Source organism: Balearica regulorum, chromosome 22, assembly GCF_011004875.1.
Source record: "Balearica regulorum gibbericeps isolate bBalReg1 chromosome 22, bBalReg1.pri, whole genome shotgun sequence".
NCBI classification, from domain to species: Eukaryota; Metazoa; Chordata; class Aves; order Gruiformes; family Gruidae; genus Balearica; species Balearica regulorum.
The window spans coordinates 4431718-4556345 of NC_046205.1; the positions used below are offsets into that span (position 1 = coordinate 4431718).

General features: G+C 55.0%; 7 protein-coding genes across 23 annotated transcripts; 4 read left to right on the forward strand and 3 right to left on the reverse strand.

Annotated features, from left to right (window-relative positions):
• Nucleotides 1-293: 293 nt before the first annotated feature.
• Nucleotides 294-32293, forward strand: WDTC1 (WD and tetratricopeptide repeats 1). Of its 2 annotated transcripts, XM_075773882.1 has the most exons (16): nucleotides 294-570; nucleotides 7732-7879; nucleotides 10120-10203; nucleotides 11154-11200; nucleotides 12405-12516; nucleotides 12947-13134; nucleotides 13799-13981; nucleotides 14285-14379; nucleotides 15451-15566; nucleotides 16549-16624; nucleotides 18370-18466; nucleotides 19644-19817; nucleotides 22858-23093; nucleotides 23468-23636; nucleotides 24045-24237; nucleotides 24391-32293. In XM_075773882.1, the coding sequence occupies exons 2-16, from the start codon at nucleotides 7772-7774 to the stop codon at nucleotides 24586-24588; spliced, it is 2076 nt and encodes a 691-aa protein (XP_075629997.1). In that variant the 5' UTR covers nucleotides 294-570; nucleotides 7732-7771; the 3' UTR covers nucleotides 24589-32293. The 2 variants fall into 2 exon arrangements, with proteins under 2 accessions (XP_075629997.1, XP_075629998.1); XM_075773883.1 differs by lacking the exon at nucleotides 7732-7879.
• Nucleotides 32294-32891: 598 nt separating this feature from the next.
• TMEM222 (transmembrane protein 222) lies at nucleotides 32892-41605 on the forward strand. Of its 3 annotated transcripts, none has more exons than XM_075773806.1 (6): nucleotides 32892-33048; nucleotides 35486-35570; nucleotides 36344-36375; nucleotides 37073-37169; nucleotides 37323-37453; nucleotides 38364-41605. In XM_075773806.1, the coding sequence occupies exons 1-6, from the start codon at nucleotides 32933-32935 to the stop codon at nucleotides 38449-38451; spliced, it is 549 nt and encodes a 182-aa protein (XP_075629921.1). In that variant the 5' UTR covers nucleotides 32892-32932; the 3' UTR covers nucleotides 38452-41605. The 3 variants fall into 3 exon arrangements, with proteins under 3 accessions (XP_075629921.1, XP_075629920.1, XP_075629922.1); XM_075773805.1 differs by having other exon boundaries at nucleotides 38369-41605; XM_075773807.1 differs by having other exon boundaries at nucleotides 37323-37381; nucleotides 38364-38618.
• Nucleotides 41606-45823: 4218 nt separating this feature from the next.
• On the forward strand, nucleotides 45824-52328 carry SYTL1 (synaptotagmin like 1). 2 transcript variants are annotated; one of them, XM_075773898.1, is made up of 15 exons: nucleotides 45824-45963; nucleotides 47859-48155; nucleotides 48471-48616; nucleotides 48691-48799; nucleotides 49178-49217; nucleotides 49578-49677; nucleotides 49878-49972; nucleotides 50433-50555; nucleotides 50644-50810; nucleotides 50898-51000; nucleotides 51127-51288; nucleotides 51362-51440; nucleotides 51528-51627; nucleotides 51715-51920; nucleotides 52035-52328. In XM_075773898.1, exons 2-15 carry the CDS (start codon nucleotides 47908-47910, stop codon nucleotides 52172-52174), a joined length of 1818 nt encoding a protein of 605 aa, XP_075630013.1. In that variant the 5' UTR covers nucleotides 45824-45963; nucleotides 47859-47907; the 3' UTR covers nucleotides 52175-52328. The 2 variants fall into 2 exon arrangements, with proteins under 2 accessions (XP_075630013.1, XP_075630014.1); XM_075773899.1 differs by lacking the exon at nucleotides 45824-45963 and adding an exon at nucleotides 46545-46756.
• MAP3K6 (mitogen-activated protein kinase kinase kinase 6) lies at nucleotides 52325-62052 on the reverse strand. 9 transcript variants are annotated; one of them, XM_075773892.1, is made up of 29 exons: nucleotides 61838-62052; nucleotides 61435-61795; nucleotides 60795-60934; nucleotides 60090-60113; nucleotides 59493-59680; nucleotides 59239-59374; nucleotides 58899-59005; nucleotides 58603-58773; nucleotides 58173-58285; nucleotides 57860-58019; nucleotides 57573-57723; nucleotides 57249-57356; nucleotides 57130-57179; nucleotides 56902-56997; nucleotides 56482-56566; nucleotides 56276-56409; nucleotides 56070-56197; nucleotides 55832-55968; nucleotides 55545-55650; nucleotides 55206-55363; nucleotides 54920-55100; nucleotides 54672-54834; nucleotides 54224-54389; nucleotides 53967-54152; nucleotides 53726-53831; nucleotides 53249-53489; nucleotides 52900-53155; nucleotides 52728-52804; nucleotides 52325-52600 (listed from the first exon to the last, which is right to left on the reverse strand). In XM_075773892.1, the coding sequence occupies exons 2-29, from the start codon at nucleotides 61712-61714 to the stop codon at nucleotides 52522-52524; spliced, it is 3927 nt and encodes a 1308-aa protein (XP_075630007.1). In that variant the 5' UTR covers nucleotides 61715-61795; nucleotides 61838-62052; the 3' UTR covers nucleotides 52325-52521. The 9 variants fall into 9 exon arrangements, with proteins under 9 accessions (XP_075630007.1, XP_075630006.1, XP_075630005.1 ...); XM_075773891.1 differs by having other exon boundaries at nucleotides 58173-58279; nucleotides 59206-59374; XM_075773890.1 differs by having other exon boundaries at nucleotides 52325-52597; nucleotides 59206-59374.
• A 1416-nt stretch (nucleotides 62053-63468) lies between these two features.
• CD164L2 (CD164 molecule like 2) lies at nucleotides 63469-69525 on the reverse strand. 4 transcript variants are annotated; one of them, XM_075773950.1, is made up of 6 exons: nucleotides 69255-69524; nucleotides 67449-67553; nucleotides 66760-66837; nucleotides 66480-66545; nucleotides 65620-65785; nucleotides 63469-64033 (listed from the first exon to the last, which is right to left on the reverse strand). In XM_075773950.1, exons 1-6 carry the CDS (start codon nucleotides 69337-69339, stop codon nucleotides 64027-64029), a joined length of 507 nt encoding a protein of 168 aa, XP_075630065.1. In that variant the 5' UTR covers nucleotides 69340-69524; the 3' UTR covers nucleotides 63469-64026. The 4 variants fall into 4 exon arrangements, with proteins under 4 accessions (XP_075630065.1, XP_075630064.1, XP_075630063.1 ...); XM_075773949.1 differs by having other exon boundaries at nucleotides 66480-66548; nucleotides 69255-69523; XM_075773948.1 differs by lacking the exon at nucleotides 63469-64033 and adding an exon at nucleotides 64496-65151 and having other exon boundaries at nucleotides 69255-69525.
• A 2686-nt stretch (nucleotides 69526-72211) lies between these two features.
• GPR3 (G protein-coupled receptor 3) lies at nucleotides 72212-73383 on the forward strand. The gene has a single exon (XM_010309852.2). It carries the CDS (start codon nucleotides 72354-72356, stop codon nucleotides 73338-73340), a length of 987 nt encoding a protein of 328 aa, XP_010308154.2. The 5' UTR covers nucleotides 72212-72353; the 3' UTR covers nucleotides 73341-73383.
• A 6379-nt stretch (nucleotides 73384-79762) lies between these two features.
• Nucleotides 79763-112895, reverse strand: WASF2 (WASP family member 2). Of its 2 annotated transcripts, none has more exons than XM_075774059.1 (9): nucleotides 112778-112895; nucleotides 96145-96298; nucleotides 92069-92203; nucleotides 91393-91546; nucleotides 90156-90273; nucleotides 88872-89002; nucleotides 87153-87308; nucleotides 84840-85363; nucleotides 79763-84359 (listed from the first exon to the last, which is right to left on the reverse strand). In XM_075774059.1, the coding sequence occupies exons 2-9, from the start codon at nucleotides 96272-96274 to the stop codon at nucleotides 84202-84204; spliced, it is 1506 nt and encodes a 501-aa protein (XP_075630174.1). In that variant the 5' UTR covers nucleotides 96275-96298; nucleotides 112778-112895; the 3' UTR covers nucleotides 79763-84201. The 2 variants fall into 2 exon arrangements, with proteins under 2 accessions (XP_075630174.1, XP_075630175.1); XM_075774060.1 differs by lacking the exon at nucleotides 112778-112895 and adding an exon at nucleotides 96603-96623.
• Between the last annotated feature and the right edge of the window lie 11733 nt (nucleotides 112896-124628).

The following is a 124628-nucleotide window of genomic DNA, read 5'->3' on the forward strand; positions in this document are numbered from 1 at the left end:
CAGCGCCGAGGGTAGAGGCCCGCAGAAAAACGACCATTCCCCCTCCGCCGACTACAACTCCCAGCAGCCCCTTCGCGGCGCCGAGCTCCCGCCCCCCTCCACGCCGATTGGTCGAACTCTCACGAAGCTCTTCCCCCTCTCCGTTGGCTCGGGAAGCTGTCAATCATAAGGTGGCGGCGGCCGGGAGGGCAGGACGGGGAAGTATTCTCGAAAGCTATTTACGCCGTTTGCGCGGGGTTGGGGTTGTTGCGAGTGCGAAGGGGGTGGTGGCGCAGTTGGCGTGGCGCATGCGCAGAGCTGTGCGGGGAGAGCGGCGGCGGGGGGTGCTGCTGAGCCCCGGACAGCTGGAGGGGGTAAACAGGGGAGGGGGCGGGGGGGCACGGCCGGGGCCTAGGCCGGGCCGCGCCTGAGGGCCCTCCCCGCGCCCCGGGGACGGCGCCCGGTGTCTGCGGGGCCCCTCTGGCTCCCCCCTCCGCTCGGTCCCGCTCTCCCCCCCCCCCCCCACTCAGCATGGATGGAGCCTCGCAACTTCCAGTGCCCGCTGCGCCCGCACCCGGGAGGCCTTGACAGGTAACGGTCCCGCGGGCCGGCCGGGCCCTGCCCGCCCCCACAGCCCCTCCTCCCTGTCAGCTATCCCCCCCCGTGCCCCATTCCCTGTCAGCTGTGCGTCCCCCCCCTTACCTCCCTTTCCCGGCAGTTTCCCCCCACGCCCCCCCTGCTATCCCCCTTTTTCTGCCAGTTACCCCCACCCCAGTCCCTGTCAGATGCCCCCTCCCCTTGTCTCCCTGCCAGGCATTCCCCCCCCACCTCTTTGCCTGACTCCATGCCTCCTAAGAAGCCCTGCTTTCTCCAGCCCCCTCATCCCCCTTTTTCCCCATCCCTTCTGCCTGCCCTCCTGCCCCCCAGCCCTCTCGATACCTGCATCCTCTGGCTGGTACTCCCCCCCCTGTTCCCCAGGTTCAGTTCCTGCCTTTTGACTTGTCTTTCCCTCTGCCACAGCTGGCACTGCCCTGCCCTCACTTTCTTCTCCCCTTTCCTAAGGGCTGACTCTGCCCCGCTCACCTTTCCCTTGCTAAAGCCTTCACGTGAAACTTTTCTCTGCCCTGCTGGGTGTCCTGCAGCCCCTTTCCTCGGAGAGGAGATGAACCTTTCCTCCTCTGCCAGCATCTGCTGGCTAAACTCCTTCTGGAGCTACTGGGCCATATGGGTCTTGGCATCAGGCTGTTACTTGTGCTGGGCTGAGGTGGTGTCTTGCATCTTCCCTTTCTTCCTGTGGATGGCTGTGTCAGCTGGAGGATGAAGGGTAGAGGTAGGATGCCAGCTTAGAGGGCTGCTGCCTGAGCTATAACCGCTGTGGGGGCCCGCCTCTCTGGGCATGTCAAAGTTTCCCTGACACTACTGTCCTCTTGTGCTGGGTCTGGTCTCGGATCCTACCTCTCCTCCTGTCCACCTCTGTTGTAAGCAACTCCTTCCTCTGTTGTTGGCTGGCTCCGTGTTCTGAGCCATCTGTCCTGCGGAGCGACTGCTGCTCCTGGCAACTCCTTCAGCTGTAGCAAAACCTTCTTTTTACGAGGTGTCTGCTGGTAAGCAGGTCGTTTCCTCTTGGTTTTCTAGGTTTGTTTAAAAAAAAAAAATCTACCTATCTATATGTATATTTTTTTTATTGATCTGTGACCTCTTGGAAAGTCAAGGTAAAGAGGATGGGGAAAACAAGTTGTGAGGCTAACAAAGCCTGGTGAACTGGGTCCCAGGTGGTATTTGGATGGGTGAAGTAATTTATGGATGCTTAAGGGAAGGGTCATAGGAATCTTCCTTTGGGATGAGTCGCGTATCCGCAAGGCTTGTAGTGTGCAGAGTGCTGCTTGTTTCAATGACCTTGAGTTTGGAGACTGAGAAACTTGGGCGCATCCAAACAGTTAGGAATTGGATTCCTTATTTAAGAATGAATGCTGCTGCGTTGTGGAGTTTCTTAGTGTTGATGGAGCTTTTCCGAAGGGCAGTGGTCACCAGGTTTGAACTTTGAAGCCCATGTCTGCAGGACACTTCTCTGTGTCAATGTGTTGCTCTGTGTGTAGGTGGTTCTGCGAGGGGATAATACATTTAATCAAAGAAGCAACCCCCCAAACTCTGACTGTATTGAGACCGTTCAATAGTAAAGCGACTGAATTGTTTGCGCTATCAATGTCAAGGCTTTGTTTCAGGAAAATTCAGCTGGGGAAAGCCAGAGAATGTTGTTACTCCCCTTCCTCCCCATACCCCAAACACCCTTTCAAAGCATACTTTTCCAGGAGCTTAAGAGGCTCTTAAGTTACTGTCAGTGTAAATACAGATTTTGAGCCCACAGCCTGCAGAAATCTGTGGCTTGTTAATTTTTGACTGCAGATTTAAAGGCCAAGTGTTGCGAAAGGTCTTTTTCTGCCTCTGGAACTTTGCATTGCAGGAGCAGAAGAGTCCGACAAGCAAACTACAGCTAACTGCAGGTGGGGTGGTCCTCTCTACACTTCGGGATGTAGCTTGAGAAGAGGCTGTTACTGTGGATCAGGTGACAGCTTTAACTGGATGCCAGATTTATAGACTTGTCTGGGGTATTCCAGGCAGATTTGGAACAGTGAGGGACGAGGGAAGGTTGTCCTTGCTTGGAATTGAGCGTGGAAATGCTCTTGAAGGTTCGTGGACAAACGTGCTCCAGTGTCGTCTAATAAATGACAAAGAAAGGTCATGATTATCTCTTATGTGTAGCCAAAGTGAAGCTGCTTGTGGGGTCATCACTGGTTGCAACAGTGCAGATTTATCTTAAATAGTTACCTTGTCACTGGGACTTAACCCTCTCATTTCATCATGGGTTGGTTGTGTGGGTTTAGTTAAAAGCCAGAGAACTGCATGAATGTTTTAGGAGACAATATACCTAAACACGCAGAGAATTTGTACAGTGGTTTTGCTGAAAGAGGAACATCCTATATCAATTGACGTGCCTTTAGTGGTAACAAAAGGACAGACTCTTTGAAGGGGCTTTGTGATAGGAAGCTTAAGAAATCAGAGGCACGGTTTATTCTTTTCTGATTATTTATATTATTTTTTTTTCCAGGAGACCTACAAAGCTTAGGGGATTTTATGCTTTATGCCAGGATCAGTTTTTAATGTAATTGGAAATTGTTGATCTATATGTACAATGGTGTGGTCAATATAGTCTTTAGTGTTAAGAGCACTTAATGCTTGTTTCATAGTAGGAGCTCTACACGTATTAACTCAAGAGCAACGTAATTATCGTATTCATGGTGAATGTGGGTCTGAGATTGTGACCAGTTGTCACAACTGACCTGGAATGAGAATTTCAGACTTCTTAATTCTGTGATTCCATGATAATTTAAGGTAGCCAAAGCCTTTGCGGCTGTGGAATACCTGTTGAGCAACAAAAAAAATAGCACGGTGAAAGCAAGAAAGGCTCTTAGAGTCTTCTTGGCCAAGCATATACACATATTCTGGGAGACCTTTTAAGCATTTTACAGCATTCAGTTGCCAAACCAAGCCCTGTCTAGGCAAGAGAGACACCTTAGGCTTGTGCATTGCCGTTTGACTGGTTTTTTTTTTCCAAGCCTGTCCCTTTTTCTTAATGGTCAAATGCTAAAAAGCATTCATCAGCATCTTGGGTATACTAGACACCGAACAATTTCCTAGCTTAGCCTCGGATGCTGATATTAGTATGTTTAAAGTCAGTTTTACATCAGGTGTTTTCTTTTAAACTCTGGCTTATTCTGCTTTGTCAACCAAAGGGCTGATTTAATGGATGATTTTCTTGACCTGTATCTTTTTATTTAATAAAGTTAAGATGTGTTGATCTTTTGTTGAGACCTACTGAATGACGATCTGTTGAGAACACCTCTGAGTTACTGCAGCTGACAATGACCTGTCCAGAGAGTTGGGAAGCTCCATAACACACCTGTAATCCTAAAAACGCTCACAGAAATAGCAAAGTCCTGTGAGATGCTGTGCTCCCCCGGCCAGTGTGTGTTTCAGAGTTCCAGAAGGTGTAAAATGCTGTGGCAGAGGAGACTGTTGGAGAGCAAGGGAATTTGAGTCTCTCTTTAGGAGTGGTAGGTTTTGGGGGATTTGGATGTTCTTTCCCTCTGAGCATCCTGCCCATACAGTCAAAGAGTGGATTTAGAGTGTATTAGTGGTTTTGCAGTAACTTATTTAGCAGTAAAGCGGCTTGGTTAGTTCTGTCTGTAGAGTATGGGAGGTCTGTATCTGTCCATGAACATGCATTTCTCCGTGTGCATCCTTCAGGTTGTTTGGTGCCATTTCTTGCTCAGATAGGAGTTGAATAAAAAGGAGCTGTTTAGAAATTAGCCATGAATAGAGGTAGGAAATGTGACAAAAATACTTCCAGGGGGCTTAAAAGAGCAGTGGGGCATTTGTTGGTTGGGAGGTGACTGCCTGCTTGGCTCTGGCATGGTAATAGGCCTCTTCAGGGTCCTAAGATCAAAAGAAGCCTAAAGTGCTCTTTGAGCGGAAGACAAGCAGTCCCTGCCTGGCAGGGGAAGAAGAGTTAGCTGGATGCTGCTTGGAGAGGGGGGACAGAGTCTGGGCATGTTCTAGGGAAGTACTGAGAGGAGTGGAAAGGTGCAGATGAGACTGAGGCACTGACATCCACTGGAATATTGTACCTCATGTCTCTTTACGATGTACTTTGGGTTAACGGATTGTTCACTTCTCTGGAAAAAATTGTCTAACTGTCATCAGTCAGTGGTCACAGGTTCCTGCAGAGAACTGCTGTGTGAGGTTGGGTGGCTGGTGTGTTTTATAGGGCTACATGGAGGAGGAGGAAGGGAGCCTTGGGATATAATCTTAGAGGTGAGATCTTGGGTTTTGTACAGTGAGTAGCAAGTCCCTTGCCTGAGGGGTGAGCTGCTGTGGTCTTGCAGAGCCATGGAAGGTCTCTCTGCACTGTTGCAGATGGATGGAGAAAACACTTGTGTATCCTGGAGGGTTTAAGGAGGCCAGTCTGTGAGGATCCAGCCTAGGAGAAGGGCAGGTGGAGGCTTGTTAGCTGGAAGGGGTGTCTGGAGAAACTGGAGGAGAGAGATCACACATACCATTCATCCCTGCACTTTTAGTCTATCTAAACTTGACTTTTTGAGTTGGCAGTCCTCTCGCTTGCAGAACTTAGCAGAAAAGTGTGTCTGGAAACTGCGTCCTCATGGATGTCTCCAGCGATGTAGCTTATTTAGCTCAGCTGGCAAGTTTTTTTAGAGCTGGCCTTGGACACAAGTAGCGATGGGTCTGTCCTGGTTCCCCATGTTTACCTCTGAGCTGCAGAGTCAGCATGATTCACCTGGCCCTTGTGTCGAGGCGCTTTGCTGCAGGTGCCTGCCTCCTCTCCTTCCCGTGCTTGTGAGCTGTTCGTAAGGGCAGTTGTTGTCCTCCCCTTGTAGACTCTGTCTTCATAAACAGGCAAAACAATACCTATGGTAAGCTCGTGTGGAAAGCCAGAGGATACGTATGAAAATCTGATAGCTTAATCATCCTACTACAAGAATTAGTGTGAAATATTGATGATCAAATGCAGTCGTGGTGCTGCCTCTTGCCATTAAGCCTGGGAGTGAAGCAACTGTTACTTAACTTGAGAGCGAGTGAGGTTAAAGATGCTTGAAACGTGAGGTGTCTTCCTGGGCAAGCGTGCTAGCTTTCGTGGTGCTACTTCTGGAATAAAAGGAATGTGGGATAAATACATACATGATGGACAAATGCATACATGTTGGCTCGGTTTCAGGCTGGCCAGTGGATTCTAGGGGAGCCCCAATTTATGCACTAAACCAGATGATGGGTTCCAAAAAAACCCTCAGCTGATTCCTCCAATATCTGGGGGTGCAAGTTGAGCTGCTCCTGCCAACTGGAGGTGTGTGGCAGAGGATGTTGGCTTAATGGACACATCTGCTGCCAGAAACTAGGCTTGGATGGTGGTGAGTTTGGGCTGTTATCTTTACATCTGGGCTTTGAATCAGTCCTGGTGACAGTACGGCATCGTTAGCCCTTGCTGGGCACGGACTAGGAGCAGGCTTTGCATGTAAGGTCATCCCATCGGCTGATTTGCCTTGTGTTCAAGGCCTGCGCTCTCGCTGTGGGAATGTCGTCAGTTTTGTTCTCGTCATACGTACAAAATAGGACCGGAATACAACCGTGAGGGCTGCTCGTCTTCTGCTGTCTGCAGTAGGGACGTTCATCTTCAGAGACCTACAAACAGCTGTGCCTTTTCTGTGTGTTGTGTGAGAGAGATCCTGTGACTCCCCTAAACATCATGCTTAGAAGCCCACTGCAAGAAAATCCAATTTTCAGTTTGTGTGGCTTTCCTTGCGATCTGTAGGTCTAATGATGTTTCTGTTTTCATCACGGAGCTGCATAGAGGAGCCAGCTGTGTTAGGAAAGCGAGCCGAACTTCCACTTTGGATGAACACTGCTTTTTGTGAGGAAACATGAATTCTTGATACTTCCTACCCATGAGGAAATGCCTGTGTTTGGACACTAACAGTTTTTCGAAAGCAAATTGAAGCTGAAGCCCAGGGCTTTGGGGATCCTGGGGTGCAGGAGCCTCACGGCTTTGCTGTGCAGCGTGCCTGCATAGCCCCGAAGTTGTTAAAGGAAACCCTCGATTTGGAGTAACTTGACAGATGAACTGGTAGAGAATCGGGCAGGGTTTGTCAAAACTTCTGCCTGACCTCAGCGGAGTTGTTTGTTGCCGTGTTTCTGTGAAATGTTCTTGTTTCAATGAATCAGCATTTCCTCGTTCAAAAGAGGACTCATTTGAAAATTTTGGCTTGTTCTGCTCGTGAATGCTTTTAAAGAGAATGTAAAACTATTGGGTTACATAGGACAAAGTGAGTGTTTAAAACTTTATTTAATTTTTATTGGAGAGAACTGTAGAAATATCAAAACGGGACAGCACAGGGCCTGCGGTATGTAAATGAATTACGTCATTTCTCAGAGACTGGCTGGTCCTTTGCTAGGCAGCCTGTCTGGGGCAGAGTGGTGACAATCACTCTGCAATTTGAATTTTTTTTTCTAGCAGGTGTAGCTAATTTTATGGGGTTTAAATTATTTAGGTTAGTGCATTAAATATGGAACTCCATTAAGAGTGTGGAAAACTCTGATTTCCCCTGGAAATACAACTTTAAATGATTGCCCCTTTTCTGTTGCTAATGTAATTGGGTGTTCAGGTGATAGTGTCACCTGATGGTTGGCTGTTGTGATTTCTAAGGAACACTTACACTCTTCTGTTTTTTTTTTTTTTTTTTTTTTGGCTGATAATCAAATGTAGTAAATGAGAGAGAAGAGGTGGCCAAAAATATCAATGCCTTGTTTATTCACAATAGTGGGAAATGTGAAATTGGTTATGAGTGGACATGTAATGGTGGGAGGCGAGCTGTGAAACAGGATGCTACCCTGGACTTGCAGGGCCTTTGCTGGCCTAGAGACACAGCCTTTCATGGCTGGTGTGGTTCTGGAGTTCTGCTTATTGTGAATTTCTCCGCAAACTGGGGATGGCCTCTTAAGTCAGATGTTCTCCAGTCTTATGTTGTTCCTTCCCGTCCTTGAGTTTCTTCAAGGATCCTTTATGCAAAACTTTTTCCTTCTTAGCCACCGCTGTTTTTTGAAAATGAAGTATTTGACATTGTATATGAATGGCCTAATATGTTTGTATGCCTGCCTTTGTTCCCCTTCCATTCTGTCCTGCAGGTAATTAAATGCCCTTAGTGTGGATCTTTGCTCTGTTGGCATGCTTGGATGCACAGCAGCTCTTCCGATAGCTTCTTTTTGTCTGCCCCATTGCAAGAAGATGGCAAAAGCAAACATTACCAGAGACATCATCCACAGACAAATCAAGGTATGTGTTAGCCAAGCGTTGGCTTGTGTTGGGTGGAGAGCAGATAGAGAATCGGTGTTTGCACTGGATTGGGAAATACTCTTGTTGTTGCCTTCTGAAAAGATCTCTGCTACTTATGTATTGATAAGCTCTATAAGAAGCTTATGAGATCAAACATATAGGACCTATCGCTGTCCTTAATGAAGAGCTGGGATGAAGTATGGCATAACAGGAATACGGTTCTTCTCCCTAGCAGGTGCGCACCATGCTAGTTTGACATCAGCAGGTCTGTTCCTTTTGAGTAAAACATTGAAGAGAGAAATCTGGCTACTTGTGTTTGGGTACCATAAAGGACCCTTAGCTAGCTTCCCTCATGAGCTTTCTGTCTGCTTTGCTATGTGTTCTCTTCGTGTCATCTTGCCATCAAAGGTATTTTCTGACTGTAGTGCAGCTAATGATCTCTGTCTCAGTCTCTTTCTGGCTCTCTTTCTTTAAAGAGTGGTGTGTTGCTTCCTTTGTGTAGGGAAAAACTTCTACAGTGGTCGGATCAGTCATCTAATGGCTGCATTTGTGAAATATTTCTTACCGTGAAAGGACTAGCTACAGCAGACACAATAGGCAATTATTGCTTGGACTCAGAGGCCTTAAATCATTTGCAGCTTTGCTGGTAATCAGCATTCACGAAAGTGGTCTGTAGTGGCCACAATAAGGAGCTAGGAGCTTGAATGCCCAACTTCGCAGTTTGGTACCAAACTTTGTATTACAAGTTTGTAATTTAATCCATGTGCAAAGATTTATTTTGCTGCTCTAACAAGGAAGGGATGGTTCTGTGGTTAGAGCGTTAGCCTGGGACTTTTTCACACTGTCTGCTCTGTTAGACTTTCATGTGTGACCTTGGGAAGGTTGCTATGTGTGACAGTTTCTTGTAGGAAAAGCAGTATCCTACCGCACAGAGCTCACAAAGCCACTGAGGTTGCAATTGCAAGGCAATTATAACTGCAGCACCTTGCACTGGGCCTAGCAGTGTTTTGGGAATGCTATCCGTAAAAATATGTCAAGAGGTTTGAAGTTTGTAGTTGAAATTAGTACAAAAAGCCTGTTTTGTTTTGTTTTTCCTCCAATCCCCTTACCTCTGTCTCCATTTTGGTTTCAAATAGCTTTTGCTGCACGGAGTTCATTACTTAACATCAGTCTGCAGAGCTGTAGCGTAGTGCACTGGTTCTTTGTGTCTGCTCTGTGGCTACTAACATGTTCCTAGTAACATAAGTGTAATTTTTACGTTAGTGTTCCCATCTATAAATGGTGATAGTGAGGACTTGTCTTCTTCTGACTGTAGCATGGAATGGGACCAAGGCTGGATCAGGTCGTAGGAAGGAATCTCCTTGGACATTAGATGTTCTATCCAAAATATGACTTGCGTTCCCTTTTCTTCATGCCTGCCTCTGCAGTTGGCCTTCTTTCATCGAAGCCATCTGCTAATGCATCTGTGAACCCTGTGAGATCACAGGGGAAACAACTGTCCTGCTTTTCTTCACCTTCATTTGTACTGACGCAGTTCTGTGGCAGCTGTTCCCTTCCCTGTAGAACAGACTGTGCTGTGGTACTGCAGCTACATGCCCCTACTCCATTTCTGATGAAATAAGCTGTCTCTAAAGGATGATGTCCAGTTATGTTCCCCAATACTTTTTCCCTTCGTCTGGTGAGATTGCAAATGTTTGACTCTGGTTTCAAAGTAATCTTTGGTGCTTCAGGACAGATTCTGTGTAATGGCAGACTTCTGAGCAGCTGTGGTCTACTACAGCAGTCCTCAGGAGTGAGTTTGTAGTGGGCACCTGGCTTCCAGGCCCCCACTGCTACCAAAACCTTGCCACGCAAACCCAATACAGAGTTCCTTCTGAAATCCTTGCCAAGGGATAGCAACAGGCATTCGCAAGCTTTTTTGTGTCTTTTGTTTCTGGCCCAAAGTAGGCAACATATTCTGTTTTAGTGTGGGCCCCCCCAAACCTTGTCTTGGCCGCCCAGGTAGATCCTGGCAATTAGATAAACATAATTTAAAACCAGTTCAGGGGCAAGGATTACAAACTGCCTACCTGGAGATGATGTGAACGATGTCTCCCTACTACAGGACAGGTACCTGGTGCTATGGACACCCCAGTACCTCACAAGGTCCCTGTTTGATTTTTGCAGTTCTGGAATCTTAGTGGGGCAAAAGAAATGTTTTGTTTGCTGTAGTCAACGTGGCACTTGTTTGCTTCGTGCAGGAGAGGGGTGCGCTGGGCTTCGAACGACACTATCATGTCACCGATCCATTCATTCGCCGCCTGGGCCTAGAAGCAGAATTGCAGGTAAGCAGGCAGTGTTTAAAGAGGAAACTGAGCTACTTGTACAACTTCCTGCAGAAAAGAGAGCATGCGGGAGCATACGGCATTCTCACTCTTGCATGGGATAGATCCTGATTACTTAGTCCCCTAAACTGCATCAGAGCCAGGAATAGCTCAGCGAGATCTTGTGCATTACCTAATGCACCTACACTAGAGCCTGTAAGGGGTGTGTATCAGCTAATCCGAACAGCGGTGCCTGGAGGAGGCAACTGTCAACTGTTAAGATATTCAGCTCTAATGCTGAAGAATGTAATATGTTGCCTAAAGAATAGGTTGTTGTATTTCAGTCTGACACAGCTTCAAAAGATCTTAAGACTGTCTTGGTTTTGAGGGAGGAAAGAATTCTTTTGTCCCCCTTTTCAATCGCATCTCCCGTATCAAGCGCTACTCAACGCTCTCCTAGTCTTTCCTGCTACAGTTGTTAGTTAATTTGGATGAAGATGTATGATATAGTCACCCAGCAGCAAGGTGCTTCTACAAGAGTTATCTAAGTGCATTTTCCCTGCGTTCCCAGAGAACCTGTACATGTAATTTGTCAGCCTAGCCAAGGGCTTTTGAAGCAAAGTCACCTTTCCATCTGTACAGCAGGATTTCATCTGTAGCCTCTGAGACTAAACTGCCATTTTATTCAACGCTACATTTACTTTTTTTTAAATTTGTTTCATTTTGCCTTTTCTACCCCAACTGCTATAGCATGTCTGTCTTTTCTGGAGGTGCTTATCTGCCATGTGGGTGGTTTTTTTTTGCAGGGTTGGACTTTAAAAAAAACCTGCTTGTATTGGAACAAGTTGTTATGTGTGGGGAGCTCACTGTGTCCTTGTCTCAGAACAGCTCTGATAAGTCTCAAGTTTGTGTAATACCATGTAACACCGTCTTCCCCTTTTTTTTTTTTTTTTTTTTTTTTTTTTGCTCAGGGTCACTCTGGGTGTGTCAACTGTCTAGAATGGAATGAAAAAGGAGAGTAAGTATGTGACTTGATTCAGGGGATCAACAAACCGATAACCCCAGGTTCTCCCAAGAGTAGGATGTAGGTCATCTTATCATAAGCAGCTGCTTCCCATTCCTCGTAAAGTGGAGCTTAAGCTCCAAGTTTTGAACTGTAGTAGAACTCACCCTTCAAAAGAAGCTTTTTTTTGTTAATTATATCTAGATATTATTAGAAATGCCCCTTTAGTGAGTTCAGAAGGGAAATGGTCAGACTAAGAAGTGGAGATTGAAGGCTGCTTCTTTTCTCTTAAGTGGTATTATGGATTATAATGGATCCTTAGGATTTGCCCAGCTGGTAGTGACATTTCCTCACCCCCTTCACCATGCTGTTAAAAGCTTCTGCTGGGGGACAAATATACGGGAGGGAGGCAGGGTGTTTACCCCTCTCTGCAATTTTAGAGGGAAACTAAACATAAGAGCATTTCTGTTAACCAAGTAGAATAAAGAGCATCTGCGTGAGAAATGACTGGATGGAAGGAAGAGCGTATCTTTCTTGACCTGCCTCTCGCAAGATCCGAAGTCTGCTGTCTGATACTCTTCAGAATTATTTACCAGTGACAATTTCATGTACTTGAAAGAGATTTGGCTACAAGGAAATAAGTTTAAAACAGCTGATGGTTGCAGATGTCAAATTCTTTTGCTTCAAATGAAGGTAGATGTACAAGGCAAACAGTGCTTTGCAACACCGCTGCCACACCCTACACTTAAAAAAGCAGTCTGTGAATCACTGAATGAGCCTTGGGACTGCTTGGGCACATCCGAAGTCCGGGAATGAATGCCTTGGCTTGGGTTTGGAGCTGATGTGGAGCAGTTAATGCAGCCAGGCTAATAAGGAAAACGGAGGCCCTGCATTTTGTTGTTGACCAAATGCTCCTGTTGTTTTCCCCTGTGCCATCTGAATCCGTGGTGAGCTGGTTCAATGAGCTAAACCAACGAAAAACACTCAGTGCTTTTTTTTTTTTCTGTAGAGCTGATATTTGGCTGGTTTAGCTCCCTGAACTGGCTGAATGGATTGGCGCATGGGGAGCAACAAGAACACATAGCTGAGAAAAGAGAGGAAGTGGGATTCTTCGGGCTGAATTAACTTAATGGCTGTCTGTGGTCAAACCACTCTGAGAAATTGGTCACAGCTTAGAACAGAAGAATACATGATGCATACTTCTTTCTGTTTCTTTTAGCTTGTTGGCCTCTGGCTCTGATGACCAGCATACCATTGTCTGGGATCCTCTGCACCACAAGAAACTCCTTTCTATGCACACAGGACATACTGCAAACATCTTTTCTGTCAAGGTATCTGATCAGAAGGAATAAACGGCTGGCAAAATCAGTAACCTAAGTAGCAAGAGAGTAGATCCTTGCCGGGAAAGGTTTTCCTGCAAGCAATTTCCCTCCCCAAATCATTTACTATTTCTAATGTTGAGGAAAAAAATGACATTGAATCTAATACCTCCTCCCAGGCTAATCTCATACTCTGTGTAAAGTCAGAGGAAATCGTTGTAGCAAATTGGGATGTGTGATGAGGAGACCGTTTTGTGTGCTACTGCAGTTGGTGACTCTTGAGAGTGCGCACCAGCATGTGTGTAGTGTCAGTAATAACATGGGTCGTCCTGTGTTCCTGAAGCAAGCTGCTCTGTCTGTGACCCGCCAGGACAGCTCAGTGATGTCTGTGTGAACAGCCTCAGCGCTTCTCCTATCTGAATGTCAAATCTGTCTCCCGTAGTTCTTGCCGCATTCGGGGGATCGGATCCTCATCACGGGAGCTGCGGATTCCAAGGTGCACGTCCATGACTTGACTGTCAAGGAGACCATCCACATGTTTGGAGATCACACCAACAGAGTTAAGCGGATTGCCACGGCTCCCATGTGGCCTAACACCTTCTGGAGTGCAGCAGAAGACGGGCTAATCAGGTACAGAACTCTAATCATTCTGCCCCAAAATTAATTGGATTAGGATCCATTCACAGTATGTACTATGCATAGATCTTGAGAGAGACTATCTCTATACTAAAGAGCTTAAGCTAATGTCTCCCTTCCCTGAAATCGGAAGGATTCATCTTGAAATGTAGACTCCCCTGAGAAATACTCTCCCCAGCTCCTCTGTTTTCCTCCGCTGAAAAGGGAGGCCAAGAAAGGAGCAGCCACGTCAGATGGGAGGGAGATAGAACACTGAGCGATGTTTCCCTCCGGAGTCATTGAGACTCTTGAATGAGCAATGTTACTATGAGGATTTGTTCCACTTTTCATATGAGGTCCTGTTTGTGAGGTCATGACTTGGCGTTTAATTTGGAACTTGAATAATTTTGTGCACGTTATAGAGCTGGTTTTAATGGTTATCCTGATGCCCAGGCCTGGTGTGTATTGAACCGAGGTGCTTCCAGTAACCTGTGGCACATGTGACTCGTAATGGTGTTAGTGTCATCTCTTCGTGCGCAAGCCAGATAATTAAGCGTAGGTCACTACTGAGGAGTATAAATGTGCTGCTTTGAGTGGTCTCCAGCTTGGTCGCCTCTCTCTTATTGCTGCTTCTGCTCTCCAGCGACACGGATTGTCTGACTCTCTCTTCTCTTTGCAGACAGTACGATCTGCGAGAGAACAGCAAACGTTCAGAAGTCCTGATAGACCTGACAGAGTACTGCGGGCAGCTGGTGGAGGCCAAATGCCTGACGGTCAACCCCCAGGACAACAACTACTTAGCTGTAGGGGCGAGCGGACCCTTTGTGCGGCTCTACGACATACGCATGATCCACAACCACAGGTAATGGCAACTGGCTTTTCTAGGTGGTCGTGAACGGTTCAGAAATCTGGTGGGAAGGGGGGGACTTGTAACGATCTGGTGCTCGCCTGTCTCACCGTGCAGTTTTATGCAGTTTTTTCTATCACCCACAGAGGCTTTTCGATCTGTGTGAGTACACTGGGGTGGTGTGAGGCAAGCTCGTGACTGCGCAGCTGTATAGGCATGAGGCCTTGCCCTTGTGTGTGTGAACAAGAAGTGTCAGCGTAGATCAGGCTTCTAGCAGTTGAATGCTGTGATTATAAGACTATTCTTCTTTCTGGCTAGAAAAAGCATGAAGCAGAGTCCTTCAGCTGGAGTACACACATTCTGCGACCGACAGAAACCCCTCCCGGATGGTGCGGCACAGTACTACGTGGCAGGTATTGGGACCTGTGCTGGGGGTGACTGATGGGACTTTAAGTTAATGCCTGAAGAAGCGGAGTTCTACCCATCACACAAGAAACCACTGCTTGGAAGAGCTCTTCTCTGATACAGGAATGTTCCATGGAATTGCAGTTTATATCACTTCTGTGCTGTGAATTCTTGCTTAAGTTACCTGCCCACTTTCCCTGATTTGGCAGTGGTGTGTGTTGGTGAGCTGGCCTTACTTCTTCTTGTCTAGCGTAAATGTCTTTTTGTCACTTTTATTGGAAAGTGAAGGATTGGATAACCTGGGCGCTATAGGCTTTCTCCTGGAACTGGTCCCAGCAAGGCTGCTGTTCAGAATCTTTTTGGCACAGAAGTGACTTGTTTTCATCCTGCAGATGAAGAATCAGTGATGCAGTATCTGGGCAATCTAGATGACATTCTTCTCCAGTGCTCATCATTTACTATTTTTTTTCCCCAAAAAAATGTCTGGGTTTCTTAAAGTATCTTAGACCAGCATGTTCAGCAGACCAGTTTTGACAGTCTTGTTTCTGATGAGTCCCGCTAGAGGATTTCTTAGGTCCCCTGAATTGGTCATGCAACACATCTCCTGTCTGAAGCAAAAGAACCTGTGTGTGAGCTGAATATTTAGGAGCCTTGGTTTGGTTGTGCTAAGGGCTTTATTAAGGAAACCTGATTAGAAGGTTGAAGATGGAGGTATTTGTTTGCAGATGGCCACAAATCACAGAAGGTAAATCTGTAGTGAATCCCTAAAACTGAGGTTTGCTGGGTTCTGCAAACTTCATTGTTAGCAAGCTGGTTATACTCCAGTCTTCACTTTGTATGGAGATGGCCTTGCAGAATCGATACCTAGAACTTGTGAAAAGGCAGCGATGCACATCTGCGTGTTTTGGTGGCTGATGGAAGGACTCAATAAACAGCAGTAGGAGATGGAAAATCACTTAGGTGCGTGCGCTTCGTGACATCGCTTTCCTAACAACCGCTTGTAAAAGGGAGCAGCTGGGGTATGATAAAGACCGTGATTACTAGTTACGCGAATACGTATGGACCTCTTCCCTCCACAGGGCACCTTCCAGTGAAGCTTCCAGACTACAACAACCGGCTGAGAGTTCTGGTGGCCACATACGTCACCTTCAGTCCTGATGGCACTGAGCTCTTAGTCAACATGGGAGGGGAGCAGGTAAGAAGGCAGCTAAGGTTTGGCAGAAAGCTTCGTGTTGGGTTGTGTTGTTTGGGCCACCATGTGTTATTGTGTGTTCTTCAAAACGGATATAGCAACTTCTCTGTGGGTTATATGATTGATTTTAAACTCCTTTCTGATTCGTTCAAGCTAAATGCTTGGTGTTAGGGATTTATTTGTTATGCTACCACTGATCAAACTTGAACCGCGTTCTGTTCTAGTTTTCCAATTCACATTTTGCTCTCTGGAAGAGGGAAAAAACCCAGAGTTCTGGAACTGACCTTTGCTGACCTCAAAAAGATTTTGTAACTCATTCTTGAAACATCAAACTGCTTCTGTAATAGAATCTAGTGAATAAGGAACTTAGAGAAGCAAAGGCCTTCACCTGGAATATTGATTGCTTTAATATTAAGCTCTGGGTGATATTCATGGATCTTTTGTAAAGCCTATCAGTGAAATGAGAAAATCCTCCTGACAGCGTTAATCAGCATGGATTAGGCAGGACCTTCGCTCCTGCGCAGGTTACTCTGTGGTTGTCCTCCACAAATCTTTCTCACACTTGCACGCGTTCCCCTTAAGAGAAGGTGCTGAGTTGGATGAATTGTAGCTCTGATCTGGGCTGTCAGTTCCTATACCAGTGCAGTTTTAAGTTAGCTTCGCAGGGCCGCTTTCAAAGTTTCTCAGGAAATCCTAGAAGAGGATTTTTCATCCTAGAGAGACTTTTGCCTTGGTTTAGCGTACTGCTTCTTTTCTGTCAATAAATGTTTGATTTCTTCATGAGCACACTGTTAATTAAATAGTTAAAATCTCTTATTGGAGTTGAAGCTTTTTGAGCAGGTTGGTTTGCGGTCAGGTCATCTTTTAAATTGGAAATAGCAAAACACAAATGTGGAACCACATACCCATCCAGCTCTGTTCTATTTCTGTGATTTTGAGTATCTACATTTCACTGACTTTTTTTGTCTCTTTCTTCATTCCTTAGGTCTATTTGTTTGATCTAACATACAAACAACGACCATACACTTTTCTCCTCCCAAAGAAGTGCCATACTTCAGGGGGTAAGTATGATGCTGTCATGAAAGTAAGTGGAAGGCAGAGTGAAATCACGTACTACACAACTCTCTCTCAGGGTGCAGCCCAATTTGGGCAGGGACTAGTAAAATAAGGTAGGGTATGGCTGTTGCTGGGCTGTTTCTGCAGTGCAGTTCATACCCTGTGTTTTAAAATGCTTCTAGAGTGACAAAACATGTATCTTGAGGGGAGGAGTGAGCTGTTGAGAGGTGTATGCCTGCATGAGCAAAGGAGATTGTTTGAAGCTGTGCACAAAGGATAAAGTAGACTTCATAGGGTGGTTGAGGTCTTGGTATCCTGCCTTCAACTAAGGGGAAAAATTGTGTGGGCAGGCATGGAGATGATATATTGCTTTTATTTTTTTAAACTTGTTAGTAAAATGTAGAATATGTCTGTTATCCCCTTATGCACCCATTAGGAAGGAGACAGAACAATCTCTTCCCTAGTCTAAGAATCTGGCCTGGCACTAATATCCCTCCTGGTGGTGAGATAGTTTAATCAAAAAGTCATTTATTTGACGAGTAAGTATATCCAAAAGCCTTTTTATTCCTGGCCCTGTTTCTTATGGGGCCTGTTGGTGCACAGATATTGCAGGCAGTACGTGGTGAATGGCTGCAGCGTTACTCCCCAGGCAGAGGCTGACTCTTATCAGGGAGTGTTCCCTGCTCAGCCCCTTCCTGGTGCTCAGAGCGCTCTGGCAGAGTTTGATCTGTGTACTCAGCTCACCTTAGGCCTTAATCTAACACTCACATCCTGGTAGCAAATACATGCCCTGCCTGCCTTTCTCTTCTGTCTTGAATGCACGTGGGTGATCCGTAGCGCGGTATCTGGTGAGGTCACGCTTTAAATGGCAGGACAGCGTTTGAACAGGCTCTCAGTGGTGTGGTTGCAGCAGACACTCCACCCTGTTAGGCACAGAAAGTTCAGGCAGAGGCTGCGAAAAGGCGGCATTGGTGCAAAGGCTGAATTTCATGGGCATGCATGTCTCTGCTGAGAGACCTCAGTGTGCAGTTCAGTAGACTGGTTGGACAGTGTCCCCAGTTTCCCAATCTGTGAAATGGCCGCAGGAGCACTCCCAGCTGCACCACAAATGCAGTTTGTAAAACCTGAAGCTGAATATTTTCTATAGAAATGGCAGACAATGTGGCTGCGTGACCTTCAGAGGATTACTTCAGCTTGAACTGCTCCATGAGCAATAGGGTAAGAAAAGAAAGAAAGGAAAAAAGCATCTGGATTTCCTTTGCTGGATTCCTCCAGTGGTTCTACTCATCCTCATTGTTCTATTAAATGTCCAACAACTTAGCTCTATGATTCTTTATCTGAGTGAATCTAAAATACAAAGTTACTAGTATTACTAAATGCTTCTGCAGTTCTAAATGTCAGGCTTCTGGTGGCAGGTACTCCAATTATGGCCTAGACTCAGTCTGAAGGCAGTGCAATTCGAGCTGCCCTCTCTTTGTGTGTATATCCTTCATTCTATGTGTATCTAGTTTTTTGTTCTAGAGTATTGCGAAAGATACTGCAGAGATTTTGTAGTAAATGTAAGACGACAAATCCAGGTGGCTGGAGGAGTGGGAGGCGTGTAGAATCATGGAAGTTTTATTTCAGCTCTGAATGGGGCTGTGATGTTGGCTTGGGCCTGCTGTAAAATAAAACCCTGAAGCTTCAGATATTAGTTTGTATCATCTATATTGATACTTAGCATGGTTATATTTTTTTTTCCAACTTTCAGAAGTGCAGAATGGCAAAACGTCTACCAATGGAGTGTCAAATGGCATCCATCTCCACAGCAATGGCTTCCGCTTGTCTGAGGGAAGAGCACATGTGAGGTAAGGGGACAGATCTACCCAGGTGAAAGCCCTTTGGCTTTGTTCTTCTCCTCTTCCTCTTGCCAGGGTTAGGTGCTGCTAAACAAGGTGTGAAGTGCAAATCCATTTGGCGTGTTGACTTGATTGTCAAGTGGCCTCTGTTCCAGGAGCTGTTCGCTTCTGGTGCGTGGGCTGTGAACGAGAGTCAGATCGGGCAAGAACGTCCTGGGAGAAATGTTGTCCATGAGGATTTTTCCCCTCTTATGATGAATTACTGCACACAAAACTAAGAAATGACTTTTCAGGCCTGGCAACAAGGTGTTCTTCCTTGTCCTGAGTGGTTGTTACTTCCTGACCCACAGGGACTGTGTCTTGGTAAATGGGAGAGCCTTGCTCCCCTCTGCCATTTTTGTGGGTACTGCCTGCTGCAAACTGAACCGAAGCAATCAAAATGGCTTTGTGACATGACACTGGAATCATTACTCCTGCAGTCTGCATGTGAGCTAGGAACAGATGGAGAGCCCTCTTCCATTGTTCCTGCAGCTTGCTTTCTTTAAGAGCAAAATGCAACTGGGGCGAAGCAGAAGCAGACTTGAAGCACATCGTGCTGACTGTTTTTCCTCCAGCTGATGAGACGTGGTTAAAAGTCAAGACACAGTTGCTTAATACCATATATGGGTAGTCTTGGTTCCACCAAAGTTGCTTTGTTGAGTGTTTTCAGCTTGTTTCCTCTAGATGGCCCCTCCACCACGGCAGCAGAGATGTGGCTGGAATTTTGGGTTGCTGAGCATGGGCCTTGCGCAGCCCTGTGAACTCAGATGCTTGGTTTCCTTCTGAATATGCATTCTGTTATACGTTGCTAAAAGAGGGTTGGAAATGTTTGTTCAGTCAAAGTAAAGATGTATTGGTGAAGTCTGAGGGATTAGATGCTTAAAATACCCACTGTTCAATTTTGGGTATATGGCTGTATATAAGGAAAAAATGGAAACAGTCAAATGGTGGTCAAAAAGAAACCTTCCTCCTAAATTCAGATTATTCAGGTACATGGTCTCTTCTGCCTTTTTTCTGAAACTTTTGGTGTTAACTGCTGCTTCCTGGGACTTGCTGACCTAGAACAAAACACTGCAGGCATTTAACTGGAGCTAACAGAGCATTAGCATGTGAGACTTACCTGTGCTCCTTTCTTCTTTCCCCTCAGTCCCCAAGTGGAGTTACCTCCCTACCTGGAGAGAATCAAGCAGCAAGCCAATGAAGCCTTTGCTTGCCAGCTGTGGACTCAAGCCATCCAGCTATACAGCAAAGCAGTCCAGAAAGCCCCCAACAACGCCATGCTGTATGGAAACAGAGCTGCTGCCTACATGAAGCGCAAGTGGTAAGGAAGCAGAGAGTATCAGAGAGTTTAGTGTCACGCACACCGCTGGTGCCTGACTTCTGAGTACCACTAATACCTTGTGGTCTGCTGCGAAGCACCCGGCTTCCCTATGTGTGGAGCAGGGTTGGGGTTATTGGATCAAGCCATAAGCAGGGTTACCTTTGGTACGGAGCAAGGGGATTGCACAGCAGCCTGCATTGGAGAAATTATGGCCACAGATACCGCGCAGGCAAGCACAGCTGGTAGTAGCTCATTGTTTTGCCTACTGGCATGCCTGGTAATGTTCTGTTCCTTTCCTGTTTAAAAAGAAACCCAAAATCCACTTCTGAGCAACAGTGTTATGAGTGTCTCCAAGGGTGTTTGTGTTTCTTTGGATAGATCTGCATTAGAGTATGTCTCTAAATCTGCTGTCAACAGATGAGGTAATGCTTACTATGCTTTACAACTTCATATCTCGTGATATAAGATTGTTGTAGGACTGCCTGTTTGTTGGTTTGGTTGCTGCTTTATCCAAGTATCTAGTATTGCAGATAGTTAGATGTGACCTGGTGGTTCCCGTGCTACCCTAGCTAACCCACATTCCCCTTGACTGGAAACAAACCTCTCTGAGGGATCTGGGGAGGTGGCAGCTGGTGCCTCAGAGTCTGGGAGAGGTTCTGTCTTGATTGTTGCAAAATACGCTTTTAGCCTCTGCAGTAGGTAATGTCTTCTCTGACCACTAGCCAGAGCTGCATCTGCAAGATACAACTGAGTTATTTTAGTATCTGTCCCCTTGAGCAGAGTAAGACTGAGGAGCATGACTTGCCATTAACATATTTAAAATAGCTGTGGTCCTTCATCTACATTTGCTTTGTGAGGATATCCTTCTCTCCCTGCTGAAATCCCCAGTATGAATTCTCCCATCTTCTTGCCAAGATAAAGAGCAGCCAGCAGTTGTTGTGACTGTTGGTAACTGGCCTACTGGCTGTTTTGCAATAGCAGAGATTTGGGAGCTGCCTCAAAAAGACCTCAGTGTTCAGAGGGAGAAGAACAATAGGTTGGGATTAAGGAATGGAAGACAGAAGCTGAGTGCTGATCTCATGAATGACATTTTTCTTACAGGAATCGTTTTTCCCGAAGGATGTTGGCAGATCTGAACCTTTCTGTGTGTCAGCTAGTGCTTTGCTACAGTTTTCGGTAGCAGGACGATGTGAAAATATATGCACAATGGGTTTCTGTGGCATGCAATGATCGGAATTTAAATAGTATGGAGCTGATACCTTCTCAGGTGCAGAAAAGACGGGACACTTTTCTGCGAGGAACAGCCAGGGGTATGGCAGATGGTGGCTGGAATGTCACTGAGGAGGAGGGTGAGGCAGTTGGACAGAGACCCGTGCTGAATCACCGCGTGTCTCTAAGGTGTCCTTCACCTTTGGAGCAGGAACAGCTATAGGCCATCCTGTGGAATACTGCAGGTCTTGCTTCGGCCTCGTTCTCTGAATAAGAGAGAGATCTAGAAAAAAGGAAGGTTTGTAATTTCCTAACCTGCCCTTGCTCATCTCCCTTCGGATGCTACTCATACTCTGCAGCACTTCTAAGGCTGTCCTTTCAAAATTTGCTCATGGAGGCCGATTGCATCACTCTCCAGATTGCTTTTAGCAGTCTGTGTTGACAGTACTTAGTCGATTTCTAGTTAGAGCATTTTTGCAGAAGCTGAGTCAAACCTGTAACAATGGGAGAAGTCAGTGCCTGCTTTACATCTCAACGTGTACATTTTCACGCTGGTCTGTTGGGCTGTCTGACACTGGTAGTTGAGGTTGAAGGATTTTTGAGGGTGGCAAAGCAGCTAATAGCACAGTCAGCTCTGAAAATGTGAGACGCCCATCTGTCATCCTAACAGGTAACTTGCGTTCCCTCTTTCTTTGAATAAAAGTGGCCTGATGCTGTCCATCGAGCCTCCTGGATTAACACAGACCCAGGGCTGCAAAGACAGCCCTCAAGAACCATGTTTCTCCTGCTCTGCCACAGATCTCACAGACAGGGCACTCCACCTCCTGTGCGTGCACTAGCAAGCTGTAACATACGGCAAATATATTCACCCCCTTCCCCTTGGGACTGTTTTTGACTTTGGTAGATGCATTGCACGTAGGTTACAGGCGCGAAATATTGTTGTTGTTATTATTAGCCATCGTATGGAGACTCAGCACTCTCTTAAGACAGATTGTGGTGCCTCTGAACAGTTTAGGCTTGATGCTGGTACACCACATGTGTCAGCCCTGGCTGACTTCTCAGCCTCGATCAGTTTGAAGCAAATACCAGTGTGCAAGGCTCATCAAGTCTCTCCTGCTTCCAGAGCACAAGCAGAGGCATTCTAATTTCCGCAGCCGTGGAGCTTAGGGAAATCAAGCGTAGCGTCCAGTAACTGTAAACAGGATATAAATATCCATTATGATACCAGTCTGCTGTAATGCTTGTTTCTAAAACTTAAAAGTTTTTGCTATAAAAGTGAGAAAAGACCGCTGCTTTAGACCTGCGTCCATCCGGGCTATGTGGGGGTTCTGTAGCTCCTTCTTGAGGGCTACAAGTGGCTGTGACTGTGGGCAGGGAAACATGTTGCCACACTGTGCGTCCACAAAGGGGCACGCGTGAGCTGCCGTGCTCCGAGGAGGCCCTGCTCGCCTTGCAGGAGAGGCCTTGTGTCTGCTTGGCCAGAGGGCTTGTGCATCCTCCATCTTCAAAGGACTTCCCTAAATGTGTTCTATCAGTGAGCTCTGCTCTGTCGGATTTAAAATGGCAGGTCAAGGCTTGCTGGGCTTCCCTGCGTGGTCATGTTACAGGGCTGCCTGCGTACGTGTGGAGGGGTGTTCAAGGAACTGGGCTTGGTCGGATGGTGCCCCTGGGAAACAGCAAATGCTGTTAGTACGTGAGCTTGTGGGGTGTCTGCTTGCATTGAGAGCTGGAAACAATGAGCTTTGGAGTGAAATGAGGGCTAGGAAAGGACAGTGGAAAATGCATGCTGTTTCTGCTTGGGCTATCTAATCCACCCCTCCCTTTTCTTCAGGGATGGCGACCATTATGATGCTTTAAGAGACTGCTTGAAGGCCATATCCTTGAATCCATGCCACCTGAAGGCCCATTTCCGTCTTGCCCGCTGTCTCTTTGAACTCAAGTACGTGGCAGAAGCACTGGAGTGTCTGGATGACTTTAAAGGGAAGTTCCCAGAACAAGCACATAGCAGCGCCTGCGATGCACTAGACAGAGACATCAATGCAGCCCTCTTCTCCAAGAGTGACAACGGTGAGTGCCAATGTTCAGTGTGGTTCTTCAAGGTTATACTAAAATCTAATGATCGGACAAGTTTTTTCTCCTTAAACTGCCCCTCTGAAGTAAAGCTGCAACTTGTGAGAGAGATTGATTGTTACTGTGCACAAAAACTGGCCTGAGCCTGCTTTCCTCACGCCTGGTCCTGGTTTGCTCTTGAGCAAGAGAATGATAAAAGGAGTCTGATATACCAAGGAGATAATCTGGAAGGAAGCTTGTGCTCTAAGCCCTGCTCCCTGCTGGAATTGTCCTTAACTCTTCTCTAAAGCTGTTGGGGTCTCCTGGAGCACTGTTTGCTTAGAACATGTTCTTCCCCAAATTGTGATGAGGGAAATCTGTTGTCCTTCCAGCTGAAGACAAGAAAGGGGGTGGCCCCATCCGGCTGCGAGCTACAGGCCGCAAGGATTCCATCTCAGAGGATGAGATGGTGCTGAGGGAGCGCAGCTACGACTACAAATTCCGATATTGTGGCCACTGTAACACTACTACGGACATCAAAGAGGCCAATTTCTTTGGCAGGTATGTTGGCAGAGTGTAATAGGGATGCAGGACAGGATGTTCTCTTCCATCGGATAAAGCCTCGTGCGTAACCCCACGCGACTGTTCATAAAATGACGCTGATGCTGGTTTGCAGGGTTGAAAAAGATGGCAGAAACCTTCCTCCTTGTGTGGCTGTGTGAATAGCTGGTTCAGTTGCAGGTCCACAGAGGACCTGGTTGGGCTAGCGTTTCTGAAAAGCCATTTGGGATTGAAAACGTGATTCCTGGGGATGGAGGGAACCAGCACAGGAACCTTTTTATCTGGATCCCTAAGCGTGAGGGGTGGCAGCTTGCTGATTATAGAAGCCAACTGAGGTTCTTGTGTGTCTGCTAGAGACTAGCTTGGGCTCTGAGCTGTGATCTCCAGTCTTTGCTCCTCTCACCCTAGCAATGCACAGTACATAGTCAGTGGGTCAGATGACGGCTCCTTCTTCATCTGGGAGAAAGAAACCACCAACCTCGTTAGAGTGCTGCAGGGAGATGAGTCGATTGTGAATTGTCTCCAGCCTCATCCCAGTTACTGCTTCCTGGCCACAAGCGGCATTGACCCAGTTGTACGACTGTGGAACCCTCGGCCAGAGGTAGGAGCTGCGGTAAAAGCCTGTCTTGTTGTCATGAGATGTGTAACGTACCTCTCTGTCCTACTGGGATCTCTTGAGAGTGGCAGCAGCAGTAAGAGCCCCTCCATGGTCCTGGCGCTGCCTTGCTGAGTTCTCTCTCTCCTTGTCTTGCAGAGTGAAACCCTTAATGGCCGCGTGGTAGTAGACATGGAAGGTGCTTCCCAAGCTAACCAGAGACGGATGAATGCAGACCCGCTGGAGGTGATGTTGCTGAACATGGGGTACCGGATCACAGGACTGACCAGTGGTGGGGCTGGAGGCTCAGATGATGAAGACAGCTCAGAGGGGCAAGTCCAGTGCCGGCCCAGCTAAAACAGAACTGCCTCTCCTTCCTCTAATTGTTTGGCTGAAAGGGAACCTAGTTTCCTTGGTCCTGAACTTTCTCTGATGAATGACTGCACTGTTTCGCACTATGCACAGAGTAGGACAAGCTGGCAGGGGCAGGAGCGGCCGTCTCTTTAAACCATTGCCACCACCACCTCCTTCTCCCGTCACGCTACTGAGCAGCATGGCAGTGCAGTCCGGGGTTTGCCTTTAGTGGAATTTAGTCCCAACGGGGGTCTTTGAGTTGTCTGTAAGCAGTGTAAGCTGGCGATTTTGTTTTGGTTTGTTTTTTTTCCAGAGCTGCTGTATGATCTGGTACAGGGGGATGTGGCCTGCATTCGTGCATTTGCAGAGGGGATGTTAAATTCCTGAATAAAATACAAACCTAGGGCAGGGGTTATGGAATGAATTTACTGCAGTGATCTTGGTCTTGAAAGCTTGATTCTGCTTTTGTGCTACCAGCCTGTCTAGAGGCCCCTGGTTTAGGCTTGTTGGCCATGAAACACCTGTTTTGTCCCATAACATCTTTCTTCTGGCTTCCATCTCTAACACGTTGTCACCAGATGTAGCTGTGTTGTATTATGGACTGGATATTGCCTGTCTTGTCCCTGGACATCTGTCTTAGTTGATGAATCAGTGAAGGCACTGAGTATGTGCAGCTCAACAGGGCACGATATGCTTGCCCAGCTCTGATACCTTCTTCTGTGGTCTCTGAACCCGTGGAGCAGGTTTGATCAGAGGCCTAGGACTCATGTAGCTAAAGCTACTGAGGTAAGGGGCTAGCAACAGCACTCTTCCAGAGCTTCCCTCTCCGTTGCCCAAACTGTGTGTAGCTGTATTCACCTTCTCTCCACGTGCTGGAGCTGAGAATGTTGCCACCATGTACGTGTTGCAACTAATGTTTTGAGCTTTTAGACAGCGACGTTTTTGTGCAGTCAGTCAGCTGCTCTGTCTTGGCCAAGGTGGGCCTTCTCCGCCTCGTTGTTGGTGTAACATCCGATGGATTAGTGGTCCTCTCAGGAACCCTCCTTCCTCTTCCCGTTCTCCACACACTGACTCCGGCTGCACAGCCAGGAGTGCACCCAGAAATGCAGCACTGTACTTCCATTCCTCCCCCTCTTGTGTAACTTGCAGCCCTGTTTTTCCCCTCTTGTAGTTGCCAAACACTAAATATCAAATAGTTCTTACACAGCTGTGCTACAACCGAATCTGAAGAGGTTGTTTTTTTCTAGGACTATCAACTAAGACCAAAGAGCCCCTGGAGATCTTAACTGCTCTGCGCTGTCTCGTATCTCTTACTGCTGAAGGTCTGAACATGCTAGCCTTGGTCCCAGGGGTGTGAGATGTGTGTCTGGGAGTGTGTGCGCACGTGTGTATGCTGCATTAGGGCTGTTCTTCCATGTGGTGCAATCCCTGGTCTTCCTGTTCCTGCTGTGGAAAGATGAGAGGCCTCCCTTTTCCTTCTCTGGCAGCTTCTGGCTGCCAGGCGTTGATGAGAGAGACTGCGCAGTGCTGGCTGATCAAGGTAACTGGCTTCCTCTCCCTTCCAGAACAGTCTTTACGAGATGAGTGAGCCTTGTGCAGGAGAGAGAGAGGTCAGAGGCTCGTAGTTGGCAGCATCTCTCCAAGGACACTGTTCCCTGCGTAGAGAGATCCCTCGCGATCGCAGCGGAGCTAACTGGGACCCGATCTCTGCCCCTCAAAGATGTCCATCTGCTCTCTCACGTGGGGGTGAAACCGAGCCTTAGCAAACCCTGGTCTTGTGGGAGCGTGCCCCACGGCCACGCAGAACCGACTGGCTGCCCTTGTGCTCTGCTGAGCTGGGATGGCAGAGTGGCCCTCCGTCTTCTCCCGCTGAAGCAGAGCTCTCCCGGGACAGACTGTCACTTGGCTGCTGAGGGCATATTTGCTCATTCTTGCGCAGCGCCAGCGCGGTAGATATGACTGCTTGCTCAGTTTACCTGTTTGTGTACAAGCTCCCCCACCCTGGGTGTACCCCGGCACTCAATGCGCTTCAAAAGCCAGAGGCAACAGAAAATTATTCTCACTTGGGTGGCTTTTTGACGTGGTCTGGCCTTTTTTTTTTTTTTTTTTTTTCCGCTTAAGGCTTTCCTATTAGACGCATCCTCTTTTTCTCCCCCCCTTCTCCTCCCACTCAAAGTTTTTTTGGTTTTTTTTTTTTTTTTTCCAGCTTTTGGTAGACAATGTCTGCAGACTTTGATTTTTTTTTTTTTTTAAACTGAGAGACTGAGATGGAAAGCTCTGAAGAGAACAGACCTCTCCCTCCCCATTCACCTTTTGCTGTGGCAGCTATTTTTTGTTGTTTTTACCCTTGTGAGACAGTGCAGCTCTTTTTACCTGCCAGTTGCAGTGCGAAAGCTCCAAGATTCCCTGCCTCTGCAGTGGATTGCTTTTTTTTTTAATGGCTGCTTTGATTAAAAAAAAAAAGATAAATAATAATGGGAGAGAAGGGGAGAGAAAAATCTTTCTGCCTCTAGCCCCTTTTCCCCTTGTCACAGGCAGATTACCTGCTTTGTCGCTTGTTAATGAGGAATTTGTATTTATTGGTGAAGGAAAAAAACATGCTGGGGAAGTAGGGAGATGTTGCTTTATTGACCTCTGCTGTTTACTTCAACCCCCTCTTTGGGAAAGCTTCTTCCTGCTCTTTCTGGTTAACTCTTTCTAGCCTGGGATACACAGGGATGCCTCCTTTATTTTTGTATTCTAGCAATGGGCTCTCTGTTAGGAGACTCTAGGATTCTCTTAGTGTTGCAATGACCATTGCTTCTTGCTTTTTCAAGTACTAAAGATGATCATCTCGTAAACTTTGCCCCTGCAGTCGTAGAGGTAACACACAAGCCTTACTGCCCTCATTAGAAGGAGCAGAAAACTTGTTTCTCTGGTCCCTGGAAGAGAAAGGGTTAAGCAATTAAACAATTCTTTGTTCTAGTTCTTTCTTGGTGTCATTTTGTTTGGGGGAATTGTTCTGGCTTTGTTCTACCTTTCTCTTCTGTGGAGGTGGACACGGGTGGGTGGAGGGTGGCCTGGTTGGGCTGGGTGTTGTCTAGTCACACCGCTGCTTCATGGAGAATAGCGGCCCCAATTAAACTTGAGTGGGAAGGGGGCTGAGGAGCCCGAAACATGGTTTATAAGCTGTGGTGGCTGCTGAGTTAGTGCTGACATTCATTTATCCAGGTGTGGGTGCTCAGATCTGGTGGTGGAGCAAGGGCCAGGGCTGTGTTCGGCAGCAGAGTCCACCTCCAGCTGGGTTTAGAGCTGAAAGCTGCAAATAAATGTTGGGGCAAAGATGCGAACGGCTGCCTGGGGCTTGCTGGGGAAGAGACAAGCGATGCACGCATCTCCAGGAAGATTAATGATGCTGTAATGGAGCTAGTGTCTCTGAATCGTGTTTTGGTGGGGCGGGGGGGTAAAATCGATAAAATCCTCTTTGAGTCCCTGCCAAATCCAAGAGTTAGAGGTGAGTGGAGGGGCAGAAAGCTGGGTAGGGAAACCAGCCTGTCCTGTTTTTTAGCTGCTCTTAAATGGCCTCTTGCCCTGAGGAGCAGAGCCCTGGTGACTTAGGCTGTGGGGCAGAGCCAAGGCCACCTGCCTGAGTCACCACATTACTGACCGATCTTCTGAGGTGTTTCCGCTGTCAGAAACAACACACGTATTGCCTTAAAGTGTCTCACACTCAGCAGGGTGTGTAGGACATCAACATTTGGACCCAGAGATGATCCCTTGCTAAAGGATAATCACAAACTCACTTTCTCCTCTGGGTTCCTGCTGCAAAACCTCCCAAATACTTTCCTGCCCTCTGAGCTGCAGAATGCCAGGCCTTAAGTAAGGGTTAGAAAACCAGTCTGCTATTTTCAGAATCCATTTGAACTCTTCTCTTAAATATTCCCGTTGGACACCTTTCAGCTGAACGCCTTTTCAGGCCTCTTCATTTCAAATCCTGTCTGATAGAAATTATTGCTTTAAGACAGCTCTGCTCTAACAAAGCAGCGTGCATCTGCAGCTGGAATTAGCGATCAACTAATTAGGTCAGATTTTGGACTGAATGGTTGGACGAAGGGGAAGGGGAAGGCGAGTGGTTGAGTCGTGGGTGGAAATGGCTAGAAGGACCCAGAAAATGAGTGTTATTTGTGATTTGGGTAAGGGAATTGGGTTGAGGAAGGAGAGGAGCGGTAAGCTCTGGGATGTGGGGAGAGGAACAATCGCAGCCCTACTGATGAGTTCACTTTTCTCTGATGTAACTGTCCGCAGTGCCAGGAACGAGTCTGCAAAGGGCTCGAGATGGCTCCCGTCTCTGAGCAAAATGGGGGCCAGGATGTCAGAAAACTGCCTGCTGTTGCAGTGAGGAATTCAGCCCTCTGCCCGTTACGCACCTCGTAGCTTGTTCAGCCCTTGCTGCTGTGGGAGGTGAGACTGGTCGGGATCCCCTCTAGGGCTGGCGAGGAGAGAAGGTGAGCCTTTTTGTGGACCTCATAGCTGGGAAATCATTGTGACCTGCTCTTGGCTCTTTGAGCTTCTTCCACCTTGTGCCCCTTGTCCCTGAGAAACTGGTGGCTTTCTCTTTAAACATAAAAGTTGCCCTGCGGATTGGCTGTGTCAGTTGGAGAGGGAGATAGAAGGAAACATGGCTTTCAAGCAACAGGGAAGCAGAAAAGACCTGAAGGTTAAAGCTGAGGGGTGAGATGACTTAGGGGCATTGCTTTCAGGGTGGGTGGCTGAGCCTGCGTACGTTCTTGCGCTTGTGAGTAGCACCATCATCAATACAGATGAGAATGACGTTTCTGGTTCATGCTGAGCGATTAGAGACTGTCAGATTGCAGCAGGCACAGACCAGAGGAAAGGAACAACGAAAACGCAAAGCAACCCACCCCAGCGTCACCTCCAGGGCGGGGGGGAAGGACGCCTTGGTGTCCTCCATCAGCCTGTGCCTCAGTGACATTTTAAATAGACTCCTGCACACGGTGTTGCCTGCTGCCGCCTCGGTTGTCAATGTCAGAAGGGGGAGGGGATCTCTTCCTTGAGTGGTTTGGTTCTGGCAGTCCCTGTAATGTTTGAGCTGTCACAACAGGGAAGGTTCCCAAGGAAGCCGCTTACTGAACAAGAGCTGGCTGGATGCCTGCTTCTTTCAGGCTCAGCGATGAGCCGGGGTAGAAAGGGGAGGTAACCGAATCCCTTCCGGGCTGAGCTCCAGCCATAGCCATGACGGTGTGTGCCTGGACAAACCCAAACCGGTGTGCAGTTTGGGCCGCCCCTTCCCAGAGCAGACAGGGAAGGGCTCTTGGAAGGAGCTCCGCGTCTCCAGGGTGTGAGTGATGCACTGGCACCTGCGGTGAGCAGGCAAAGATCGTTGTCCTGAGGACATTTTTGGGCTGACGGGAGGTAGAGCGGCTTCCTTGCTGACAACGGGAAAGAGGAGCCATCCGTGACAAGTTGTTGGCAGAAGCGGGAGTGAAACCTTTTGTTTCTCGTCAAATGAGAGATTGCAAAAACAATGATGGCAGTATTCCTGCTCCGTACATCGATCCAGTATTGTAGTCAGGCAAGATAGCTGCAATAAAAAGCCTGGCCTTTAATTTTATGCATGGAGAACTTCTTACCTGCTCTCTCTCTCCCCCCTCCCTGTTCCCCCCCGCAGTTTCTTTTCCAACTGCAGCTATTTTTCCCTGCTGACTTCAGGTGTTTTGTATTCTGCTTAGATCAATAGCAGTAGAACAGCAGCAGCTTTCCAGTTGTCACTAGGAAGACCCTGCTGTCAGCTACAGCTCACCCGTTTTCTGCCAGTGCGGTACTGGGGATGGAGAGCCCTTCTGCTTGCCTGACAAACACAAAAGAAAGCTGTGCAGTACAGGAGAGCTGCATTGATTATTTTTTTTTATTTTTTTTATTTTTTTTTTTTTTTAAATCAAGCCTGGGGAAAACGGTGCTCCAGCAGCTTGGTTTGCCTTTCCCGCACTTGGTTTAAGAGGGAATAAAACGGGGCTGTCTAAAATGCCCCCTGCCCACGCGGGAGGGGAGGGCGTGAGGCGGCACTGCAGGGAGACGCGTCCTGCTGGGGCTGTCGGCAGAGTCCGTGCTGCGTGGCTGTGCCAAGGGAGCTGGTCCCTGGCGATATGCTGCTTAGCAGCCTCCGAGACACAAGCAGGAAGAGCAAATCCATTGCCTAATCCGACAAAAGCGCCAGGGCCACGTTAGCTGATGTGAACATTGGCCCCTATTCATAGATTTTAACAATCTCTGATATTTATGTTAGCCTGGAGCAAATCAATGCAAGTATTTTTCTTCATCAAACAAAAAGTGTTCACTGAAACACATACAACCTTTGTGCACATCTTCCATCCGAAGTGCCAAACTAGGAAGCGTCAGTTAGAAAGCAAAGCACTAGGCATGGCTTTGCTCTCAAGGGCGTCTGTATTTCCTCAGCTTTCTGTCTTTTGGAACCAGATTATTTTGTGAATTCCCTCACCATTGGAGTCCGAGGAGCATGGTCTTAGGCTCTTGATCAACTCTGATGCAGTGACAGGTCACGCTGAGACGATGCTCATGCTATAGCTTGACGTGAGTGCCTCGATGGACAGCTCTGCTTCCATCCAGATGCCTCTCAAGCAGCCATCCCTCTTGGGCTGTCCTAAAACACGGTCTAGACTAGGAAATAAGGTGGGATGTTAGATAATTTCTTGAAGGCGAGGAAATTTAGTCTGCAGCATGCTACTAAGCTAGTTGAGTTGAAGCCTGAGCGCTTGTATGACAGGTTAGTGTGTATTGAGGGCAGGTAGGCCGCCTTGACACTAGACTGTTAGCCAATGCTTTCTGCTGCCGTATTGGCAACTCCAAAGTGCTGTCCCCTCTGACGTGCCTCTGGGTAGAGGTTACCAATCTCCTGGGCTTTCAAGCTGGAAGCTTCGCTAAAATGCAGTGAGCATGTAAGTGCTGTTCTGTCCCCGGAACAGAGAGTATGTTGATAAATGGGGAAGGCTGGGCTCAGCTTAATTATTGAGCAAAGTCAGGTAATGGAAAGGAGAACGGATAAAGTAGAGATGAGAAAAAGTCTTGGATGGAGAGGAATTGCAGGGAAGAAGGGGGGCCGTTATGTGGAAGCTGTAACTTTGCGATGACTGTTGGGAATGTGGCTTTTGCAATTAACAGGGTTTGCTAATACCAAAAGCGAGCACCTCCTGTGAGCAGAGCGCTTGCTCTGCATTGCCTCTGCTCAGTGTGCTGGAGCTACGAGGCAGGAGAATCCCAACCGCGTGCAGGAAGGGTTCGAGACTGTTTTATTAGCAAAACCCCTTGGCGTCGTGCAGTGTGACACCACAACCTGTGCTGGAGAGCTCTGATAACCACAGCCCTGGGGGGGGGAAATGCAGCTCAAGGGCTCTGTATGAGGAGGGAATGAGCGGCTTCCAAGGAAAGTGCGGAAGGATGCGGAGGGGAGAGCGGGAGCTGGACGCTCGGCAGCTTTCCTGCACCCGCTGGGCAGAACGTCCCCATCCTGGGTCTGCTGGGCTGGGGCAAGCCACGTCCTCCCTGTTCTTCCCAGTCGTTCAGTGAGTTGTCACTCTGTATTTTGCCAAGTGTGTTTGTGGTGGGTGGAAATCTGGAATAAACATATTTCTTCTTCAGCTTTCTCGTGTAGTTTGAATTAAACTTCCTAATAAAGCAATTGTTATTTTTCTAATCCGATTCTCCATTTGTAAATGCTGTTCCACCCCTCGCAGTATCTTGACTGCCTCCTCTCTCACGAGAGGCTTGATGTGATGCTTATTTCTGCTTTTGCACTTTCCTGAGGGGCTCTTCTACCCGGGGCTGGGGCTGGCTCTTCCACCTTCTGAGCTCTGGAAGGGCTACAGGGAGAAGTTCGCTGCTGAGGTTCCTGTGGCGGATCCGCACAAGGTAGGTGCGAGAGGTGAAGGTACCTGCCCAGAGGAGCTTTGCCAGAGCAGAAAGCCCCGCTGTGAAACAACCCCCGGCCCTTCAGCACCCCACGAAGCCGCGGAAGTTTCGGGGGCAGAGCAGCGAGCTAACGCTTGATCAAGCGGCAGTCGCGGGGCTGTGGGCGCTTCCCCCCGGTCTGGCCTGCCGGGTGGGTGAGCTCCGGGGCCCTTCCGGCCCGGAGCCCCGTCCCCGACACGGGGAGGGACCGAGGGAAGGGGCGCCGGGCCCGGCAGGCCCGGAGCGGAGCTGCCCCCACCTCACCCCGGGGCCAGGCCGCGGGCCAGCCCGCGCTCCCGCTTCCTGGTTACCGGCCGTGCCCGGAAGCGGGTGCGGTCTCCAGGAAGTGACGCGAACACGCCGGGCGGGGGGGCGGACCCCGGTGATGGCGGAAGCGGAGGCCAAGATGAAGCAGTTCAATGGCGGTGGTGGGGCTGGGCTGGACGCCGAGCGCGGCCGCTTCCCGTACTGCGTGGTGTGGACCCCCATCCCCGTCCTGACGTGAGTGCGGGCCCTGCGCTCCAGGCCGGCCCCGGGGGCGGGCAGCACTGCTGAGGCCTGGGCCCGCGCATCGCTCCTGCTGTAGGGCCGGGACACCCCCCCCCCCTCACCCCGCCTCTCCCGGGGCCGGCTGCCCGGCCCGCTTCGGGGTGCCCCGGTGCTCAGCCCGCTCCGCGCTGGCAGGGAGCCCGGCCTGCTCTGGGGTAGCCGGGTGCTGGCCCGCTTTGGGGCAGGCGGGCCGGGGTAACACTGGCTGCCTGGCCTGCTCCGGGGCAGGCAGGGCGCCCGGCCCGCTCTGGGGTGCTCGGCCTGCTTTGGGGGTGACTGGGTGCCAGGCTGCTTCAGGGCCCGCGTGGGATTGTGTCCTTGGGGTAGGGCTCTTCTCTCCCCGCAGCAAGGGCGTGTGTGGGGAAAGCTTTGCCATGAGCGGGCTTGTCTGTACAGGAGCGGAGGGGATCCAGTGGAACGTGGGAAGTCTTTCATGGTTTTGGAGCCAGGGTTTGGCCGCGGGGATCTTAGACCACCTTATGCCTTGAGGAGAGTCTCGGTGCTTCGCTTTTAATGAGTTAGAAGTCGATTTGCCTTCCCAGTCTTTTCAGCCAAGAGTCAGCAGGCTCCAGGGAGAACTTCTGAGCTTTTCTCTGGTCGTGGGAAAATGAAAAGCTGTAAAATGTGGCTTTGGGGGTAGTCTGGGAACACAAAGGCTTATTTTTATGCCTTCCCCTTCCTCTCCGGTTCAAATCAGGTGATAATGTTTACTGAGCCAGAGCTGAAAGTCAGGTAGAAGACGTGGTGTGGTCCGTGGCAGGATTGGGAATGGCACCATAACTCCTCGGCAGGGAGAGGCTGTAACTTTCCTGTTGCTGTCTCGCATACAGCTACAAACCAGCTTTGGTTTTTACCTCTCTTCTTATTTGATTGCTTGAAATTTCCACCCGAGGATTTTCCAAAGCTTTTAACCTTGTTATCTCCCGCTGGGACTGAAGAAGACATCTGTCCCGTTGCCAAAGTCACTGGGCACCCGTATTTCTTGTGGGTTCATTCCCTGATGAACAGTGGCATCTTCCTGTTGATTTTGTTTTGGAGCAGAAATGTCAGTGGTGTTATTTGGCGAAGTCAGTCGTTAGATTGCATAATAGTTCCGTTTTCTCCCTCTGACGTTTCCTGTCATCCTTGGATTTGGAGGCTTGAAAGCTAGTCAGTGCTGAGAGGAGAATTAAAAAAAGGAAGAAGCATGTAGACCTTTGAAGGTGGCAATGCTGTGACAGCGTTATATTCAGCCATACCTTCTGGCTGATAAAACATTGCACAGATATCCAAACTGACTGGCTGCTTTGCATCGCACCGGATAGGAACGTGCAGAGAGTAAGCGATGCGAGCTCGGAACATCAAACTTTGCAGAGTCCTTCCTCTACGTCATAGGGTTAGGTTATCGACAGGAGCTATATGGTAGTTATAACCTCAGCTGCGTTTATCGGCCTGTATGGCTTGTCTTTCCTCATAACGTCCAACCACCTCAGTCCGTTTTTATTTTGGTAGTTTTAGGATCTCTGTACTTGAGCTGTGGCTTGTGAATCTGTTGCTGTAATCTCTTCTGAAATATTAGTCACTGCTTGCAGTCCCTCGGGGAGAGAGGAGTGAGAAATCAGAGAGAGGTCAGCAAACCTGAGAATGCCGGAGGATGTGGGACAGAGCTGTAACTTGGCCTGAAGTATTTACTTCGAAGTGATGATGATGGAAGGGGGTTGGGATATAGATCTGCTGCTCACTGGGGCTATACATATCCAGTGGGGAGGAGAAGGTCTTCGAAACTATGGGATCATTTAGGGGAAGGAATGCTCTTCCTGGAGCCAGGAGCCCTGCTTTCCGTCTGGGGTCTTTAAATCTCGTTTGCCATGAAAAGCTGTGGTGTGGATGGGAAGATGGACAGGATGACCTTAGTTTTAGTTGTTGAAGTGGAAAGTCTGGTTTTATCTCAAGGCAGTTTCTCCTGGGTCTAACCTTTTTCTGTGGGTACACAAATGGGTTTGTTCTGGGAGACCGACGCTTGCCCGTCCCTGCCCAGGGACGTGTGTGGTGCAGGCCTTCGGAGTCTTTTGCTCTCCATAACTGCTGCTACTCACGGTAAAACCCTGGAGCCCAACTGCCCCAGAGACAAGGTGACTCTAGACCTGCTTGTCATCGTAGTTTTGGGTATTCCCTGCGTGTTTTTCTTTAGCTTGTACCTCTTCTGCGTCTTTACCAATCTTTGCCTGGCTTTGGCTCACCTGCTTTCATCTCTCGGCTGCGTATAACACGTTAACCGTGCCCGTCTGTCCCGTGCTATGCGTCTGGTTGTACGGCCGCTCCGGCAGTCTCCTGGCAGCATGTTGCATGCGGTCAGTGTGATCAGGGGGGCAAATATCTCAGCCTGACGGTTCACTTGTTGCCTCGTTAGCTGGCTCTTCCCGATCATTGGCCACATGGGTATCTGCACGTCGACTGGAGTCATTCGGGACTTCGCGGGGCCGTACTTTGTCTCGGTAAGTAGACGATGGATCTGGGTGCTTAAGCAGAATCTGTGCTTGGCCTGCTTCTCGCCTTGGTTGGTGAGTTTTGAGCCATCCCCTGTCTTTTGCAGCTCAAAGTTCTGTGAAATAATGGTTTTAGGTGTTTCTGAAGATCGTGGATCTTTCTGTTACTCTGTAGGCTGCTGTCCAGTGGAGGTCGTTTGGGGGATATGATAGATAGTGGCTGCTTTGGTTTGGTGAGCAGAAGGGGAAAAAAAATCTTGTAGTCCATGCTCAGTTGGGAATTTTGGACCTAAATTCTCTTAATTCTGAGTAGCAGAAGCTGCTTTCCAACTTCCTCGGCATGCCTCTTCCTGTCCTGTTGCTTAGTGTCAGGTATGTGCCAGTCTTCTAAACTGTTCTATGGCCTGTTGGATTTTGAAAGTAAGGGAGTTTTCAGCTGGGATAATTAATACTCTTAATAGATAAGGACATTTACAACCTTGAGTTAACAAGGTATTAGCAGTTTAAAAAAGAAAAGGTGGAGGGAACAAGGTACATGTACCATATAGCAAGATGATATCACCATGTATAGAGTATAAATGTACTCGTGTCCAGAACAGGAGTATGAAAACAATTGAAATCTAAATCCAGACACACAGATACGATTGGTGTCTTGAGACTGCTGAGGCAGTGTGACAGTTTTATCATTAAGCGATCGTGGGCTACGAGGCCTTCCAGCAAGAGGCATGTCATGAATATTGCGTTGGGTTATCCTCTTGAGACATTTTTTCGGTTTTTTGCAGGAAGACAACATGGCATTTGGGAAGCCAGTGAAGTAAGTGCTCTTGTTAGTTTTTATTAAACTAACCAACTGACCTGCAGATGTCCTTTAATTCATGGAGACAGACGTGCTATAATATTGCTTTTCTTGTTGTTCAGATGCCCTAATTCAAGTGGATGGCTACTGTGTCTCTGCTTTTCAAGAAACCGCATTAAATTAAATCTTTTTAGAAGCGTGACAGCAATGTAGTGGTATTAATAACTAGAGCTGTGTGGAGCCTGTATTAAAAAAAAAAAAAAAAGAAAAGGCTAAAACATTTTAAGATAATGTTAACAACAAGTGCTCTAAGTAAATACTGCCTGTGCTGTACTAATGAACTGTCATCACTCACATCCTGTTAATGATTTTCTGTGGGGAGGAGGAGAGGTGCCTGGGTTTTGTGTATCTGTCAGATCAGGTTTACGTTTTGAATGGCTGGAAAGTTTCGTATCGTGGGACATGAAGGCAGTTCAGAGTTTTGCCTGTGCCCCTGAGGTCCGCAGTTTCTCTCTCTGGGGTGCTGTTGGGTTGAGGGTGCTGAGCTTTAGTTTCTGCTGCCCTCTTCAGCATTCACTTCTCTTGAAGAGTTCAGCTCTGTGGACTCCAGAGGTAGTGGGTTTCTCTGAGTCCTTTAAGCAGCTTCCAGCTGAGAAGAGCGAGAACTGGTAAAGGTGGAGCAGTAACGCAAAGGAATCTGTTCTCCTCCTTCTAGGTACTGGAAACTGGATCCCAGCAAAGTATACTCCACCAGTCCCAACGCTTGGGACACAGCTGTACACGATGCCTCGGAGGAGTACAAGCACCGAATGGTACGGCTCCGACGCTGATGTCCTGCCCGTGTGCACGGGAATATCTCCTCAGTGTCTGGGTGCTTGCTGCAGGAGTGGGACCTGTGGGTCTGCACCAGCACAGCCTGCAGAACTGGCGAGATTTCTAATGTTGTGCCCCTTTTTCTGTTCCAGCACAACCTTTGCTGTGATAACTGCCATTCTCATGTGGCTCTGGCCTTAAACTTGATGAGGTACGACAACAGCACCTCCTGGAACATGGTGAAACTCTGCTTCTTCTCGCTCCTGTATGGGAAGTACGTAAGGTGAGCTGAGGAGCAGCCCAGATTTGGCAGGCAAAGGGGCTTTGTTTCTTTTCTTCTTCCTAGCCCTGCCTGCTGCCTCTTCTTAGGAAAAGAATCAAGGGTTCTTGCTGGGTTGCACTGGATGCTGCTCCCAAAATACTGAATCTGGCAGCTAATCTAGGGTGCCTGGAATTTGGGAAATGCTAGCTAAAGCAAATCTCACTCTGTGTTGTGTTTTGGCTGGGTTAGGTCAGAACATAAGGTCACAGAATGGCTCGTCTCCAAGGATTACTGGTTTCTCTTCCCTCTCTTCAATCTTGTTTACATAAAAACTAGTCAGATTTCCAACTGGCAGGGAGCTTCCAGTTTGAGTGGAGAGGGAAACCCCAAGCTTCCCTTACTAGAAAGGGCACTTAATCTCCATTTCAGCTCCTTGTGCCTGAAGAGGAGATTCTGTGAGGACTGCCCTGCATAAAGCTTTTGAGTTGCTCCACTTCAGTTGGGTCTTCCCTGTTCTGGAAGAGCAGCTCTACCAGCTTTTAGGCAAGCGTAGTCCCTGCTGTCTTGGTTAAACACACCAGCAGTCTGAATAACGAGGCCTCTGGTAAAGGGGTTTCATTTTTTTCGTGGTCTCCTGTTGGTGCAAGTATGAAACGTGCTGGTCTTCAACCCAAATTTAAACTGGAAGGAGAGTCTAGCCCTATTGTTCATGATAGAGTTATTTGTGGACCTGATTTAGTCTCAATTTTGAACGCTGACTGAATCTCCAGGATGTGGTGCGTGGCAGTGCCAGCGATAGGTAAGAAAGTCAGAAGGGCATCTGTCTCCCTCTGACTTCTCCAGTTATTCTCACATCCTTCTCTGCCTTTTGTTTTTCTCTGCTGATTTCTTACGTTTAAAGAGTTTAATCCCCCTTTTTTCCGTCTTGCAGCGTAGGGGGATTTGTGAAGACCTGGCTCCCCTTTGTCCTCTTCTTGGGGGTGATCGTGACCGTTGTTCTGACACTTCATTTGCGGTGATGGCAGCTGCGAACGCCCCATTCCGTGGGCACACGAAGGGAGAAACTGTGACTGATCCAGCAGGATGGAGGCATGGGACTCTGGGAGGCGTTTTCCAGGGAAAGTGTCAACTCCGCTCCATTGTAACAGCTCATCTTTGTTTCCTGGAACTGGCTTCTTTTCCTTCTGTTTTTCTTCTGTCAATGGTGTCTCCCACTGTCAGGGGTCCTGAAGCCTCCTGCTCTCTCCTCAAATACGTTCCCTTTCTGCAATGTGGTAGGTAGAAAAGCAATTGGGAAAGGAGAGGCGTGGGCACCTTTGCTTTCAGTGCGAAGTAAAGCTGCAAGGCAAACCCTGCCTCCTGGTTCAGGAGCACAAGCAGATGCACCTTGTAAGGTTCTCTCTGATCACCGGGATTCTTCCTCTTGGCAGACTTCATCAGAAGCTTCCTCAGATTTCCCGAGTCTCCAAGAAGGAGTTATTGTTTCCCTTTGCACGACTCTCCTGTAGCACACGTTCCAAAGTGGAGGTTGTGGGGTTCCTCCTGAGGGTGTAGAGTGCCACAGCACTCACCAACGGTCTCCCCTGTAGCGACAGAAAGGTGTTGACGGCGGGACGCTCCTCTGAGGAGACGCGCAGAGGAACGCTCTGTGGCAGGGCAAATTCATCTGGTCCTGCTGGTGAGCCTAGAAAGGCAGGAAAGTCGATTGACTGGCTTGGGTATGGCTCGTGGCAGTCTGCACACTTTCAGTTCTGCCTGTTGCAGAGTTGGGAGTCTACTGCTAAGTCCCTTTTAGCTTGTGCCAGAGAAAATACAGCTTCCCTGCTTCTCCTTGTGCTCTGAATATCTAAAATTGTCGTTAACGCTTTTCACAAGCCACTTACCTTCCTTTGATCCCTAGTACTTTGCATGTGGCAGCATCCCTGGGCCTGCAGAGGTGGCAGCAGCAGCGAGTACCTGTTTCTGGGGCAGAAAGCTTAGCGTGGTGTTTTCAAAGCATCCATGAGAGCAGAACCTGAGCTTAGTGGGGCCATCAGAGATTAAAAGAAGAGGTGAAGGGACTGGAAGATAGCCGTGATCTGGTTGGGCTTTGCAGCTGCAAACTGGGGCACTGGCTGTCTTGTGGCTGGTTCCAGGATGGTGAACAAGAAGGTCTGTTTAATTCCTGGGGTAAAAGTGCTTTGCAGGACTGGCTTTGATGTGAGAAGTGCTGGTCCGGCAGCGTTGGTGGGCTCATGGCCCTTTTGAGCCCTGGATTGGGCAGGATGGGTACTAGGGGGATGGGTTGTTCTCGGCTGCTAGGCAGGAATTAATTTGGATGTGACCCAGAGCTTCATCCAGGTCTGGCTCTGGCCTGCAGATGCTGCTTTCTGTGGGGCTCTAAGCCGGGTGGCTTGTTTTTAAAAACATGTGGCTGAAGGATTATGCGCAGTTGAGCAGACTGCAGAGGAAGGAGAGTAGCTTTTTCACTCATGCCTTGAAAGGCCAGCTCTGTACTCCACTATCTGATGGATTTCAACCTCAAGGAGGGCTCGTGGCTGGCAAAAAAGCTCCTCTCCACTGCCTGCCGTCTCTGTGGCTTCCTCTGGCTGGGAAGCTCATTCACTCTCACCCTGCTGGCTCTCAGACCTGTCCCCGTGTGCCTTTCATCCACTTCCATTCCCCGACTCCTCTAGCCGTATGGGAGAGCTGGGGACTCCTCTTGGGCTTCTCGATTTCTACGTTTCCTCCTTTTCCTCAGTCATTTTTAAATAGCCCCTTAAACCTCTCCCAGTTGTCTTTCTCTCATCTGGTGCTGGCCTTTGGGGTGGGTGGAGGAGGTTTGCAGACCTCAGCGCCCTTCCCTGTCTATCTGGAACTGAAATAGTCATCGCTGTCTGCTCTGTACAGTCATTTCAAGCCTGTGTGGAGAGTGGGCTGGAGGGTGCTGGGCCTGGGGCTGATTAGAAAGCCAAGATCTTGATCAAAGAGAACCTTACGATGAAAGGATGATGTCTTACCGAGCTACCCCGTGTCGCTGCGGTCTCCACCCAGCGAGCCTGCTGGCTAACGTGCCCTAGGACAAGCCAGTTGAACAGGAGAGATTTAATCCTTTGCCTCTGTTTTTACTTTAAGTATGATTTCTCAGAGCGACCTGCACGCGGACTCCCTGGTCCCAGGGCTGAAGCCAACCTGTCTTACGCAGTAGCAATAACCTAGAGACTCTTAGGCCTGTCTCACACGTTGATTCAGTGTTTTATCGATAAGCTATACAAGTGTTGCCAAAGCTGAGACTTCGAGTTGTCAGGGGGAGGCCGGGAGTGGGGCTGCTGGCCACAGTCCCCTGCTCCTGGGACTTCTGAAAACATGTCGAGTGCCATTCCCCACCGTGGAATTCCTTGTCGTTTGCTCCTAACGCTTTTTACCAGATCTGGGTTTCAAATGGAGACGTATCCTGAGCAGTCGGTCGGAGCGCTGGCTGCTTTGCCCGAGTCCTGGCTGAACGGCCAACCCGCTTCCATGGACAGAGATGGAGGATGGCTCCGGACATCGGAAGGAAACACGGCTAACGGGAGAGCAAGGCCCAAAGCTGAGGTACCGCGAAGCCTGCGCATCTGTGCTGGACGTGCAAAGCTGTCTGTACTGGCACAGTGCAGGATGGTGCCCGCAGAGGTCAGATGCTGGGGGAGGCAGGTGGGCTGGTTGGATTTATGGTCTTCCTACGCTGTGGTAGTGTCAGCCCAGCACCGCGGGAGCGCAGAGAAACCCCGGCAGCGCTCGGCGTGGCTTCCCAGCAGCGGTTGTGTGGGGAGTGGGCTGCTTCCTCTCGGCGTGGGAGGTGGCAGAAGGGGTGGGTGGGTAAGGAATGTCCTCTCCTCGCAGCTTCCTTCATCTCACTACCGGCTTCTTCCCAGTGCCCCCCTGGAGTAGCCACATTAAAGGTCCACCCTGTCCTTCACCTTCCAGATGCCAGTTTTACGCTCCCCTCCTTTCCCCTTCGCACGTGCTTGTGCTGCAGAGCTCCGTGGCGTTGCTGTTGCTCTTCGGGCGAGGGCGAGCCCTCCGTACCCTCATCCTTTGTTCTCTTGATCTCTGTGGGGCGCTGGATTACTTTGTAAATATTTAAACTCTGCTTCTGTGGTTTCATAATCCTGACGGTAGGGGAAATAAACTTATTTCTGTGGATGTGTCCAAGTGCCGCATCTCTTATTGTCGAGATTCTGAGCTCCAGCCCCTCTCCTGCCCTAAGGCAGCGTGTCTGGCTGCCCGCAGGAGCCAGACCCCGAACTTCCCACGTCCTTTACTTTATGAACTTGCCCTTTGCTCTGTTCCAGGGGAAATCTCACAGCCCCGTGTTTCAGACCTAAAGGAGAGTTTTGGGGGCGGGAGGAACCCAACTGCCAGAGCGGGAAGCGTTTGCAGGCTTTGATGCCGAGTCTCTCGAAGCCGGGGACCTGCCACTGGCCTTTGTTTTGTTTGGGAGGAGAAGGGGCTCTGCCTGCTCTTGCCCTTTGCTGCTCCCCAAACCTCTGCCTGCTCAGCAGAGCCCTGGGCAGGGGGCAGCCGAGCCCCCTCTTGCAGGTCGATGCCCTTTAGCTGTGAAAATCTTTCCTTTCCACAGTCCAGAGTCTCCCACCTCTCTTCTTCATGGGGGCACTGGCCTGCTGGCTCTTTTCCCTGCAAAGCTGTTGGCGGGGAGGGGTGTGTGTGTGTGTGTGCTGGGGCCAGGGCTGCCGGGAGCCGGGAAGGAGCAGGGAGCAGAGTGGGATGCCAAGAGCCGGCCTTGTTTTTCCCCTCTCCCAGCAGGATAGCGCTGCCTGAACTGGGAGCGAGGGATGCTGGGCCTCTGCGTGCTGTAACGATTGCTAATGCAGCAGCCGATTTTCCGTTACATCTGATATCCAGAGGCCAAAGCTGCGTGGTGGGGGAAGTGGATCAGCCTTAAAATTAGATTGTGTACAAGGCTCGGGGACTGAACGGCGCAGCCATCTTACAAAACACCAGCTGGATCCTCTCCTTCCCCAACCCCTCGATCCAAACCACGTTGCGGCTGCGTTAACTCCGGCCCCTGCTTTGGCTCCAAGGCTGCAAAATGGCAGCGGGGGGGGGGGGGGGGGATGGCAGGCGGCTTCCGAGGGGTTTATCCTGCGCACGTCTGTCGCTGGAGCACAAGGTGAGGATGCAAAAACCCCCAGGAACGTGCTCTGCCCTGCGTGCACGGCTCTGTGCTGCTGTAACCGTCCCGTTGGGTCCCTGCTCGCCTCCCAAGCGCGGCAGGGTTTTTTTAACGCACTTCTGCTGCCTGGGGAGCTGCGGGGAATCTGGCCGGAGGTGCGTGGGAGCTGAGCCGCACGGTTTGGGTCACGGTATTTTGGGATTGTACGGAAGAAGTCGGTCTGAATGTGCCAACGTTGTCACACTCGGGTGCTCAGGGTGCTCACAGCTCTCCGGCCAGGCTGTGCGATTCCCGCTCCTCTCGGTTTTCTCTCCTGCCTCCCAGCCTGGCCCTGCGAGGGACGGAGGCTGCTGGGAGCCGGGGAGGCTGCAAAGCAGAGTGGCAGGATCCGTCCCAACCTGCCAAATGGCCTGAACCGAATCCTGAGAGGGACCTCCCTGCCTTCCCACCCCTCTGCCCTCGCCGCGATGGCTGAGCGTGACCCATCCACCCCGGCAGCTGTGGTGCGGGGGCTTCTTCGGAGCGGGGCTGGGGGTCCCCGACCTCCCCGTGGGGACAGGGGAGCCGATGCCCCGTTGCTGGCTGTGCCACCGCCGTGGCGCTGGCATGGAGCCACCTCTGAAGTGGGGTCACTTTGCTGCAGCTGGCCGGAGGGGAGGGGACCCCGTTTCTCACCCCCTTAGCAGGAGGGGATGGGGGGCGTGTGAAAGGGCTCCCTGGGGAGCAACATCACGTGTCACTTCAGCGTTTGCACAGCTGAAGCTTTTGAAGACTCCGGCGGTGGCCGTGGTGCCTCCGAGGCTGCAGCTCCCTCCTCATCCTCAGCCACCCCATCGCCCACATTGTTTCCCGGGCAGGGGAGGGAAAGGGGGTGCAAGACCCACCGCAGGGGGTCTCGATACCCGTGTCTTCCCAGACAGGCCTCGCACGCCATCCCCAGCCAGAGCCAAAGGTGGAAATGCTGCGAGGTCCCTGCTCTATTGTGGGGATTAAAAATGAAAAATTAAAAGGGGGCTGTGAGCAAACAGCCCCCCCCAGCCCGTGGGAGCGGGGCTCTGTCCCCGCAGGAGCTGGGGTCCGTCCCCACACACCCGGGGAGTGCTCGAGGCTGCGGGAGGGCGGGGGGCACGGGGAGCTGCCCCGTCGCTGGGGGGATGTGGTGGTGTAAAGTGATGGCAGAAAGGGAAGGGGGGGTTTGGGGCTGGGGGAGGCTGCCGGGGGTCTGTGGGGCATCTTTGGAGGGTGACCCCCCCCTCCCCAGTCTGCAGAGATGTTCTGGGGGGGGATTTGGCATCTCCTGCATCTGCCGCTCGCCTGGGCTCCATGGTGCTGCCCACCCAGCCAGGATGCTGATGCTGCGGGTGCTGCCCCCTGCCCTCCCACCTGCAAACCCACCGGCAGGCGAGACGCTGCCGATGCTCCAGCACATGCTCCCTGCCTCAGTTTCCCCCCTGGGACAGCCAGCCTTGCCTGCACCTCACGGACCCGAAGAACAAGTCCTGGGGGGGAGCAGAGCTGGGGAGCAGGACAGGACTTGCTCCTCACCCCCGCTCCCTCCCCGCTGCCCGAACACCCAGCGCAGAAATGAGGCAGAACCTGTTCTGCGCACCCATGGGGATGCTGCCAGCACCCAGCACCCAGGGGCAGAAGGGGGGGTTCCTCCATCGGATGCTGTTTCAGGATGTGGCTGGAGCGGGGCTGCAGGCCATCATGGCTCTCTGGCTTGCTCCGGGGTCTCTGCAAGGAAAACTGTCCCCAAGGGCTGACCCAGCACCTCGCTCGCCTTGTGCCGGTGGCCAGGGTGCTCCCGGGTGTCACCGGGCTGACACAGCCTCCGGCCTGGCCGCCCCGTGCTGAGGGAGGCACCGAGGGGGCTCTGCTCCACGGGCACTGCAGTGCGGCTGCGGCTGAGACCCAGCAAACTCACCACCCCTCTGGGTCACCAGGGATGTGGGGACACACTGCAGGATGTGACCCACTGCTCCCCATGCCTCTGGCCACGGGTTTTAGCTCTGTCTGTGCCGGAGGTGCCTGCTTGTGGCCCGGAGGAGGGGCACTGCCCCACTGAGCAAGCCCATCACCGGGGGGTCGGGTACCATCCGTCCCTCCGTCCATCTCCAGAGATCCAGGAGCAGGGGACGGATCCTGCCACATCCTTTCCTGCCCCAGCCTCAGCCGATAAACCTTTCTCACTCTGGATGTCGCTGGTACAAAGGGTCCGGGACGCACAGAAAGGGCTCGGTGCCCACCCTGGGTGACCCAGAGCTGACACGACAGCCCCCGAGCCATCGCTGCCCCCCTCCCCTGCAGAGACCTGGCCACGCTCGCCGCATTTCCAGAGCACCCATAGCAGGGACCCTCCGGGGGGGGCTTCTCGTCCGTCTGGGGCCTCTCCCCCTCGCAGCCGAGCAGCGAGAGCTCTGCGAGGGGAGGAAGGGGAGGGCGGCCGACGGACAGACAGACAGAGCTGTTGCTGAAGTCTCATTTCCTTAGAAACCATGCTAAAAATAATCCCCTTTTCTTGCGGTCCTGCGCTCAGCGTGTGCTGACAGGTTGCTGCCGCTGCACCCCACTGCAATTCCTTCCCCGTAAAGCTGGCGGGGTGATGGCTGGAGCCTGGCGGGGAGCCTGTGATCGAGGGAAACTGAGGCACAGGCCCCCGCCGTGCCAGGGAAGGATGCTCCTGCCCTGGGTGCTGGGGTTTACCGCTGCCAGGCATTGCTGGCCCAATCCTGCGTGGGGCTGAGCACCCAGGTTTGTGGTGGGGAGCCCCAGCCCTTCGGAGCAGGATGGGATTGTGCCAGGCAGGACGGGAGCTGTGGGGCTGGGGGTACCATGGGATGGGGGACGTGGGGCTGGGGCTGCCCTGCAAGGCCCCAGGGCCCCCCCCCACCGCCCCACAGCTGGGGGTTTTCTTTTTGGGGGGGGGCTGCAGGGAGGGCAGATTTTCTGCTTCCCATCCATGCCCAGCAGAGACCAGTCTGCCCAGTCCACCCAGTGCAGCCTGGGAGCTCTCCCAGAGCTGCTCCGGATAAAGCACCCCGAGGCCACATCCTGCACCGTGTGCTCCCCAGAACCCCCGGGATGCTTCCCCTCCACGCCACCCCTTCCTGGGCTGCCTGATGCCTCCCAGTCCAGCCCAGTCCAGCCCAGTTCAGCCCAGTTCAGTCCCGTCCAGCGGGTGCTGCTGGCTCCAGTCCCTACTTTCGTGCCGCCGGGGCGAGGAGGCGCCTGCGGTTGACTCAGCTCCAGGCCACCAGCACCCTGCGCAGGGTGGGGACCGGGGGGGCCACCCGCAGCCACGAGGGTCCCCGTGGGGTGCTGGGGGAGGGGGGGGGAACGAGCCACCGTCACCCCCGCACACAGTTCTGGGCAGGTAAGGGCGGCCGTGGGGCTGACCCCACTGCTTGCCCCATGGCGGGGCTGCACCAGCACCCTGGGGTGGGGGGGGGGGGTGTTTGCGGGGGTGGGGGGGGGTGTCTGGCTCCTGTCACCCTGCTTAGGGGGCTGCAACACCACCCCCCCCCGGCTCTGCTCCCCACTGAGGAGGGATGGGACGGGGGCTCTGGGACCCGAATTTCTGCGGTGGTTTTCATCACCCCCATGCTGTGCCTGTGCTGGCCGGTGGGGCTGGCCGGGGTCTGAGGCCAGGGTGATGGGCTGCAGGGCCCCTGGGGCTGGGGGTGCAGCCCTGGGCTGTGGTGGAGCGGTTGGGGCCTGCCAGTCCCCAGGGGGCTGGGGGGGGTCCCGGTGGGGCTGAGCCTGGGTGCATTTGCTGGGGGTGGGGGGGTGGGGGGGCATTTCACACTGTCCATCACCCCCCTCCATCGTGACGGGCTGCTTGCAACGAAAAAAGGGGGATGTGCACCCCCCCCCAATTATGGCTTACTGGGGAGGTTTAACTGGTTTGACTGGTCTTCCATGCAGGGTGTGTGGGGGGGGCCAGGTGCCCAGCACCCCTCTGCACGCCGGCGGGCGCAGGACGTGGGTGCTTGTTTACCACCCGGCTGCACCAATCTGCTGGGGTCCCCAGACCTGGGTGACATTTTTGGGTGCTGGCTCTGTTCCGGGGTGGGGGGGGACACCCCCGTACGCCGCCAGTAAACAGGATACGAGCAGGCTGCGGTGGGGAGGCAGCGACAGCATCGTCCCAAACCCGGTGACAGCTGGTACGTGTCCCCCCCGAGACACCCCCCCCCCCCCCCCCACCCACCCACCCAGCCCTGGCTCGGTGCAGGGTGCTGGTGGGTGTTGTGGGGTCTCCCTGCACAGCGTGGGGTGCCGGGGGGGGGGGGGGGAAGGGAGGGAGGGTGTCCAGGTGATGTGGGGGGGTCCTTGGTGCGTGATGTGTGTGGGGGGGTCCCCGATGCTGGCTTGGAGCGGGGGGGGTATGTGGTGGGGTTGGCACCCAGCCAGTCTGTGGTGGGTCCTGGGCAACGCTGGGGGATGTCTGAGACCCCCCCCGGAGCTGGGCCAGGGGCACCCGTGGGGCTGAGACGGGACCCTCTGTGGGGGTGGGGACAGGGCCACCCGTGGGGCAGGGACAGCGTCACCTTCGGGGCTGGGGCTGGGGCCACTGGTGTCCGAGCCCCACAGTGGAGGTGGGAGCCCCACAGCTGTGCCAGGGTGGGGCTGTGCCGGTGCTCACGTCCCGGCGGGGTGCCGGGGGAAGTGGGGGGCTGGGGGGGGGGGGAAGCTGCAGGACTGATCCTGCCCCGCTGCTGCTGCAATTTCCTGCCCTGGGCATCCCATGTCGGGCAGCGCTTTCCCAATGCCAGGGCCAGGAAGGGCAGCGGTGAGGCAATGCTGGGCAGTGGGGCAAGAGCCCCTGCTGCACCCTCTGCCCTGGGACCTGTGATGAGCTGAGTACGGTCTCAGCCTGGTTCGGTGCAAGCCTATTGTGGAGGGCAGCCGAGCCCCCTTTTGCCACCTGTCTCGGTGCTGTGGCACCCGATGAAACCCGTGGGAAAGCAGGCAGGGGCAGAGCTGGCCCTGAGCAAACACCCTTTGCAAACACGGGCTGCGGGCAGGATCCCGGCAGCAGGCAGGGCTGGTCCTGGCACGGGGCCTGGCAGCAGGAGAAGCGGCAGGGCTTCCCTGAGCCTGCCTGCAGCTTGCCCGCGGGATGCATCACCCGTGCTCCTGCCCATGGCGCCCTCGGCATCATCCCACCCCTCGGTTTGTCCCCATTGGGGGTCCCGGGGGTGTTTTGGGGTGCAGTGTGGCAGGGATGGGGTGCGTGTGCTGAGCTTCCACTCCATCTCTTTGCAGAGGGTCAGGATGATTCCCAGCCCAAAGCGGCCCCAAGGTCTCTCTCCAGATGTTGGCGTCGCTGGTGCATGCCCGGCACGCTGACCCCCCCCGGCCGCAGCCCCCCACTTCTTGGCACCTGCCTAGGCCAGCGCCCTGGGGTACCCTTGCTGCGCCCCCCCACCCCGCCATGGCGCTGGAGCTGGGGGCCGAGACGCTGCTGGACCTGAGCTTCCTGACGGAGGAGGAGCGGCACGCCATCGCCGAGGTGCTGCGCCGCGACTGGCAGCTCCGTCGGTGCGAGGAGGGGCGCATCAGGTGAGGTGGGGTCCCCTGCTCAGCGTCACCCTTGGGGACAGCTTAAACCCCCCCCAAGAGCAACCAGCTTGGGGTCTATCACCTTGGGGACAGAGCAGCCAGGCTGGAGGGGTCCCTTTCGGCTGAGGATGGGGGCACCCGTTGAGTCTGGCCAGGGTGAGGCCCCACGGTGGGTGACACCATCATCGGGGGTCCCAAATCCCCTGGGAGACGATGGCTGGTGTCCCCAGGGCTGGTCGTGGTGGCTCCATCAGCCGCTTGGGAAGGGTGATGGGGATGGTGGGGGGGAACCCAACGCTGCCCTCCTGCCACCAGAAAGCTCCGCAAGTCGGTGTCGGACCCGGTGCAGCTGAGGACCCTCACTGGGGACTGGTTCTGCGACGCTCGTGCCCAACGCCACCGGCACCACCTGGGCTCCGACCTCGTCCGTGCCTCCATCCGCCGCAGGAGGCGGCCCCGGGGTAGGCAAGGGATGGGGACGTGGGGGGACACCGGGGGCCAGGGCTCAGCCCACTGAGGTCCCCGATGTCCCCAGGACCAGGCGACCCGGAGTGTGGCTCCAGCCTGGGTGAGCTGGAGGCCATCAGCGAACCACTGGCAGAGGAGAAGGAGGATGAGGATGGTGTGGTGGAGCCGGAGGAGAGGTGAGGGCGGGGCGGGGGGGGGGGCCTCTCGCCCCATGGGTGCCCCAGGGCTGGTGGCATCTCTTATCAGTACCCGGCTGGAGGTGGCACGGCCCTGGGATGCCTGGGGGAGCTGGAGGTGGGCGAGTGGTAGCAGAGCCCATGGTGAAGGGGATGGCACAGCCAAAGCTGAACCGTCCTGGTGTCCATCTGTCCACCGTCCTGGTGTCCATCTCTCCACTGTCCCAGCATCTGTCTCCCCACCACCCAGGGGGGTCTGTGGCCCTACTGGACCCGGCTCTATAAACAGCTGCAGGGATGCTGCAGGGGGGTGGGGGAGAAAGTGCTCGTTAGCCTGATGCCTTGTCGAGAGAAACTAATTATCGTCTCTTCTCACAGCCCCCCTGTGGAGGATGCGCAGGCGGCCGCAGAGCCCCAGGTTGGTGCCTGGTGGGGGGGTTGAGCCGGCACGGCAGAGCCTGTGGCTGGTACCTGACGCCCCGGTGATGGGCTCGGTCAGTGGGGGAGCACCCTGCGCTGGGTCACCCTGGCTGCTGTGGCCCCGGAGCCGCAGCGTCACCCCAGGAGGGTGCTGCAGTTGGGGCCAGCTTTGTGCGTTGTCTTGCAAAGCGTGATCCTGAACCCCATGGTGTGGGGAGTGATTGGGGGGGGTGTCCCACGGGATGTCCCCCCACCCTGTCCCCAGGGACCCAGAGGGGCTGGACCGAGGGGAGCAGGCAGGGTGAGGAGGGTGCCTGGGGTCCCCGTTACACCCGGTCCCCTATGTGCCACCTTGCAGCCCACCTCCACAGCCCCAGCTCTGGAGGTGACCCCCACATCACAGCCCCTGCAGCAGGGCGATGTCCCAGCGAGGGAGCAGGACGTCCCAGCCCAGCCAGGTAACCGGGGGGGGGGTAGGTGCTGTCAGGATTTGGGGGATTGGAGCCCCCCCCAGCATTGCTTACCAGCCTCCTCCCAGCCTCCCATCATGGCCCCCCCATCCCTCGCTTGCCTGCTCGCTCCTCTTGCCAAAAAAAGCCCCCCCCCCCATCCATCCCTGCTGCATCAGGACCCCCCCGCTGACACCGCACCCTCGCAGGTGACGTGGTAGGTGGGAACCCCTTCAACACGTCCAGCGCGGAGGAAGACGAGGAGGAGCCCAACTCCGCACACAGCAGGCCCGAGGCTGAGCAGGTGGGATGGTGGGACTCGGGGGGGGGGCTATATGGGGCTGGCTGGGGCTGACTGGGCTCTATGGGGCTGTACAGGGCTATATGGGGCTGTACAGGGCTATATGGGGCTCTACAGAGCTATATGGGGCTGTACAGGGCTGTATGGGGCTGGCTGGGGCTGTACAGGGCTGGCTGGGCTGTATGGGGCTGTACGGGGCTGTACGGGGCTATATGGGGCTGTATGGGGCTGTGTGGGGCTATATGGGGCTATATGGGGCTGTATGGGGCTGTATGGGGCTATATGGGGCTGTATGGGGCTGTACAGGGCTGTACGGGGGCTGTACGGGGGGTGCAAAGCCAGAACAGCAGGGTCTGTGCTCAAGCACCGGGCACTCGCTGGGAGCTGGGTGCCCTCAGGAACCCGCACTGGGATGGGGGGGCCGGGGAGGGGGTGCTGACCCCTCTTTGCTTTGCATTTCCAGGGACCGGGGACCCCCCTGACGGATCAGGCGTCCCCGGGCCGGGTGTCCCCACAGAACGGCCACACGTCCCCGAGCAGCCTGCTGACCGCCAGCTCCTCGGTGTCCAGCCTCAGCTCCTCCACGGTACGGGGCTGGGGGGGGGGGCTGTTGGGGTGGGTGTGGGGGTGTCACCTCTCCAGCCCCCCCCCAACCCCGTCCCGCTGCCCCACAGCTGAGCGGCAGCCTGATGAGCCTGTACAGCGAGGGCGAGCTGGGCAGCGTGGCCGTGCGGGGTTGCGTCCAGTTCTCCCTCCGCTACGACCCAGCCAAGAAGGAGCTGCAGGTCCACGTGCTGCGGTGCCGCGAGCTGGCCGAGGCCAAGAAGCAGCGGTCGGACCCGTGAGTGCCCCGGCCCCGAGCGGCGATGCCCGGGCAATGCCCACGGTGGTACCTACCGTATCCACCTCATTTTTTTTTTGGCTCCAGGTACATCAAGACGTACCTGCTGCCAGATAAGTCCAACCGCAGCAAGCGCAAGACCACGGTGCGGAAGAGGAGCTTGGATCCCATCTTCAATGAGATCCTCAAGGTTTCTAACCCTGCTTTGGGGTGGTTTTGGGGGGGGGGGGGTGTCCTCCTGGTTCAAGGCAGGGGATTATGGGCGGGGGTAGCCCCTCGCCGTGCCCTCACCCTGTCTGCGGCCCCTCCCCACCAGTACAAGCTGGAGAAGAGGGACCTGCAGGGACGGACCCTGAACCTCTCGGTGTGGCACCACGACAGCCTGGGCAGGAACCTCTTCCTGGGGGAGGTGGAGATCGCGCTGGGCGCCTGGGACTGGGCCAACACACGCCCCGAGTGGTTCAGCCTCCAGCCCCGGGTAAGTCCCTGGCCTCCCCCAGCCCACCCCAGCCCCATCTACAGCCCCCCCTAACCCCCCCCATCCTCCCCAGATGCCCATCTCCTCGGACGGTCTCGCCAGCCGGGGCAACCTCAACCTGGCGTTGAAGTTCATCCCCGGCGGCTCGGAAGGTGAGAGGTGCCCCCGGGGGGAAGCGGGGGGGGGGGCAGAGGGGGGTTCTGGCATGGCAGGGTGCCCCTGACCCCTCTTGTCTGCAGGTGGGGGGCTGCCACCCACGGGGGAGCTGCACATCTGGGTGAAGGACGCCCAGAGCCTCATCCCCCTGCAGAGCGGCACCGTGGACGCCTTCGTGCAGTGGTAAGAGTGGGGGGGATGGCACCCTGGGGGGCACCCGGAGGGGCTGGTGTCCCACCGCCCCCCCCTCACCGCCCCATCACCCCCCAGCTACGTGCTGCCCGATGACAGCAAGGCGAGCCGGCAGAAGACGCGGGTGGTGAAGCGGAGCCTCAACCCGCTCTTTAACCACACCATGGTGTACGACGGCTTCCAGGCCAAGGACCTGGCCGAGGCGTGCGCCGAGTTCACCCTCTGGCACCACGAAGCCTTTTCCAAGCGCCAGCTGGGTGGCATCCGGCTCAGCCTGGGCACAGGTGAGCAGGGGGGTCCTGGGCACCCCAGGGTGCTCTCCCTGGCTTGCAGAAGCGGGGGTGAGGGGTGGTGGCGGCAGCGTGGCCGGAGGGGTGACAGCGGTGGTCTCTCCGCAGGGAGCAGCTACGGGCTGCCGGTGGGCTGGATGGACTCGACGGCGGAGGAGCGGGGGGTGTGGGGGCGCCTGCTCCAGCAGCCCGGGCAGTGGGTGGAAGCGCTGCTGCCCCTGCGGACCAACCTGGTCCCCCGGGCATAGCCCCCGGCCCCCCATGGACCACCCCCCCGATGCCAGCGGGACTGCAGGACGCAGAGGGGGATGGAGCTGAGCCCGGAGTATCACTGTGCAGGGCTGGGGTCTGTGCCCCCCCCCCCACCCTTTCAACAGCAATGAAGTGGCACCGGAGGGCACATCTGGCAGCTGTTTATTGCTCTGGGCACCGTACCCCAACTTCTCCCTCCGGCACGGGGCTGGAGCCGCTGCATCCGCCTGCTCCTGGCATGGGGCTGTCCCCTCCATCACCATCCTGCCCCCATGGTGGCAGCCCCAGGGCTCCGGTGGCTGGGTCCCCCCTCGGGGCCACGTCCCAGCCCTGGGGTGGGGGCTCACTCCCCCTCCCCCTGGGTGAGGGTCCGGCGATGCTCCAGGATGGCTGCCCAGAGACGGTACGCCGGCCCGCGCCTGCTGGGACACGGGGGCTGTGAGAGGGAGGGGACCAAGCCTTGTGTCCCGTCCCCCCCCCCAGCACTGCCGCCCTGTCCTCTGCCCGCCCCCCGGCCAGGCCAGGAGGGGCAACGCGGGCTGGGGGTACCTGATGCCCACGTAGAAGAGGTCATCATGGGTGGCACAGCCCAGCAGGTCCCGCAGCGTGAAATCGTGGGAGAGGAGCTGCGGGAGGTGGCAGGGGTGTTGGGGGGCAATGCTGGGGGGCCTGACCCCCAGCCCCCACATAGCTCCGTGTGCCAAGTGGCCGTGGGCCTCACCGTGGCCGTGGTGGCTGGGTCCGTGCCGTGCTGCTGCAGCCACTCGAGGAGGAGGGGGTCAGCCTGTCCCTGGGGGGGCTGGGGGCTCAGCGGCGAGTGATCCTGCGCTGGGGCGAAGCACCCCGGGGGGACCTCCCCGTGCTCCCTGCTGCGCTGGGGCCGGCTGGGGACCACGGTGTCATCATCCCCGGAGCGAAGCACCCACTGCATCAGCTGCTGCCACTCCTGCTCCTTCTGGGCCAGCTCCTGGAGCAGCCTGGGGGAGAGCGGGGCACGGGCTGGCACCCGGCGGGGAGAACAGGGGCTGGCAGCCAGGGAGATGGAGGCACGAGGACCCGCGAGGCCATACCTGCTCGTCTCTGTGCGGAGGTGGCAGAGCTGTGCCACCAGCGCCGAGGGTGCCTGCAGGAAGGACAGAGGGTCCGCCTGGGTGCTGGTGCCGAGCCCCGAACTGGTGCCGAGTCCCGAATTGGTGCTGTCCCGCTGGGGTCGGCTCCTGGGGATGGACGGCCTCGGCGGCGTAGGGGTGTCCTCGTCACTTGTGTCCTTGGTGCTGTCGCCCCCCAGGCAGCCGGCCTTCGGTGCCAGGTCTGGGGGGGGCAGAGGAGGTGGTGGGCACAGAGAGGTGCCCAATGACCCCAGAGCACGGGGGACAAAATGGGCAGCCGGGCCCAGCCAAGGCTGCCCCAGTGCTGCCCCCCCCTCACATCCCTTTCCCAGCACCCCAAAGTCCCCCAGCCCGGGGCCAGCCGCCCTCTTCCTCCATCAGCTGGCCACAGTGGTGGGACCTGGACCCGCATCCCGGTCATCTCCCAGTGCCACCCACCTCTCACCAGTAAGGTGAAAGCCGCCTGCACCGCCTGGCTCACAGCGTCATCCAGCGCAAACATCCAGTGGGGTTTGATGTGATGCCGGCGCAGCACCCTTCTCACCTGGAAGGAGCAGAGCCGTGCCAGGGCATCGCTGTGCCAGGGCATCACCCGCACAGGGACATCACCGTGCCAGGGCATCGCTGGCACCAGGACATCTCCCGTTCAGCACCCTACCACTCCATCCTGCACACTGACCGCTGCCTGGAAGCCGAAGAGAGGAGCCTGGAGGTGGGGGAGGCTCAGCCCCTCCGCCCGCAGCTGGGTCTGCAGTGCCAGGAGGTCCTGGCGCAGCCGGTGCTGGTTGGGGCACTGGATGTAGCTCCGCAGGCAGCTCAGCAGCTGAGCGAGATGCTCCGAGCCCAACCTCACGCCTGCCGTGCTCTGGCGGGGGCAAGGGAGATGCTCAGGGGCTGCCACCGTGCCCACCCTGCGCCCGGGCACCCAACACCCACCTGGCTCTCCTCCAAGGCAGCGATGATGGCGGGTGCCTCGGCGGTGAGGACGCGGTGCAGCGTGGCCCGGCGCTTGCTGTCCTTCCGCAGGAGGAACCTGTCCCCGCTGTCCTCCAGGGAGGACGAGCACAGGCTGCGGTCGGAGCCGGCCGAGTCCTGGGCAGCGCTGGTGGGAGGTGGGAAGGGTTGGCACTGTCCCCCACCCCCCGGCCTCAGGCATTTAGGAGCGTGGCCTCAGGGTGGGCACGGCCATTGGGCTTGGCGGAGGGCATGGGGGACCCCCTGCAAGCCCCCCCAGGCTGTAACGGGGAGGGATGTGATGCCCTGGCACAAGGGGACCTTGCGGGGTGCAATGCTGGGACGTGGCAAGGGGGTGGGCGTCATGGGAGGCAGAAAGCCGACCCCCCCCTCCGCCCCCTGGGGTCCCCCCATGCCCAGGCTGCCCTACCCCAAGCGGCCGTGGCTGGAGGCTGCCTCGCTGGGGGGGCACAGGACCGGGGGGCTGCCCTCTGTGCCCCTCACCGGGGCGTTCTGCCTGGCTGAGGAACATCCCCTGCTCCCATCGCTGCCCTCCACATCCTCATCCTGCTGCCCAAAGCGGGGGGGCTCGCCTGCCAGGGAGATGATGGAGATGGAGATGGTTATTTAGCAGCTCATGCCAGGGCCCCCCTATCCTGCCCCCCCCTCCAGACTCACCCCCCACCGAGGGCAGGGGCTGGCTCCGGGCCCTCCCGGTGCCGGCAAGGAAGGGGTCCCGCAGCAGCGCGGCGGCCGTCGCCCGTGTGGCCGGGTCGGCCTGGAAGCAGCGCAGGATGAACGTCTTGGCCTTGTCCGACATGGACTCGGGCACCTCCGGGTGCATCTTGAACATGCCCACCTAGAGGGGAGGCACTTGTGGGGCTGCGAAGGGACTGGCTGCCCCGGGGGGGACATTTTAGGGCTGGGGAAACCTCCCCCATCCCCTGCCCAACCCCATGGGTACCTTGAACATCGCAGCCTGGGGGTTGCCCAGCTCGTAGAAGGGGGGCTTGCCCGTGGCCATCTCGATGATGGTGCAGCCCAAGGACCAGATATCCGCTGGCTTCCCATAGCCCCACGGCCCCTGGTCAATGATTTCTGGGGCCATGTACTGCAGGGTGCCTGGGGAGAGGATGAGGAGGGTTGAGAGGAGCCCGTATCCATCACCCAAACTCCGTCAGGGTTGGGTTGTCCTTCTCCCCGTGCTGGGTACAAGGATGCAGACCCCGTCATCGCCTGGTCCTCAGCATCCCACCACCCCCAAGTCGGGGAAACCCAGTCCCCAGCCCCAGGGTGCCCTTACCCGTGAAGGTCTCAGCGCTGGGGCTGATGCCCGCCAGCCGCTTGGAGGTACCGAAGTCGGAGATCTTCAGCACCCCGCTGTATGTGTTGATGAGGACGTTGTCTCCCTGTCGTGAGAAGGGCACCCCAAAAATCAAACCAAGCCACAAAAAGCTCCTGGAGCTCAAGCAAGGCCTTTGGGCATCACCCCAGGGGCTTTGGGTATGGAGGGGCAGCTCCCGGCTCCCCCTGAGATGGGGGGGTCAGGCCTCGTGCCCCCAGGATGGGTGATGCCCCCCACCCCGTCACCTTGATGTCGCGGTGCACGATGTGGTTGTCGTGGAGGTAGCTGAGCCCGTTGAGGATCTGGCGGGTGTAGAAGATGATGGTGGGTTCGTTGTCCTTGAGGGGTCCCCACTTGGAGCGCAGCAGGGACGAGAGGCTCCCTGGAGAGGGGGCACGGAGAGGGGCAACACCCCTGTTTAGGCCACACATATGGCCACGTGCCCCCCTTTGACCCCCAAATCCCATCCCCAGCGCTGCCCACCTCCCGGCACCTCCTCCATGAAGATCTTGATGAAGCCGCCCTGGCTGATGGAGCCCAGGTACTGCACGATGTTCCTGTGCCGCAGGCGCTTGTGCAAGGCGATCTCCTCGTGCAAGGGCTGCGAGTACCTACGTGGCGGGACGCCGGGGTGAGGGGCTGCCCAGGGTCCCCCAGGACCCACCGGCACCCCACGGCACGGCACTTACCGGCTGTCTCGCTCCGGGATCTCCTTGATAGCGATGCGCACTTGGTTGCTGAGGCAGCGCCCGGCGTAGACGACCCCGTACGTCCCCCTACCCAGGACCACCCGCTCACCCGTCTCCGAGTACTCGTAGCTGTACTGCGGGCAGAGATGCGGGGTGGCAGCCTGTGCCACCCGTCACCCCGTGTCACCCCGTATCCCCCACCTCACCTCCAGGATGGGCTGCGTGGGGCTGGGCACCTCCTCGCCGCTCGCCACCTGCTCGGCCATGAGGGACTGGATCTGGTCGCAGAACCTGCCGGCGGGAGGACGATGGTCCTGAGCCCCAGTGAGGATGCTGGGGACCTGGACACCGACACACCCCCCCCCGGCACAGAGGGGCTCCTTTTCCCTCTCCCAGTCTGGCCCCCACCAGTGGCACAAGGCGAGGGGGGTGGGGGGCTGTCCCACCCTGTTTTGTGGGACCCAGCTGCAGGGGGGGGTCCCCAGGACATCCTTTCCCCCCCCCAAATTAAGGTAGGGAAGAAATAGCACGCTCCCATCCCTCCCCACTCACCAGGGCGGTGACTTGGGGTCCCCGTGCCCCCACCAGAAATGTGGGTGCCCCTGTGCCCCCCCCGCCCCACTCACCAGCGGCAGTGCTGCTGGGAGGGGAAGTAGAGCTGGAAATCCTCCTCCGCGTGCATCACGTAGAGGAAGCAGCCCCGTTCGTCGCACTTGCAGATGCTGGAGGGTGAGGACCCCCCCTCCCCGTCAGCGCTGGGGCAGAGGGGGTGCCCACGGGGTGGGCAGAAGGGCTGTGGGCACACGGGGGGGGAACCGCGATCCTGCTGGCGAGGGGACCGGGGACACGCTCACCTGACGCCCCGGATGGCCGCGGCTGCGAAGGTCCAGCTCAATGCCGCTTTCTGCGGGAGAAGGGGCAGGTGAGGAGGGGGTGGGTGGGGACCCCCCAGCTCCCCCAGCCCCATCCTTACCTCCTCCGTGGGGCAGACGAGGGCGAGACTCAGGGCGTGCTCCTCCGTGCCACCGGGCAGTGCCAACCAAGCTGGCTGCAGGACCTTGTTGAGCTCCAGGACCAGGACCTGCACCAGAGGGGGCTGCAGGGTGAGTCCCCCCACCCGCCGGGTCCACAGCCCACACCCCTGCACCCCCACCCTCCCTCCCACCCACCCACTGGGGTTGGCACCGGTGGGCTGCTTGGTGCCTCCCCAAATCCCCAGTGAGCCTGGACAACTGGGTGCTCCCCAGGGACGTCCGGGGATCTGGGCAGGAGGGGTTGGCTCCGTGGGGCCCCTCACCGGGCAGCGCGACGCGGCGATGAAGGGCTGGCACGCCTTGAGGAGGAAGCCCAGCCAAAAATCAGCCAGCTCTTGCTGAGCAGAGGGGACCTGTGGGCTCCTCTGGAAGTGTTTGTAGAGCAGGAAGGTCTCCATGACCGAGACCAGGTACCTGTGGGGACGTGGCAGGGGCGAGAGAGGGGAGAGAGTTGTCTCCAGCCCCCCCTAAACCCCGTCCTGGGGCAGAGTCACCCAGGACTGGCGACCCAGCCCTGCCCAGGTGGGCACATGCCGTGCCGTTGCCGTACCAGCCCGGCGCGTTGAGCTTGTAGAGCTTCTCAGAGGCTTGGATGACTTTGCTGAGGTCGTTGGCCAAGATGCCGGCTCCGAGGCAAAAGCCCACGTCCCAGTAGTAGCGCAGCTCCCCCGGGCTGCCCTTGCGACCCTGCAGGCAGCTCAGCTTCACCCCTGGACACGGGAGCAGGAGCCCGTCACCCCTCCGCTGGTGACCCCCGCAACCCAGTCATGGCCGCTCCGGGGGTACCCCGATGCCATCGGACCCCAGCGCCTGGTCCCCGTCCCCCGTGGGTCCTTGTCCCCAACCTGTGGGTGGGCACCCACCGATTTGCTGCAGCTGCACGGAGGTTTCGAACTGGTGCCCGGCGGCCACGAGGAGCACGGCAGCGTTGATGCCCGCATGGAGGCTCGGCTCCATCTCGAAGGCTTTGCTGTACCTGGGCAGAAATGCCAGGTGGGGGGCACGGCCGCTGCCACCCCCCCCACCCCGCCAGCCGAAACACGGCTGCCTCAGGAGCCCCCTATGATGGGGGAGCGCTCCCAAACCAGAAAAAAAACTTTCTTTACTCCCGAAAGAAGTAAAAATAAATAAATAAATACAAAAGCCCAGCAGGAATTAGCACCACCTGCCTTGGCGCTGCTGCTGGGGAGTGGGGGGGGTTGACTGTGCCTGGCAAGCCCCCAGAGCCCCTGCGAACGCCCCGGCCGGGGCCGTGGGCAGGCAGGTGACTCCCAGCCCTGTCCCCAGCCTCACCAGTAGAAAGCCTGGTCCCTCGTCTGGGTGTCGGTGAGGCCAGAGCCGATGAACATGTCCTTGTAGATGCGGCCGCACAAGCAGAGGAGGTCGGGCGCAGCCCTCTCCCCGCGCTCCACCACGGGCAGCAGCACCGACAGGGCCTTCTCCCGGTCCCCGGCACGGTTACGCCTGGACACACGCGACCGGCGCTCGGAGAACAGCACGGCTGGCATCGTCCCTCGGTCCCCTGACCCCCCCGGCTGCGTGCCGTCGGGATGCCCCGGGGTGTGTGTCACCCCCCCATCACCGCTCACCGGCTGAGGGCGAAGGCGTAGTGGAAGCGGACGTTGTGCTGCTCGGCCACGGCGCAGGTCGGCAGTGCCTGGAGGGTCTCCACCAGTGACACGATGGCATCGTAATCCTGTGGGGACAGCGGCGGGACTGAGCCGGTGGCCCCCGTGCTGCCCATCCCTGGCTCCGTGGGGCGATGCTCTCCCTGGACTGGCCAAACCCTGGGGGTCGCAGGCTCCTCCGAGCAAGGGGAGGCCGTGGAGGCCCCCCCTCCCCGGGATGCTGATACGGTCCCCGGGAACTCCCCAGCCCCCCCCCCAAGCCCTTAACCTGCACGTCGCGGTAGGAGAGGAGGAGGTTCACCACGATGTCCAGGCTGAGCAGCTCCACTCTGTCCAGGCGCTGCTGGATGCGGGTCAGCTCCCGGCTCAGCTGCTCCCCTCGGTACGTTTCCCGTGCCCTCCGGATATCCCGCCGGATCGTCTCCTGGAAATACCCACTGGGGATGGGGGGACAGAGACGGGGGGCTTTTGGAGTGGTGGCAATTCTCCGCCAAGACCTGCCAGCCCCTGCGGGCACGGGGGTTTGCCCGCAGCCAGAGGGGTCGGCACCAGTACCAGGAGTCAGTGGGGATCCCCTCCAGCAGTTGGACGAGCCGGGCTGCCAGCGGGGTGAAGAAGGTGTCCGTCTCAAAGCTGGGCTGGAAAAGCTCCGTCAGGCACTTCATGGCCCCGGTGCTGCAGCAGACGACCTTGTTCTGGGGGGTCACCGCATAGGGGATGAAGGTGTAGCTGCTGCAGAGGCCCTGAGGGAGGGGAGAGGAGGTGAGCGGCTGTGCCAGTCAAGCTGAGAACCCCTCTACTCGTGTCATGGACCAGCCCCCTCTCCCCAAGCCTCCCCACGCTATCCGGACCATACAGGCCATGCTAACACAGCCACCCTCCATAAGTCATTAGCAGGAAAAGACAAAACAGCTTTATCTCTGACTGCCATCATTACGCTCCAGAGTGAACACTCCCAGTTCTTTTCAAACCCAGGTACCCCTCTCCACGCTGCTGTTCCTGGCGCTTGCTCTGAGCAAGCGTCACCCCCCCCAACTCAGATCTGGGGAGAGATCTCGCTCCCTGTCTGCAATGCCCACCCTCCGAGGCTGGGGAGAGAGGGGCTCAAACCCCCCGGCACCGTGGCATAGAGCACGGGGACAAGAGACGCACCGAGTTCTTCTGGCAGATGTCCTCCTGGGGGGAGAGGGAAGGAGGAGGGATTTAATGGAGTCCCCAGCAAAAGAAATCAGTTGAGTTGATTTCAGGCTCAGGGATCAGAGTTACCTGGAAAACAGCCACGGACAGCGGGGGACACCGGGGCCCAGCCACAGGGGCGACCGGTCGCCCCCACGCCACGAGCATCGCATGTGGACCCCCCACCCCACCCCGGGCAGGGCTGCAAACGCAGCTGGCTTCTCCTCCAAACCCGGCACAGGGAAGGGGTCTCCGAATGGGTGCTCCCCTGAGTCAGGGTGACATTTGGGGATGATTTGGACGTGCCTCCATCTGCATTTTTTTCCCCGAGCAGTAAGAATCCCTCCCGCTGGCCCCTTCCATAAGGAAGGTTTTGTTTACAGGAATCGGCTTTTCCCTGGGGAAAGAGCCTGTTCCCAAATTCCCAGCCAGCTGGGGCCAAGGGAGCACCCAGCACCCTGCACCCGGCTCCGGGGCTCACCAGCGTCCCCAGCCACCCCCCTCCTCATCCCATCCAAGCACAGGGAAATCTCTGCCAGAGCAGGACGTGACCATGGGAACTCGGCCGGGCTCGGGATGGAGATCCTTCTCCTGCCCGCACGGATGCTCCAGGCACTTGGGGCTATTCCCACCCCGGAGAAGCAGCACCCAGGGAGCCGGGGTGTCCCTGCACCCACTGACCTGCAGGGCCTGGAGGGGGGGCAGGTCGGCCTGGCAGCACAGCAGGACATTGTGGGACATGTTGAAGCTCTCGCGGACGCCCAGGTGGTAGAAGAGGGAGGGCTGGCAGACGGAATCGCTCAGCTCCACCACGGCCACGTCTGCGGGCAGGACGGTGGGGAAGCTCACGAGTCCGATTCCAGATCCCAAATTCATGGGGAAGGAGAACCAGCCACCCCTGGGTTTGTGTGGGGGTGTGTGCCTGCATCCCCTAAGACAGCGGATGGCCCCTGCCATCACAGCACCTGAGGCCACAGCGAGGGGCACTCGCTTGCACGGCGGCACACGGTCGAACCCTGAGCAAACCCTCCACAAACCCCCACCCTTTCCAAAATCACACCCGTGTGTTTAGCGCCGGCGAGGAAGACATCCCGGCAAATGTCCGACCACCCCGGAAAGCAAACAGAGGGACGGCGGGAAAGCAAACAGCGAACCACCCGAGCGCGCAGCTGGCAGAGCTCCGCCGGGAGCTGCGCAGGGGCTGGGGAAAGTCTTGGCCCGGATATTCCCGGAGAGCTGGGATAACCAGGCAGAACAACCGGAAAAGGAGGGTGATAGAAACCCCACACGATGCTGCCAGTGGAGCGTGTCGCATCCTCACCTGCGTTGTAGAAGCGGTCCAGCGTGGCGGTGTCGCCCAGCGCCAGGGTGCCAAAGGGCAGGGTGTGCAGGCGTGCCCGCAGGTCACGGCACGCATCGCGCAGGCTGCGCAACGCGGGGCAGGCGGCCGGCTCCCGGCCCAGCACACAGACGACGCTCAGCGCCCGTCGCCCGCTCGCCCGTCCCCGCGTCCTGCACACCGGCCGGCCCGTCGTGCCCGCCACTGCCAGCGGGTCCTGCCAGCAGCTCCCGGCAACCGGCGGCGTCCCCGGCACCTCCATGGCTGGGGCAGCCAGACCCACCGGGGAGAGCTTGCACCCTGCACCGAGAGAGCCCGTACCCTGCACCGGGCTGCCCCGGTCCTTACCGGGAGAGCCCGTACCCTGCACCGGGCTGCCCTGCACCACGGTGCCCTATTCCCTCCCGGGGGAGCCCATAGTCTGCACCGGGCTGCCCTAATTCCCCACCGGGAGAACCGGTACCGGGCTGTCCTGCACCGGGCTGCCCCGGTCCTTACCGGGAGAGCTCCCTACCGGGCCGGCTCGTACCGGGAGGGTCCTCCCCCGCTCACCGGGCTCCTTCCCGGGCTGCTCCGCCCCGCTCCGCCCCGGGCACCGGGCGCCGCTTCCGCCTGTCCCGGCCGTGAGTCAACGGCGGCCCCGCCCGGGACGGACCCCCCGGGCGGATCCTTTCCCCCGACGGGCAGCGGTTGCAAAGGGCCGGTTGCGAAATGAGAGCAGGGGGAAGGAGAAGTGGGGGGGATTGGGGGGGGGGGGGGGGGGGGGGGACCGGGCCCGGTTCCTCTCCCCAGCTGTGTTGCAGGCAAAATAACGGCCCCGGAGCTGCCTGGGTGGTGGGAGGGCGGCGAAGCAAAGCTGGGGTTCTCCGGGGGGCGAAGGGACGGGCAGTCGTGTCGTGTGTCCGTCCCCCCCCCCCCTTATCCCCATCACATCCCCCTGGCCGGGGCGATGGACCAGGGAAGGTCCCCGGGGAATGGAGATGGGATGGCGATGGCTGGTGGGCCTGGCTGGGGAGGCGGCAGCTGTGCGGGCAGAGCTGCGGGCAGAGCTGCGGGCAGTGTTCCCGGCTGGGAAAACCTTGGTCTGTGGTGGGATGCAAGGGACAAGCTGGCACAGCACCCTGGGCTGGGCTGCCGTGCAGGCAGAGAAGCCACCGTGCAGGCGGACAAGTACCGCACAGGCAGACAGGCCCCGCACAGGCAGACAGGCCCTGCACAGGCAGACAGGCCCCGCACAGGCAGACAGGCCCCGCACAGGCAGACAGGCCCCGCACAGGCAGACAAGCACCGCACAGGCAGACAGGCCCCGCACAGGCAGACAGGCCCCGCACAGGCAGACAAGCCGTCCCAGCCTTGTTCCCACGGCAGGGCTGGGCCAGCCCGGGGCAGGAGGGAGGAACGGGGACATCGGGTGCCTGGGGACGGCGGGACACTGCGCCCTGCCTGCCCAGGCCTGCTGCTCGGCCCCAGCACCATTTCGGGGAAGGCAGAGCTGGGGCTGCGGCACACGCCCTGCCCGCTCTCCTGCCTGCCACTGCGGGAAGGAACGCGTCCCTCCTCCCCATTGCCATCCCTGGGGCACCCAGCGTTAGCGGGGCTGGATGCGGCCGCAGAGGTTCCCACACTCATCGCAGCCGGGGCGCCCAGCCCAGTGAATCCCCCAATTCCTCCAGCCTCAGCCCACATCCACCCCTGCCCGCTGCAGCCCCCGGGGCCAGGCGAGGGGATGTGCCCTACGGAGAGGGACACCACGGGGTGGGATCCCTGGGACAGGAGGCTACGATGTCCTGTTGCTCCAAGCTCCAGCATGGCATCACCCCTCTCCGTACTGGTTCCCCTCCCCTGGTCACTGGGAGGACTGGGGTCACTTGAGACCACCCGCCAACACCAACCTGTGGGCAGAACACAGCCACGTCCCCAACTGCAGGTACAGGGTTTGCAACCAAAATTTCCCAGGGCAGGACCCACCACTCGGGCTCTGGGGGTGATGGGTGACCACGACACGGACATCAGAAATAGGAGGAAAATCCTTTATTTGGTCTCTGTCCCCCCCTGCGCCATGTCAGGCTCTGCCCTGCGTGGGGCTGGGGGCTTGGCCACCCCACTGCCAGCCGTGGCCACGTGTCTGCTGATGCCCTGGGTCCCCCAGGCTCCTGACAAGCATTTTGGGGGCAAGGGGGAGAGCCCAAGGCTGGGATTCAGGGCTGGTGGGACCCCCACACCCTGCTGCCCTCCTCCATCCTGCTCTTCCCCCCCCCCCGCCACCCCAGGGAGTAGCCAGAGGTTGCAACTGTGGCCACACTGGGTGCAACCCCCCCCCACCCCGGAGCATCCCAGCCGCACCGGGGACAGGGGTCAGGCCTGGGTGACGTGTCCCACCCTGGTCCCCCCCGCGATAGAGAGGGCAGTCTAGGGCAGAGCCACCTTTGCATAGTTGTGGTGTGGGCAGGGACCCTGTGGCCGGGGTGGGGACAGTCTGGCAGCGGGCAGGGACGCCGGCAGCGCTGGCCTCTTCTCTGCCTTCCCCAGGGAGGACGAGGGCAGCATCTCCCCAGCCCCGGGCACGCAGCAGCCTCAGATCCTGGTGCAGCAGACAGAGAAGAGCGCGTAGCAGATAGGGTCCGGGTGGGTTTGCCCTGGGTGGGGGGGTGTCCAGCCCCCCACAACCCCCAGGGAGCAGGGGATGGAAGGGGGGGGGGTGCCCAGTGCCCACCCCGCTGCACTGCAGGTGGCAATGCCATGGAGGAGGGTTGGCCCCTGGGAATTGGGTGGGAGCTATCACAGGGGAGGGATGGGGGGCACAGGCTTTCTGCAGCCATGCCCCACCTGCCCCGAACCCCCACCCCAGCTACACGAACCCCCCCAGACACAAGACAGACACCACCTCGCAGAGTTTAATTGGGGCAGCCCGAGCTACAAATCTCACCCCACAACACACAGCACGCATCCCCCTCCCCAAAACAACACACAGAAAGGAACGGGGGGGGGGGGGGGGGGAAGCTGGGGACCCCCCACCCCACCCCACCCCAGACACCCCCACAGCAACACAGAGGCACAGCAAAAGCACACAGTAAGGCCCTGGCTCTGCTCCTCCGGTGGGCACGGAGGGGCTGGGGGGGGGGGGGGGGCAGCGGCTGGGGGGTGGTCCGAGCAGGGGGCTGGGGGCTCCAGCCAAAACACAGAAGGGAAAAGCACCTGAGAGCCCGCTGGGGAAAGAGGGGATTCCAAGGCCCCCCCTCAGTGAGCCCCAAGGCGGTGGGGAGGCAATGGGGTAGGGGGTGCAGCGGGGGGATCAGGGGGTGCCCAGAGTGGGGAGGGGGGCTCCTGAGTACTCTCTAACTAGGGGCAAACTGGGCCCTGCAGCTCCCGTCCTAATGAGGGTGCTCGGGGGGGGGGGAGGCTGCACCCTGCTGCCACAGGGCTGGGGGGATGCTGGGGCCACTCATCGGCTGCATCCCACCAGGGGCTGTGTGCACGAAAGGGGGGTGAGGGGGGACACCCCCTTCCCTTCCACCACTAACGACTCCCAGGAAAACAGCAAACCAGCCGGGAAACCCCCTTCATGCAAACCGGGAGAGAGGGACCACGCCATCCCCACCCCCCCCAGGAAGGGGCGAGAGAAGGGTCACGCTCGGGGGGTGCAGAGGCGCAGCCCCCTCCCCATCTCCGCCGGCACCCAGCACCTACTGGTTGTCCTCTCTGGCAGCGTGCAAGGAAAGAGAGACAAGGCACGGCCCCCCCCGTTAGACACGGCGAGCCCCACGGCACCAGGCGAGGGAGAAGAAGAACAACAGGCCCCCACTTGGCTCAGCTCGGGGGGGGCTGGATTTGGGGGCCCCGTGCTCCCCACGGGGCTCAGAGCCAGGATCCGGCCAGGCAGCAGCAGACAGAGGAGGCGGCAGGACAGCCGGACACCGGCGAGGGGACAGGCAGGGGAGGATGAGCCCCTCCATCTCCCAAATCCTCCCCACGCTGGGCGAGGATGGACGGCACAAACAGCCACGGGAGACAACACTCAGCGGCGAGACAGGACACGGCCAGACGGGCCACGGAGCCCCACGCACCGGGGCTGACCCCCATTTTTGGCTTCAAGGGTGGACTTGGCCCAGGCGTGAGCTGGCACGGGCTCCCCCCCCTCCATCCCGGCCGGGGGCGCGGGAGCCTTACAGCGTTTGGTAGGTGCTGTCCTTCGACTTGATGAACTTGATGATGAAGAAGACCACGGCTTGGACGCTCAGCACCAGCACGATGCCGCCGATGAAGCTGGCCGTGTCAAAGCCGGGCGGGTGAAATTCAGGGCTGCCTGTCAACGGGGCGCTGGTGGTGGTGGTCCCTAATGGCAGGGGAAAACAGGGTGGGGGGGTTACGGGTGCTGTTGGCATCCCTGGGGTACTGATGCCCCTGTCAAGGAGAGGGGATTTGGGGTCCACGCAGACCCCAGCATCTGCACAGGGCTGGGATGTCCCCATTGACAGCAGATGCAGGGATGGGCTCGACCCCTTCCCACGCCAGAACAGCCGGCACCATGCGAGAGAGGAGCCAGCGGTGAAAGGATCCCAGTGGGATCAATAATTCAGAGGGCTCTGGGCTCCGGTTACTGCCGTAATTAGCCTGATGCTCTCCAGTTCCCGGTTCCTGGAAGAGGCTCCTTCTCCACTCCCAGCCCCTGCTCCAACCCAGATGGAGACGGCACTTCCCAGCACGGATGGCAGCAGGGCTGGTTCTGAGGGGGGGCTGCGGGGTGGTATGCAGCCCACAGCAACATTGCTCAGGGCCGGGGTGGGGGGGACAGGGCGAGAGGGACCGAGCTGGGACCCCAGGGATGGCACTGACACCTCCTTGGGCACAGCTGGGGTTGAAGCTCCATGGATGCAACCCATGGGTACAGGGCGGCTCTGCTCATCCTTCCCAAGGGGATGCGAGACGCGGAGGGAAGCGGCTTGTCCCATCCCACTGGCCACTGTCCCCTGGGGCACCCGGACCCCTCACCCCATCCCACCGCCTCCCACCCCCCCAGACCCGCTCACTTGGGGAATGCGTCGCCGGTTCCTTGCTATGGGACTGCGGAGGCTCTTCGGTGGGGGACTTCAGCGCTGCTGGAGGCAGTGACAGAGGCGAGGGGGGGGGAAGAGGGTTGTCAAGGGACATCACCATGCACCCCCTGCCCCACGTCCCTGTCCTGGGGGTGGGATTTCATCCCCACGGCCCCAGCACCCACAGCAGCACCTCCATCCCGAAGGCTGCTAGGTCTGGGGGGGGCTGTTGGGGTCTGGGGAAGACCTGCTGTCACAGGGGGAACAGGGTTACCTCGACACAGGGCGCTGGTGTTGTAGAGTGCACAGGTCTCCCGCGCTGCCGCCCCTCTCTGCATGCAGCTCCCTGTCTCTGCGGGAAGAGGGAGCAGGGTTTTCCCAAGGGACCCCCTGGCAAACCAGCCCGTGGGGGCACCCAGCACATCCGATGGCATTTGGGCCCAGGGCTGCCCTGGGCACCCGAGGGTTTGGGATGGCGAGGACTCGTTCCCAGGGGTGGGCATCAATCTGAGGGGCTGCAAGCTGGGGCTCGCATAGCACCACAACAGAGAAGAGCCCCAAACAAGTGCTTTATAAACAGCCAGCTTTCTGCCACCTCCATCGCTTGGTGCTGCTCCATCCGCACCTCCACGGAGGGGGAAGTGGAGGGTTCCTGGCGTTACCCCAAACCCAACGTGGCTGGGAGCAGCACACACCGAAATCCCACACCCTTGCTCGCTGGGCTGGCAGAGATCCCCTGCCTCCCCCCGGGATGCGTTGGGTGAGACAGACTTTGACCATGGAAAGCAGCTGGGACCAAGCACCCAAGGGTGCTGAGCTGCCGGCACAGTCCCAGCCCTGCAGCAGGTCAGAGGCCCGGGATAACCCCTGGCTGTGCGCACCAGGGGCTGTGGGAGCCCCTCACTCTCCCCCTACATGGCTGATTCCCCTCCAGGTTTGGTGCTGCCCTGCCGACCCCCTCACCTGGCTCCTCGAGGGTCCCACAGCCCACCCAGACGCAGCCGGTGGCATTGCGCGAGGTGGTGCTGGCCGTGCACGTCTCGCAGGACCTCAGCTCGCTGCACTCTCCTGCCAAATCCAGGGGAAAGGGGTGAGGTCTGAGTCAGCAGCCGTCCCCCCGGCAGTGGGGTCAGGGCTGGACCCTTTGCTCCATGGAGGAGGATTTCTCACAGTGCAGCAGGAGGGATGAAGGCACCTCGTGCAGCACCAAACCCACTAACAGACCCGTCCCAGGTGTGTTTGTAGCATCACCAGCTCTCCAGAGAGGGGACATCCCGCACCCCACGGCTCCCAGCACCCACGGGATATCCCGCACCCCACAGCTCCCAGCACCCATGGCCACCCGGGACACGCAGGGCTCACCCCATCACCCACAGCGGGCCACAGCGCAGGGCAACCCCTCCCCAGCCCTGGATCTCTTGGTGGAGGTTTAAAAGAGACAACGCAGCAGCACCAGCCCAGCTGCTCCCAGCAGCCCGGTCGGGGTTATTTAAGCAGCATCACCCCTCTGCCCCCCCCAGACCGTCCTGCAGGACCCCCCCGCTCCCCATCGTCCCAGCAATGGCGGTGAGTCACTTGGGCGTTCGCGGAGCTGCTCTGCCATGAGCTCTTCCCCCACACACACGCTCATCATTAATTTACAGCGATGACTGTCAGCGAGGGAGGCTGCAAGGGGGAGCCGCGGCCAGGCCCTGCCTGCACCTCCCTGCGTCCCACGCCCGTGTTTGCACCATCCCGGGAAGGAGCCGGGAGCCGTTGCCCATCCTGGACACGTTTCCAGGCTCTCACGGGACAAACAACACCCCCCCCCCCAGAGCTCGCAGGAGGGTGCTGGGGGCTGGAACACCCCCCCCCCCCCCCCCAGCTTTTAGGGTCCACCTAGCTACCTGGGCTATGCCCGCCTGATAGAAGAGACCCTTTCCTTCTCCCACTTCCCCCCCCAGCAAAAGCAAAGGGGGCAACTGGTGGCGTAAGGCGTGAAGTGGGATGCTGCGGCCCCATTGCCATGGCTACGGCGTGGTGGGCACGCCACCGGGCCCCCCCTTCCAGCGTTGAGAGACCTGCCGGGAACCAATGGGAAAGTAGGACTTTGTTCGCAAGGGTTTCAGGCAGGTTTATAATTTAAGTTATTTTTATCGCGGCAGGCACAGGAACAGACGTTTGAGCCCAACGTTGTCAACTCCCGCTCCTGCCGTCAGGTGTGGGGAGGGAGAGGGAAATGAAGGGGGGCTGAGGGCAGCCCCAGCCCGATGGGAGCTCTGGGAACACGAGTGGGTCCTGGTGGGACAAGTCAGGGTGGAAATGTCTCCCGTGAGCAGCAGGGGGAGGGGAGAAGGGGAGCAGGAGCAAGTCTGGGGTTTGCATAATTGATGCCCGGAGTTGCAGGCACCCCGGGCGGGAGGATGACGGCTCCGCTACCCGCTCCCCCACCACAGAAACCACCACGCGCCACGATATCCCCCCCGCTCTTCGGAGAGGAGGCCAGACCCTGCACCTCGTCTGTCCCACAGCGGCCCAGGACACCCCTCCCGGCCCTGGGGGTCCCAGCCCGGGGCTGGGAGCAGGAGCAGGGTCCCGTCCGTCCGTCCCCCCAAACCGGGGCCAGCCGGGGGAACGGGGGTCTCCCGACCCCATCACAGGTGAAGAAGTCCCGTGGGGGCCGGGTGCGAGGGGAACCCCCGAGACAAAAGAATCCCCCCAAAAAGTTCAGCTGCCCCAAAGCTGCAAACTCCCCCCTCCCGCCCCCCCCCCCCCCTTGCTCCCCCGTACCTGCGCGGGTGGGTGCGGGCCCCTGCGCGCACAGCAGCGCACAGAGCAGCGCGCAGCGCAGCGCCCCGGCGCACGGCGGGGCCATGGCCCGGGCCGGTTATGCTCGGTTTAGCCAGGCTCGGCTCAGTTCGGCTTAGCCAGGCTCGGCTCGGCCCGATCCCAGCGGGAGGTGTCGGCTGCGGCGCCGCGGAGCTCCCGGGAGAGCGGAGCGGAGCCGCGGGCACATGCGCGCCCGCGGGAGGCGGCCCCGGAGGAGGCGGGGGGGGCGGGTAGGGGCGGCCCCGCCTCGTCCAGCTCCGCCCCGGGGGGTTCGGCCCATGGGGGGGGCCCCGCTCGGCAGGTGCATCGCCCCCCCCCCCACACCTCGCCGCCTGCACGCTGCCGTGGCCGTGGGAAAAGCGGGGTTGTCCCGGTCTCGGGGGGCTCCGGAGGGCCGGGAGCTGCACCCCCAGCGCCCACTGCACACGCGGCACCCACTGCGTGCACTGCACACGCTGCCTGTGCACTGCACGCCCTGCACACACTGCACCCACTGCACCCACTGCACACACTGCCTGTGCACTGCACGCCCTGCACACACTGCACACACTGCACACACTGCACACACTGCACACACTGCCTGTGCACTGCACGCCCTGCACACACTGCACACACTGCACACCCTGCATACACCGCACACTACCTGTGCACTGCACGCCCTGCACACACTGCACACACTGCACACACTGCACACACTGCACACACTGCCTGTGCACTGCACGCCCTGCACACACTGCACACACTGCACACCCTGCATACACCGCACACTACCTGTGCACTGCACGCCCTGCACACACTGCACCCACTGCACACACTGCCTGTGCACTGCACGCCCTGCACCCACTGCACACACTGCACACACTGCCTGTGCACTGCATGCCCTGCACGCCCTGCACCCACTGCACACACTGCCTGTGCACTGCATGCCCTGCACGCCCTGCACGCCCTGCATACACCGCACACTGCCTGTGCACTGCACGCCCTGCACCCACTGCAGCCACCGCACACACTGCCTGTGCACTGCACGCCCTGCATGCCCTGCACCCACTGCAGCCACTGCACACACTGCCTGTGCACTGCACGCCCTGCACACACTGCACGCCCTGCACACACTGCACACTGCCTGTGCACTGCACACGCACTGCACTCTCGCCCCGCGCTGCACAGGCGCTGCACACGCACCGCACAGCCGCTCCGTCCCCAGCCCCGCACCCCCCAGCCCCGTGCCCGGGGCACCGTGACCCTCCCCGGGGCTGCGGCGGGTCCCTCCGCCCGTCCCGCCCCTCCCGGGACCCGGGGCCGCGCCGTCGAGGAGGCGTTCAGCACCGCGAACAGCTCCCGCCGGGCCGGGCCGGGCCGGGCCGAAACGAGCCGAAACGAGCCGAGCCGGGCCGGGCCGACCCGAGCCGAGCCGTGCCGGGCCGTGCCGAGCCCTCCTGGCCCCTGTCCGTGCTCCGAGGCGGCGGCTGCAGCTGCACCGGGGCCTCCCGCCCCCCGCGGAGTCCCGCAGCCCGGCCCGGGCACCCCGGGACCCGCCACGCTTTGGCAGCGGGGCCGGAACTGGCCAAACGCGCCTCCCCCCCCCCCGGCGGGGACAGGTTACCGGGAAAGGCCTGAAATGCACCGGGCTTCGAGGGAACCGGCGCGGGGGAGAGTCCCGGCAGGTCCCGGGGGTGCGCACGCCTTCTCCCTCCTCCTCCTCCTCAACCCCCCCCGGGAGGAGGGCTCCCTGCCAGCCGCCCTTCCCGCAGCCCCCCCCCCCCAGGCCGGGCCTTCCCGGTTCTCCCGGCGATGAATTATTCAGGCCCGCGTGGGAAAGCCGGGCCGGGGGGACCCGCTGGGGAAGCGGAGGGGGGGCTACGCACCCCGGGCTGTGCGGGGGAGAACCCAGCGTCGCTCCCCCCATTCCCCCTGGACCACCCCCCCCACACACACACCCCCCACGCCCAGCGTGCAAAGCGGAGCCCCCAAACCTCTGCAACGGGGGCGGGAGCCTGCGCCCCCCTCCTCTGCAGCACGGCCCTGCAAGGGCTGGGTAAGGACGTGCCGAGGGGTCCTGGGCGGGGGGGGGGGGGGAGCGGGGGGTCCCGGGGGGCGGCGTGGGCCGGGGGTGGGAGGCGGAGGGTTGGGGCGGGGGGGGGGGGGGGGGCTGTTTTTTTATGAATGGGCTGCTCCATCCCCAGCGCGATTACTATGCGGCGCGCGCGCGCCCGCGCTGCCTCGCGGGGCGCTGATTGGCTCCGGCGCGCCATTGACGTCACAGCGGTGAGAACGGGGCTGGGGGGGGGGGGTGTGATGGTGGTGAGTCACCCCCCCCCCCCCATATCATCATCAAACACCCCCCCCCCCCCCGCCGGGGCTCGGTCACTATAACTCGGCGGCGCCCATGGCAGCGGGCCCCGAGCATCGCGGCAGGTGAGTGCCTGGCACCGGGGGGGGACACGGGGGGACACGGGGGGGGGGGGTGAGTCCGCTTCGGGGGGGGCCAAAGTGAAAGGGTTCTGCTGGGAAGGGGGCGAGGGGCAGCTGTGCTGTCTGGCCCCGGGAGGGGTTGACACCCCACCTCCCCAAGGCAAGGGGGGATCCCCCCCGGTTGGGGGGTGCGGGGCCGGGTCGGTGTATCTCCCCGCCAGGGTGCTGGTCCCGGGGGAACAGGGTCCCCGGGATTCCCTAAGTGTTGCCCCGAAGCCCTGGGGGGGGGTCCTGCCCCCCTGTATTTCTCCACCAAAATCATGTGGTGCACAAACCCCAGCCAGCAGCCAAGGCAGGCAGGAGCGAGCTGAGCGGGGGTTCCCCCCTCTCCTCGCCACCTTTATTCACATATTTATTTTTCTTTGCTTGCAAAAGAATTAAAACCAAACCACCTTCTCCAGAAAAATCCCCTCAGAGCAAACAGCGAGGAGCCACTCTGTCCCCCCTCCCAGAAATAACTTTTGGGGGGAGGCAGGACCGTCCCTGGCTGGGGGGCACGGGGAGATCTCGAGTGAGTCCCTACCAAGGGCAGCGGGTGCTGAGGGGGCTGCTCTTGCTTTCGGCTCCGGCAGGTCAGCCTCCACCAGCATGATGGAGGACGGGCCCCCCAACTCCAGCGAAGGCCAGCAAGGCTGGTTCGCAGCCAGGAACGGCAGCGGCAGCTCCTTGGACCTGAAGTCTGTGGTGCAACCCCTTGCCTTGAACCCATGGGACGTTGTCCTCTGCATCTCCGGGACCATTATTTCCTGCGAGAACGCCATTGTAGTGGTGGTCATCTTCTACACCCCGGCTTTCCGGGCTCCCATGTTTCTCCTCATCGGCAGCTTGGCCACAGCCGACCTCCTGGCCGGTTTGGGGTTGATTTTGCATTTTGCCTTTGTCTACTTCATCCCGTCGGAGGCGGTCAGCCTGCTGACGGTGGGGCTCCTGGTCACCTCCTTCACGGCCAGTGTCAGCAGCTTGCTGACCATCACCATCGACCGCTACTTGTCCCTCTACAATGCCCTGACCTACTACTCGGAGAGGACGGTCACCAGGACTTACATCATGTTGATCCTCACCTGGGGAGCATCCATCTGCTACGGGCTCCTGCCCATCATGGGCTGGAACTGCCTGAAGGAGCCCTCTGCCTGCAGCATCGTCAAGCCCCTGACGAAGAACCACCTCATCATCCTCTCCGTCTCCTTCTTCATGGTCTTTGCGGTAATGCTCCAGCTCTACGTGCAGATCTGTAAGATCGTCTGCCGGCACGCCCACCAGATCGCCGTCCAGAGACATTTCCTGGCCAGTTCCCACTACGTCACCACCCGAAAAGGCATCGCCACCTTGGCCGTCATCCTGGGCACCTTCGCTTCGTGCTGGCTGCCCTTCGCCATTTACTGTCTCCTGGGGGATTACAGCTACCCGGCCCTCTACACCTACATCACCCTCCTTCCCGCCACCTACAACTCCATGATCAACCCCGTCATTTACGCCTTCAGGAACCAGGAGATCCAGAAAGTGCTGTGGACCGTGTGCTGCGGGTGCTTCTCCCCCACCATGCCTTTCCGCTCCCGCTCCCCCAGTGACGTCTGACGCGTCCCCCCTCCCCAGCCTCTCTGCACCTTTCACTCACCGATTGCGGTTGGGGGATTTTCCTTTTTTTTTTTTTGTGGTTGGTTCCCCCCCCCCCCATTTTTTCATTCCCAAAGCCACATCGCAGGAGCTCTCAGACTCGAGCAGCTATTCCCAGCCCCGTCCTTTTGGGCACAGCCCCTTCTCTTCCTCTATTTTTCCACTTTTTGAATTTACAGTAGAGAAAAACATATTTTTTAACCATAATATAATCTATATTTATGCGTGCGCGGGGGGGGGGGAGAAGATCCTCATATTTTCTTTAAAACTATTTATGATGCTTTATTTTTTTAAGGGAGGGCGATACCAGGAACGTTCGCTCCCCTCTTGCTTTTTTTACAGCCTCGTTATTTACCTCAGATAATTAAAATATATTTTGTACGTTTGGGGGAAGGATGGGGGGGGGGGGAGGAAACTTGCTTGCTGGAGGAGGAGGGACTCAAACCCACCCCCTTCTCCCAGCCGTCCATCCATTTATTTATTATTTTTTAAATTATTATTTAATGTGATTTTAATGCCTCCCTCCCTCCGGCGCAGCGCTGGGGCTTGCTGCCCTCTAGTGCTCGCTGCCTTCGGGCAGAGGGTGCTGCTGGAGGCTCTGCACCCCCAAACCGAGCGGCTTTGGGGTCCCTTGGGTGCTGCACCCCCTTCATGGCACCCAGGGGTGTGTGTGCCCCCCCCCCCCCCGCCAAAGTCTTTCTTTGCACTGGGACTGGATTTGCACATTTTTTGGGGGGGGGGGGTGATGGATGTGAAGAGGCCCCTTGGGAAGGGGACCCCTCGGTGGGGCTGGGGGTGGGGGGGTGGGGGGTGCTTCTTGTTTACAACCACGGGGAGGGGAATAAAAGTAGTTTGTGATACAAGGTGCGGCTGTTTGATGCTGGGGAGGGGCCGGGTTGGGAATGGCGGCTCGTGCGGGGGGAAGCAGGTTCAGGGTCCCCGTGCTGTCGCCCCGAGTCCAGGCAGGGCCTTCTCCCCACTCCCCTTCCCCGTGCCCGGTTAAGAAATCCCAAGCGACAGCACTGCCCCCACCCATCACATCCTGTTAGCAGGAGTCGGCCCCCGGGGAGCAGCACCGAAGGCCCTGGCCATCCTCATCCTCACAGCGGTCCAGCGCCCGGCAGGCAGAGGGGCTGCATCCAGCCTTGTGCTGTTATTGCTGCCTCCAGTACAGCAAAATCCCAGGCAGCTGCCTGCACCCCTGCCCCTCTCCTGGCACAGGAGGGCTCGGGGCTCTGCTCAGGACCCCCGCACCGAGGTACCCGTGCCGCTCAAATAACATCAGGGATGCCCATCGTTGCTGCCCACGCTGTTCGCACGCAGCGCTCATCACAGGGAAGGCAGGGTTAACGATGGCGAAGCTAATTAGGGCAGCTCATCCCCTCTGGTAGCAGGGCTCTGGTGCCCCAAGAGCCCCCCGTGCCCCTGCCCAGCCCCGGTCAGGGAGCAGCAGGTTTCTTACAGGCATTTGTGCATCCGCAGACACGCCGGGATGTGGCAGAGCCCAGGGCTGAAGAGCAGCCGGAGCCCGGCTGGGTGCTGCGGCGCAGGCGGTGCAGGATGCGTGCCGGCCCCGGAGGCTTGGCTTCACCTTGAGCTTGGGGACCTGGTGGCAGCCCGGAGGGTTGGTGCTGTTTATTGCAAAGGAAATAAAGATTGCCTGCCGCTTCCCGGCCGAGCTGAGCGCTGGAAAGGAGTTACGGCAGCAAACGTCGAGGGGAGATGGGGCTGGGAGGAGGCCGAAGGACCCGCAGACCAACATCTCCTGCTCTCTGGGGGCTGGGCTCAGTGAATTTGGGGCTCAGTGAATTTGGGGCTCCCCTTGTCCCCTCTAAGGTTAAGCCGGGAGAAAGGAGCAAAGCTCAGGGATTAGAGACACCCGTCGTGCCCTGGGGTGAGCTGAAGACCCTCCACCCCGAGCCCACCTCCCCCAGCAGTGATAAACCCTGTAATCCCCAGCCCTGCTTTATTCCCAGGCACTTTATACCTGGTTCTTCTCACATCGACATCGTGCGGCAGCTTAAATAGCTTCGCTCTCCCTCGTGCTTACCCCGCTGACGGCTTCAGAGGGAGCAGCCGCTTTCCTTCTCCGTGGTGGGCAAGCCCTGCCGGTCCCTCCTGCTCCGTGGGGTCCCTGTCACCTCCCTGGGGACAGGGTGACAGCCCAGGGTTTGCTGCAGGGTGGGCACGTGGGATAAGGGCAGCACCACGCAGGTCTGCCGGGACCCCTCTCGGGGTGGGCACAGGGCTGCGCCGGAGCTGATGGGCTTCCCAAGGTCATCTCGGGGGGATCCACGGGGCTCAGGAGCTGGGGGCGAGGCCACAGCGACAGCCCAGCACCGTACCCCAACCGCGACCCAGCTGCATTGCACCACGTCAGGCCAGGGGGCTGCCTGTCCCCAGCTCCCCACCCCGGCCGATAATTCGGGGAGCCCTCGTACCCACCGCCCATGGGTCCCCTGAGAGCGTCACCCCTCACAGCCCCCTCCCCTGCTGCCACCAGGCACCACGGTGGCCGGCGATCGGTGCGTGGCTGCCCTGCGTGCCGTGTCCTGGCTGGAAAAGGCGCCTTTTGGCTCCTACCTGTGTCCGATCCCCTCCTGCCGGGATGGATGAGGAAAGCTGAGGCGGAACGCGGGGCTGGCTGCTCTCCTGGCACACCAGCCAGCGAGTCCGGAGTCCTTCCTGGCTGCTCCAGACCTTCGGGGGACAGAGCAGGCAGCACGGAGAGGGGAGATAAACAGCCCACAGCAGGGCCCAGCCTGCTCCCTTTTTTGGTGGAGAAAGATGCAGAAAGCGGACGTATAAAAAATAGTCAAATCCATCTGAGAAGATGCTGGAGTGCCGAGCAGCCACCCCCACGCCGCCGATGTGCGGGAGAGGCTGGGGGGGGACCGAGGGCCCAGCTTTGGGGTTAAAATACAAGCCGAGAGGCTGTGAGAAGGATAAAGGGGTGGTCACACCATGGCCCCAGCTGTGCACGCACATCTGGCAGGCCCAGCCCTCCCCAGGCACCCCCTGCCCAGCACCACGGCTCCCAGCAGATGCCGTAAACCACAGGCAGCCTCTTGCCTCCAAACCCTGCCTGTGCCGCAGCGCGGGCATGGGGCTTGGGGCAGGGTTTGCTCCCCTTCCCTGCTGTGGGCAGCCCCCATCCCGATGGCAGCAGCGGAGCTCGGCTCCGGCTCCAAGCGCCTGCCCTTTGCCACCTCGCCGAGAGCAGCGGTGCCAGGCAAGAGCGCTGGCAGTAACCACGGCAAAGCCAGGCAAGAGCCCTCCCTCCCCTCGCCCGGGTGCCGAAAACAACAGGGCTTTGCCAGATGGGAGGACAGAGGGAGGTCGCTGCTACCCTAAAAACCTCCCGCCAGCACCCTGAACCCCGACTGACCTGCCTGGGGCAGAGCCGAGAGCTGCCTGTTGCCCACGCTGCCTCCTGGGGATGGGTCTCTGCTCCCAGTGACGTACCGGGGTGCTGCGATGGGCGCGTCCCGGCAGGGAGCACAAGCCCCGACATCCCCCCCTGCAACCACCGCAGGCGGCCGGGCTGGGAACGGCGGGCCATGGGGAGGGCTGAGCCGCTCTGGTTATTGGCCTGGGTTAGACTTCGACGAGAAACCTCAGCCCTGGCTTGGGGGATTTTGTTTCCTTGGAAGCAGGAGCAGGCAGGAAATGAAGAAAACGCGGCCCTGCTCTTAAGTGTTTTACCAAATGCCGAAGGCAGCGGGAGGCATTTCCCGGTGTGGCTCAGCCTGCGGAGCATCGTTCCCGGCCACCACCAGAGCCGTGGCTCCGGGAGACGTGGGCCAGCACTTCCCGGGGGGGAGAGCCGGTCTGAAAGCACCGCTCAGGGTGGGAGACAGCAAACAGCAGGGGGAAGGGGTCCGTCTCTAGCACCCAGCAGCCTCCCATTGTATCCCTGCAGCAACATCCGCTGCAGAAGGCGGCTTCGCGCCCCGAGCCCTCGGCTGCCTGGCCAGGGTGCAGGCACCCAGGGGTGGCAGCACCCTCTGCTCCCCAGCAGCGGCTCGCAGGGGAGCGGGTTCCCACGCTGGCTCAGGGCTTTGTCTAACTCGACCTGACCTGGAGACGGCGATGGGGAGCGTCGTTTGGCCCCGGCCGTAGCCCCAGCTCCGCGCCGGCTGCCTTAAGCCCTCCACACGCAGGCACTGGCCTTTGCGGGAGCGGATGAGCCCAGCGCAGAGCTGCTGCCCTGCCAGACTGCAGAAACTTGAGCTCCAAATACATAATTCCTCTGGCACCCTGTGGTTATTTGTGAGCTGCTGTGAGCAGATGGAAGAGTTACAGATAAAGCCATCCGCAGCACGGGAGCCGATTGCCTTCCCCACACAACCGCGTAGGCAACGGCAAAGGCAGGGAGGAGGAAAGAAGAAAAAAAAAAAAAAAAAAAGGCAGAAAGAGAACGAGAGAGAAGGAGTCAGCCATTTCTACAGGGGCTGAGCTGCCATCTCAGCACACCTACGTGCAAGAAATGGGGACTCTCTGCTGGCAGCGGGCCCTTCCCGGGGAGTTGGAAGAGGGTAATGCTCTCCCACCACCCATGGCTGCTTGGCTAACGAAGGCAGCGCGAGTCGGGGGTGACATTGGCAAGGCAGAGCGCTGCCACACACTGGGAGAGCAGGCTGTTAACGCTGATCGGAGCTGGCAGCGCCTGCACTCGCTTTGGTCCCAGAGGGGGAATTAAGGGAGAGAAGCTGACGTCAGTGGTGGAAAGGACACGCAGCCCACTCGTCCAAGGCAGCCGGCAGCATCTTCTGGGTGTTGCTAACACCACCTTGAAGGAGAAAATTAAATAGGTCTTTGGAGACGTGGGCTCCTGTGAAGCCGGAGACCGGCCAGCTGTGATCCGGTGCCGAGCCCCATGGAAGAGACAGACAGGCAAACACATCAAAGGCTGGGGCCAAGGCCAGAGCGCCAAGGCACAGCAGAGCCCCAGAGACCCCCCCGGCTGCAGCAGCTCCATCCGAAACCACTGCTCACCGAGAGGGCTCGGGCTCCGAGGGCACACGATTCATCTCACTGCAGGGCTTCTCCTCCTTGCACCGAGCTAAGCCCCGAGCTGGGGAGCAGCGGCCGAGACTCCTCGGTCGCCAGGAGCTCTCCCCGGCTCGTGGGTTGCTTGCAGAAGCGGAGGGCGAAGCATGGGGTGCTGCGATCGCCTTGCTGGGGGCGGGTGGGCTACCTGGGAAGGCAGATCCAGGACTGAGATTTCCCTGTCTTTTAGGGGGATAAACCAGCAGCCCAAAGATGACTTCCACGGGCTGGTACCCCAAAGGCACAGGGCTACGTGCTAGTGCATACCCCCGAAAAAAAGCTGCACCCATCCAGACAAGGGAACCAGGGCACGGGCTGCTCCTCCCAGATTCGAGCCAGGAGCTGGGACACGCAACACCAGGGAGTGTGGAAGCCCAAGAGATCCCTCCTTCCCCTGCCCTCCCTGCCCCAGCACGACTAAAGGGCTTGCTTGTTCAGAAGCTGGCAAGGCCAATTAATCTAATGAGGTTTTGCAGCCAGGGACTATTGTCAGCCAAGAAAGGCACAGTGCTGCAGAGCAAGCGCACGGGTGTCTCCTAGAAGCCAAGGGAATTTGGCAGAGCAAAGCTCGCGGTAAATGCAGGGATGAGGAGCAGCAGGGACAGATCCTTTTGTTGCTCTGCACCGACCGGCAAGAAAATACACTCGCACGCCAGGCTCACGTACCAAACCCAGACAAGGCACCTGAAAAAAGGGCCACGAGCCATCGCTGCTGTGGCTGGGGCCAGGCAGATTAACTGCAGAAGGGACCTTGAGCAGCTGAAATGGAGGCCAAAAAAAAAAAAAAAAAAAAAGCAGAAGCAGCCCCCTCCCACCCCAGCTGCAGCAGCTCCGCTCTTGCAAGATGGAGCATGGGCTCATTTCGTATGGCAGGGAGCACACACGGGAGGCTGGTACCTCCTCCTGGATAGTGCTTCCCTGGCGTCATTACCCACCACGGGCAGCACTAGCTACCACCATCGATAATCCTCAGCCCACCGTGACACGGCTGCGTTTCAGTACTGGATGGCATCTGCAAGACAGCTCGGGACCCACCAGCTTTCTCCATCCCTCTGCCCAGGCTCCTGCGGACACAACGCAGCCCGAGCGGCCTCAATAAAACACCAAATGCAGCCAGGCTCCCCAAATCACACCCCAGCAGCCCTGCAAGACGCAGGTGTACAGACACGAGCCGCTGACATGGCCCAGCACCTCCCCGTGCTCCTGGGCAGGAGAAGTCACACGCAGAGGAGTCACAGCAGCCCCTCTGCCTGGGACCAGCCGCTTTCCACGTGTAAGGACCACGCTGCGGCTCCCCACACATGCCCAGAGTAACACACGCAGGCACTGACTGGATAGAAAGGTTTTATCAAGTTTACAGTTTTAAAAAAAGGATCAAAAAAATTAAATTTTTTTTTTTTTTACATGTACATTACAAAAAAATTTTGCAATTGGGATCTTCATCCAGGGGTTATTGAGCTGATTATAAAAAAAAAAAAAGTAGTAGGAAAGCCTGGCTTACACAGCAATGACAGGGAAAAGCACGGACAGACATTACACAGGAACACAGAAGGCAGCGAGTCTGCGCCGGGACGCACAGGTACGGACACGGATCAGGCTCCGTTCCCCCAGCAGCGGCAGCTTTACGCCCGCTGCATCCGTGCACACGAGGCAGAGTCTGGCCATCGGTGTTTATTTTGCAGGGGTAAGAAAACCAAACAAGTCTACAGCATTTTGCTCATGAGGTTGTGGTTTTGGTTTTTTTTTTTTTTTTTTCTTTTTTCTAAGTAGAGTTTCACTGCTGAAACTCCTTTGGTCTGAAAACCCCCTGCACCCTGAGAGCATCTGTCAAGCATCACCCTTCTGACCCCCAGGCTGGCTGAGTCCTTCGAGGGCACTTCCCATCTCTCCTCCCACCATATCTTCTGCTCAGCAATAAACCCCCAAGATACAAGTGGAATAATTACTCTTATAAATATATTTATATCATGTCGGAAAATAAGGCACTTCAGGAGGGTTACAGCTCGTCTAATTCTATGACATTCTAATCAAGAAGAAAAATGGGTTAGTTTCTGAAATGAATTAAAATGAACGTTAATACAGTAATAAAAACATTGGATCCACTTCCCACTTCAAGGCTTTGTTTGAAAAAAGAAGAGAAGAAAGCACCCCCCCGAAATCCAACAGCAATGAAACCTGACCCGGGGCAGCTGCATCTGCCCCACGCGAGGCTCTGCCAGCCAGCTCCCCTCCAGAGCCCGCCAAGGGCAGGTACTTTCAAAAGAGGCACGTTAAATAAGTTCACGGACTGAAAAAAAAAAAAAATATATATATCCTTTCCCTGAAATGAGACTCTGCACAGTTTCTTGGCCATCTGGGACCTCCAGGAGCCCCTTCCCTCGATCCGGTCTGGTGCTTTGGGTCTGATAAGGAGAGGAGAAAGCAGTGAAGGTCACCGACTGCGGATGAGGCTCCAGGCTGAGCCCGGGGAGCCGGGACGAGGCTTTCCCTGCGAGCGCGGGAAGGGGGGCGGCGGGGGAGAGGCTGCCGGGAGCAGCAGCCAAGCACTGCAGGCGAGGACACCGGGAGAATGTTTAACCAGGAACGCGGCGCCGGGAAGGGGAAGGCAGCGGCGGCCTGCCCAAACTTGCACGCCCTGAGCAAACGGCTCCCAGGACGGGTGAAATGGCTGCTCTGGCTCTGCGTCTCTGTACGGACACGGGTCGGGCTGAAATGGAAAGACGGGGAGGACCCCAGCTGCCAGCTCTCGCTTTTGGCTTTGTGAAATGCTTGAGGTTTGCCTGCCGTGCCGTTCAACCCAGCCTTACGCTGAAAAAAGGGGAGGAAGGAGTAAGTTAACACGAAATGACAAAGATGGCAGGGGAGTCCAGCACAGGCCCTCGGTCTATGTGGGGCAGCAGCCCTGCAGTTACAGCACAGCTGCTCTGTCTTGCAAAGGTTGTTTTTGGCACCTCTCCTCTTCCCCTACTGGTTTAAGAAATATTAAAGCTTACTTGGTGGCCCAGTGCTCCGCGATTTTGCAACCATACTCAAAGCTGGTCACTTTACACCAGTTGTTTCTCAGGGATCTAAACTCTAGGCTCATACCACTTCTTTTTGCAATCAAAGATTTAAAAAAACAAACCCAAACCTTCCCTACCTGTCCACAACCCTTCTGTTTAGGATCCAACAGTTTTGATTCTCACCTCGGGACGCAAGTTTGAAAGCAGAGGGTGGTTACAGCAGGCTTGCACGGACAAAGCAGCGTCCCTCCTGCTGCCAGGAGGGCCTTGCAAACAGGCGAGGCAGTCAGAGGAGCAGACTCCACCCGCGGCCATGCCGATCGCCCACACAGCATCCTTGTGCAACAGGCAGCTCGTGGGGCAACCGTGTCCCCAACGCCCCGAGGCACGGCCCCGCCTGACAGACCATCCATCTGGGTCACAGAGAATATGGCACTTTTCTGTATTTCACGTGACAGGAATACTCGCTCTCCCCTTTCCCAACAGGGGCCAAGTCTAGTTAAGGCAATTTAAAATTAACCCAGGTTTGGCATTTGCGAGCTCCTCACTTCCCTGTGTGATAATGCTGTCAGCCTGGGTTAGCTTAAAGGTCCGTTTTCCCCAGGAACCTGTCTGCGAGAGAAGCCAGAGGAAGATGCTTACAGAAAGAGCAGAAAAACAAGAGGCAGTGATTCTCCCCTAGCCCCCTTACCCAGCTCGCAGCAATAATCAGTTTGCATTTCCAAGGCCCTCCACTGCACGATGGCTCGCTGGCACTCGAGGGGTTTGTTTCCTCTTCCAGAACCTGGAACTAGCACTGCTCAGATGTTCCCAGCCCACTGGGATGCCTCACTGTCTACGCCCTTCGCGTGCTGCCTAGCAGCCGATTTGCGGACAAAAATCCGATGGTGTAGCAGTCCGATAAATCTCTCTGGGTCACACTGGATCTCAGCTTGATCTGCACCCCAGAAAAACCCATCCTCCAGGCCCTCATCTGCTCCAGCAAAGATTAAAAATGCGCACACACACACACGCAAGACATCAGTAAGAACTCAATGGCACAAACTGAAGCCATCAATCAAACCCCAAGAAGGATTTTCAGCAACCTGGCAGCCTCAGGCTGGGCCTGGCGTTCCAGGTATCAGCTACATCATTAAACGAGGCGAGCCAGAGAAGAAAGAACAGGCACAGGCTGGCAAAATACTTTACAGTAGGAAAGCCAAAGAGGCTGGAGAGTCGGTCTTAATGGGACGTGCATCTGGTCCCACCACGCAATAGCTGGACCCACCATCTCCTAAAGGTTTTGGACTTGCTTTCTTGCATGACCCTGAGAGCACCACGTCCAAATTAAAATGCACATCTGTAGCACAGGGAGGGTATTTGTTTCTAGATTTCCAAGATATGCTTATAATCTACATAAGGTAATATAAAACAGCAATAAAACCTAGGTCAGGTAGTTCAAGTTTGCCATTTTCTCCCCCTGCCAGTACTGTATCTGTAGTGAGCAGCCCAGGAATTCATAGGGTTAGTAAGGAGAAGAAACGTTCTCTTAAAATTAACTAATGAATTATCATAACAAAATTACAGGAAAAGACTAGGTTAGGTCTGATGGAACAGATGGGCAACTCGGTTCACATACTAGATGGTTTTAGGCACACAAACTCCCCTCCTTAGGTGGAAGGGAGGAGGAAGCAAAGGTAATACCAGCATTTTCTGCTACTCAAGTCCCTGTGCAAAAAGTATGGTCACCCCGCTAGAAAAAGCACCTCTTCAAACTGACTGCAGCATTGCCCTGAACAGGCCAAAGATCAAAGTGCCTGGTGTTCAGAGAACCCCTCCCCACACCATCTCCCTGCTTTAGGCACTTTTTTTTTTTTTTTAAACACACTCTCAGCATGAATTGGAGAAATCAGCAAAGCGGAGTTTCGCCACCGCTCAGCGCTGACCACACAGATGTGTCTCAGTGGGACAGTGCCTCTGCTCTCCCAGAAGCAGGAAGCCGAGCAACTGTTCTGCCCTGGCTTCGCATCCCTTTGTGCAAGTCTCCTTTGGCAGACTTGGCGAAGCAAGTCCAGGCGATTTGAGGAAGGTAAAGGCAGCTTTTCAAAGAGGGAAAGAAAAAAAAAAAAAGTCCCTCCTTGCATTGCACCCAACGCACTCCACAGCCCGAGAGCCAGGAAGTGCACCCCACGCAGGGTAGTCTGGAAATAATACTAGGGGGTCAAAAGAGGAAAGAATTGTGCACTAGTGCCAAAAATCTGATTATTTGACAGTGGGATGCAGCAGAGAACAGACATTTAAAGCCCATTTTCTTGCAGCACTACCAGTATTCACTGGAAAGGAAGAGCTGTCAGATCAACTGTCTGCTGTTGCAATGAGAAAACTAGCTGAAAATGTCCTTCATCTGAAAGGCCACGCGGCCACAACAGGATCATCCATCTTTACTTTCAAAATCCCTCAGGATGGAGGGTTTATATGTGCTCTGCCTGGTGGCATCGAGAATCTGGAGGTTTAGCTCTCTTAAATAAGCAACCGTTACACCCCCTCCAGCTAAATCCCAACACCGCATCCTCAGTGTCCGTGAGGAGAGCTTTTGGAAAGGCAGAGCACAAAGTCCTGCCAAAGCCGGAGGGGGAGGGAGAGGGGAGATATGCTGCTGGTTGTCTGAAAACCCTTGGCACATCTTTGGTTACGGGATGAGAAAGGAAGTGGTCGAAGGTTTGGCCACCTGATTCTTTAAGAATATATTAACCCAGGAGAGAAGGGGAAGAAGGGGATGGGGACTGTGGTTAATCCGACCATTCGTCCTCATCGAACTCCGAAGAGTCATCCTCAGAGTCGCTGTACTCCACAGCGATGCGGCGTGACAGGATCGTTGCCACATCATTGCCCACAACGTCCCGCTTCTCCTGTTCCCGCTGCTCCTCCACCTTGCGGAGCTGGAAGCCTGTTGGGAAGAAGGCAACGGAGGGGATCATGCAAAGGCTTTGGTCACACCGAAATCTCCAAAGCAGCCATCCCTTCTGACCCAATCTTCTGAGCAAGGCAGCCTGTCCTCTGCCAGCAAGTGTTGGAGACGCTGAGGGATAACTCTGATGGTGAATGACAGCCAAGACAAGCTGGGTGGGCAGGTGAAATGGGAATTGGATCGTTTCCATGCTCCTCTGAGGGGTTCAATCCACTTACAAACTTGGAGCACACCAATTCCAGCACTGCCTTCTCCAAAGGTGCAGGAGGAGGCATAAAACCTTGTGAGGTTGTCATCAGGGTGGGCAGACAAGGAGGGACCACAAGGGATGGGCCCTCAAGCAGCAAGGTAGTCACAGCACTGCTCATGAGATGGCTCCCCAGTGCTCTCACTTGGCTACTGCGGGGTTTTCCAGAGGGGAAGAAAAATAAAAAAGTTGGTATTGAAACCAAACCTTACCTTGTCGAATAGCTGAAAGCAGATCACTCCTGGCATCGCTAACCGCAGGCAAGGATGACTTGGGCTTGGAGGCGGAGGTGTCCGAGGGTGGAGGAGGGGGTGGAGGACCATCCAGGCCACTGGAAGACAGAGGCGGTGGGCCAGGAGGCGGCGGCGGTGGAGGGGGAGGCGGTGCACTGCCACTGCCCGGCTGCGGCAGCGGAGGTGGGAGCACGCTGGCATAATCGACTGCCGGAGGCGGCGGTGGTGGTGGCGGGGCAGCAAACTCGGGGTGAGGAGGGAAAGAAGGGGGCGAGGGTGGCGGTGGGGTTCCCGGGGATGGGAAGCCCATAGGAGGTGGTGGAGGGGGGGCGCTTCCCATCGGTGGTGGTGGTGGCGGTGGCGGTGCCGGAGGGGGAGCAAAGCCCGGCCTGGCTGCTGAGGGGGATCCGATCGGAGGAGCTGGTGGCGGGTGACTTGGGCTAACCAGGCTGGATCGTTTGGTCCCTCCAGAACCAGAACCTCTTTGGTTGTCTACAGGATAGCTGTTGCAGCAGAAGGAGAGAGAGAAATAAGGCCATTAGCTGCGAGGCCAGATTAGACCGTACAATCTCAATGTTAATGCAAATCGCGTATACTCGTTGCAGTCCAGACAAAAATCTAAGTTCCAGCTTTAACTGGTGTTTCCATGAGACTTCACTCCTTGGGTTTTAGTTCCCTTGCAGTATTTCTTTTGGCCTACACCACCAGAACAAAGGAAAGCTTCTGGGGACTGGCAGAAATGCTATCATCCATCCCATCTCCCAGGCTGACAAGAACATGAGCCATCTCACCTCTCTGCCAGAGGCCAGGCGTCACGTCTGAGCTCAGAGCAGCCTCCTGGCTTAAGAGCTCCTGCAGCAACACAAGCCACTACCCCTCCACGCTGAGGTCAGACTTATGACACGCCAAGCAGGGATGTCTACCGTGATAAATCACACAAGGACTGGTGGTTGTGCCAGGAAAGCATATGCTACGAACACCTGCTAGGAACGGATCTCTTCACCGGATTCCACGGCTCAGAGCTGGAGTGCAGCAGCCATGTCTCATAGCTTGCCGAGGGGAACGAAGAGGAAGACATGGAAACCCAATGTGCTCTTAAGGAAAACACCGATTCATGAGTGACTGAATCTCCCATTTATGGAAGCTGTGTTTATACCAGAAAACACCACTGCCCATAAGATACTGTAATATCCTATGTACATGTAAAGGAAGCCCTAAACTGACATGTCCTTCCATGGTAAGACAGAAAAATAAGGTACATTTGCCACAAAAATGTCACAATTTTTCACAGTGCTGATCCAAGACAGACTACTGGAGATCAAAACTAGCTCCCAGGGTTCTTTAAAAACAACCACCAAAACAAAACCAGTGAGGGGAGATCTCTGTGGCTAGGCAGAGATCTAAGCAACTGCATAAGGCAGCGTAAGCTTCATCTGAAAGCTCGTTTCTGCTCTGCCCTAGAGGAACATGCTACAGAGCAGAGTGCTTGGTCTCTGACACATCAGAAGAGCCTTTTCTGCAGCATTGCTGCCTTTGGATAAGGTGGAGACAAGCTAACACAGTCCTGCCTATCAGGTATACTTCCTCCTGTTACTCCTGACTGTTTTACTGCCTTTTTTTAAAACAAACAAACAAACAAACAAAAAACCCCCCAAAAAACAACCTACTCTCTTGTTTCACCTTTTGTGTCTTGAGCCACTGCTGGACCATAGCTCTCATCTCTGGAGGTGACTGAAAGTCACTGTTTCATCTGATACAAAGCAGCTGCCCTAAACTTGCACTGAAGTCTCTCAGAAGAAGTCAGCTGGCATGCTCAAGTCCTTTAAATTTAACTACATCTACATCTTCAGCACCCACGTCGTGCATTTGCCAAAGATCATAGGGCAAATGGTAATAAAAACAGAGGCGAGAGCAGCCGTTCTTTGCACAGCTCTATCAGGAACATAAGTCTACGTGCCCTGGAACAACTGCATTGGAAAACCGATGCAGTGGAGCCAGACCATTAATTGGGGCCCCACTCTTCTAAAAAGTGAAATAAAACTGCTCTAGTTCTCGCCCAAGCCCATTCTCCCACTTTGTATGAGAACAACGACAGCGGTTGGGATTTATGGCAAGCTGTGCTGCCTGTGTCTCTGTCCCTGCCTGCAGTTGCACTTCCCCTCCAGACAGGAGCATTCTGGTTCCCGTACAACGCCCGTTAGGAAGTTATGCTGAACTATCTCAGCCTGTCTCATGTCATCCTTTTACACCACCTACTACTCCTTGGTGACAGAAGGGATCCCGTAGGCTTACCTAAATTCCACCGGGGGTGGAGGCAGGCTGTCATCTGGGAATGAAGGAGGTGGTGGCACAATAGAGTCAGTCTGCGGCGGTGGCGGGTAGCAGTTCACGTCCATGCTTTCGTTTGAACCGATGCTGCCGTTCTGATACACCATGTTAGAGGGGTACCTGAGCGAAAGCAAGACAAGCAATTTATTCAAAGAGTTCAAGGCAACGTCTAAAGCTCATTTTTTCCCCTCACTCACAAGAGCTTTGCCTCCTGGAAGGGTTACAACAAACAACTGTGCAGCAGTGATATTAACCAAGTGGATGGATCAGCCTGCAAGATTTAGAAATGAGGTTTTCTAGCAGGAATGGCTTTTCCCAGCACAGTGGGACCTGCCTTTAGGTGGGACCTTATCAACCACCACAACAGGACACACCAAACAAAACCTTAAAGTAACATTTAAGAAAAAAAAAAAAAGAAGAAAAAAAAAAAAGAAAAAAGGTCTCTATTTCTCAAAGCTTCATATAGGAAGAACCACGTACAGCTGTATTAGTTTGTTCTGCATAATCCTTTGGCTAGAATTTGCCCAGATGCTCTTGTGTTTGTTTATTGCTACCACACACCAGAACAGCACAAGTACATATTTTAATGAACAAGAAAACATCGAAATAATGAAAATATTTTTCTTAACATTTGGTTGTAGAAAAAACACTTATAAGAGTGCTTTGACCAACTCAGACTTGAAGGATTCCCAGTTACACTGGGTACCATCAGTGGCAAAAAAGAAGAGGTACTTAAAGATGCCAAAAATAACCTTGAGAGCAGACTATCAAAAAGAACCCAAGAAACAGCAATGCCATTAAAAGCATGTATCCAAAGCTGAAACAGTACTGAAGGAAAAGACCAATCTCACACTCGACTCTCCGTGAGCTCATTTCACTGTGTGGTGGTAGAACCACCCCATTCTTGGGGGCTCTGGACCTCAACTGAAATCAACTCCATGAACATGCTTACATGAGAAAAAGACAGGAGCAAGAAAATGGTGCTGTTGTGCTGCACAATTCCTCTGCTAGAAACCAAACCTGTTCTCCTATTAAACTAAAAGCAAGTTTTATTTTTAGCTGGAGAGTGTGATTTAAAGAGAGATTTTTTTTCTTATATGAAAGGAAGCTGCAAGGACCGAGCAAGTGAGAAGTGCATTGTGGGGAATTCGGTCTGCTTCCAGCCTCGCTGGTGTCAAAAGTTAAATGAATTCCCAAGCCAGAAGTGCTAAAGAGAGATCTGTAGCTTGAAATACTTGGATGGGAACTGCCCCCGCTTCAACTTTAGGGTGTGAAGAGCCATTTATGAAATGTAACAAAGCAATCGCACAATACCACCGAGATGCCACCCCGCTCCTCAGCGTAAGGCCCAGAGGCTAGGTGTGGCAGGAAGGGCATCGCGACGGGGTAGGGAGCCAAAGCTCTCAACACTTCTGTGCCCACAAGACAGGCAGCCGAGAGCAGACTTACTGCCGAAGCTGTTCCTGCCACCTTGTTCAAACCGTGTAGCTCCCTGATTTATTTAGCAAATTTTAAATCAGCAGACGGATTTACTTTGGAGAATCTGATTAGTGGCAGTATCGATCCGCACTGTGCGGCGGATCTGGAGAAGCTGCAGAGCAGGGTGAACTGCATTACAATCAACAACGCCCGCCTGCTCCCCCCTCGCTGGGGAGCTAAACAGAGAGCCCCAGACTTGCTTACCCAGCAGGACCATGTTTGTCCTTTGACTCAACAAATTCTTGTCCCATTTTCAGCTTCTCCCACTCTTCTTTCCGGGTTTTGATTTTCCGTGGATTCACATTTCCTCGGTTCGGATTCTCCTTTTTCTCTTTCTAAGGGAGGAAGTATCATACAGAAGCCTTATTTTGCTTTAAACTCACTGGGAATAGGGAAGGATAGGACAGACCTGTAGTGGTTTTAAGAGGGCCAGGATTTTTAATTTGCAGCCTGATTGCTGCAAGCTCCAAAGACCTCCCATATAAAGAAGCTGATACACAGATAGCATTTTAAAAAAAACCAAACCCAACCAAAAAAACAAACAACAGCATCAGATTTCCCCAGTGCAGCCCAGACACGATGCCATTGTTACTCCCTGGCACAACCACCTCGAGGGCAGAGTGAAAGCTCAGTTTCCCACATCAATTCAGTTTTCAGCCTCTGTGTCAAGACTGCCAAATCTCACCATCACCTTGCTGGTGTCAAGTGCTTTGGAGTGCAATATAGACAGCTGTCCACCAAGAACTGGGCTTTAGCTAGCCGCGCTCTCTGTATTCTAGCATGTCTTAAATCCCTTATTTGCTATTTCGATTGAAAAATCATGATCTGGTTTGATATTTAATACTCTAGTTGCTCGAAAGCTAAATAAAGTATGCTCAAACCAAATCTTTTATGCTATAAGTTCCAGTGTTGGTAAACGTGAGTCCAAATCCCCAGGCAACCAAACCAGGAACTCTACCTGGCATTTTCAGCTTAAATGGCTTTGTTAAGCCTCCTGCTTGCCCCTAATTTACCATCAGGGCCTGGTTTTGCACTCCTGAAGGGACATTTTCTCCTTTCTTTATTCTTCCACAGTAGAATTTATTACACCACTCAACACACTGTGGTGCTGGGGCAGTGGGATTTGCACCGCTTCAACATTGAACAGACCCCCATGCAACATCAGACACGCAGAAAAGACTCTGACACAACTCTCTCCCCTGCCGACTGCACCAGCGCTATGTTTTAGGACTACAAATTAAGCCATTATACCCATACAAAGAGGGTGGCATTTGGAAAAACAGATTAAGGGTATCTTTGTTTTCTTTTTTTAATTAACAAGGATGAGAGTAAACCAGATGAAAGTTTCACTGAATTAATCCCTAAAGAGTTTAAGAGAGCAAACCTGAATTTTGGATATCAACTTTGGAGCCCAAGATTCATTAACACTTCCCACCTTCTATTCTTCCCTGACATGCCTCTTTTGGCAGAGATCTCCCATTTCCTCACCCTGTGTTTCCGCTTCTCTTTCATAATATCCTTGGTGTCCTGAAGCATTTTCTCTTTCCAAAGGTCAAAGAAATATGAAGGATCCGTGTAGAATTTAAGTGCCGCTTTGCCATCATCCCTAGAATGGGGGCGGGGGAAAAACAACACACAAACAAGGACCAAGTCATACATTCATTTGAAGCCCAAAGAAAACACAAGGCACAACATCAGAAGATGGTTTAGGACCTCCTACAGTGAGGAGGTCAAACACATTGTTCTCACCTCTGTCCCCCATTTCAGACCAGGCAGCGGGACCCACGGCCTCACTTGTCCCAGCTCTCCCACTTGCCATCGCTTTTGCCCTCACACAAATTCTCCATTACTCAGCACCTGAAGAGCTCAACTGCTCTGAACAATCACTAAGAGAGCAGCAGGTCTCTCACTTCAACTCCCACTTGTTTGTGCTGTATTTTTGGTGTGAAAAAAAACAACTTCTCCAGCCCAGGAACCCTAAATCAGACCAGCAGCGTCCTTGAAACTCATGAGCGAGCACACACACACACACACACACACACTCTCTCTCTCTCTCCTCCTACTTTGCAGTGCAGCTGCGTCTGGCAGAAGACAGCTGCCTCCAGCTATCTGTAATTACTTTTTACCTGTTCAAAAGATATTTATGGATGTGGGCTAAGTCTCTGTATTCTGACCCCCTTTACTTCTACTACCTACAAGATGAAATCTGAGCAGGACTGCTCAGGAGAACTGCTTACACAGCCAGCGTAGGTCACATCAGATGTCTCAGACCAGGCACAGAAGGCCACAGAAAGCATCTCCAGATCTACAGGAGTCTGCTGCACCCACCTGGGTGAGAGCCATTTACAGATGTATGCTCTGCAGTTTGCACTGCAGCTTTTTGGAAAGAAGCCACAGGGCTACAGAGAAGCACAAGAAAAATGCATCATCTGCACAACACCTAGCATGTTTATGCAGTACCAGCCAAGCCTTGCCCCAAGGCAGTCACAAAAGTGACAGCAGGTAACCAGATATATAATTTTCTAGCTACGCTCATTTGTACAGCCCCAAAAGCAAAGTTTTACATAATCTAGAGGATGAAGATTTCCTGGTGGATCTCAATTTCCCACTGGAAACAGCTATTTCAATACAGCATGGGATGGGAAATGACCTCCTCGACACATTTGAGAGGAAGAGGCACTCCTCTGCAAGGGAACGAGGGACCAAGGAGGTACTGCAGCCATACCTGTAAGGCGAGAGAATGTTGAGAGGTGGAGGAGTATTGCAGGTCCTATAGGTTTCAAGGACAGGCACGGGGAGAGAATCTCTGTCGAAGAGTTTCTGGTCCTGAGTAGTGGAGCTTTTGAAGGCCTTCCTGGTGTTAATGCCTTGCAGAGAAACTGTAAGAAAGAGGAGAGAGCAAGTGAAGAACAGCTTGACCCAGGCCAATGACACTGAAGATCAAGTAGCAAACATCTGATTCCAGTTGGAGTTCTTGGCATGCTTAGCACTCCTTAAGGTCAGGTTCCTTTTCCCACAGATCTCTTGGGAAACCCAGCAAATCTCAGATTAGGCTGTGCCAAGATCTGCTGCTGTATAGACACGGCTCTCTCGAGAGTTGCCAATGTGGTTTTGAACTCCTGCGACCAAGACTCAAGAAGTGCATCGCTATCAACGTGCTGCAAAGCGAGTTTCCACATGGAGACTTGCTAATGAGCAAATCTAGACTGGGCCAGAAAGGCAACCTGCATGAGCAGCACGGTGCTTTTTCATGAGGGGAGGAACAGTCCCTCTTAGCGGACTAAGACATTCCAACACCCATTGCAGCATCATGCTCATTTTATGGCCGTGAACCAACCATGCTGACTCAACGAGAACCTTTACCACGCTTGGTCTGCAAGGACTGTGCTCCACTCCATTACCTTCTTCCTCTTTGGGATCCAGCTGAGTGACTTTGACTTGCAAGCGGTCAACTCTCTCGACTAGAATGCTCACCCGAGAGGCAAAGGTGTTGGCTTGAGTAAACAACTCTCCAAATATGTCTTCTGCAAATTTACCTGGAATATTAAAGTGTCCATATTACCCTTGTGAGCCACATCAGACCATATTCAGTCTCCCAGCTTGTTTTCTTGAAGAAAGAACAAAGAAAGGAAGAATGAACCATGCTTCTTTTCACATTTGTCAGGGTTGAATTTAACATCCAGGAAGAAAATCTCTGTTCCACCGAAATCTGACATTTCCAAGGGATCTTCAAGCAATAAAGAAGCAATCAAGACAAACTTTCACGTCATTATTAAAATAACAAAATAAAGAGGGCTGACAACACTATACTGGTCTGAATCTGGATGGGTCCATAGGTCCTTTAAGATTCTCTGCTGTTCTGTTTATTAGACAAGCAAATACAGTTAGATTTTTATTGCTCTGGAGAATCTCAAAGGCTCCCAGTCTCCAGCAGGCCTGCCTCCAGGGTAACTGGCACATATTTACAAGCTCAAAGTACTCTGGAACTAGAGAGCAGACCCAGTCCTTGATCCTAAAGCCTGAGCTATAACCACAGACGAAAGCACTGACCCTTTTGTTCCTTCAGGTGGCAGTGTCTGAAAAATTGATGCATTCACATTTATTCTAAATCAAAACCAAAGGGGAACTTCTCAAACAGGGATATTCTCTCTATAACAGCTTGGATTGCCCAGTGGGCTGCTATGACAAACATCATCCATCGTTTGGACTGCGAGAATGCCTAGGGGCTTGGATCAGGAGCTTGCTGCACCACTTACAGGCGTTAACAAAAAGATATCCCTTGTCCTTAAGAGTTTAAAATCTACATGTACAACAAGAGATGACCACAGGTAGACAGAGACGGGAGAACTGGAAGAAAACCAAGAACTTACAACTAGTACCATCTTTTTGTTCTGCTCTCAGGCATAAACCAAGACAGGGAGCCCTAACCACACTGAGGACAAGACTGATCACAACAGACTTGGCACTGACAGCAGACACAGGCCCATGGAGCTCCCACTGATGGGAAACATTTCCAGCCACGGCTGTTGAGTACAAGGCTGCTCCCAATAAGCAGTCTGGTTTTGAAGCACATCATCATATGGTCAACAGTTTGTTCTGGAATCTGTTACTCCTGAAGATCCTCTCCGACATTCAGGAAAGGATAACCAGTTGGGAGCCTAACTTTAACAGCAATTTTGGAAAATCTGGTTGTCTGCAATGAGTCACATCAGAAAGACAAGCACCCCTTCCACCAGGCAATGCGAGGGCATCCCCCAAAGCCCAGCTGCACAAATCCTTTCAGCTATCTAATCTGACGTATCAGCTACTTGTTCACACTCCCATGCAGTCCTCCTTACACTGCCAAGCACGGGGAAGCAGCCAGGTTAAAAATCAACCACCTGCACCCCTTTTGGTGGCAATGCCAGCTTGAAGTGGTTGTAGAAAGCAAATGCTGAAAGTTAACTTCAACTGAATTTCTCCTTCCACTCTCCTAGACAATACAGACTCCACATACGCTCCATTAACAAGCCCAAGCAGCTTTCCCCAAACTCATGAGAAGGATTTTATTTCTGGAGACCTAAGGGCCAAGTAGCTCTCACTATAGCCAGGTTTCATGAAGCACTCTCCCATGTTCAACACCAGCTCTCCTATTTGACTGAAGACGGTGAACGTTTATCTACGGGATAACTGGACACCTCCTAGCAACAGTTAAAAAAAAAGAAGTTGTAATTTGGTTTCTAGTCTAATGAGAACTGAAAATAATTTATGAATTTCACAAGGAACTGCAACAAGCACTAGGGAAAATATGAAGTCTTTGGTTTGAAATGCTGAGTAGTATGCTTCAAGCATAAAATTATGTATTAACAGCATTGTATAGACCGGTCTTGACCCCGGAGGGAGAAGAAGGGATGGTCCGTACTTCCTTGCCTGTGTAAGTGCACCTGTACAGAATTATCATCCAATGTCTCACATACCGTTCTGTGTTTCATGCATACTTTTAGATGGGGTAAGGCAGAGATTAATTTTTTGGTTTACTTAGACTGCAAAAGTGCAGCTTACAATCAGAATTATCTTTGTCATGCACTGGCAGGAAGACAGACGGCATGATTTAATAGGTCTTTCCATCTTTAGCTTGTGGATTCTATAAAATCACATAGAAACGCACAGTCGACTTATACAAAGTGCTACCAGCTGTGATAGTAACGAAGGGTAAACTCACTGGAATATGAAAGTTTGACAAGATTTATGTTTGCATCTTTGTAAAGAGACTGTGGTGCACTAGGCATGGCTGATTATTCACTTGACAGGGCTGTCACAGCCTACTGAACCTGCTTTACGTTCCCGTAATATTCAATGTACGAGGAAGGAGTGGATTTATTTTTCAGAAGTAAGAGAGACAGAGGGGGTGGGGGGGCGCAGCAGGGCTTTGGTCATTTGGGTGTGAGCGTTCTGTAGCAGTTAGTCTAAATATTGCTTCATTTAAAATACTGCTGACCCTAGGGAAGCAGATAAGAGACGGTGCTCAGCATTTCCTCCCCACCTGCCTGGCTCCCCTCTTACACAGACAAGCACGCAAGTGTCAGCAAGAGCCACATCTCCCGAGTTTTCCCTCCAGTGCTCTCCTCCAGGTATCCACCATTGGTCCAGCAGCACACACCTCCCTCCCTGCATCGCCAAGCGAGGCTCCCCAGGTACCTTCCTGATAAAGAAACCAGGATGCAATCTGGCTTCCAGTGCTTCACCCTCTCTGACGAGGTAGAAGCAGAGAAGCTTTGAATATCTGAGCTGCGCAAGGAAGGTCTAAACCTGAAGGATCTCACCACAGCTCTGTCACACTAACCCACTGCATGCCTTTGGACTGGGATTAGCTTTCTCCACAGCTGAGATTTGCACAGCTTTACTGCCTTCCTCATCATTTCACATGCACGAGATGGATTTTACTCACACTCCACAACCATCTTGGCTACAAGACCTAACAAATGAACAACAAGGGCCAGTTAAATGTGAGCAGGGAGACTGGTCTTGCCTGTGCAGTGACATTTCTACAATCCAACAGAATGCGATACCGACTGGCAGCAAACACAGGTCCAGATTTTAGTGACAGCCATGGTTTTCGCTGCTGGAAAGAGACTGCTCCCAAACTTTCCCTGCCACATTCACACTATGGTGGAAGACAAGGGGCTTGCTTTGCAGAGCAAGCAGAAGTGCTTGCAGACACCACAGAGAAGCTACACAATATATTAATTTGATTATCAAAGTCTTGCTTCAAGGGCAGAGGTGGCTAATCAGAATCCAGAGCATTCCAACAGACTAAGGAGTCATCCCGGAGAGACCACAATTAACTCTTCGTTTCTCCTATGGCACGTAGGCCCGCATTTTCCCTCCAGCTTTTACAAGGCCAATGGTCAGCCCACTGGAGAGCTGAACCAGGCATCGCTATGGCTTGTGCTGCCATTTGAGCAAGCAGCCCCAAACCCCCAATACTCCAGAGGCAACGCTTAGCTCAGACTGGGGACTTTGGGTCTTGCAACGCAACAAACAGCAGGGGCAAACAGGCAGCTTCTGCGTGCGCGCTTTAATTATCTTTCATTAAAAATAAGACTACTGACACAGTGTAGATTCAACACAGTCAAGCTCCATTTAGTAGCGCGTGCAATTACAGGCACATTCTCTGACACAAGATCCTGGCTGCTCAGAGAGCCTCCCATTTTACAAGCCTGAGTTGTGCTCCATCCTTCCATCTGCAGTTTTGCTGCAGCCTCTCACACACGCATGCACACATACACACCACCACCCCCCTCCCCATTTTCTCTTCGATGGGAAGGCAGTGGGACCAGGGATATGAAATTAGCATCAGATTTCTTTAGGAAAACATTTTAGCATTACCCAGGGAAGGCAGATGGGGGAGAAATAGGAACATGAGAGTAGAAAGGGAGCTAAATAAAGAGCACTAGCGACTCCTGAGGGCAACGCGCAGGCTCGCCATGGTACTCACTCAGGCTGCCCAGCTGTCGAATGACATTTGCCAGGGTGATGTTGGTCATGCATTCCAGCTCGCTTTGAACGCTAGGCAACGTCTGACGGCACAGGTGCCTTGGCTCAATGTTCCTCGTTACTAACGGCATGGTGGACCTGCTTCAGGCACTGTTCTGAAAGATGAAAAACAACCCAAAAAAGAAACAGGAAAGGATTACTCAACCGCAAATTCCAGGCACACCAGAGCCATGGTGTTCGTTTTTCCTGCTCTCAAATGGCTTTATTTATAAGCCTTCTTTCCCCCCTCCCCACTCTTATAAAACCGGTTCATCAGAAATAAAGATCCTGCTGTTCTACGACTTGCAGTGACAGCAAAGCCCCACCAGCTCAGGTACAGAGGCAGAGATGGAAAACTACACATCTTCGCCCACACGCAAGGTGCTGCTGGCTTTACCGCAGCCGTTGTTCCCTTCCTACCCATCCACCGCCTCTGAGCAGTCTCCTTCCTCCCACGCTCACGCACGGCGTCTTTGGCGAGTCTTACAAGCTCTTCTTCAGAAATATTTTAAACCTGAAATCAATAGGTTTCCTTAAACCAAGAGGATGAAGACAGGAGATGTTAAAAAAAAAAAAATCTCAGCTTCTTCCAGCACACCAAAGCATGCGTGGTGCCTCTCTCCTGGAGCAGCACAGACAGGGCTCTGCTGAAACAACAGGAAGCGCTTGCAGCTGACCAGGAAACTTTCTGGTGACTGTTCCTTATCCTGCAGGCTGCACCCCTCTTCCCTTGGGAAATCCCCCGGGGCCGAGGTTTACACTGGACCATTGTTTTTCTGCTATAGCAGTTGAAAGTTGAGGGAGCTTTACTCAGGATGCAGGACTAGAGTCTGCTCAGAAAGAAGTCAAGATTGATTGTACAACAGTCAGGACAGACTTCCAGGTCTTTCTTTTTTTTAAAAAAAAAAGATAAAAAAGAAGAAAACATAAGCGTCTGGAAGTTATGCTTTAGACAGAAAATTATTATTATTATAATGCCAGGTCAGTGCCTTGAATTAATAACAAAATCTCCTTTGCTAACAGGCTGAAACGTTGAAGCAACAAACAGCTCCCTCTCAGATTGTCCGCCTCCAAGAGAGAGGAGGAAACTTGGGTAAACAGTGCTCAGAACAAGGAGCATGATATGTGCCCAAAATCTTTAAGACTAAGTGAAAGCAAATACATCCCAACTTCTTGATTAATTTAGAAGGGGAAAGAATCACTTTTCTAGGTCAGCTGAGGAACAGCCCAAGAGAAGCAGCCAGCTCCCATGTGATAGGCATGCTGATCTGCTCGGGCTGGGTGTAAAAATAAAACAGGAAGCTAACAGCTTGGGGAACATGGCTTCCTGTCACCAACAGCAAAAACCCAAGAACCATAAAAAATCAGCTGTTTGCTCTTGACTTTGAGCCACCCTTTGATAGTCTCTGTGGCAGCTGGCAGCTTATCTTTGAGGTCCAGGAGTCCTTCCTGGATGCTTTTCTATCAGGGTGTTAAGAGGAAGAAGTGGGCATTATCCCTCCTAATTACCTCACAAGCCAGATTTTGAATTGCTAAATTTGACCCATTAAGGCAGAGGAGTTCAAGAGCCGAAGCATACCGGGCACACGGATATCTCCCAGACAAGCAGATGTAGGTTGCCATTTTGCAACGCCTCTCCGGGAGGGATTTTGCATGCTTGTCCCTGCACAAGGAATGGGTCCCCAAGCCTGTACACCTTAGAGAAGTGGGGAGTGAGATCTGCATCCAAATAAATAAAAACAGAGACTCTCTGAGGACTGAAGTCCGTGTTGTTCTTCATCCTGTCCAAGCACTGCAGCAACCATCAGTAACTGCTCGGATATTTAAAGACCAGGGTGAACTAAGGAAAGACTCTGACCTTCGCTTCTAAATACCCCATGTTTTATCGACTACAGCCCAAGCCCTACAATCTTTTGTCAGCTTTAGCGCTTTATGCCAGACAAACTTTTCCAGCTCCCCCCAGACTGCAGTCTGCACCAACAAGCAGCTCTCATAAACAAGGCAGCATTTGCAGGCTGCCTGCATCGAGCTTCTCCCCTGTGCTTCCCCAGGGCTCGGCCAGGGAGCACACACGGTGGGATCTGCAGAGCCAGAGCGGACAGCCCATCCACCAAACCTAGCTGGAAACCTTCCAAGGCACAGGACAGACAGAAGGAAAATAGCAAGAAGAAAGATAAGGCTGTAAGGGGGATGAGATGTGAGCATGCATGTATACAAAGAGACAAAAACAGCCCCAAAGAGGACAGGTCAGACAGATGCAGGTAGCACTAATCTCTACAAGTATGGGGAGAACAGGGCAGAAAATGGAGTAGCGCCCCAAATACCCACCAGTAAACAAAGACTCAGAACATGTTGTCTATATACAGCCCCACCGAAAGTATGTTTTGAAACTAAAAGCAAGGAGTAGTGGTTAAAGTCACTTCTTTTCAGAAAAGTAACAATGGTACAGCACACGTACAGTACAAATTTGCACTGGTGCAAGACAGCAGCAGTAAGGGCTAAGAAAAACACTCCCTTTATAGCCTGGCTCATCCTGCCAGCCACCCCCATCCTCCCCGCACAGCCTGCCACACTCCACTGCAGAATCGAGAGTTTCGCCCTCGTGATCGCTACGACAGCCCTCCTCGCAAAGAGTACGGCAGCATCACCTCTTCCCAAAGCGACAGGGACAGCTCTGCTGCCCCGCTGTTGCTCCTAACACTAGTCAGGATCCAGCAAGCAGCAGTTGAACTAAGAGATTAACCCCGTGCAGCATGAGCAAGGCAGGGAGGAGAGGATGGGCTATGGACAAGCACCCTTCTGCTCTCCCAGCAGCATCTGGGATAAGAGGCATCTTAAAGCAAAATTTCCTCTCCTCTGAGCGGAAGGACAAGGAGCTTCGAGGTTTCAGATTTTTTTTGTAGGGTGGAGGCAGGCAGATAGGAAAACTGGGATGTACAACCAGACCTTGGTGCCAGCATTAGCAAAAAGAGCAATCGATGCCCCCACAAGAAGGCACTTCACCATTAGACCTCATTTTTCCCCATGAGTCTTTGGAGGGTAGGTATAGAGATAACAGCTAATGGGCTCCTGTAAAACCTTCATGCCTCCTGAGTAGGTGGGACAAAGATGAATAGTCCAGATTGGAAACTAAGTGGTGTATTTTGAAAGCAGCAGTCAGGTGGGGCAGAAAATAAAGTGTGGAGAAGGGACAAGGTATGAGAGCAGAGGGAGGAAGCGGCGGCAGCAGCAAAACACTGGAGACAGCACAAGGCATACAGCTGGGGGTAGGGAAGAGACACAGTAAATGGAACAAGGAAGGGACAGACCCAAAAAAAGCTTTCCAGGAGGCCCTTGCTTTTATTCTTTAAGAGAGTCATTAAGAAGTCGATTGACAGTATGCTACCAAGCAAGGGCCATCCACAACCGCTTTACTTTCAGTGGTCAGGACATGACAGCACAGCAGTTTTCCACCCCAGCTAGCCAGACTGGTCATCAGGCATTAGTCACTGTCACGTAACTACTGCGGACCATATATTATAACTAAATCCTACCATTCGGAAGCAAGTTAAATGAATTGCGAGGCCAAAAATCCTTATCTTTTGGGCAAGGATAAGCGTTTCCACTTGCTTATTAATGTTGAAAATGAGATTTGTTTCAGTAGTAGAGTTTGGGGTGCATATACTCTTTTTAAGAAGCTGCAAGACTGGCACGCCACGGGCACAGAGGACTTATCCTGATCCCACTGTAATGGGAGAAGAGAGGGAGTATGTTAAGAGTAAAAGGAAGCTGCCTCTAAGAAACAGAAAACTCTCTGCAACAGATTTCTAATGAATATGGAAAAAAAAAAAAGGCATCAAATTGAAACACAGCGCTAGCTATGTGAAGGGAAAAGTGATCTTTGCTGGTTGCAGAGCACCGCTGGTTGGGAGAGCCGGGCCGATGCTGAAGCCGCTGGTGTGCCAAATCCACAAACGCAGCATCAATCCAGGTTCAAAATACTCATCCTCCCAACTGCCGTGCTTCACACCTTCTTACAAACAAGAAGTAAGGGCTTTTCTTACAGTAACAAATGATTTTTCTCTCCCACTTGAATCAGAACCTTCCTACCTGCTCACGGCAAGCATTTCCTCTGAAGTCTCCAAGTCACGACTTGAATCAAAGAAGGCTCCAAGCCTTGTTATGACGGCAGCGACTAAAAACCAAACCATCCGAAAAGCCCAGCTTCGCCTCGTAGCTCTTTTCCCCTTGCCTCCCCGCAGCTGTACGCTGCCCCACCTCCAGCTGGGCATTGCCAGAATTCCTCATAATTTCCCCTCTCCCAAAATGCTTACGCACGCGTTGCCGAGCCCTGGCCCGCTCCACAGCCCCGTGCCAGCCCAGAAAAAGTTTGCTGAGCGCAACAAAAGCCCTGGAAACTGAGCTCACCGCTCCTACATTCCTACCGATCTTCCAGCCACAACTGGCACCTCTTCGCCCGGATTCACCAGGCTTTTGCTCAGCGTCACCCTTCCTATCCTGCGCTTGCACGCATGGTGGTCTCAGACGCCTCGTATTTCTCCAAGAGAGCAGGATCTGTGCGTAGTGCTTCTTCACGTGGCTGCCGATGTGACATCCCACTCCCTCCACAACAAGCTCTCACCTTGAATGCCTTCTCACCAGTTTTCAAGTGGATTCTGACTTTGGCAATTGTTTCTGTAAACACTCTTGGGGCACTGGGGAACAAGTGTGATGCAACACAGGCCCGAAAAGGGGGGAAAAAGAAAAGGCAACTTGCAGTTTTTGCCTTTCCGAATCCAGCACTTTGAGCAAAGCACAAGGCAAATTCAAGACGAGCGTGCTGCTGGAAGACTTCTTATCAGCAAGTCATCGACCGCTCTCCCCATGAGTTCTGCTGCAGCAGATCACTCAGGAATCCCAGTTCTGGATTAGAATCAAGTACAATTGGTTTGTTTCAAACAAGAACTGCCAGTCTATAAACCCCTCGCACAAAGCTGTGTCTTATTGACTATTTTTAATAAATAGGGCTGGCACAGTAAAATTGGACAATTGTTGCGAACAATAAAGGAGACAGACTTTGACTACAAGTATTGAGAAGCAATACAGGGACATTTTAGGATTGAGTATTTGCTTTCCAATGTGAGTTGTGTCAACTGAAAACAGCAACCCAGAGCAAGTACCCCTTAACAAGCAGTTTAGAGCAGAGCAGAAAACAGCACTGCGCAGCAAGAGAGGAACTAGTCTGTCTTTTTTTTTTTTTTTTTGGTACAGCAGGCAGATAGCACAGTCAACACAGCAGTGCAGAGGAGAAGGCAGGCAGGACTACAAGGTGAGACGTGTGTATGCAATGCACACAAAGAGCTGTAAATAACAGGCGAGTTGGAGGGAGAGACCTGGCAAGGTTCTTCTCACTGGTATTTGACCAGCTAGCATAGCATTACTGGGAGTCACCTGGGTAATTCCCCACTCAATGTGACACACAACCTCTTAGATCAGGGACCATCTGCAAATAAATCTGGACCCCAGCAGTGATATCATCTGTCATAGTGTCTGGTGTAGCACAAAGCACCTAAGGAGGACAGAGCGCTTTTCTGGGGAAGGAGAGGGAAATTAGGCTTGATTTTCAAGTACATCAGGGTGACCAATCACCCTGCCCTCAGCAGGGCTTATAAAATCCTCTGCCTGGACACAAACAAGCAGCATAGCCAAGGAGACCAAGCCTTCAGCTAAGCGCCTTGGAGAGCAGCCTTTAGGAGTACCCATCGGGGGATTAGACACACCAGCAGGTTTGGGAATGAGGGAGGAAGGAGATAATCAGATCTGAAATTCCCATCAGTATGAAATGAGACTTAACTCAGTAGCTTGCCAACGCAGACTGACTGTTCTTTCTAATGTCTGTGACAACTCTGCTTCAAATTTCAAGCTTCTCTCAGCAGTAACTACTCCCCCATGTAGCTGTAATGGCCAGAAAGAGACTGGCTTTTATGTAACCCCAAAAGACTAGCAGAAAGGGAAGCAGCAGCCACACACACACATGGAGAACTGAGAAAAAAAAAATTCAGCAGAAGGCTCTGCTGAGTGCTCAGGGCTATATCCAAGCTCACAATGCAGCCACAGAGAAGTGGGATGCAGCAATCAGAAATGCTACAGTTCCACACTCAGAGAGAGACCTAGCAATCAGTGCTGCATCCGAGCAATAGGGAGTGAAATTATAGAGCAAACTGCCATGTGATGCCACAAACTACTCCATCCCGCCAGCTGTAACAAGTATTCATTCCCAAAACCGCGTCACAGGCTCATCTGTCATTAACAGCCCAGCCTGCCAGCAGCTGAGCAGGAGTCAGCAGTGAAGGGCAGCTGCAGGGCTGCTTTCCTTTCACAGGGGTCTAGTCTCCCCAAAAACCATGGGGGAAGATGCATGGGTAAAACCCCCCGGGTGCCGGGGAAAACACACCATCTCTTACCAGCCGCTAAGACAGAAAGTGCAGGTTGTGTTTTCACCCACCATCGCACAAAAGCTTTCCTGAAGCAGGATCTACCGAAAACACGGGGCCTTCAGGAGAACACGTTTAGCCAATCACAAAAAAACCCCCACGTACGTAACCCCTCTGTATATTAATAATCCACTTCAATCACCAACTTGAGAACTTGGCAGATGCTATCTGCCGGCATTACGAAAGAGGTGTTTCGGCAATAGCGTGGGGCAAGAGCAGCACTGCACATTTCCACAGAGATGTTCTGACACCAGGAAACGTCGGCCCTGATCTCGCAGAATAACGAAGCATTGTACAGCGCACTGTGCAGTCCTTGAGACAACAAACATCCAGCCCGCTCAGTTCCCAGAGTAAAAATACTCTTCTTTTTTCTCTCCTGTTTCCCGTGGCCGGCCCCCCCCCCCCCAGTCTGCTGGCTCTGAAAAATGCAAAAGAGGCTCAGAAAGCCGTTTTTTGTCTGGCTCATGCATTATCGTCATCATTTACTGCCCTCAAGGGGATTGCACAGGTGTGACTGAAAATTTGGCTCTTCCTTTTAAACTTTTGTTATCAGCTTTACTGAAGATGATCTTGCTGGAATAAATGCCAGCCTGTTCTCCTGGAGAGGGACTCGCTTGAAGCTGCTGGCAGAAATCAAGCTGGGGGTGGAAAGATGGGGGTGTCACTAACGGGGAACATACAGATCCTCCTAGCTTCTGTTGGAGTGCAAATACAGCCAGCAGTTTGACCTAGACTTTTTTTTTTTTTAATTCCTAAAACCCACACCATTGCCCTAATTAATGTTTCCATTCATTTAGCTGAAAAACAAGTTAAACAAAGAGGGTCACCTGGTGTTCCTATCAATGCCTGACTAGGATACAGGCAGAACAAATGCATTTAAATAAAACTCTAGAAGAGATATGACAAGAGAAAGGCAGTTTAGCTCAATTAAAGAGAGCTGTCACAGGGATTTGATTCTCAGAATACAGAACTATTGATTAAACAGGAATTAAAGCTCCGAAACAGAAAGGTTTCAAGGTCTTTGTCGTGAGGATATACATCAGGAGAGAGGCAGGGCTCCTTCAGCACTAGAAAAGCTCTGGCTTTGTTGCTTCCTAGGAAACAGGAGCAGCAAAAGGAGCAGAACGCTTTCTGTTAAACCTATGAATAATTTTGGCAAGGATACAAGGTCAGTGACAATACAGTGTCGTAATACAAGCTTCAATCAACAGGTAGCTTTGGCCTCCTCAGGTATAGAAAACCCACTATAGGGTCTTAAATATTTTAGGAGAGTGTGGGGAGAGGCCTGGTCAGTGGGCAGGTTTCAGTCCATTGGCAGGAGGTCTCCGACAACATCTGCCCTGAGCCCAAAACACTGCCCAAAGTCAATGAGACTATTCAACAAGTTGGTCTCAGCCTGTCCCAAGAGATGAGTCCCCTGAGCAGTAACAATGACCAGGATTAGCAGTCACAGCAACCCAAGAGAGAGATGTCTACTAAACCAGGATTGCCACGCTGCCCCAAAAGCCAGTCCTCAAAGGTCAAGGTTGAGGAGCTTTCCTTGGCAGAACCATCCATTTGTTTCTGTCCCAATCCAGGCGAAACAAGCTCTGGATAAAATCAGACTTCATTTTCCAAGCCACAAAGTCTTTAACAGCACTGAATTAACTTCAAAAGTTCTTGACTAGAAGAAATGCAATTTAGGTGACAACACAAGCAGCATCATTCCCAGCAGCTTCATCTGGAGGTACCCGAGCTGGGTACCCGAGCCTCACGCTGTTGCTGCAGGGCTGCCTGCACAGAACCGCAGGCCAACTTCTGCAAATGGTGCGCGGCTGCTAAAGCAAACGCCGCTGAATCGCTCATTCCCAGGCTGAATTACCACTAATGAGGATAGCATGTTTTCTTCCTTTCCTTCGCACCAGCCTCCTCCAGCAAGAGGAAAGGCTTGTGCCTGTTAGCACTAACAAAGCGCTCGGTGCAAAGCGCAACTCTCACAATACATCAGCACATTTTCATTCTAGGGCAGCGCTCGGTAATTAATACGGAAAGAGAGGGTGTGGTTTTTTTTTTTTCCAAATGACTTATTCCTGAAGTCTGAACGTATTTTAACCTTTCTTTCCAGCAGATAAACTCTGTCTCATTTGCAGCTAAGCTCAGCCTCCCCTCCTTTAACACACACTAAACTATTTTGATTAATGAAAGAGTAGGAACAAACCAGTTCCAAGTGTTTTCTATACAGCTCAACTGCTCTTTCAGTTTCAACTCACGCCTAGATAATTATATCACAGCTCTGAGTGCCCCCACCCTTCTGCTGCACTTGGGGAATACTGGAAAGATAAGTCTTTTCTTAATTATTAAATGTAAATAGCTCATTAAATATAATCCAATTACTTTAATTGTACGAAAAAGGAAGTAATTACAATATGTACATGTATTCTTGCCTGAACAGTTTTAATATCTTAAATGAATCTTTGCAGCATTAATATTTTAAGTTAACCTTTGACATGAGGGGGGGGAGGAGGAAAAGACACTGACTCCCTGATACTTTCCAGAAGTGTTGTATCTGCTGGGATTTGTGTCACAAAAAAACCAAGAGAACAGCCTTGAGCATCTAAATTAAAATGGTTTATGAACAGCATCTTAATAAAGTCAAAACAACACATGGGTCTATCGCAGAGGGGAAAAAAAACAAAGTTACACACGATGCCACACTAAGACCCTGAATATGCCTTTTGGATCTGAGGAGTCAAGTGAGACAGGTACTACTTCGAACTCGGGAGAACTGGCAGGCCCCCACTCCACCAGCACCAAAAGCCGCCATGTATCTGGGGTTTTCCAAGCAGTTCTCCTTCCTTACACCTACGGTTTGTCCTGCCTAAGGGTGGGAAGAGGAACCAGGGCTGGGGGAGAAGGGGCCTGCCCCATGTCTGGGATAACCCAGATCTTCCACAGAGGTACCCAGCGAGGCAACCCCCCAGAAACACTGAATCTGGTTTTTGTACATGCACAAGCCATCTGTGCAACGTAGGGGCACGGCGCATGATCCCGGGCTGCCATTTGGGATTTGCAGGCAGAGCTGCAGGAAGCTGCGAGTAGCAGTCTTCTGGTTTTGCTCAACAGCATGACAATCCTTGGACTCACTTTCTCCATCCATGCAGCCAGCAGGACTGAACAACCTTCCAGGCAGACTTCAGCAAGGCCCCACTGTTTCAATCAGCCCCCCTGGTCTGACAGAGCAGGGTCAAATTTCAGCTTGGACGTGGTGACAGATGCCTGTGTAATCTCCTCGGGACAGTCAGAAAAATATTCTTTTTAAGCTGTAGTTGTTTCCATTTTGCATGTTCTGAGCCCAGCAGTGATCTCACCTTATGTAATCTACAGTGCAAACTCCAGGCTCTGGACCATCCAAAACTATTTCAGAGTGTTTGACACCAGCACTTTATTGAACTGATCTTTTGGGGAGAAGAGAGATCAGACCGTATTAGGGATGCTCAAGATGCAAGTCTTTCTATCAAAGCTCACCACAAGGTCTATAATAAGCTGCTTTATGGAAACCTCTCATGTGAAGCCAGACCCTAGATGTAACCTCCTTGATGCAATATTGAATTCTCAATAGCAACCAAAAGGCTATTTTGTATAAGTTAATTACACGCGTTTTTAATTTAGCCTCCAAAAGGGAAGCGGACAGTTATTTCATGCTGCCCTAGACAGAAGGTAAAGGTTTTACACAAGCTGTGTTTATAGCTACATGCCTTCCTCCAGCAAAGGACCGGCTCAGCAGCTGTCGGTATTGAAAGAACAGGATCTGGGTGTGTGCACGGTTCTCTCGCTTTTTTTTTTTTTTTTTTTTTTTTGCAGCTGCAAGGCCAAAACCATAAGAGTGCGTGCTTTTTCTTATGGTGCACAAAAGCAGGGTGCCTGAAAGGGAACTCGCTTCCGCTCTGGCAAGCACTCAACAAACTATTTGCTGGGCTAAGGGGTGGTCGGGGAACTTTCACCCATCCATTCAGCCAGGGCCGCTATTCCCCCTCCCTCCCAATTAAATCCCATTTTTTGCACTCCATGCATGAACCACAGCTACACCAATACATCAGATATTGTGGCTGATAGCCTTCTCTGAATGCCACTTAAAGCCCTCCAGTGCGGAGCTGCCTGAAAGCAAAGCATCATTCATTCTTTGAGCAACAGAAAAGACTTTTGCTATACAGAGAGTTGAAGTAAGACTCTAAGAAGTAGGAAAAGGGCATCCAGTGAAAGAGGAAATGAGAAATTAAAACCACATTCAATCTTATTAGCAGTAATACAATAGGTCAACAGAGTACTTCGCAAAACTCCACAGCACGTGAACAATTTATGCAGAACTCGCTTCTATGTGATCAGTGACACCAGCCCTTTTGGCTATTATGGAAAAAAGCAAAGATTGTCAGTGGCTATTTTAAATAGCCCAGCTGGGAAGGGAGATGGCTGGAGATATTACTTCCATGCCTTGCACAAATCACACTTACGAGATGGGAATGGGAGGAATATCCCCCCTCCTCCTTTCCATCCGAAACTTTTTCTCTCTAGGGATTTCCAGCATCTTATAGGCGAAGCCTCTTTGAAGTACCGCAAAGTGGCATTGCTCATCATTTCAGTAATGATAGTAAATAAGCTCTAGTATTTTGTTGATCCTTTTCCTTTTGCTTTACAAACAAAAGGTCAGAGTCATTAGCCCAGTTTTATGAGCGGGGAGAAATGGAGGCTCAGAAGAGGCAGGTTGCTCTGTAACATCATTGGAAACGTCAGCGAACAAACAAGACAAGAAACCCTAAGCCACGTGACTTAAGAATAGCCATGCTAGGTCATCCAGCCTCCAGAGAAACCAGCATCCTCTGTCCATCGGTGATCAGATATCAGATGTATAAAGAAAAGAGCATAAGAACAAGGCAAGCAGCGAGCAACTGTTCTCCCTGCTGTCCTTTTCCACATTGCAGCTTCCCACCACCTTAAGGCCACGTAGAAACAAACACCATCATTTAATTGTCCTTTATGGATTTCACTTCCATAAACTAGTCCTCATTTCTGAGCTCATCTAAACAGTCGGCATCCATGAAGTCCTGGGGCAGCAAGTCCCACGTTTATCATACGCTAGGTGAGAAGACACTTCCTTTTATGCCCTTCACTTTACAATTAGGAGATTCTAATCTCAAATCCACAGTGTCTTTGTTCATAAAGGAGTTGTTCAAATAATGCATCACCATTCATATTAAACAAGCACCTTCTGAGAACAAGGTTATCTGGCTGTATCAGACACACAAGAGAAGCTCTCAATTCTTATTGAGCCCTTTCAGCAGAAAACCAAAACAATAAACTCCTGGGTTAGGTTTGATTATGGCAGCACTAAGAAGAAATGATTTTTAGTGGACAGCTCTTTGCATGCTGTCTGTCCCATTCTCAACTGTGCACCGCCTTCCAGCGGTAACACAGGAAAATCAAAACCTCCAAACAACAGGTCACTAGTGATCTTGGAGCGGCTCCTCTAAAGCAGCGGCACAGCGACAGATTCCCATGCAGAAATTTAAGCCCTCAAGAACAAATGCTAACTGCTGCCGCTTCACAGGCATCTCCCTTCTTCCTCTCTTGGCATCACAGCATCCTTTAAATCACCACTTCTCCCCAAAACAGGGCTGGGATACCGTTCTATAAGAGGAGACGACACAGAAGGTGTCGAAGGAACAGAGCAGATCACCACTGACCCCATTTGTGGGACACCAACGAGATTCCTGTCCTTTAAATTTCTCCATCAAAGCCCCTGGCAGATGCATACTTGAGATATGTCTGTGCTCCACCACTTCTCCAGTAGCAACATAATACCATAAAGCTTCGCTGCCATTTCAAGAATTAGGGTAGGATCCTGAGGAACTATTTCCCAGGCCCATTACTGCAGCAAAGGCAAGCTCGGGATGGAGAATGTGATTAACACTTTGCACTGCCGCTGCACTGCTTGCTCAACAAAACAACGTGGAAGTTCACGTTTCAGTTCTTCTGGGAGGGGACCTCCCCCCTACTGCCTCCCAGACGGGGAAAAAAAAAAAATCCTGCAGACTTACAGATGGAAAAAATCTTATATAAATCAGAATCAGGCCTGAATCTGATAACCTTCTGTAGAAACTCCTGTTAGCAAGCACGCCCTTTGCAGCAAAGCCCAATCGGCAGCACCGGTAGCCTCCTCTCTTTGAAAAAGAAATCACACAGTCTTCTTACTACACAGAGTTGCAAAAATGCAAAGGAAATAAATGTCACTGGGGTGGTTCTGTTCTGAGCAGTCATTTGCTTATTACCCAGAAGTCATTTCCACATGCCTTTTTTTAAATCCAGTGTTTATAAATACCTAAAATATTTAAATAAACGTTAATCTGTGGTAACTAGGGGCTGGATCTCACAAATATTTATCCTTGCACAGTGAGAATAAATACTCAAACACACAATTTCTCACTACAGATCCCATTAGGAGCAAGAGTGCTGCTGAAAACAGTAAAACACCATAAGACAGGCTGGGAAAATAGTTGCATTTTGCTCTCCTAGATCTCTGCACAGTGAAAGTGTCACTTTTGGTTTGCCTCCTGTGCATTATGCACTTTAGAAACTATATAAAGAAGCAAGCCCAGCGCCGCACCATCAGACACTGGCCTGTTGCGGCTATTTTAACCCTCAGAAGAAGCTTTTGGTGGTGCATGTTTTTGCTGGGTGCTGGTGTCCCATTCTGTATGGGAACAGCAGGAACTTTATACACAACACATGCCAACACAATTGCTATTCAATCTTTTTCCTGGTTTGCGACTGACTTGTGCAGCACACGCAGCAATGTATTTTGCTCAGCTGAATAACCAAGGGCTAAGTATTCTCATCAAACCTAGCAGAGACAAAACAGAAACCTTACGTTTAAAAGTTACTAAACATTTGAGTCCAGAAAGCCCACTGAGAGAAACTATCTTGAAGAATTAAAGCTGAGTCTTACACTTGTTGAAATCTTCTTTATTACAGTCTGTCACAGAAAACTAACCTGATTTTGTGGAAACATTAATCCTAACAACCTTCTTTGTTCTTCTATCACCATAAAAAATAATAAAAAAAACCCAGGAGATGGATTTGCTGCTGTAACTATACGCATATGAGGCAATCACTGAAGTTTTAACCCCTCCACCCACACTACGTGATTATCTAAGCTTTGTGAATGAAATCAACTTTTCCTAGACCAGCCCTGAAGAATGAGATATATTCAAAGCATGCTGAGAAACTGGGTTGGTAGTTATCATAAAGGTTGTATTCTTTTTAATGAATCACTGCTCACAAATACCTTCTGAGCTGTAACTTAAAAATACACCATTTCTGTTCGGTGTGTCACACTATTCATAAGGAAACCAGGTTTATACTCTGCCTAAAAGAACTTTACTATTAACTCATTACTTCAAACCACAGCAGTGATATCTCTACAGACACAAGGGTTGCAGCTCCAGCTTCCACCCTTCTTCAGTAACACACTCACTTCATGACACCACATTTCAAATAAGTCTTGTACAAAACAGAGAGAAATACATCGGATTTCTTTTCCTTTTTCTTTCCCCCCGCCCCCCCCCGTAGCCTTACCCTGCCTCTGCTTTTGTAAAACCAGAGCTTAAAAGATTTGTTAGGAATGCAGACTGGACAGAAGCTAAAGAGAAACATGGGGTGAGCCCGCAGCCTGAGATCAGGCAGTGGCATTGCACGGCTGCACTGCTGATTTTTTTTTTATCCTCTTACAACCCATACTTATTAAGTACAGCAAGGCTTCACCCTGCTTCAACTGGGCAACACAGAGAGCTGGTAAACCTGCTCCTCACCCTAAACAGAACAACGCTTTTAACCAAGCGGAAATCGATGCTTTGGAAGGTAAAAGTCCTGGGTTTGATCCCCACCATCACCAACCCACCCAGGGACAATATTGGCAACTGTATTTGGCCAAAGATCAGCGTTAGGTGAGCCTCTAAAGCTTGGGTTAAGATCTCTCATTCAAACTTTATGTTTTCAAGTGCAATCCTTAAAAAAAAAAACACCAAAAAAAAAAAAGCACAGAACTGGAACGCCTGGCCTGCTCCACCCCACTTCCTGGATAAAGCTTGTCCTTGGCTGTGAATGCAAGTAGATTTTCAAAGTCATTCTATCAACATGCTGTCTGTGTTTTCAGTGGGTTGATGTTAGCTTTGGTTTGTTTTTAACTAAGTTTTGGATTAAATTCCATATCTGTTTCTGTGACAAAAACCCACTCAAGGTCAATAAGGGGCAAATCAGAATGAAAAGTGTCGCAACGCAGCATTTTAAATTCCTACAGCATTTAGTAGCAACTGATTCTGCAGATGTTTAAAATGAGTGGAAAACCTAACTATTCCCCTTCCTCATGTGACCAAGCATACAGACTTTAGTACTTCCCCTAAAGTAACATTTTGCATCAGCTTTGTCACAGGGAAGCACACGCACACGTGCCCTGCTGGCTTCTCACATCTCTTACTTTCAACTTTTCCATCTCACAAGTCTTGTGGGAAGGACACACAAGTGTGAGGGTTACAGAGGGCTCATCAATTATGACCCTGTCTGCAGCCGGTGTAGGTAATATAAGGTTTTTTTATTATTAATATGATTTCATGTCCACCAAAATCTGCAGTGCTGAAAGACTCAGACTTTCAGTCTTATCAAACAGGCCTACTCCTGGCATTAACATATCGTGCAGTCCCACCAGTGGTCTGATCTATGTAGAGGTGCCAAATTCTGCTGTTGGTACTACTGAAAGTAAACCAGTAATGCCAAATGTGATGCTTTTAGCAGGAAAAAAGAAAATAAATCCTACCATGGAAGGTCCTTGAGGTCAAACAATAGCTAACAGGGAGGAGCTGCAGTCTCTTACCTTTCTCCAAAGGACATATGCTATTTGTATCCCAAAGGATACAAACAACGCAAACCTAAGTGCTGGTGAGGTACAACCCCAAGGACATTCCCTAACAACTTATTTCTTCTCTGGAAGAAATATGGTCTGAGGTCACCAGCAGGTCAGCGCATTTGATCAAACTGCTCAACCATATATCCCATTACACCCTCCAAAGGTTCTTTTCAGAGAGCACCTAGATATTTAATATTGGGGGAAGCATTTTCCAAAGCATGCTACAGCACCCACACAGTTTTACCCCAAGTAGTTTTGTATTTTGTGTGCCCTTATGGCTAGTTAATAGCCCAGGGGCTTAGACACATCCTTAAACTGTAGCCAGACATTCCAAAGGGTACACTCACTTGTGGGGCAGGAAGACAGCCAGGAGGGAGAAGGGGCTTTCACAGCAACACTCCACAAGCACAATCATAAAATCATTTAGGTTGGAAAATACCTTTAAGATCATCAAGTCCAACGGTTAACCTAGCACTGCCAAGTCCACTAGATCACCAGAACTTGCACCAACAAGGGCAGCCAGCTCACACCCAGACTTTGTAGAGAGGCACGCACACGTTTGCACAAGCACTGATGTCAAACCCAGACAGCAAAGGCTGCAACCAGCCTGGAAAGGGAGGCACCCCCCGCCCCCAGCACAGCACCACTACCTCTCCCTTAGAGAGGACCCTGCAGCACCCCTCCTCTCCCCACCCCCCCAAGCCATTCCCCGCTAGGTCAGACCTCTGTAACGGCCCCAGGACAGCAAACACCGGCAAGGCCTCGGGAGAGCCCAGCAGACCGGCATTTCCTTAAGCCAACACAGGGTCCCGTCCCCCCTCCGGGCAGGCCAGCCCTCCCCCTACACCCCAGCCCCTCCGGCCGGCCCAGCCACGGCCCAGGGCACACACCCTGCACCGAGCCACGGCCCCTGGGAGGCGCCGGGCAAGTGTCAGACCAGGGATGAAGCTATTTCCTCCTCTTCGTCCCCGGGCCGGGGCCAGGCCCGCCCCAAACCCCCCAGCCCGGGGGCACCAGGGCCCACACAAGCCGGGGAGTCAGTATGTGGCAGGAAACAGTGCTCGGCCCAGCCTAAGAGCTCACTATTTGGCAAGGGCCTAGCGGCCCACCCCAGCGCCTCCGCCTCTCTCCCCCGGGAAAAGGCGGCCTGGGAGGCCCGGGGAGTCTCCGCTCGCCCCTCTCGTACTCACCAATCTCCGCGGCTATCCCCTCCGGCCCCCTCGGCTCGTTACCACCAGGGCGGGCCAGCCCGGCCGTCCGCCATTCCACAGCTCCCCCTCCCTGGCCTGACTGAGCCTCGTCCCGCCTTCTCCCGGCCGCCGGTCCGCTGCGCCATTGGCTGGTCGATCAGTAATACCGCCACGCTACTGGCTGCACCTAGATGTCTATCAACGCCACCCTACGCCACTTACGTACGAAACTGGAGCAACAGAAAAACCCCACCCAAGCCGGCCGCGCAAAGAGAGTAAACAGGGGAGAACGTACCATCGTGGAGACTAAATGGGGGGATCGCCACACAGCTTTGGGACACATTCCCAGGGAAGAGGGAAGAACCGCGACACCACACACAGCCACAACATTCCCAAAATACGGATCTAGGTTCTTGAGTGCCTGAGTTCGATATTCTTTCAGGTGAATTGAGAGAAAAGGGGTCTCTGTCTCTTCCGTCCCCCCCCCCCGGAGAACTCCCCTTTGGTGTTACCTTTCGCCTCTATGGTCTCACGCCCTGCGAGGAAAGTTCCACCTGGGGGAGCGGGGGTGTCACTCCAGGGCGGGGGGACGGGGGGGGACGCAGGGCCTGAGGGGGGGCACAGGGCTGGGGGTCAGGGCTGGGAGCTATGAGGGGTGCTGTGGGGCAGGGATGGGGGGCCAGGAGTGGGGGGTGGGGGTTAGGGGACAGGGGACAGGGCGGGGGGGGACAGGGCTGGGGGGTAAATGGGGTGGAGGGATGGGGGGGGGGGCTTTGGGGAGGGGGTTGGCGGTGGGGCAGGGGGCTGCAGGTGACAGGGACAGCGCTGGACTGGCGAGCGGGACCAGGGCCTGGCAGCTGCCTGTCCTCCTGCTGCAAACTCAGGGGCTGCCCATCCGCCCCCAGCCCCCCAAACAGCGCAGGGGGCCCCCAGCCCACCCCATCCACCCCCAGCCCCCCAAACAGCGCAGGGGGCCCCCAGCCCACCCCATCCACCCCCAGCCCCCCAAACAGCGCAGGGGGCCCCCAGCCCCCCCCATCCGCCCCCAGCCCCCCAAACAGCGCAGGGGGCCCCCAGCCCACCCCATCTGCCCCCAGCCCCCCAAACAGCGTGGGGGGCTCTCAGCCCCCCCCATCCACCCCCAGCCCCCAAACAGCACAGGGGGTCCCCAGCACCGCAGGGGCGATGGCCGCTGGAAGCCGCTGCCTGACGCTGATTTTGGCTCCGGCCTGGGTTTCTCCCCACGGCCTGACGAGGCCGGGAGTGGGGTCACAGCATAAATGAGCCTGGTTTAACGAGCGGGGCTGGCGGCATGTCTGGGGCGGGGGGCACAGGACAGGTCCTGCCGAGTGGACGCTGCCGTGCGTCCCGGTCCCACAAGGACGTCGTCCTGTGGTTGTGGCAGCTGGGGGTCACGCCGGGACGGGCAGCACGGCTGAACACACGGGGGCTCGGAAAAACCCCGCTGCCTGCCCGGCCCCGAGCCCAGGTGATCTCGGCAGCATCCTGCGGCTGAGCCTGGTCCTCGGCAGAGCCGGGGCGATGCTAATGTCTCCCTCAGAAACTGCGGGAGCAAAGGCTTGATCAAAAATTACCAGCACGCGGCACGCCGCATTTCTGCCTGTGCACCTGGATATTAAATCTTTCCTCCCCTGCCTGATTACCGACATTAAGCGCCGGGTTCGTTTATGCCTACGGAAGGGGGAAGAGGGAGCGGGCGTGAACAGGACGAAGGGCACTGGGCGCAGCCATCTATCTCTTTGGCGCTTAGAGCCTTGTTCTTTAAATGAAACCGCAGGGAGTAAATCACCGGCGCTCCCGACGGGAAGCAAACAAATCCATGTCAGCGCTGCTGGGAGTCGTGGTGGCAGCCAGGGAGGGCACCCCGGCCATGGGCATTGCCGATGGGCAGAGCCGGGATTGCTCCGGCGTGTGCTGTGCCTATTTTTCCCGTGACTCCTGCCGGCCCTGCCCCATGGCACGGCGTTTGCCAGCTCCCGGGGTCTCTCTGCTGCCACCGCCATCTCCTTTGGCTCCTCCTGGGCGAGGCGGCCACGGGCACGTCTTGCAAACAGCCATTTCTTGCTGTTTTGCATCACTCCCCCCATGCACGGCCGCTTTGGGTGCGATGCTCAGCACCTCTCAGTGTCCCCAGCACCCACCGGCCCCCCATACTGGCCCAGCACCCCTCTGCCCCCCCCCACCCGTGGGTGCAAGGCAAGGGCCAAGGTGCTGCTGGAGGCCGCTCGGCTCCAGGTTTTCCAGGCTGCCAGCGAGCCGTTCCCTTGAAGAAGATCTGCTTCTATCTCAAGGTGTCACAGCCTCAAGGGAACCACCTAATCTGTATCTGCACTGCAACCTTTATCTCTCCCCGGCTGTGCGAGAGGCTCTGTTTATAGCTGCCGAATAATACCTGCTAAATTGCAGGATCCAGCTTCCCCCCCCCCCCGCAGTACCCCCTGACACTTGTTTTCTCTGCAAGAGGGATGCTCTCGCCTGCCAGGTGCCTCCCTGTGTTTTGCTGGAGGTAAATGATGCTCCGGGGCACAGGGAAGGGCAGCTGGGCTGCTCCTGCCTCCCAGCTGGGCTCCAAACCCCTGATAACCCCAGACAAACCCTCCCTGGCACAAATCGCTGCCCCCTCCGGCTTCATCCCAACCCGGCTTCCCTCCGCCTGGGCTTTGCTTCCATCGGAAATGAGGTGGGATCCAGCGTGTCCAGCCTCACCCTTTCTCTGCATGAGCTGGGGATGGGGAGAGGGGACATCCTCCCCAGGAGAGAGGAGACGGCAGGTTGTTGAAGCCCGTGTGCCCCCCCACAGCCTTGCACAAGGCCATGGCCACGTCCTCACCCGGGGACAGCGGCCAAGCAGCTCTCCGGAGTCACCCACCCTCCGCCAGGGAGTCTTGGGTGCCCCTTCCCTGTCCTGGCCCTGCCGTCCTGCTCCCTGGCATCTCACAGAATGGTCGAGGAGCTCTCACAGCGTGTAGCAGCGTGGTACAAGGGCAGAGCGGCTCCGGCTGCATCCCTGCTCCCTGCGGGAAAGACGCCGGGGCTGTCAGCACCAGAGCTGCAAGGATGCTCTGGAAACGTGCGCCCAACGGTGTGCTCCGGGTTTTTCCTGCATCCCTGATTCCCATCGACCACCACACGCTGGCATCAGTCTGGGCTGCAGCCACGAGCTGGGTTGCCTGGGCGCATGGGGTGTGTGGGATGCACGGGGCGCACGGGGCACCTGGATGCGTCCCAGGGAGGTGCAGGGCATGTGGGATGCCCAGGGTACGTGGGGTACCCAGGGTGCGTGGGATGTGAGGTGCACACAGGATGCGACAGGGCACGTGGGATGAACGGGGTGCACAGGGTGCCCGAGATGCAGAGGACACATGGCGAGCCCACAGTATGTGGGATGCGTGGGGCACGTGGGGTGCACAGGGTACCTGGGATGTATGGGATGCGTGGGGCACTCGGGGTGCATGGGGCACGTGGGGTGCAACGGGGCACGGGGGATGGATGGGGTGCGCAGGGTGCCTGGGATGCGCAGGACGCATGAGGTGCCCAGGTCGCACGGGACACACAGGATACCCGGGACGCAGCGGGGCACACGGAATGGATAGGGTGCACGTGGGGTGCCCGGGGCGCCCGCTGCCCGCCGGGTCCCCGAGCCAGCGTGGCGGCGGGCAGTTGCTGCGTCGCTGACATTTACTAATCAGCTCTAACCTCAGCTGCACACCCGCTCCGTCTCGCTTGCTGTCTTGTCTCCATGGAGACTCCGCAACCTTTGCTCACTCGTTAATGGTATCTCAGCAAACGAAACTCCAACGCCACCCAGCCTTCCCCTCCCGGCCCCGGGAGAAATCCTCGCCTCTCACCTCCATCCCCATCCCCTCCTGCCGATGGGGATAAAAGGGACGAGTCCTTGTTAACGAAGGACCCAGCCACGCTGGGCCGAGCCGGGGGCAAGTTCTGGCGGCAGCACGGGGAGGGAGAGCCGCCATCCTCCTCGCCGCCAAAAAAACAAGGCCAGGGGATTTTATTGCTGCGGCAGCAAGGATGGGCTCTGGCCATGCGGGATGCCAGCCAGCAGCCCCTTCCCGGCTGATTTATTGAGCCGTGAGGCTCGGCACAAGCCATTGTGCCCGGGGTTGTGTGCGCCCTCATCCCAAACCCGCCCCAGCACCCGACGAAGCCACCGGCACCCAAAAATCACCCGAAGGCAGCGGCAGCTGCTGGGAGCATGCTCCGTCCCTGGTGTCCTGCTCTCGCCGATTCTGTTTTCAAATTAACATGGGAAAGATGCCCATTACCTGCTTCCAGATAATGACTATGATTAGGCAGAGCTCTGCTGCCAGCCGAGATCTGAAGGATTTCTGTGCACTCCAGCAGCGCTTGCCGGTGCAAAAACAAGAGCAATAAAGTGTAAATAAAAGACTAGAGAAAATAGCGCGGTCCATCAGCGGAAAGGGTGCGCGGAAGCAGCTCTAATGACGGGCTTTTCTGCGGCGGTGGTGGTGGCTTCAACCTCACTACAGGCAAGGCAAAATTGGAGAGGGGCTGCCCCGTGCCCGCACCCCACGTTTGAACCTGGCTCGGCCTCCGCTTGCTGGAAACTGGGGGTTTTGAAAGAAAAATTCAAGGTGTGCACTTGTGAGCTGCGGTGTAATGAGTGAGGCTGTCCTTGGGGGACTCCGGGCCCAGCAGACAGAGCTGGGGGTTTAAGGAAGGGGAAAAAAAAAAAAAAAAAAATAGCCTGATCTCCTGAGATGGCTGCACCAGCTCCCAGAGCACCCAGTGTGGTCCCACACCTCCTCTGCCCTGTGACTACTCTGCCCTGGCATCCGTGGAGCCAGCGGGGAGCGGGGCAGAGGTGGCCCCTCTGTACCGGCTGTCCTGGGACATCTCCATCCCCAGCGCACCGGACCCACCGGGCAGGGGATGCTCTCGGGATGGGCAGGGAGCAGCGCAGGACCCGCGGTGCCCGTGGGTACCAGCCGGCTGCCCCGTGCAGCGCAGCCTTGATGGGCACATGAGGGGGTAGGATGGGGCACGTGACCCCACTGCAAGAGGGGAACCCCAAAACTTCACTGTTCATGGGTACCTGACTCAAGCGGCCCCTCCTCATCCCCCTGTTCCCCTGCCAGCCCTTACTGGGGGCAGGCGCAGGGCTGGCAGAGCCCACCCTGACTTGCAGGGTCTCCCCTGCGTCCTCGCGTGCCGCGTGCCCCAAAGCACCCCGGCTCAGCCCAGTCTCCATCCCCTGCACCCCCGGGGATGCCCCGTGACGTGTTGCTCCATGACACGTCGCCCCATGACACGTCACCCCACCGAGCCGCCCATCTTCCCCAGCAGCCCCGGCCGGGGTGGCCCCCCCAGAGTCGCAGCCAGGCAGGGCTGAGCTGGCAGCAGCATCACTCACCGCCCGCCACGCAGCGGCTGCAGGAGGAGGGCGAAGGCGGCAGACGAGGGGGAGGAAGGGCGGCCGACATGTCCCAGCGCTGCGGCGGGGAGAGATTCACCCGGTGAGAGCCCCGGCGCTGCCCGGGCACGGGTCTTGGCTCACCCCAGCAGCTCCGTTTCTCACCCTGCAGCTCAGGGCTGGGAGCCGGTTACCTGGGGGGGGGGGTGCAAGAGGGGGGGACCACAGCCAAGCTTGTCCCTGTCCTCCGGGAATGCTGGGGTGTCGCTGGGGGCACTCGCCCTTGTCCCGATGCCAGCCTGGTGCCGAGGGAGGCACAACCCCCCCTGCCTGTTCTGCCAAGCTGAGCTTCTGCTCCCCCTGAACCTGCCAAGATCCCCCCAAACCCGCCAAGATCCCCCCCGCCGTGGCCAGGGGAGATGGAAAACCACAGCCACGGCCATGAGCTCGCCCTTGCCGGCAGCCCTTCGAGGTGGCTCTCGCCATGCCCGTGGCGGAACATCACTCCCAGCTTGCCCTGTGCCAAACCATGGGGCTGGTGTCGTCCCCCCACCAGGGCCAGGGTCCCACTGCACCCAGTTGAGGGTGCTGGTTCCCACGGTCCCAGGGGAGTCTGGAAGAGGAGCTGCCATTTCCTCTGCCAACCACTTTGGGCACTAACCGTCACCTCCAAAATCTGGTCCTGCATGTGGCTGGCAGGCGAGGTGTCTCCCCAGGGACCCGGTGGCCCCACGTTACCCCGCTGGGCTCCCTCTGCCAGCGGGACGGGCGCAGGGCGGCCCCCCCAAACCCCCATCCCGGGCAGGGGTAGCCACAGCCCCAGAGCCCGCAGGAGCCGTCCCAGCCCAGCCGGGCGGAGGCAGGGAGCTAATCTCTGCTCCGGTTAGGCAGAGTTCCCAGCAATGGAGGTTTCTTCTTTTTTCTCCCCCCTCAGTGATAACAAATAATAATATAATCCCCTTAATCCCTCCCCGAGGAGCCGGCGTGCACACCCGGCCGGGAAGCACCGTGCTTCTGCCGCCGCTGATAACTCACACCGCCGGGGCCCTCGGAAAAACAAACGTTTCGGCTCATGCTTTGCCTCCCAAACCCCGTGTGCTGCCCCTTGGCTCCCCCCCGCCAGTACCCCCAGACCCCCCAGCCAGCCCCACTGCCAGCCTGGGGGGAACGGGCATCGCTCCCAGCCCCTTCCCGTGGCTGGGCAAGGCCACCACGACCCCGCAGAGCCCCCAGCCCAGCTGTCCCCTCCCCAGCGGGGTCCCATCCAGGACCCCCCCCGGCGACTTTGCTCCCCCAGGCTCCTGTTCCCTTTGCAGCGGGCACATGGTGAAGCCCTTGGAGGTTGAGCCCCGTGGGTGCCCTCCCCTTGCACCCTTCTGGTCCCCAAGGGGTTAGGGGGGGATCCCCTAGCTGCCCCTACCCCAGGGGGGGTCCGGGGTCCCCCCGACATGCCCCAGCTATGTCCCAACGCTTTGTTTTAGGAGTGTCGGTGCGGAGAACATCGCCTCTCGCCCCAAGCGGGGCCCCGCTGGCAGCTGCGCAGGACCCAGGAGTGCTGGCGTGCATCCTGCCCCCCCCACCGCCCCCCCGCCATCCCTGGGTGCCAGGAAGGAACCCAGGTGTCTGCCTGCCAAATCCCCCTCCCCTCATGGGGACCCCAGCCTGCCCTCCCCACGGGGTGGGCACACAGCCCACCCCCCCCGGTGCCAGCTCCCCCCCCTCACCATCACCAGCCAGCAAATATTAATAACAACCCCTGCAATACCCTTTGCTTTTATTCCCTCGCTTTCCTGGCCCCCACTCTGCTGATCTCAGCTCCTCCGACTCCAAAACGCCTTTTAAAATTACTGGAGAGTGGAGACCTCTGCAAATACTCTGCCCCTGGCCGCCCCCGCCTCCCCTTCCGTGCCGGCACCCGCACCGGGGATGGCAGCACCCATGTGCCGTGCAGGGAGCTGGGTGCCATCCGCCCCGGTTATTTAAAAGGCGCCAGGCTGGGCTTGATTAAAACCAAGTAAAAGCCAGAGCCAGGGCAGAGAGGGGGATTAGATCGCTCGGGGGAATGTTAATGGACTCCAGAGCTTTCTGCCCAGCCGGTGGCTGGGCGGAATCCAGCCCGGGGTGGCTGGGGACAGGCAGACGCAGCCCCTGCGGTGGGTGCAACGAGCGCGCCGGGGCTCAGCTGGAGTGGGGAGTGCATGGGGAGCCCGAGCGGCTGCTGGCAGAGCAGAAGGAGGAGGATTGGGGACACACACACGCACACGGACACAGTGGGGTGGAAATAGCTTCCAAGGGCCTGGCCCTTCCTCTGGGAAAAGCAGGGGTGGTCTGCTCCTCCAGCTGGGCTCCGTGCCGCCCCCGCACGAGGCCGTTCCCGCGGCGGGGACACGGCGCAGCGCTGGCTGCCTGCGGCGGGATGGTCCCGGGGAGCATTGCCGTCACCCCGTGCCCCCTCCCTGGCTGTCCTGGGGGGGCCAGCGGCCTTTGGGGACACAGGGGGCTTCGAAAGCGCTAAAGGGGCTGTTTTGCCAGGGCGCTGCCGGCGGGAAGGGTTGGTGCGGCCGCAGAGATGCCGGCGTTGGGGAGGGGTGGCCGGTGGCCCCCGGCACGAGATGCTCCCCACCCCGGCTGCCAGATGCACTGGATTGCAGGTCTGACGTGGGAAATCGCCTCCCTTCCTCGTTAGCTTGTGATTAGCATGTCAAGTGGTTGAAGTTGGTGGGTATAAAAGATGCGAGCTAAGAATAATGGCTTCAATTTTCTTCACGGCACAGCCATTAATTTGAAGGAGAAAGGGGTGTCCAAACCTCCCGGGCAGCTCCCGGCAGCTCTGCTGGCCCCGGCCCTGCGGGGCAAAGGCAGGGTCCTTCTGCTGCCCCCCCTAACCGGCCCTGACCGCGGGGCTGGGGTGGGCGATGTGGCCCTCACCCCGGTGCCGGTGGGCAGCGCCTGAGCCGGGTGCCGGGGTGAGCTCGGCACGGGCATCCTGTGTGCTTCCCCGTGCCGGGGTGATGGTGCAGCCGGGACTGGGTGTGCAACACGTGTGCATCCGTGCACGCCATCCTCTGCCCTGGCACATCGCCCCTCAGCTCCCTGGGAACGGGGCATTTCCCCAGCCTTGTCCCCCCGAATCTGTCCCCATGCGCTGGGCAGGAGGGGAGGGCTGGGGGAGGAGGGCAAATTCCTGTCTTGTTTCCAAGGGGATGGAAAAAAGTCGAAATGGCGGCAAAGCTGCCTTCCCGCCGGCGCACGCCAGATCTCGGCAGCAGCGCCGTGAGCCTCGTTACAGCCACGCTCCCCACGGCACATGCAGGCAAAGCTCCGGCTCGCCGCGGCACAGCGGCTCCGGGGTCAGCCCTGGGACCATCCCTCGTCCCGTTGTCCTGCAGCATCCCCAGGCTCCGAGCACCGCCGCCTGCTCCGGCACCGTGAGAGGCCAGAAACCTCCTCCCAGCAGAGCTGCTTAATTAAAATAATCATTTCCATCCCAAGGAGGTGGTGTGGCCGAGCAGGTACAGCCAGGCGCCCGGGGGACCAGGCTTTCCTCACCCCCCCTCATCCCACGTGCCCTGGGCACCGCACGGCACCGCGGCCATGCCGGGCTCACCCCAGCTGTCCCCACAAGGAGCTCCCAGAATCCTTCGATGAACACATGCCACGCAAATAAAGAAGTAGCAAAACAACCATTTCCCCACCAAAATTTGACGTCTTTTCTCCTTTCTGCCTCCCCACCAAGCAGCAAAACCCAGGCGAGAGCCGGGCGCGGCGGCGATGCTGGGCTGTGCTGATAAACCCCCAGCAATCAGCCCAATCACAAGGCTTTTCAGCCTCAGAAACAGCACGCGCTGCTTGATAGATTTAATTGAGTCTTAAAAAAAAAAATATATATATATATATTAAAAAAAAAAAAAATAAATAAAATCAAGCTGTGCTCCAAGCAGCCGGCCCTGCCCCATGGGGCTGCGGCTGTGCCAGGCGATGCCTCCCAGCGGCGTTTACCTCCCCGGGGGGGATTTCTGTCCCGCTGTCGGTGGTCTCGTGCTCGTTTGCACCCACCTTACCCGGGCGCTGATCAGGCCACAGTGGATTTCGTCATCCTTTGATGCTGTTTTTTGCAAGCTGAAATGAAAGAGAGGAAAAATCGGGGGGAAAAGAGCAAATTTGATGCTCGTGGGAAGCATCGTGTTAGAGTCAAGGTGGGAATGGTCATGCACCCCCAAAAGACACCCCCCCCCCCCCAGGAGTGGCTGTGCGGGAGCCGGCCGGGAGGTCCAGCACCTGCAGGGTGGGTGCAGGATGCGGGCACAGCCGTGGTGTGGGCAGAGCAGCAGGAGAGGCCATACCGCCCTGCTCCCGTGCCTCAGTTTCCCCATTGAGCAATGTCACGGTCGAGGGTGTTTGGTGCCCAGCATCGGGGTAACCCCCCCCGCGGGGTCCCCTTTCACCCCTGCTTGCACCGCGTGTGAGGACCACGGGAAGGGGTGCTCCAACCTCCATCCCCTCCACACCAGCAGCCTCCCAGTGCTGCGGCCAACCTAGGGTGGGGGTGCCAGGGTGGGGGGGGGACCCACCAGCTGTGCCAGGCGTGAGCGGTATCCCCAAGGTCAGCGCCAGCTGTGGGGTTCCTGCGACGGCCCAGCCTGGATGGGGCCACTGGGTGCCCAGCAGGGACCAGCCCATGGGGAGCAGATGTAGCTCACTGGGTGAAGCCCCAGTGGGGGGCATTAGGGGTGCAAGTGGCCCCCCCAAACCGCCCAGCACCAGGGTGCTCACATCAAGCATGGCCAGTCCCCAGGCACCCAAGGGACCCCAGGGCAGAGAAGCAGCATCCTCTGCAGGGCCCCCCACACCAGCAGAGCCCCCCAGCCCTTACCATCACCTCCACCCACAGCATCTCCCCCAGCTTACCCTGAGGGCCCTGCCCGATGTGGGGGGCACCCGGGGGGGGGGGGGGGGCACAGAGGAACAACAGCCCCCCCCCAGTTTAGCCCCTGCAGAGGTGCGGTTGCATTGAGGGACCCATCTGGTCCCCAGCAGGGACACCCCCCCCCCCCCGCCCCGGCCACGCTGCCAAACACCCCCAGTGCTGGGAAGGGTCCGTGACCCACCAGCACCCAGAGCCGCCCCCCCCGCCCCCAAACCCCCACCCTGCGGCACTTGGGGGGCACTTGCAGGGCCCTGGGGTGGGGGGGATGGAAATTCAGCCTCCTGCAAACCCCCCCCCCCCCCCCCCGTCACCTGGGGCACAGGGACTGGCAGCCGCCCCCTCCTCCCTCCCGGCACCCCCAGGGCGTGGGGTGGGGGGGTCCCACGAGCCCGTCTCTGTGCCCGGCTGGGGGCTCAGGGTGCCCCTCACACCCTGTAATGGGGGTTTTACTGGGGGGGGGGGGGGGCTGCATTGAACCCAGCTCCCTTGGTGCCACCCAGCTGCGTGTCCCAGCGCCGGGCGAGGGGGGGGGTGGGGGGTGGTGGGGGTGTTTGCTGGTCCCCCCAAACCCAAGAAGAAGGGGGTACCCCAGCATCTCCCCGCACAGCACCGACATCTTCCCAGGCTGCGGCGGCGCTGGCAGCCCCCCTGCCATCAGTATGCACCGTGTGTTCTTCTCCATAGCAACCTCCTGCCTCCCCCCCCGGCCCCCCCAGCGCTGCACAAGTACTTCGCTGCAGCAGCCCTGACCCCGCCGGGATCGCTAACCTCTCCCACCCACAGGTACCTGGTTCCGACCCCCCCGAACCCCCCCCTCCACGCCCGGAGGATGCTGCAGCCTTCATCTTCCCGGTCCTGGAAGTTGGTGGATTTTTTTTTATTATTATTTTAATTTTTTTTTTTTTTGGCTTATTTTCTCTCTTTTGCTTCCTTACGGCCTTGGCGCTTTCCCCATCCATCACCGCGAAGCTGCCCGTGGCCCTGTGTCCCCACCCAGGGTGCCCCATGGGTGCCAGGGAGGGGTGGGCACCCATCCCGCCCAGCAAATGAACCCCCCCCCAACAATACCTCGTGCACCCACAGCCCCGAGCACAAGGCGATCGGGTCCCCAGTGTAATCCAGGTGCCACCGGCCCCCCAGCAGTGTCCCCCGGGACCCCCGTTGGCACCCATTCCAGGGGGAGCAGCAGCAGGACCCCCCCCCCCCCCCCGCCCCGTGCCATACCGCACCCCGATTCGCACCAAAATTCAGCTTTCTCGCTGCAATTCCCAGCTTAGGTCAGATCCTGACATCCCCCCAAATCCAAGGGGAAGGGGGGGGGGTTCCGCCCCCCCCCCGGCCCCCCCCCCCCCCCCCCAGCACAGCCAGGCCGTGCCACCCCCAAAGAGAAGGAAGCAAGCAGTGGGCATCGCTCAATATATAGGGGTTTTTTAATATAAAAAAAGTGCCTATTAAAAATTCCTTCCTAAATAACACAAAAAGACCAGTTCGAGGGGAAGAGCGGGGGCTGG

Bases quoted from the DNA above. Each gene is read 5' to 3' on its own strand.
- WDTC1 (XM_075773882.1), top strand. From the start codon at position 7,772: ATGCTTGGATGCACAGCAGCTCTTCCGATAGCTTCTTTTTGTCTGCCC. The intron at 7,880-10,119 runs GTATGTGTTAGC...TGCTTCGTGCAG, and splicing joins TCATCCACAGACAAATCAAG to GAGAGGGGTGCGCTGGGCTT. The intron at 13,982-14,284 runs GTAATGGCAACT...CTTTCTGGCTAG, and splicing joins CGCATGATCCACAACCACAG to AAAAAGCATGAAGCAGAGTC.
- TMEM222 (XM_075773805.1), top strand. From the start codon at position 32,933: ATGGCGGAAGCGGAGGCCAAGATGAAGCAGTTCAATGGCGGTGGTGGG. The intron at 33,049-35,485 runs GTGAGTGCGGGC...TTGCCTCGTTAG, and splicing joins ACCCCCATCCCCGTCCTGAC to CTGGCTCTTCCCGATCATTG. The intron at 36,376-37,072 runs GTAAGTGCTCTT...TCCTCCTTCTAG, and splicing joins GCATTTGGGAAGCCAGTGAA to GTACTGGAAACTGGATCCCA.
- SYTL1 (XM_075773898.1), top strand. From the start codon at position 47,908: ATGTTGGCGTCGCTGGTGCATGCCCGGCACGCTGACCCCCCCCGGCCG. The intron at 48,800-49,177 runs GTGAGGGCGGGG...CTCTTCTCACAG, and splicing joins GTGGTGGAGCCGGAGGAGAG to CCCCCCTGTGGAGGATGCGC. The intron at 50,556-50,643 runs GTACGGGGCTGG...GCTGCCCCACAG, and splicing joins CCAGCCTCAGCTCCTCCACG to CTGAGCGGCAGCCTGATGAG.
- MAP3K6 (XM_075773889.1), bottom strand. From the start codon at position 61,714: ATGGAGGTGCCGGGGACGCCGCCGGTTGCCGGGAGCTGCTGGCAGGAC. The intron at 58,020-58,172 runs GTGGGTGCCCAC...TCCCGTGTCCAG, and splicing joins CGTGCAGCTGCAGCAAATCG to GGGTGAAGCTGAGCTGCCTG. The intron at 53,832-53,966 runs GTCAGTGTGCAG...TGCTCCTTCCAG, and splicing joins TCTTCGGCTTCCAGGCAGCG to GTGAGAAGGGTGCTGCGCCG.
- CD164L2 (XM_075773947.1), bottom strand. From the start codon at position 69,339: ATGGCCCCGCCGTGCGCCGGGGCGCTGCGCTGCGCGCTGCTCTGTGCG. The intron at 66,838-67,448 runs GTGAGGGGGTCG...CTCTTCCCGCAG, and splicing joins TGGGACCCTCGAGGAGCCAG to AGACAGGGAGCTGCATGCAG. The intron at 66,549-66,759 runs GTAACCCTGTTC...CACTGCCTCCAG, and splicing joins CACCAGCGCCCTGTGTCGAG to CAGCGCTGAAGTCCCCCACC.
- GPR3 (XM_010309852.2), top strand. From the start codon at position 72,354: ATGATGGAGGACGGGCCCCCCAACTCCAGCGAAGGCCAGCAAGGCTGG.
- WASF2 (XM_075774059.1), bottom strand. From the start codon at position 96,274: ATGCCGTTAGTAACGAGGAACATTGAGCCAAGGCACCTGTGCCGTCAG. The intron at 92,204-96,144 runs GTGAGTACCATG...TTAATATTCCAG, and splicing joins TCGACAGCTGGGCAGCCTGA to GTAAATTTGCAGAAGACATA. The intron at 85,364-87,152 runs GTAAGCCTACGG...CTGCTGCAACAG, and splicing joins CCACCCCCGGTGGAATTTAG to CTATCCTGTAGACAACCAAA.